Genomic DNA, 143,818 nt, shown 5'->3' with positions numbered 1-143,818 from the left:
GCGGCCGTGACGTGGCCGTCGCGTGAAAAGACAAAATAATTATTATTTTCAAAAATCTGCTGCAGTGCGCAAAATCGCATGCGCCGTCGCGCTCACTATAATTGCGACCTAAGTTGGCAGTAGAATCAGCAGTTGTTACAAAGGCTGAGCAAGATGGCCTGGGAGGAGCGCGCTCTAGCAGTAGACACCGGGTCAGACCACTAGAGCGCGCACCTCCCCTGCTTTCCTGCTCTGCCTGTGTAACAACTGCTGATTCCTCTGCCGGCTTATCATCTGTTTAATGCTGGTGGTCCGCCGCTGCCACATACCATCTCCCCCACCTGTCTCTATCACCAGGTAGGCATAGAGGAGGAGGAAGGGAGAGATGATGATAATGATGAGGGAGAAATGTGATGATGACCGGGAGATGTGATGATGAGGGGGAGATGTGATGATGGGAGGGAGATGTGATGATGGGGGGGAGAGGTGATGGTGATGATGATGATGGGGGAGAGCTGATGATGGTGATGAGGGGGGAGCTGGTGATGGTGATGATGAGGGGGAGAGATGATGAGGAGGAGGGGGAGAGATGATGAGGAGTAGAAATAATGAGGAGGAGGAAGGGGAGAGATGAGGAGGATGAGGTGGAGAGAATGAGGAGGATGAGGAGGAGGAGGAGGGGTAGAGATGAGGAGGAGGGGAAAGATGGTGATTATGATGTGGTGGGGGAGAGATTATCATGAAGAGGGATGGGGAGAGATGAGGAGGGATGATGAGAGAGGATCAGGGAGAGGATGGGGAGAGTGAGAAAAAAATTGCCGTCAGTATTAATTTTAATGGGGCCCTGAAAAAGTTTTTGCCTGGGGGCCCACCCATGTCTAGCTACTGTATGCCACTGGCTATGGTCCATATAACTGTGTCTGAGGCTTATGCTAGGCAGAGAAATAGAGTGACTCAGAGGAAGTATTGCAACTTGGGAAAAAGTATGTGAATTGGGAGGAACAAAGCAACTTGGGAGGAATGCTACGACTAGGGATGGGAATAGACTTTGGCATGGGGGGGATGTACAGGTTAGGTCTGAAAGAGGAGGCCCACCCTTGAAGGAGAGATTATTGAAATGGAGGAGGGAAGGGAGGAGGATGCTACAGCTGCAAAGGCAGAGTGAGGAGTGGAGCTGGAGGCTTATTTAAAGAGATTGAGGGAGGAGCCTACGGCCGCCCCCACAATCATAGACCTGCAACCTTACAATAGGCACCAAAATAGTATGAGTCGTAGGATGTCGAATGCGCTGAGTTTCTCTTAGTTAATATGATCCTACTATGAACAGCACAATAATCATTCAAATAAATATACAATAAATACTATATTATTCCTGTTAGAGGCCAGTTAGATGATTATACCTAACAGAGGAAATAAAGCAGTAACAATTATCATACGTTAGAAGAAAAAGTATCTAAGCAACACTTACAATTAACTGCATTCCACATATTCCTGCTTGAAGAGAAGACAGAACCGAAAACGTGTTTGTAGTGTTATCATCTTGAATACCAAAGCAGCTCCGGTCTTTTAGATATATATTGCTGACATTCAGGTTCAGACTTTTCAGCTGACATTTCCGAAATGAAGCTTTGATATAATGTGCCCCACATGTCAGCTCAGGGCGCATATCTTCAATAACTTGAAAAACAAAATGTGTAGATGTTATTTTATTTTGAATTCTGACTTTCTTTTAAGCTGCATCTGATATAGTGCTTAAGCCTAAACTCTAAAATCTAGGATACTTTGGCCCTTAGTCTATAAAGTATGGGGGGTGGCGATATGGCGCTATCGTATGGAAAGCCCCATAGACGTTGTGATGGAGTCACTGTTCTAATGGACTAGGGAGCTAGTAGCTATGGGACTTTCCAGCTCTCAAAGAGTTAATCCCCTGGAATAGCCAACAACAGCTGCTGCCTAATTAATCAGGCTGAATGAGGAAGTGTTTCAAAAGACACAGGAAGCTGCCAGACTGAGAGCCAGAGAGAGATTGTTTTCCGTCAGGGAAGGGGACAGGGAAAGTGCTCCCCAGCAAGGCAGGCTGGCACAGTTCCTTAGACCCGCTGGACAGTGGTCGCGGAGTCTGCTGGGGCTGCATGGGTTCACAAACACAGGAAGAAGGAAGGACAAAAGACTGTGCTGAAGCGGGGATGTCCTGTCCTTGACAGTGGATTTACAGATGAGAGTTTCTCTGAGCTCACATGGGGCCGAGTTCCTCTAGGAAGGAAGGACACAAGGCCGTGCTAAAGCGTTAATTTCTGCTCCAATGGACTAACAGATAAGGAAAACCCTTTATTATTGTATGCAGAGACGGTATACATTGTTGCATATGCCAGGGCATGTTTTAAGCTGTGAACCAGTATAGTTGGCCAGCTGTGGTTAGAAAGGGCTGAAGCAAAGTTGAATTTGTTTTCCCTAAAGGGAATAGGTGTTATTTTTATGAGTTTGTTTTGAATTAAAGTGACAGTGTTTAAAAATGTGTAGTGTCACTGATGGAGATATACTGTAAGCCACTGAAGGTTGTGGGTTGAGTGCCCCTTGTGTGTATATACGTGTTTGTCCCCCTTTCATACAAACCAACCCCTAGAAGACTGTGTCAGGAAGAGCCTGGCAAGCAGACGCGCTACATAAAGGGAGCAGTTTTCCACAACGTCAATAGGGCTTTCCATGCGATAGCGCTGGATCTCGCACTTTATAGAATAATGGCCTTCTAGTGCATCAAAGACATATTCAAGGATAATGGGCATTTTAACATATATCCCTTCACTTGGAATAATTTCACACTGCATCCTGATGTATGACAACGCCTGTGCATCCTAAGCAATGGTCTTATTATGTTGCCATTAATTCTACTGTATATTCAATATGCTGAATGGTCTTCTATTCATTTGTTTGTTTATTGAATAAAATGATGAATAAAAGAATGATGGATACAGGCATCCAAGCTGAAAACTCTCAAAATAGTTTATTTATATCATAATATCAAAGCATAGAACCAAAATTTCGGTTCATCCAAAATCATTGGCGCCCCGATGAAGGCACGGGATGGAGTGAAACATCAGTTCTATGCTTGTACATAATGATGTATAAATAAATGATTGTGTAGAGTGCACAGCTTGGATACCTCTATCTCTCTTTAATTTACAGAGCAGGGACCCTCTGTCATTAGCTGGAGGTAGCACCTATATTCTATTACACGTGAACATTGGATTTCTTTATTCATTTTTGAGTGCTCAGTCATATCCTGTTTTCGAAACAATGTAAAAGAACACCAAAATTATGAAATTTGTGTGTGTGTGCATGTGTGTGTGCATGTGTGTGTGCATGTGTGCGTTTGTAATTATTGATATTTTGTATTTAGTTGAACGTACCAGACACTTTAAATGTATCGTTGCAGTAACACCCATAAGCTCCATCAACCAGTTTGCATTCTTCACCTTCTGCACATGTGCATGAATCACTGGCTGTAGCTGGATCTAGATGAGATTAACATGGAGTTATGATACATCAATAGGAACATTATGGACCATATTTACTGAACAGTCTTATGCCACAAGAAGCCTTCTGCCTGAAAGATACCTTACAGCCCATTAACTTGCATAGGCTATAAGGTGTTTTCCAGCACTGGAAGGTGTTTAATGGCAGAAGACTGCTTAGTAGATATGTCCCTGTCTGCTGTACAATAACTATTGGAATGATTGCGGTGAATTTACCTGTACAATAGGCCAAACTGCAGATATTTTTTGGTCCATTTAATTTGTAGACGTGGTAGCCATCAGGACAAGCCTTAATCTCGATAGTTGTTGACCATAAGCAACAATCTCCACTCCAGTGGGCACAAGCAGTGCGATTTACAATGCCATCAGTAAGTAGAGGATGTGATCCACGTAACCACAATGGCGCATGCGTATGGCATCTGAGCTCAGGCACACAGGTTTCTGGCATGCGAACACCTCCACTGCCTATGAAGCGATACCACCCTTCTTTATCACTGTCACAATTCGCAATAGATACATAGATATTGGACGTACTTCTCCAGGGCTCATTGAGAACGGTATGGGTGACACATGGGTCAGAACAATAGTAGGACATGTTGGATTTGATGCAGTCTACCCCAAAGCCACATACACCTTTTGAGCAATCATCAACTATACAGAAGAACCCATCACCAATGTAGCCAATGGGACACTGGCAAGAATAAGAGCCAATGTAATTTGTGCAAGTTGCTAGTGGATGACACTTGTTAAGGTCAGAATTAGAACACTCATCAACATCAACACAAATATTTCCAGAGGTTTTTGTGTATCCACTTGAACACAGGCAGGTATAAGAACCAAACGTATTTTTACAAACTCCAGCAGAACAGTTGTTTGACCAGGAATAGGCACACTCATCAATATCTGAGCATGTGAAGCCATCACCAATGAACCCATCTTTGCAGGAACATTCCAAGTAGCCGAGGTATTCTTCACACGTAGCACTGGGGTGACATTCTGAGCAACGGGCGGCAGCTGGACAAATAGAGACGTACAAAACGAATAGTTCAATAGCTCCATAAATTGTTATTAATCCACCATGTGAATGAAACAACAAATTATCCACATGTAGTAAATATTAAAAGGATGAACTCATTTTCTATTATTTAATTTGCTATCAGCATCTGCAATACGGGAGGTTACTCTGTCCTACAGGGAAAGGCTACGGCCCGCTGTCTGTGCTGCACGCGCGCCTGGCAGGCTAGTGGCGCGTGCAGCTGAGTTCCCCGGTCTGCAGCTAGCTGCAGGGGGAAAGACAGGGTGTAATATGTCATGTGTTGTTGTTCATCTGAGGTTGTATTTACCTAATTTTAAGACCTGCTAAGGAACAGATGATTGTTATTATGTCCTGATATGTAAAACCATAGAATTCAAAGAGGGTGTACTTTATTTTTCACACCACTGTATTTATATATATAATATAATAATGTAGAGGTATCTGTACCGTATTAGCTGAGCTTTAATAAAATAATCTTAGAACACCGAATGAGAGGTGGTTACATGAATACAAATGTATGCAACTGTTTGGGACACTTAGAGATGGTCTAAACCGAGACCGAAGTTTTATGAGTCATTACTGACATGAGGGAACTCTCTTCCCATGAGTGCCAAAGGCCATGTCCATACATACTGCGCTATATATATATATATATATATATATATATACACACACACACAGCTGTCTCTTACATATACATATACTCCATGTAATTACATCCCTATATACCAATAGGGACCACATAGTATCCACACACACTTTTAGTTATGCCACAGCCTCTTACATTCCCACACCATTGACATACACTCTCTCTCCACACACACCTTTTGTAAAGTGCTGTATACACTGTGTACTCTTTACCAATTTATATTACATACAGACATACACACACACACTCTTACATCAACAACATTCAGGGACCATTTAACACCTCAAGTCATAAAACGCATACTGCACAGGGAGAAGGGATAAACTTCAATCACAGATCACATTCCAGTATGCACTGTTTTAAAGTTAAAACCCTTTTTTTGGCTTCATTCATTGTAACATCGCCGGAAGAAGAGATCAGTGTATCTCGAAAGCTCGCAAGAATAAAAGCATTTCGTTAGCCACAGAACGGTATCGTCTATTCATTTTTGATTATAATATAATATATATATATATATTAGTGAGGGCAGGATTCACCAGCAACCCTTTGAGAAAGTCACAGCACGTGACGAAACGCATCAGGGAACGGAACTGCGTCATCACGCAAGCGCATGACGGGCCGTATCGAGCGCTGATACACATTGCGGCCAGCAGAGATTGGAGATTTTCCTAAAACTCAAAGACTGCATCATTGATTTTAAGGAGCCTTTCTACTCATGCACCAGAGAACATCTACCAGCAGCTTCAAGTGAGATTTGGACTGCAGGGTCTGGAGGCTGAGTGACCAGAGTTGGAGGTGATATATTTCACACACTGCTTGATTTTAACTTACCCTTGTGAGTGGATTTTTTACCCCCCCCATCCCCTTTCCCAATAAATGTACTGTATTATGCTATGGGGCGTGCGCTCACTCTCTTTTTTCTTTTCTAATATATATACTGAGATTAGAAATGTGCGAATCTCTTCAAATTGTCTTTGCAACATTTTTGGTAGTTTTCTGTTAAAATAAAATTGAAAAGTTCACATTAGTCATAATGTTGCCCCTTTTGAATAGAATTTAGAGAAAATTGCAATAAATGGCAGTATATAAAGGGCCTTGTGACCCTTATGTGAAGTTTAGCCCAAATCACAGAGTATTGAAACGGTGGCTTTTCATCTTGAGATCCTGAGTATTTGGAAATGGATGTTTGTCTATGTATTCATACTTGATATTGACTTTTAGTTTGCTTTGGTTTAATACCATGGGGGTTATGTATTGAAGTCCTGATATTGCCCTTTGACACAGTACTGGGACTTTTTCTTGCACCACTTTATACCTTATGTCAGGGATTCTCAACTCCAGTCCTCAAGAACCCACAACAGGTCTCTCTGACTGAACCACTGATTGAGCCACCTATGCTGAAGCAGGGATATCCTGAAAACCTGACCTGTTGGCGAGTCTTGCGGACTGGAGTTGAGAACCCCTGCATTAAGTAGAGCAAACCTTAGCAAAAATACAACATATAATATAAATAATACACTACATGAAACATGCTCACTGCATTTCCACATTCATTTATCCATTCACTAGAAGAAGAATCACTTACATGATATGTTGGTCGCTAAAAAAAAAAGAGAGAGAGAGAGAGAGAGAGAGAGAAATTAGAACAAAAATGTATTGAATGTATAAACATCATAAAATACTAAATAGAAAAGTCCATGTTTGATATTTTTACACTAGGGAGTGTCTGTGAAACTTGGTATTATTGCCTTAAACCTCTTTAATATTGGAGAGTGTTATAATGTGCAGGTCCCTTCGGCAATTAATGGGTATTTTTATTTCACATTCCAAATGTCACACACTTACTGCATTGTGCTACTTTAGGGCTGGACGTGCACTGTGTGATTCAATGAATAAGAGGTATGCCTGGGTTACAGGTGCTACCTCTGAGACTGGAGGAATGGTACAGTATTCATGTCTGCTTGTCTTAGTATAAGCTGACGGATCGCAATGCGAGGACAATAGTTTTCAAGACAATTAGGCACAGACGAGTGGGTTAACTTTAGGTAACGTCACTGGTTAAAGTGCTCTTAAATGTATTTGAATTGTTTTTCAGTGTTGTGATGTGTTCCCTGCTTTCCCTGTCCCCTTATTCCCTTCCCCCAAATATGACTAAAAACAATAAACTAAAAGTTTAACATTTTTATGTCTTTGAATTGTCGGTGATTTTAAGAGAGACTAATAGCACATATGGGGCAAAGCTCCTTGGACCCAAATCACAATTATTCTATCAATATTAAGATATTTATAAACGGTATCATTCTACCTGCTCTGACAGTTTGGGTTGATTTCTCTTATGTATACAGTAACTATACTAGGTCACTAATGGTTACAATTACAGATTGTTTGTATACCGCACCTGTAAATCCCTCGACTCTAACAGAATGTCGACCTTCTGCATATATAAACATTGTCCAAATTCCTTTTCTAGGATTTTTCAAGAGATACATCGACCCCCAAAGTTCAGACACGATCTTCTTGATTTCTAGATCAATATCTACAAAAAACAATGCATAATTTGATCAAAAGTGAGCAGTTATCCCTATACAGCCATTATCTTCATTCTTTTACTGCCAGCGAGAGCAGCAAATCTTTGCAGAACAATGTGTCTCTGGCGCATCTGACACTGAAGAGGTTAATATGACTAAGTTGACCCTAATTTACTGCTCCTTAATTCCTGATCTTGGGAGGCCTTTCCATATCTGCAGTAAACGTGCCTCTTTTTGGGCATGTTCATGTTATTAGGAGCCTATCCTGACACTCAGGAATTCAAAGCATGCAAAATGTTAATGCTTGCAATATATATATATATTTATTTTTTAATATGACTAATTGCGCACTCCCTAGTTTTGGCACCTAGCTGTGAGGAATCAGATAATTAAGCACTATGTACTTACAGTCAGGTCCAACAACTCTTATGGAGTAAACCACACCATCAGTGGACACTATTAATGCAGTGAAGTTATCTTCCACTGGAAATCTGTCAGTGTGATTGCCGACATTATACTCTCCTGAGAACAGTCGTCTGGAGCTGTTAAGGGGCCTTGAAAGTGTGAAGTCCAAGTAGTTAAACACCTTGAACAAACGGAAATATGTGTTACAATAAAAGGATACAAAACAAGTTATGGCGGGTGAAAAAGTGACAAAAACCTTTCACAGCATAGTGTACAGCAAATAAAAATACCACTTGTGAGCACCGTCACAAGTCTCAGACATGTCTACATTACAACACTGCTTTCCCCATATCTCTTAGCATACAGTGCTTCCACTGCAGCCAGGGATTCTGGGTAATGGCATGCAAATGAGAACACAGTGTGTCATTCTTTACTTGTGTCCATTTAATAGTGAAGGAATAGAGAGAGAACCCTGTATAGCACTCAGGTTCACGCTCTGATGGTAGATGAGTGATTTAAAACATAAACTTTATTAATAGCATATATTAAAATGGTGGATGTTGGAACAACGTGCTGGAGGTAGGTTGATCCTGAATAATAGTAGCCGTGTTGGCTCCGGATCAGATAATATCTTATATACCAGATATAACTATATTGGAACACTGGTAACAAAACGGCACATAGATCCTGGTGTGGACCTGTGTGATGGGTGTGGGTTCCTGGGTGTGCTAATAAAGGTACTGAAGTAACATATCACACACTGGCATAGTCTGCGTACTTCCTTTATTAAGGTGGTAAGTATGATATGTATATATATGTGCTGGTAGACGCTGGGAACGAGTATAGTATGATTCTCAGCAGTCGTGAGTGCAGTCAGCTAATTAACCACTCTATATATATGGGTGTCTCTGGCTATATGGCCCATATATATAGAGTGGTTAATTAGCTGACTGCACTCACGACTGCTGAGAATCATACTATACTCGTTCCCAGCGTCTACCAGCACATATATATACATATCATACTTACCACCTTAATAAAGGAAGTACGCAGACTATGCCAGTGTGTGATATGTTACTTCAGTACCTTTATTAGCACACCCAGGAACCCACACCCATCACACAGGTCCACACCAGGATCTATGTGCCGTTTTGTTACCAGTGTTCCAATATAGTTATATCTGGTATATAAGATATTATCTGATCCGGAGCCAACACGGCTACTATTATTCAGGATCAACCTACCTCCAGCACGTTGTTCCAACATCCACCATTTTAATATATGCTATTAATAAAGTTTATGTTTTAAATCACTCATCTACCATCAGAGCGTGAACCTGAGTGCTATACAGGGTTCTCTCTCTATTCCTTCACTACTGTATGTACACCCTAAGCACCGTTCATCACCCTATCCTATTAGTGTGGCTGCAGCAGGGGCCCCCTACTATTCTAACTTGTGTCCATTTAAGACTACAAAACAAGTGGTATTGCAGGCACCTCTGTCAGCAAGGATTATCCAAATGCACGTTATCTTCCATTAATTCTGTGTTTCTAGGGATTTAAATATGATTTGGTGGGGCAAGCTTAAAATGTGACTTTTGGTAAAGTAAAAGAAAGAGGTAAAAAAATGTACTTACTTTACCCAAATCGGAAAGGCTGACTTGAAAGACGTGTCCAAAACTCTGAGAGGCAATATCTCTGTAGATAAGGAACCCCGGATCATTCAAACCTGAGCAGAGTCCAGTAATCAAAAAGAAGACCTGGAAAAAAAAAATTGCACACTGGATCACTTAGTATTCACCTTTAAGGGGGCATTCATTGATGTCTCCCAGCTGTGAAACTGGAGCAAAAATACTGCACCCCATTTATCAAAACAAGGAATCCTGTTGATTTTTGTTGGAAAACTTTTCCATGATTTATCTAGTGCAGCTTTTCTGCCCACGTTTTGCAGCCTGAAGACCTTGACAAATAACTAGAGGCAGGTGAACCCGTCCAAATCTGTATTCCGGAATTCTGTGTATTGTTTTAACCACATTCAAACCCCCCTCCCCACACCCCCCACCCAACCCCCCAATAAAATCTGTCTGCGGATTGGGCACTAAAGAGAAGAGAGGATTCATTAAAATCCGTCACAGGATACAATCCGGCGGGTTTGTAAGGATCCGAACTTGAATTTCATATTGAATTCGGTAATCCGTTGCTGGAATCAGAGCGAGAAACTTTCAATTGAGTTATGAGTTTGTGAGGCCAGGTGAGATGAAATAAAACACAGGTGTTCTGACACACAATAATATGACAAAGTGAGCTGGTGACGTGAGTTAGTACTTCTAATCTTATTAAGGATAAAGACAGTGGGCCATATTTACTAAGCAGTGCTCTGCCATAAGGCACATTCAGTGTGGCAATACATTACAGCCTATTCAAATAAATGGACTGTTAGGTGTCTTCCTGCACCAGAAGGTGTCTCATGGCAGAAGACTGCTTATTAGATATGCTTCTCTCTATCCCTGTAACAGTGGTGCGAGCCATCAGCTGGTTTAGCTCACACTGCTAGAACTGTTGTTCTGAATAACAGAGTTTGTGTTGGTTCAATTTCTGATCCTGTTGGGACTGACACCATACCCCATTCCTAAGGTGCCTTAGACTTGTCAACCCAATAACACTTTGTGTGCCGTGGGAAGCAAGTGGAATCACTTCCTGAATTTTACAATAAAGTAGTTCAATTAAGTACAGTATGTGTCTGGCAGATGGCACAGAGACTATTTTTGTTCCTGTTCAATTATACCGTAGCCACCATTGTGCATATCCTTCCTTTAGCACACATTTAGTTCATATACCTATAGTAGCTCCCTCCCCCTGGCTTCCTTGAAATGCAGACCACGTCCATTTCCTTGTTGACAGTTTAATGTTCCTTGTGGAGCACACCTGAGATACCTGTGAGATACGCTAATAACTAGATTACTACACGTGTGAGCAGTGAGGAGCTCAAAAATAGGATGTGACAGTAATGCTTCTACTAAGCAATCAGCTGGTTTAGCACACACTGCTAGAGCTGAAATCTGGAAAAGCAATGGTTGTGGGTTCTAGTCCCGTTGAGTCTGACACCATTCCAGTCATTAGGTTGGTGTCTTTGGTTTATCAACTCTATATAGTTAGTATGGAAATCCTTTTAGCACATGTGGGATGGGACTCATTTAAATATAGTTATGCTCCTTTTTCAGCACAGGCATGTCTCCCTAATTCATTTGCAGGGATATATAAACAACTGGAGACACTACTTAATCTCTTTCCCTCTCTCTTCTCTCAAAATCCTGTTTTAGCCTTTTTGAAACTAATCCACAAACCGGCCGATCCAAGGCAGATTAAAATCCACAAAAATTATTTAAATAACCCCCTTAGTTTCTGAAAATGCTCAGAGAGATTTCACAAAATGCCCTACCTGTGACTGTGTGGTATTTATGAGTGAATATATGTTATCTACTAAGTCCATTTCATTGTAATCTTTGGCAGATGCATCTGTTAACACAAGAATAAAAGAATTGGGTGGGGAATTCTCCAAAGCCAGTTCAAGTCCTTTCAGTGCCAATTCAGGACAATCGCCACCTCCAGTAGCCACCAGGTTATTGAAGAAATAGCCAAATTGTGCCTTTGACTGCGTGATCCGAACAGGTCCAACAGCTGAGAAGCATAAGATTAAAAAAATTATTAGAATTATTTGCAACAATTTTAACATATAATTTTTATTTATCATTTCCACCTGTGTGATACAAGATCTAAGGGTAATGCACAAGGTCACACCAAGAGATACAACATACTCCAGTGACTAGTGCTAAGGCTAGGAGAGGTGGGGGAGAAAGGAGGAAAGAAAGAAATAAAATAGAATAAATACAACATAAAGGTCTTTGTAGGCTTACTGCAATAAAACGAACCAATATGAACCCCTTAGCTACTAGTCTAATCAATTGCTTCTCTGCATAGAGTTCTAGTTGCATAGCCTGAAATACTTTTTACATCATGTTGTGGATGTTGAACTAAAATGAAATAATACACAGATAATGTTGTATATAAGCTTTAAAGAATACACACAGCTCCCCTTACTATTAACATGTACAGAATGCCATTTTTATGTATTGTTAATAAAAGCTAAACTGTGAAGAATTTAGTACCTTAAAACAAAGTTGAGATTACAATTAGCAGTATTAGTAATGTCTTACTGGGGTCATTAAACTCCACCATGGTATATTGCCGGACGCCACATGGAAATCGTGCAGTTACACGATCAAGGAGCCAACCATTAACCAGCTTTAGTTGCTGAAGATCATCAGACATAGAACCAGTTGTGTCCACGAGATATGTCAGGGATGAAGACTCTAGTAAAACAAGAGAACAAACAGATAATATAAAAACTTGAAAGAAACATCTACACAAAACTACAAAACCTGAGAGCACATTGTACCATGTATGAGCACTCTATGTGAACCATGTATGAGCACTCTCTGTGAACCATGTATGAGCACTCTCTTTGTACCATGTATGAGCACTTTCTGTGTACTATGTATGAGCACTCTCTTGAGAAAGCTCCAATAGGAGTGAAAGGTACGTCGGGTGCGAGTGTCGTCAGACCTCACGGGTATCATCGCAATATCATATCAATACGCTCTGAATAGTAGAACTATATAAAATTATCTAATGATACTATTGTATATAATAGGGTAAGGGGAGGCTTGTACTCTTTGCATATCCAGAATCTAATTCTTGACTTACTTTGAGCATTGGTACATCTGAGAGCCAACCAGGCACTTATTTATACTTATATATTAATTAGACCCTCTTGGTACTACTGAGGCAGTATCTGCATACACTTGTGCTGAGCTATTACACAGGGTTTCAGAGGCGTTATCTATTGCCAGCCCTGTGTAGTAAGGTAATAATAGCTCATTATCACAGTATGCCTCTGATATACTGAGAATACCTCCAAATACTAGAGCACTTATGAGCCAACGGCCAGCTGTTTAAAACCACTCTCTCACTTTGGACTACAATTACAGCTACCATCCTGTAATTTATGTGCAATGTATCCGAGGTACACTGGTGCTCTCAGGTGAATAGTTATACTCACTCACTACCTCTCTTATATATTATTTAGATTCCCCTTGTCTATATTGCTACCAGCCTCCATAAAGTACCTATCTAAGGACTAGACATGGACAAATCTGCCCAAAACCCTGTATGTATCATTACAAAAGCATGTAGATTTCATACCTGTCTGTTCAACACATGGTGTTTTTTCTGTAAACATTGGCATACTGACACGGAAAACAAACTCTGTAGGAACAATAAGAAAATATTCATCATTACCGTCATGATATAGAGAATTGATAAATACCTTATTCAAATGTTACGGTGTCTGAAGGAAAGCTTCAATGATATTTATGAGTGTAATAAATGGTGAAAAAGCAAAGAAAGATGCCGGTATCTGATCGAATGAAAAGAAATCCCTGTACTATGGCATTTAACTCCCTTGTACCAGAATTGTAATGTGAGCCACTTAGATCTTAACTTTTAATACAATCATATAAAATAAGTGTCAGGGTCTCCTAGACCTCCTGCCTAGCCATAGTTCTTCTTTGTCCACTGGGTGTGCTGCTGCCTTCTGTTTCCTCTGGGTTCCTCTGTCTGTCTGTCTGTCCTCTTATTGCTCCTCTCTCTGTCTTATAGCTCTGTTTCCTGTTTGTTTCCTTGCCTTTGTTTCAAGTCAGACTCCTATGCACATGCCTCTGTCTTTTATCCTGATCTGTTCCTGTACCTGTACCTGTATTTGAGTCTGTTCGCAGTAAAGGCCCTTGCTGGTAATCTGGCTTGTCCCTGGTTGTTCCTTGCTCCCCGGTCTCAGTCCCTGCTCCCCGGTCTCAGTCCCTGCTCCCCGGTCTCTGTCCCTACTCCCCGGTCTCAGTCCCTGCTCCCCATTCTCAGTCCCTGCTCCCGGACCTGTCCTACCCCGCCTGTCCTGTTCCAGTCTCCTCGTTGCCGACCTCTGCTTGTTACCTGACTTCACTACCTGCCGCCTGCCTCGGACCCCTGCTTGTTACCTGACCTCGCTGTCTGCCGCCTGCCTCTGACCCTCTGATTGTGACCCCTACTACGCTCCTGCTGTTCCGGCCACCGAGATCCTACCCGCCACAGGAGTCTCCCGTGACAATAAGGTATCGAACGAAACCCAAAGCCTTGGGAACGCGAAAACCTATGTAAAACGTGCATCGGCTTCCATAGATGACATTATAGGGAAAGCACCTCACGTCACGGTGCACGCATACACCTCCCGCTTTCTCCGTCTAACTGACGCCTTCACGCCATGTTGTTTTTAGAGTTATCGGATAGCATTATAAATGTATAAGGAGTCCTCACTGAGGAAGGCATTATATAACAATTGGACTTTACTAGCTATTAGAAAGACTATTGGGGGTCCTGTATGTACTACAGGGGTGTGCAAACTATTCACGCTGCACCGCCCTGCCTGATCCCCATAGTGCTCATGCCCCCCTACCTTGCTTTACGGCGTGCGGGGGTCTGTGACATCATGCCATGACACCGCTGTGTCATTTGACGCCGTGTTGCCATGGCGACGGGTCGTGGGTAGTTATAGCCCGGGCAGCCCGGATAAAGCCATGGGGCCAGGGCTCTTGGGGGGCCAGCTCTCCCCCCACCCCTGGTGGCGGCGGAGGGCCCCAGCATTAAACAGAAGCCAGCAGAGAAATCAGCAGCTGTGACACAGTCAGAGCAGGAGAGGAGGCGCACGCTCCGGCAGCAGACACCGGAAGTAAGAAAGACTTCCGGGTCACACCACTAGAGCTCGCTCCTCTCCTGCTTTCCTGTTCTGCTGTGTGACAGCTGTTGATTTCTCTACCGCCTCCTCTGTTTAACTCGGACCACCCACAGTTAGGTATGGGGGAGGAAGGGGGAGAGAGGTGATGATGGTGGGAGAGTGGTGATGATGGTGGGGGAGAGAGAGAGGTGATGATGGTGGTATGGGGGGTGATGATGGTGGGGGGAGAGAGATTATGGTGGGGGAGAGAGATAATGATGGTGGTGGGGGAGAGAGGAGAGATTATGATGAAGATAATGAGAGGGAGAATATGGGAGGGGTGGGAGAGATGGGGTGGGGAGGAGGATGAGGGGGAGAGATGAGGAGGAGGGGGATAACTGAGGAGAAGAAGAGATGATGATTATGATGGAGAGGGGGAGAGATGATGAGAAAGAGGATGGGGGAGGAAGAAAAATATTGCAGTCAGTATTAATATTAATGGGGTCCTGAATTTTTTTTTGCCCAGGGGCCCGTCTATGTCTAGCTACTCCACTGCACAGAGCACAACTGTAGCCATTTTGCTCTATCCCATTAAAGCTTGCACACGATTATAAATCATTGTGACTCCTGCAGCAGAGATTGTACTGTACTGTTTATATTTTGAACCCAATCAAACTAGCAGAATATAAGAGCTGCATGATAGCCCTTCAGGCTGCTAATATAAGCTGACCTCTTTGTGATAGCTATCCTTCAGATAGCAAAGGATTCCAGACCTCTTGCTAATACTGCCAGATTGTTACCAAATATTCACAGAGCACAACTGTGCTATGAATCAGTACCTATTGTGGTCACAGCATACAATTAAACTTCTATATACTGTAACTATTAGTCCCTGGAAGCAACAAATTGGTTTACTTAACCAGTAGGCAAAACTGCTTATGAAGCCTACCATTAATGAAATTGCTTCATAGGAATGTTATCAAACCCTAGTAGATGCCTTATCACCGTAGCTCCTTTTAATTAATGAAATGTCCTGTACTCCTCAAGGGATCCGCACACTTGCTCGACAGACCATGCAAAGAAATAAACACAAACACACAAAAATCATAGCGCAACACTGTAGGGTGAGCAGTAATGCACTAATATATACAAACAATTAAGAATCCTAGCGACAATTAAAACAACTATTTATTAAAAAGAAGAACTATGCCAAGACAAAGGACCGCAGGTCGCTAGGATTCTTAATTGTTTGTATATATTAGTGCATTACTGCTCACCCTACAGTGTTGCGCTATGATTTTTGTGTGTTTGTGTTTATTTCTTTGCATGGTCTGTCGAGCAAGTGTGCGGATCCCTTGAGGAGTACAGGACATTCCACTGACAATTTGGCGCCAGGTTTTTCTCTATTTTATGTTATTCTGTTAGTACTGGCAGTATCACCGGGCAGCCATCCTTTATTAGAGGTTTTTTTTTTAATATCACACTGTGTTTTACACTTTAGCGCTAGTTCACATTTATTTTCACCATTCCTTTTAATTAATGTCATCGTCATGTTTACACTAGATACCTTATCTAAGTTCTAAGTGACTTACATTGCAATTCTGGTATAAGGGAGTTAAGTGGCATAGTACAGGGATTTCTTTCCCTTAAGTATACATGCCTAATAGTCATATCCCTTTGAGCACCTCCCTTATAATAAATACTATATTTGCCTGATTGAAGCTAAGCAAGGGGTTATATGTATCAATGCTGTATCTGAGCTAAACCTTAGAGAAGGAGTGGCAGGTAAAACTTTATATTTGGAAGCTCATAGCAGGAGGAAACAGCAAGGCAATCTATGATTTCCTACACTAAATACCCTACAGCTTCCATCTGGCTGGTATTTTCACTTGGATACAAATCTACCAATAGTGCCATTGGTGACAGCCATTGTCTGTCTCGTATATTAGGATATTATAGGTCTGCCTCACATTGAGACTAAATGTACTGGTTTCCATAAAGAATGAGATTAGAAAAACGACTAGATGCAAACATGAAATTCTGTCTCCAATAACGTAGGATTCTATCAAATTTATTAAATAATTTATCATTATTTGTTGGTGTAAAATATCTTATAAGGCAATAATAATACTTCGGTATATGTGAGAAATAGGGATTTTATTACATCATCGGTTCAGTCCGTAATGCAAAACCTTTGAGTGCCAGTATTAATATTGTTCCCTTTTTTGCCTGTTTTTATGACCAATTACCAGTCACCGATGAAATTACCTTTGTTATTCTGAGCTCTTACGCTCGATATTAAATATCTTAGGGCGGCATTAAACCTATATCAGGTCATGAAATCCTAAAGATTCGCGGTGGCAGCTCACTTACCTGTGGACCGCCCGAGCGTGGTGAACATTGTCCCCCCACAGGAAGGTAACAGCAAGGCCAGAAATAGCAGATGCATCGTCTTCTCCCTGAAAATAAACCTTTACAGCAAACGTTTAATCTCATATGGGACAAACACTTCCCTTGGGTGTAAGGAGCATTGTGGCTCCCTTTGCCCTCCCTTTATAAAGCTTTCACAGGAGGGAAGGACTCTGTAGGTGTCCCTTGACCTTCATAGATCATAAAGATTGATGGTTGTCACATTTTACCGCACTCATTTCCTTGTTCTGTGGTTTCTCCGTAACAATTGGGTTAGAAGTTGTACTTATATTTCCTTATGCTGGACCCTGAAGGAGTAGCTAAGTGGTAATGTTACTGCCTTTGAAGTGGGTGATCCAGGTTTGATTCTCAGTGTCAGCCTCTTGTGACCTTGGGAAAGGCATTGTATCTCCTAGAGCCTCAATCGACACCAGAATAGACTGTAAACTCTACAGGGCAAGGAGGGTCTGTTTGCTCCTGCAAAATTACATATACAGTCCCTGTACAGCCCTGTGAACACTGTCAGTGTTACGTAAGAACAATATATTATTATTATTATTATTATTATATATGCTTAACACAAAATAACAATGCACCCCCCCGTCGTCCCCAAAAAAACCTTGGAGCTGTGTTATTAAACATTATCAATATTCCGTTTGCATGTATAGCTTGACATGTATGTACAGTAAGAACTTCCAATACAGTATATATAATAAAATGTGCATCCTTATAAGGAAACACCGGCGTCATTAATACATTATAGAAAGAATAAAATAAGAAGAAAAAAGAAGCCCAATTAAGACATAACCAATATTAATTTAAATATGTAATAATTCTCCTCGGTGCTGCCAAGTGATAAAACAGTCACTAGAACCGTGCAGTGAAGTGAGTGAACAAAGCGCAAATGAATGAATTAAAATTCAAGTAGTGCTCAAATAGTGCTGACAAAAAATATGCACTCACTAGATGGATGTCCAATGGAATGAATGTTATAGGCCAATCCAGGTGCCTCAGAAAAAGGAATAAGGAAAGACATAGCATAACATTGTTTTAATCAAGTAAAATCTGGGAGAAAACAAAAGGGACACACACATACTTCCAGTTATAACTTGTAGTAAGTGTATTTAGGTACACTTCGACCTCACAGGACATAAACACCCCCCGATTCCTGGGGTGCCCAATAGCCTCTTCTTTAGAAGAAGAAAGAGGCTCTAAAGAAGAGAGTATCTGTGTGTCTCTGTGTCTCTGTGTGTCTCTGTGTGTCTGTGTATCTGTGTATCTGTGTGTGTGTCTGTGTGTCTCTGTGTCTCTGTGTATCTGTGTGTGTGTCTGTGTGTGCCTCTCTCTGTGTCTCTGTGTGTCTCTGTGTCTGTGTGTCTGTGTGTGCCTCTCTCTGTGTGTCTCTGTGTCTGTGTGTCTGTGTGTTCCGCCTGTGCTCCGTATGCAGGCTGCGCCAAGCGCGGGAGGCCCCTTCTCCCAGCAGTGACGTCACTTCCGGGAGTACACTTCCGTCACCAACAAGGCAATTTACTCCAAGGGACATTTTCATATGGTAAGTGCCAGCATACAAAAATTTCACTTTAAAAATAATGCTGTTGAAAGTGAGAAAGTGAGAAGAAATATGCTGGTTTGTATCAAGCTGCCTTAAACAGATATGTGGAGCTGGGGCACTTACTTCACCTAGATAAGGGGATTTATTCAATAAAGAGCGATAGCACAGATTCGGCATTACCAAGTGGAAAGTCCCATTGACTTGAATAGGGTTTCTGTGCACTTTATTAAATAAGCCCCATAGTGTTATTAAAGATGGTGGAATTCTGGAGTACGTGGTCATCCTTTCATACGCTGGGCTAACTCCAAAAGAGGTAAGGCCCGTCACACTCAAATCATGATCATAGAAGTCAAGAAGACATGTTTAACCTTTTATTTGCAGAATCTAGAAGGGGTGCATAAGGTTTTGGGGGTAGCCCCTTCATCAGATGCAGACAAGTGAAACAATGACCAAATGAGCACAAAATATACCTTTTGGATATACCTTTACCCACACCAGCTATCATTCTTTTCCCCATTGTCATGCTGTCATGCATTTCTGTTGTCACAACTGGCTCTATTGCGGTATATTTCAGCATCAACAAACCTAGCAACCCAGTTCAAGTAAACAGAATACAAAATGAAAGAGAGAAAGAACTTAATAATACATAACTCATTTATAAATAGTTTCAATAATCAATTTATTTTTACATGGGTCTTGCTGCTAGACAAAATCATTGTAAAGATTTGGTGATGTACCAGCGTGCTGTTAGGGAAGTGTATGGATATCCATAGGGTATATTATGTGAATTCAAAATCAAGATTTACAGCGGCTGCTGGCAAAGCTAAAAGAAAATGATTATTCACCTCACAGTTTGCTCATTTCTGTGACAGGAAGTGGCCAAAAATCAGAAACCTGTAATTGAGACGTTTATGGAACCAAAGTCACAGAAGCAAAATGTGGAAGTTCATAGAACCAAAATAAACGGGGTTGCGTAATCAGGGACTGCCAAACAACTACGGAAGCCTCAATGGTTCGACCCTATGCGTTTTGCCTTTAGGCTTCCTCAGGGGTATCACTGGTGTCATGTCCTGTACCCTTAAATACAGGTTTAGGCTTTTAATCTTTTACTGATCAATTCTAAAAAAGGGAACATTTTCCTCAATGGTGAGATTGGTCACATATAATTCAATAAAGTCTTGCATACTTTAGACAATGTAATCAGTATATAGTTGGTACATATGTTCCAGAAACATACATTATATCGTAAAGAAATATCCTTACTTTACAACATTTGAATTCTCTACAATAGTTACATTTTGGAACCACCCATTAAGCGATAGTTCTATATTCTGCCGTGAAATAGGCAAAAGGAAACATCCAAGGGCTTATAAGTAGCCCCCTTTTAATAGCATTACTGCTTCTTTCACGTAGATCACTTCGGGGGAAAGAAAGAGAAGGAACACGGAGATGCATTTATTATATTAGATAGGAGAATATATGTTTAACTCCAAAGGAAAAAAGGAAGGGGAAGATTTATGGATATCATTACCTATCTTGTGTGACTACAAGTTTGAATATGTATGAAATTAATGTATCAGAAATGATTCATTTGAGTGCTATTCACTATGATATGTGATCAATAAATTCATTTGACTATTTTTCCATTTTTGCTATTTCTACTCTGAGACACCAATACATTATTAAATTAAGTCCTCCCTTCTCGACAATTAGTGTCAGGAGATCACTTTTTAGATTACATATGTTTTGGTTTTTTTTCAAGCACTTAATATGCATATAGACTTACTTAGATTGTAAGCTCTCCGGGGCAGATATTCCCTTTCCTATTGTCTGATTGTGTTTGCACTCACTGTGTTATAATTTCCTGCACTGTATCATCTCTTTAGTAAAGCGCTGTGTATATTGTGGGCGCTATATAAATAAAGATATACACACATTTGAGTAAGAGTAGAGGGAGCCTCTAAATCAGTAGAAAGTAATCGGAACTGACACATTTACTATATTTGAGGTTTAAAAAAAAAAAAAAAAAGGTTTGGATACATAATAATAATAATATTTTCTCTCTTATATAGCACTGACAGGGTATGCAGCCTCGAGACCTGGAACACGCCGCCGATATCAGCTGCCACTACGACCCTGCTGTGCACTCGCACTACATGCCTGTATTGTGTTCATAAACTGTGCGTGGCATTGCCACACGTTACTATTTTGAATATATTGCACTTTACATGTACACTATGTCCTGCCTTTTTCTTTCTGGGTGAGCGAGCGATGAGAGCACCACAGAGGAGAAGACAACAAGGAGGGATAATTGATGCAGGGTTCAATCTGACCCCTTTTCCAGTTGTTGGTATACTGGTTGGCACTCTACCAACGTAAGAAACTTGCAAATTCATTCATGAATCTTCACTGTCAGCCACCTGATGCTCCAAACTCAAAAGGCATTAATAACAATTGTGCCAGAATAAGGAATAAAAGGAATATTTCTTCCAATATTGTATGTGTGAGAATGCGGGAGATTTCTCAGGCTTCTCCTCCCTGTAAACAACATGGAAAGTTACATTTTGTGCCAAAAATTAGGTTTCAGGTATTTATAGGTGTTCAGGCTCTGTGTAATAATGTCAACATTATAACTAGAATTGCATCAACCGTAAAAGTAATAAAAAAATTGTTTCCCCTTCAACCGAAAGTTGTTAAAAATGCCAACACATAAGGAAGAGGAAACAATAAAATGGTGACCCAGAAGATATTGCTGCCTGAAAGAACAACATGAAATGGTATACTACATAGGGCAGGAGTGCACTGTGTTAATGAGAGAGAGAGAGCGAGAGCGATTGCATTGGCATTAATGTAATGATACAAAACAAGGACAATACTGTATGTATTCTTTACTCAAGCAAATGTAAAAATGGGTGTTACTGTACGTTAAAGGTCATTCTTTTCAATATACAATGGCTAAGTCAACATATAACATATAACTTGTTGCAAAAGGAACAGATTTAGGAACGGCAAATTGGAAAAGCAAACATTTTCTCTAGATAACATTGTGATACCTGGGGACATATTGAAACGTGCAGTACAACAGGGTACACAACACTCCCATAGGTATTCACTAAGCTGACATAGTGCCGATCGGGACACTATCAAACAGAAACTACCATTGACGTCAATGAGAGTCTCCTTGCGATAGCGCCCCTCAACCCCGATTGACACTATTGCAGTTAAATGCACTTAATAAGTACAAGAAGGGAGGATGCAGCGTATTGTAGTGAAACTTTAACACAGGGGTAAAATGATGGCAGGTAATTGTCACACCACAGTATTTCTTATTGTATTATTTGGATTACATAATTAACATTGCCTAACTATTATTTTGACACTGTTTATTTTTTGTAGGTTCAGATACATTTTAATTAGCCATCCTCAGGGTTCCCCATTGGTCTATACCATATGTAGATAAAAATAGAATTGATATTGGCTTTTAAGACTTTACACTTCTCTTCTCAAATGTACAATTAAAGTTATGTACAAAACTCTTATTTATCTATTTATTATACAGTAGTTTATGAGACTTTCTAACAGGCTCACGAGAATTCCTCCGTACACTGCGATATCATTTATAAAAAATACGTTAGTCCCTCAAATATATCATGACCTATGATAAATCTATATAACACAGAAACAGGGAAGAAAGCCATTAGATTTTTTTCACCCCTATTTGGTTCTTCCCCTAACTTGATTTTAAAATGTACAAGTAAAGCCTGAAGATTTTATTCAGAAATATTTGGCACTTTCTTCCTAGTTTCCGTGGTATCCTAATTTCATGCTGGTTTTGCAAAGAACATATAACCCTTTGGCCTGCTGTGTGACACACGCGTGTGAAATAGAGTGGGGAGAGTGAGTGTACACGTGACGGTTTCACAACCAGCATGTCCGTGGCCTGGATATCTTCTATGGTCTTTGGATGTGTGTGTGGTCAGTGCCACAAATCCGTATATCTGATGACTACTATGACAAATCTACCCTTCTTCAGGACAAAGCAGGTACTAGAACTTTGAAGAACATATTGATCCATTAAACTGTATCACAAACACTCTGCAAGATGTATACAATTCTCAAGAACCAATATGGCAACATGAATTCTACCCTACATAATGCTGTTATTAACTATAACAGGGTCATGGACTATAAGGAATAGGGCCCATGACCAAGTGATTGAATCCTGCGGGGTAATGAAAGAGTTGTTTGGAACGTGGGAGTCTCAGGGATTGGATGATGGTGGAGCTGGAACTTAAGTAAAGGAGTGATAAGGTGGCTAGAAGGAGCAGCCATTGTAGGACAACTGTAACAGGTTCCCGCCCACCCATTCCTTTTGTTTGTTGCAATGATATGTGTGCGCTATATATTTCCCACCATCCTTGCCAGCAGGAGTTGGTGGAAGTGGTTAGCTGGTTTTGACCCACAATGGGCCAGGGTAAGGTTACTGCAATGCCGATAGCCTTGCACAGTGCTTGCACTGACCATTGGAGATTACGGTGAGGTGCCCATTGGCCCAAGGAGTCAATGGCTGGCATGATATGGTTGTTTGAAAGTTGGTGTTTTGACAGTTATGTAAAACTGGCAAGTTTGTGTGATGTATTTAATAAATGCTGGAGCCATTTTACATCCAAACTGTTGTGTAAGTGTTATTGGGGTTGGGTAAAAAGTATCTGGTACATCTGGGAAAATGGAGGAATCTGGAAGTCAAGTACAGTACATACTGTACAGAATAAACAAAGGACAGGAAGCAATGGTATCTGCTGTGGCAACAACTGCACTACACACCCAGCAAGGCTACCACCTAATTTAGGTGTTTCAAAATCACGGGATGGTTGAGACCTATGAGTGCGTGTCACAATGTGTATTTATCACACAGTAGCCCAGTAACCTACACAGTAACCTAACAAAAGTAAGAAAACATGTAAAACAAACCTTAGACAAACAAAATAGGTGAACATTCCTTGTTATGGGTTTAGTAACAACTCATACTATTTTGCTATGGAGTAATGATATTTCCATGCTGTATGTTAAATACTTCATAAAGAAAAGATAAAGACTTGTATTAACAGTTTCCTGTTTTTTTCGAGTAACTATAGCTGGCGTACATTACACAGTTTTTGGTACTTTATATTGATTATACCTACCAACGTCTGAGCAGCAGAAGATATATATATAACTGAGCTATTTTAGTTTTTTCTCTGTAAAATAAGTGGTGTTTATAGAGACGAGCTGTACTATGAGACCTTAAGTGGGTAAAAAATGATCTTCATAAGCTCATTGTCAATGATTATGAAAAAGACAGAATACTGTGTCTTTTTTCGCCAAGCAATGTTGATGCAAAGTGTCGTTATACATCGTGCCACTGTGACAATCATAATGATACACTTTGCATTATTTTTGGAGCAATGCTCTAGATTGGGACATTTTATACATATGGTACCTAACATTTTCCTAACAACCTTATGATGAGATTCTGATTACATTGTTTGCTTTCCCAATGGGTGTTTGAATTTTGAGTTAAAGAGCTTTCAAACTGCAGTATTTTCAGTCCTAGTGAAATGTATCACCATAAAGTCAATTAATCGACTGGTTCTCTCAGAAAAGTACTTCCCATAGGGTCCCCTTTATAATGAGATAAGGTTCCCCCTTTATAATGTTCAATAGATTCATTATTTGTATGGTGTATGAAAAAAAAAAGTGGTATGGTATCTGGACAAGATATTACAACCAAAATACTTTATTTCTTAACTGACTTTTATTACTGTACATTTGATTTAGTTATATGGACAGGCGTCAAAGTTCTTCTTTTATTCGTTTTTCATCTGTGTCTTCATTTGTTGATTCTCTTTCCCCAGAGGAATTCTTAAAAAAAGAGTTTGATAATACCATAATAAGGAACATAGAATTCCTTCTGTAAGTAAATCTCGCTGATTCATTGCGAGTATATATTGTGCACATCGGACACTTTTCTTTGAAAACAAAAGAATTGCACCAAATTTATCAAAGGAAACCCCCTCCCAATACCTTTCAATAGGATTCCTTTCCTTTGATGAATATGGCTGTTTTTGTGCACTGGTTTTGCCCAACGTGTGCAAAAGGGAGACTTTAGTACATAGACCCCCTTTCTGGGCCATTCACGTGGGTGGGCTGTAAAGTTCTTTCAAGGGTAATAAGGTGCCTTATGAAATAGCACCACTTAGTAAATATGCGCCTTAATGTGTTTGCTTAAAACCCATTCTCCTAGTTTTGGGGTTTTCCTTAATGCCATGATAACACCATTCAAGATATTAAATACCCACTAGATACTTGGACGGAATTGTCTATTAAATATTAATTTTGCTCTACTTAGCATATTTAAGCAGATAGACTTTCACTAACAGGTAATCAAGCTCTTGCCAAAGAAACCACAATAACAAGCTACGTTCTGCTACGCTGTCCATTTCACAATGGCTTTTTTATTGTTGCACCTTAAAGGACAGCTTGCCAAAAGAAAACAAATAATATTTAATTAGTACTGATAACCTCATTAGTCAACTCATGTTTAAATTCCCACTACAAGGACTTCCTCAGGCGTGTGCTATGGAAAAGGTTACATATAAAGGAGCAGTAAAGCAGCAGAAAGGGAACCCTTGTGATTAAAATTCGGGATATGTAAATGACCCTGTATATTTCTAACTATTGTTGCTGGCTAAATCTGACAGACAGTGAAGAATACATAGATATTATGAATTGTTTAGTACACTTGTAATTAGTTAATTAGTTAGTTATATTATTTAATATTAGCATTTCACATTTCTCTTCCATTTAAACTTTATTTGTAGTGTGTGTGAAAACAATAAACACTAGAAAACTATTTCTCCATTAAAGTTGCTAATCAGTAAATTAGTGAATCCTATTTGTACTTTAAGGACTGAGGAAACAGTGGAAAGCAACATAGATTTTTACCTGGTCCTTTTCTTCATTGCGTGATAATTTGATTTCGTGTTCTAAATATTCAGTGAAAGCTTCAATAGTCCGTTTTCCTGTATAGCCGATAGTCTTTAAAGAAAGAGAAATGGTCATTCCTATGCATTCATTGTGTAATGTGTATGCAAATATACAGTATATACAAATAGATGTGTCTGTATATACAGATGTAGCCCTGCTCACTGACTTCGGAGCGGCGGCTAAAAACGCAAAAAGCCACAGCTCTGGACACAGCGCAAGTCGTGACATCGCTATAGAGGGGGTCAATGCATCCAGATCTGACCCCTCACAGAGATAATGCTGTGCCGGACACAGTAAGTATTTGATGCGTGTGCGTGCGTGCGTGTGTGTATGTATGCATGTATGCCTCACACTGATGAGACCCACAAGATAGAAACGGCTGTCTGTGAGTAGGTTTACTGGCTATGCATCTTACCCAAGGCTGTGCTGAAACGCTGTGCAATGTAGCAAGCATAAGCTTATAGGGGTCCATGTCAATATGGATTTGAAGCAAAAGGTGGCACTGTGCGCTCATTTGCATGTCATTTCCCAGAATTCCTTGCTGCAGTGGAAGCACTGTGTGCTGGGCGATAATGGTGAAAGGCAGGGCTGCAGACCTGTCTAAGACATGCAAATGAGCACACAGTAATATTTCCATTTGCTATATTATATTAATAGAATATATATATATATATATATATATATATATATATATATATATATATATATATATATATATATATATATATATATATATATATATATATATATATATAAACCCTGTCTTCCCATAAGAGAAGGCACAAAAGCAGCAACACTCAGATATAGCAAAAAGACATGTATTAGCAGTTACAAAACAGCACACTATAAACCCAATATTTTATAGTGTGCTGTTTTGTCACTGCTAATACATGTCTTTTTGCTATATCTGAGTGTTGCTGCTTTTGTGCCTTCTCTTATGGGAAGACAGCGTTTCTATATTGATTTCTATGGAGCATGCACCTTGACTTTACATTTGTTGCTTGGAGTGCTGGCTGCTGCTTTTTGTTATTTATATATATATATACAAAAATATATATATATTTTATTTTTTTTAAGAAGCCTATAGTGCATTTTCAGTCAACCAACGGATGTGGGTGGGTTATATAATGATAATATCATTACAAATAATGATAGATACACACAATCATTATGTCTAGTAAATTCCATCAACTTACAAACATTATTTCTTCTAATTCATCATAAAACATAAACTCTCCAGTACTGGAGGGAACTGCAGTGTATTGCATAGGAAAGTATTTCTGACGCCTCCAGTGCGCTGATGGGTTTAGTATAATCAGAAGAAAAGTCTATATTGTTCACACCTGGTCCCTTCTCTATCTTGATTGTCTTTCTAATTTCTAGATCTGCCCTGATGTCTCAGTTCAAAAAAGGCCCACCTGGGTTTCTGATCCAGCAGGAAAGAATCGGAAATACGGGTAGCGGTCCAGTACCATGAGTTGAATGTCATTGGACGTACAATCTATTTTGGCAATGGTTACGTTTTCATGATTTTCATATATCTTTCCTAGCTCTTCCCAAATTGGGAACATGTCCCTGCATTCTTGGGACCAAGGTGCATCTGTGAAAACAAATGTGACAGATCAATGGATGTTTTGGTAACACTATATAAGTGTTCATATCCCGGGTAATGGCCCTATGTCTACTTCATGAACACATGGGCAAATTCATCTCCTTTATCTCCAAGCAATATATTCCAGTGGAAATATTATTTGAATAGGTATCAATGACGGCAGAGGAAGTCATTACCCGCACATACTGATAGGTATTAGATTATCTTTCTGGGGACTCACATTACATTATTCTTTTGCAGTGTCACTGTTTACCAACACCCTGTTCTTCTTATATGTGAAGAACTCATGATATACCATATGGCTATACTTACAAAACATAACAAAAGTATTGCTGGTCTTATTAAATGCAACTCGGTTGAAGTTCTTTCCCACGAGCACTTTAACTGGGTTTTTATCCCAGTCTTTCGGGATGTCTTCACTGTCCAACTTTGGCTGTTTCAAAACAAAGAGTGCGAAAGTTAGTTCAATACTAAATGATGGAAAACCATTATTTTGCCAATATCTACTATATTTTCTACTAAATTGCACAGATCGTAAGTAATGGCATTATCATATAGTAAGCGTGATGCATAACTCCTCCCTTCATTTTCAGTTTGCTCCATGTAACCACTTCCACAATGTACAAGATAATGCAAAAAGCAAGACGAATCCTAGCAGGAGAAGAATTCTTTGATAAACTTTAATGCCACATTTTTGACCCCATACATTGTTTTGCAGCCTGGAAAAAATATATATTTGTTAGCAAACAATACATTGCTTGTATCACAATCTAGTGGTATAACATGGCAATGAACGTAGTAGGGAGAAGCAACACAAGGCACTTTCGGATTTTACTTAAACTAATTTATTACAGCCAATACACAATGTTTCAACCCATAGGTGTTTCTCAAGGATGCCTTCTTTTCACTTGAGAAAGACCTATGAGTCGAAACGTTGTGTTGATTGGATCACTGCAGGCTATCCTTCAAACACAGGAGCACGGTAACTGTATGGCTGTTATTTTTCTACTTCTCATGTGCAGCACCTGTCTTTACTTTGGTATACATTGCAAGAGATTTGAATGTGTCCATAACTGAGACTTCACTTCAGTGTATAACATGACTTTGTCTCGAGTCTTTCTCCTTTGGCAGAATGCAGTGATGGATACCAAAAGCCCATTATTAGTTATTCATTACCTTAGCTTTTCCATCCAAGTAACTTTGGCAGAAACTCCTGAGGTTTTCAAAATTCACTTCATCAGCTGGCATCCTATACTTCACATCACTCGTCAGGTTTAAAATCCGAACTGCTGGCACATCAACTTCTGTGATGCGGAAATATTCAAAAATACGTCCATTTCTAGTTTCATTCGTTTCGACAAAAACAAAGACAAACTAGGAAGGGGATAAGGTCAAGAGTGAATACCTAGTAAGTTCATTCCAAGAACTGTCTGTGAATTGGCTGTATAACCCTGCTCACTTAATGTAACCATGTATTGTTATAACTCTATGCCCAGGACATACTTGAAAACGAGTGGAAACTCAATGTATTACTTCCTGGTAAAACATTATATAAATAAATAATTCAAGGATTATGAAATAATAGCCACTGAGGAATAGGTGATAGTAATAAACAGTGCTGCATTTCAGACCTTTAGCTACTGTACCAAGGTAAAACATGTAGTATAGCTGTGTCATTTGTCCCATGGCACAGAGGCTGTACACCGTGAGGTATATTTATCTAGGTTCTTTGGCAGCAAAACTGGTGTAAAAAGATAGAACCAGATTTATTAAAGAAAAATAACAATGCTTTTAATTAGATTTTGTTTCCTTTGATAAATGTGGGGCTATTTTCACCCCAGAACAAACATAGACATCACAATACAAACCTTTCCCCTAAACTCCAACGCTGCAGACTCATAATTTTCATAAATTGTACTAAAAGTCTCTGAGGTTTTGGAGGCAAAGAGCAGGATGTGACTTTCAATGGGAACATCAAAAATAGTCACAGATGTCTGAAAAAGAAAAAAAAATATGTCGTCAATATATCTGCACATGACTGTCAGTAGAATATCAATTCAGTCCGTCATTCCACATATCCCTTTCTCTGCGTTATTGATTATGTATAGATCCTTGGCAAAGAAAGTCAATACTGGCTAATCCTGTCTTTTTTGTAATCAGTTAAAAAAAATAACAGAGTATAAAAAATGTTCAATTTTTAAATTATGGCAAAAAAAAACCCCCAAACACAAGATACACCTTTTTCTGGAAAGCTTTACATAAAGCATTTTTAAGAATGAGCTCTGTTTTTTGCCTGCCAATTATTTCCCTGTTTACAGCTGTGGTGAAGGAGCAACGAAACCTTTAAGTGCCTGAACGCAGGCACTTGCATGTAAGTGCATATCTCACCCATGGCACCTTGTGGAAAGTTTATTTAAACATGCTTCACTATTGTTTTCTTTCTTTTCTCTTCTGTATTTTTATATCTGAGGAGCGCTGAATTATTTTTCCTGGAATCATCGTCGCTGGAACTGGGAACAGTTTCTTCATTCATGCAGGCATTAGACTTATTATTGTATTTGATATCTAGATTACTTGTTGTTAACGCAATCCTAGATTTGCTTGTATAATATTACACTCATTTGGCATTCACTATCTCTATGCTGATGACACACATATCTACCTCTCCTTCTCTGATCTCTACCCTTCTCTCCAGTCTCATGCCACCAACTGTCTCTCCACTATCTCTTCCTAGAAATGCCACCCCTATCTGAAGCTTAACACGTCCTAAACAGAACTCTAATCTTTTCCCTACCATGTACCGGCTTTCAGAATTGTAAACTCTCTGTGAAAACTCAACTCTTTAAGAAAACCTATCTAGCATTCCCCCGACATCCACACCACAATGGATAGTCTGAGTCAAGGTAATACCAATCAGAGGCACCTATAAATAACTGTGTATTCTTATAGCAATAGAAAGCACCCGTAACTACCTGTGTATAACAACCAGAACAATGCATTACTAACTGTGTATAACAATCAGAAGACCCCATAACTACCTGTGTATAACAATCAGAGGCACCTATAAATAACTGTGTATTCTTATAGCAATAGAAAGCACCCGTAACTACCTGTGTATAACAACCAGAGGCACCCTTAACTACCTGTATATAACAACCAGAGGCACGCGTAACTACCTGTGTATAACAACCAGAAGAATGCATTACTAACTGTGTATAACCATCAGAGGACCCAATAACTACCTGTGTAAACAACCAAAAGCACTCATAACTAGCTGTGTATAACAATCGGAGGCAACCTTAATGACCTGTATATAACAATCAGAGGCACCTAGGACCTACTGTATATCTTGTTAAATAATATGGCCGTATTACAGTGTTTATACCAAGAAATAAAGTACATTTCTAATGTATAAAAAACAATGTGCATACAACATATTCCCAACTTACCTCCAGGTTATACTCTGTCACCAGATCCATGTTATAGGTTCTTATTAATCTCACCAGATCCAACTTGTTTTCCATTTCCTCTTCGGATATTAGGTAATGGACAGGTTTATCCTTCAGAAATCATAAAAAGGTCAGCTCAGTATATAGTGGTTGTAGCATGAGGGTTCAACAGTAAATAACTATTTAATGTTAAGCGAATCAGGAAGATAACCATTTTCTGCCTAAATACGTTGTAGATGGTCAGGCACTAAAGAGATTATATTCTGCGCCCTGCATCATTGTAATTCATCTTTAGCTCCAAACTGTATGCATAATATGTGACTTAACCCATGCTGGTCCCTCCAGCTCTGTAGGAGTTACATGGTGCTTTAAGATTTCCACAATTTAATGATAACTATTGGATATTTGCTAAAAATGGGAGGTCTTTTCTCTTTCTCTGATCAACCAGCAACAGATGATTTTATAAACTAAAACTTGCACAAAGTGATAAGTAATAAAACAAAGTTATTCTGTCACATTCCGAGGAAATCATTAACCACACCTATGACAAATACCTGTTATTAAGAGGCCAGCCCTTTATACCCAGAAAATTACCTCCTTACCTTTTTGTACACTGCAACCATATTGGTGGTGATCCCAACGTGTAATAAAACCTCTTCATTGCTGACCAGTCCGAATGGCAGATCCGGGACTTCTTTTGCAGCCTCATAGAAATGCTTCACTGTCTCACTCTCAAGATCCTATTTCCATAGACATTTTGCAAATAACTTTTTGACATTTTCAGTTATTCTTCATTTGCCAAAGTGCATTATTCTAACCATAATAATACAAGTAAATCATCCCTTTCACAAGATCTTTTCTCCATCGGATCATTTACTCTTAACAAAAATAACGATGTTCCCTTTATCCAACACTAGTTGAAAGTACCCGGCGTTGCTCAGGAATTCTAAGAAATCTTAGAAATCCATTTATAAATGGATATTTTTTTTTCTTTAAAAAAATGATATATATTCTAATGCTGTTGGGTAAACTAGATTTAATTTTTCTCCGTCAGGCGCAACACAAATATTTTCCAGTTCCCCCGCTGGAGCATGCAACATAAAGTTGACGAATGTGCAAAACATGGATTTTCTAAATTCAGTCCAGTCATGTGCAATCCTGCCGAATTTGGGTGCAATCAATGCCGTTTTGAAAGGTTCTAGTTTTGCAAGTTCTTTTCCCCATCACTATGATCACATTCAACTATATTTTTCCATACCTGAAAGAAGCCGACTATGGCCACTTTATCCGAGTTTATAAAAGATTCGAACTGGTCAGTGGTGTTAATGAAAACGGCGCTGGCGCCCATTCTTCGGTTCAGCCATGTAACAAATGCTGATGCAGTTCTAACACCTTAAACATTAGGAAATGGGAACATAAGTACACAGCCCAACATATGTTAATTTGTTCCAAAGATTTTCAGCTTAACCCTTTTGGCACTCCAGGGACCCCATGACGGGGTATCTAAGTCCTAATTTTCCTGCTTGCACTGAATGGGTTAAGAACTGAATTCATTGGCCTGGAGCCATCAAAGCCTGACCCACGCTCTGGCGCCCGAATTGGCGATACCTGCCATTAAAGACAATGGTAGATATCAACGAATCTGGTGCGACAGTGCGGATCGGGCTTTGATGACTCCGGGCCATTGATGGATATTAAAAAAAAAAGGCATTTAAAAAAAAAATACAAAATATCAATAGGAATATTAAGATATAGGAGAAATCTGAGTTTTGATTGGATAAAGCTGTAGCCAATAACAAAGAAGTTTCTCCATAACGGCTCATTGAACAGTTGTTGTTGGCAGCGAGTGAGCTGTGCAGACACAGGAGATGAGGGGTTGAGTTGGTTTCTGGATCGCACAGTGTTTGTTATAATAAACATTTTACTAGAATGACTCGTCAACAGGGTCATGAGAATAAATATGAAGGCCTCACCTTACGATTGATTCCCAATAAAAGCCTTGTCTTTGTCGTATCTTTTGTGTTATGGAGATCATGGTTCTCTCCCCACATTTAATTCCAGTGAAATTTCAACTTCCTTATAATTAGGTAAACATTGATATCTAAAGCACCCGCAGCACATCCTACACTAGAGGTAACTCTTTTTACAACTTAATTGCCCTGTTTTGCTTTGCAGAGCGGTGGTTAAGTGATGCTGATTTTTAAAGATGCAGTCCCACCAAGTAACACAATGAACCAAGAGCACTATCGCCACTTATTTGGTACCTAGCAATGCTTAAAGGATTGATAGGACGCCACTAAGAGAAATGTTGTGTACTCCTCCCTACATCTCAGCTTTTATTTCTTGTTTTAGCCCCTGCTCGTCTCCTGAGGGCTATATCTATACATACTTGAAAACGAGGGGTAACTCTCAATATATTACTTCCTGGTTTTTGCTATTACTTCCTGGTAAAACATTTTTATTAATAAATCTATTCCACTACTTTCGCCCCCTCTCGCCTTAAACCTTTTCCCCTCACTGCCTCTTACCTGTGGAACTCTCTCACACTCAGTAAACCCCAAGAACCTTCTCTCTCCACCTTTAAGTCAAACCTAAAAACACACCTTTATTCACCAAAGTTTGCAAACCTACCAACATGTACATTTGTTTTCGTGAAACTTTTCCCGTAAATTAGCCAGCTTCACCGTAACAATTTGCCAAGCATTAAAGGTCAATGTGCAAGGTCACCTGGTCCTTTACATACGGCAATTTAATTGCCTTTTTCCTAGTTTCCCTACATTTCAAAAAGTACTGACAAAAAAGTTACATTTTGCTCATTTTCAAGGGATGTGAACCTTTGCAAAAATGTAATAAAGATTTTGAAGACTGTCATATCTCTGGCCTGGACTCATGGCTCCTGTCCCACACCCACAGTCACTCTTACCAACCATTGTGGCCAAGCACTGCCATCTACTGTACTTATTCCCTCACCTGCTGTCTCTGTAACTCTCCCAACATTCCACTTAGATTGTAAGCTCTTCTGGGTAGGGATTTCCTTTCCTATAGTTTGATTTTATGTTTGTTGCAATTGTTTTATTTACTGTCTATGCGTACACTGTTATCGCTGTATAAATACAAATACACATGCATAGATGTGGTTGTCTGCTGACTTCCTTCATCACTGTATCTGTTCGTGTCAATGTTTTATGCATCTCTGAATTACATCGCTGCACGTTGGATCACATGAAAATGAACTCCTATTCTAAATACAGTATAAATACTACTAACAGCAATCCTTTCTCTGTGATATTACTGTATAAGGCTTGTGAGATTCTTTTACCTTTACAATCTATGGCGTTTTTCCTATCACCGCCAACAAACAGCTTCAGTGTAGGAAACTCTTTTATCCTAAACTCTTTTCCGAGATCCTTTTCTTGAGTGATGTCAACTTTCCCGAACCCAACCTCAGATGACTCTTTCTTCAGCTGTCCTGCAGCTATAGAGAATTCTTCCTTAACTGCTTGTGAAGCTCCAGATAAGGCAATGTCTGCAATAAATCAAACCCCCGGTGTTCATTTTAGTGAGAAAGTAGCAGTACTTTGTGCTTGAGCGACAGATATTATAATCATTTTAAACAAGCATTCAAAACTCTTGACACTGCTTTTGTATGTATGTATATATTTATATAGCGCCATCGGTGTACATAGCTCTTCACAGCAATAATACACAACATAATATAACACATATTGGGCACTTGAGACATAAAAGTAACATTAGGAAAAAGGAGTCCCTGCCCCGAAGAGCTTACAATCTAATTGGTAAGTAGGAAGAACGTACAGAGACAGTAGGAGGGCGTTCTGGTAAGTGCGTCTGCAGGGGGCCAAGGTCGATGTATGAGGTGAATAGTATCAGCCACAGAGCTACCCATGTGATTCATTAAAGCGGTGTGTTTTAAGAAAGGTCCTATAGGTGGATAGAGAGGATGCTAGTCGGTTATTGATGGGAAGGGTGTTCCAGAGGTGTGGGGCACTCAGTGAGAAGGGTTTTAGGTGGGAGAGGGCTTTAGATACAACATTAATATCACAAACATTTGTAAGAACAGAAAGGTAGAATGATTTAAAACATTTAATGATAGGTGTGTAAGTACCATCAGAATTGGCCAAAGTCTTCCACAGCGTAGAAATAATAAGTAGAGAAGTATTATTCACAGTCTGACATAATACAAAGACAAGGGCACACACTGAAAACACAGGCAAATACATTATCAGTCAGTACACAACACTCTTAATGAACGCAATAAACAGCTGCAAAAGAGTAATCCATACTGTATACTCATGGAGAATAAGTCTCCTGCTACTAGCAGGATAGAGACATCTGGAGGCAGGCAGTGGCTAGTGCATCGAGCTCTCACAGCAGCTTCTAGCCACAGCTGGAGAAAGGATACTGGGCTTGATGGTCAGTTTGGTCTGATACAGTATTAGCTAATATGTTTTCATGGTACTTAGTACTACTGCAGTGAAAAATATATAAATATGTATATATAAAGCATATAATAATATTAATTGTTAGCACATTCACATGTCTCAGACAGGTCTGCAACATATATATATATATATATTGTATATCTTTCATTTTATAGCAAATATGAATAAAACGTGACCGATTAGGCGCTCCCACTGTGAGTTATTTACACGTGAAATGCGGTGATGATATATATAAAATATATATAAAGAGTGATACAAAAATGTGACAAAAGTACTGTATATGAAATATATATATATAGATTTAGATTTGCAACGGTCTGCTCAGAACATCTGGTAGGGACTGTCTTCACTGGTCCCAGAAATGCTGAATTGGTCTTCGAAGTCCAGAGGGAGCATGGGAGAAAGTCAACAAAAAGAAAACAAGAAAATATCTAAGTGTAGGTGTCTAAGGCCTCGTTCAGGGTGCCAGCTGCAGGATTTGGAGGGAGGGCGGGAGGGCGGCAGTGCGGCAGTTTGCTGGGCGATCTGTGTTTATCCCCCAGCAGACTTTTCAGCGTTGAGGAGGGGGCGGGGTTACACACGCAGGCAGGTTAAGTATCGAGGTTGCAGTCATGAAATCATTCTGAAGAATGATTTCATTGGCTGCCTAGGGTCCCTGTGACGCTGCTACAGCTTCAAAAAATGAAATTTTCGTTTTGTGAAACTGTAGCCAGCTTCAACTCCGGGCTTCGGAGACAGGGCAGCTGCTACCCTGACAACCAGTATTCAATTTGAATACTTTGTTTCTCACGGCAGCACGCCCTCCCTCCGAAGCCAGCACCCTGAACGAGGCCTTAGTAATTTCGGTAAGTGTGCAGAGCCTTGGTTCCTATAGAGTGCTTACTCACAGTGAGATGAGTTATAAATGGCAGATCCAAAACTGTGGCACACTTGCTTGAATAAACTTGCTTGTAAAGTAGTCAGAAGGGATGCACCTCAGTATAATAGAGAACATATACCATAGCGCGGATCAGTAAGAAATTTATAATCTAAAAATATAGGAACCGTACTCACAATTTGTATGAATTTTAAAAGCAAGGTCACAACAATGACAACATCGTATGTGGTCTAATCTCTTCACCGCCCTCGTCCCCTTTAGTGGCACCCCCACTGCTGACTTCTCTGCTTGCTCTGTCGCGTCACATTCGGCCTCACCACGGCATCACTTCTGAATTTGACGTGACGGAGCAAATGATGGCGTGACGTCACAACGTCAGATAGCATCCCATTGCCACGGCAACGCAGCGTCATTTGACGTCATTTAATGCGTCTCAGAATATCCCTTAATAATATTCCCTGAAGAAGTTAGCTCACGCTAACGAAACGCGTTGTATTTGAGACATTCCTTTGCAATCCGAAGAATATGTTCCACATATGAGTTCGGGACTCTATCACCCGCTGCGGTAAAGCATTGTATGCTGAGTCTGTTCTCGTCGCTGACCGAGTGATGCGGGTCCTCTGACGACATCGGCATTCACCGACGGACTTCCATCTCGTGCGGTCGGCATCTCTCTGGCGTACACAGAGGAGCCACGGAGTGATCGTCCGGTGTGAGGAGCCGGACACACCCGGATTTGGAGTTGACCCCTGGCAGCCGTTGCCCTTTCTTAGAGGAGTGGATGCCACTGGATGTCCCAGCTACCATCGGACGTACCACCAGATGACCAGTGACGAACTGCAGTGTGTGGTAACATATCCCTAACATGTTTTGCTCATATATAACCACTTTGATGTACGTGCGATACTTACCTGCTGAAGGCAATTAATATAATATTCTACACTATGAGACTGGGCGCTGTTTTCTTTTCTCTGTTTGCTAGTGTCTTAGTTTGCTGAGCCAATCTATACAAGCAGCAGTGTCTCAATCAGACCAACACAGGTTTATTATTCACTGAGTTGATTTAAATATACACTATTATCACTCATACACAGATTTATTAGTTATTTATTGGCACTATATATAATTCATCACAGTATCTTATATATGCACAATTTTTTTATATATTTATATATATAGTGACACTATTTGGCACGCAGTGTACTTTCTTCACTTTTTTTTAGACAATATCAGTTAGTAAATAATCATGAGTATAGTAAACCATTACAAACCATAAATGATTACTTACAGAATTTGACCAACAAGTATTTCTTTTCCTTGAGGGCTCGGGCAAAGTTTGAACTTGTGAGCACAAGAACATTTTCCTCCTCCTTGATTTTGGGTGGCTTGTGCTTCTTCACTTGCGATCCTTTTTCTGCTTCATCGTTGCTTGCTAGAGAGAGAGAGGCCAACGAAACAATCAACAGTAAAGGCAGCATCTGCATGGCGTTAGTAAGCTCGCAAGCTGTTCCTCCCAGGTATAAACTTGAAAGAAAGGACTGGTGACCTTCCAAACCACTGTTAATATTCCTAATGAAACAGCTCCCACCTTATCAACCTAACAAGTGGCAGCTTCACACGTCATGTAAGCTGATTACAGAACTGGCCAGGAAAGCTGCCAATTTCACATTGGGGTGACTCTTTCGTGCACATTGTAGGAGTGTTGGGAGCGCAAGAAAAGGGTTTTGTAAAGTGAGAAGTCGCTCATTTGAAAAGAGTCTTATCCAGTAACACACAACCCCTGTAAGATCAGAACCAAGACACAGCACACCATATATATTTGTGTCAAAAGAAGTGCTACTGGGAATGTGACCTAATTTATACTACAAAAGACCACAAAGCATCCAATCTGACCAATTATATAAATACTATCTGTTATTCTTCTCATACTGCAAATAAGGGTCGTTTAGTTAAATTCTTTGGCCAAAGCATTACAAACCTGTAACCACACCAACATAAAGCCCTTCTGCAGGTCCTACCACTGTCTGCCAACGTTCTCTTCACCTCTCTAATGGAGGGAGAAATGTCTTAATAGGTGGGTCATTCACAGGTGCGTAACAAGACCTGCTATATAAAAGGGGAATGGGTGAGCTTAAAACCAGGGAGGAGGGGTCCCAAACCGCCAAACAATAGTCTTATTCAGTGGTCTCATTTATTTGATCACTGGTGGTCCCCAAGACTTTAGTCTCATACCACTTACATTTATTTGTAAGTCTCTTGGAATTGGGGAGGGGATCTCCCAGAACAAGACAGCCTCTTGGAATTGGGGAGGGGATCTCCCAGAACAAGACAGCCTTGGTCTTCCCTCCACTTCCGGAGACACAAACCTCCAACAGAGTGGCATTTTTTTTAGAAGTAAAAAGAGACGGTGACTGCATCAGCTAATTAATAAGTGTCACATCGCAGTGATGTCCCCTTATTAAATGGTTCACCAGCCATGATATAGGCTGCTCAGTTACTGTCCTCAAGGGTCACCACGAGATCAAGTTTACAGGATATCCCTTCAGCACAGGTGGCTCAATCAGTGGCTCGGTCATTATAACTGCAGCCCCTGTGCTGAAGCAGGGATATCCAAAAATCCTGACCTGTTGGTGTCCCTTGAGGACCGGAGTTGGCCACCCCTGACGTACGTGATGGGAAAAAACAGGTGATGTTTCAAACAGGCGGCACACCATCATTGTGTCTATGAAGAACGCCCATGAAAAGATATCCCAACCTGCAAGAAACCTATATTGTATGAGGTACACTCCAGTGATGTCTGATGTCCTTGCTTTGGGGACATATATACAGTATGTTCTCCGGAGTATTAGTATATATATATATATATATATATAACATAACGCACTGAAACATACGTGACGAGCGGCCTGTCTTTATAGAATTGATTAACAATTCAGTACCTGACTTTTCCAAAAATGTTACTAATTAAAACATTTCCTAAAAAGTACTTGCGGACAGCTCAAACAGAAGCAAGCAATCACATTTTTCCAACACATTGCTGAAGTTGTTGTGATAATGACTGTGTCATTAATTCCGATTATTAATAACTGAATAGTTATGTAGCCCCCTCTTGGGCACTACGGTCACTTAATGGGTTAACTGTGTGAGCTCACTCCAGTGTCTTCCCGCTCCATCATGTGATGTAGGATGAATATGGAGAAGGACTACTACTGGTTTATATGTCTTGTGACCATTGATGTCTCTATAGGGAGCTATAAGGGTATATGTAGCTCCACCCAATGTTCTAGTAACATGTTCCTCAAAGTTCAGACTAGGGCCTCACCGTGAGTCCTGTAAATAAGTGTGTGTATAGAATAATGTATTCAGATGTGTCCTGTCACCGTTTGTTGTTTTCAGTTAAGGAACGTGCCCCTTTAAGTAACTGGAAGGACCCTAGAGCAATCCTGAACAGATAGGTATGGAAGAAGCATGCAGGACACAATAGCGGGTTCCTAAGTCAGCAATCGGAAGTGTATCCCAGAAAGGTCCATTAAACATGGCGCATCCCTAACTCTATGCAAGAGACGGCAAGTGAAACCCTTACCGGGGGTAACAAGCCAGGTACCTCCCCAGTGTGAGTGCTACAAAGGGGATGAAGTTCAGAGTAATGTTTTTCCACGAGTTACTGTCAAGTGAGATGTCTGACAAACCCTATGGAGCCTTATAGACGGATGTCCAATAGAGCACCTTTTGTTTTACAAAAGTTCCTGGTGCCCCTCCTTTTTCTATCTGCTTATTCACGCCCGGCCTGCACCTACCCAGCACCCTGGAAAAAGTAAGAGAGATTGAGCAATGCAATGTATATAATCAATCTGATGTCATCTCCTAAGGAGCCGGGTAAGGTGGGTCCCAGTTCTTATACAGCCAAGCAAGACATTGACCTTGAAGCTCAAGCCCAAATACAACCCGGTGACAGAATAACCATTAACATCATCACAGGTGTCCTTAAAGGACTCCGACACAGCAGGTGCTTTTATTTCCAGGCTGTTTGCCAATTTTTAAGCGACATGAATTAAAAAGTAAATTAGCCTTGTATTTTTTTTTATTATTGGTAACGTTACACGAGTCCGGAAGGCCCAGGGGACTTTTTCTTATAACATACGTAATGTGATCAATCGAGCCACACAGGTTCTGTAATGAATTTACTTTTCCTATGGACAGCGAGTGCATCTTAATAACAAATAAAAAGGAACGTGATCACGTCTGGTGACCTCTCCCCGACCGGAGAAACCGATAGATCTCCCCAGCGGTGCGGTCTTTGCAGAGACGGCAAGATGAAATACACCGGTCTTGAGTTAACCCTTGCAGACCCATTTGGCAGTGTAACGATCCAACAGTTAATGGTGCAGCTCTGCAGAGAAACAGCTGGCAGTGATATTTTTTGATAATTGATTTTTGGATGTCTGAAAATTTTACTCTGTTTCCACTTACAAAATGGACTTTCTGGATGGGGGATATTTGTCCATTTCTATTGCTCCATGCCAATGAGATTAGACTGTAAGCTCTTCGGGGCAGGAATTTCCATTCCTCGTCTGATTTTATGTTTGTTGCACTTGTATGATAAGTCCCTGTAACTGTCTCTTTTGTAAAGCTCTGCGTACATTGTTGACTCTATATAAATAAACATATATAATAACCCCATTTTCCTGCAGGTCACTTAAGGGCAAGAATGCCATAAAAATGGAGGTTATGGTTACAAACATTTCCCGTATAAAACTTCCCAGTAATATTTGAGATCTTTTCCTCGATTGAATGAGAATGTGTCCATCACTTTGGTCTTACATGGGACTGCACGTTGAAGCTACATTACCTGGTCTTACATCTAGCAGCAAAAAGGGACCACAGTACACTGCTCTTCCCACTGCCATAGGAACACGCAGCTGTTACCGTTACATAGGACCCTCCAAATACGGCAGGATTTTACAGTTCATGGCGTTTTTTCCCCACTATACGAACAACCCCAAAGAAAAGTCCCAGCACTCCAAATATACATTATATGTCACACTCCTAACGGTATAAAAGCCAGAGTTATTGCCGTGGGGCTATCTGGAATCATCCTAATGCATTAGAGCATTGTCTGACCTTACAAGAAAGGAAACACAGCGATTCCGTTCATGGAGCGCGTCAGGAAAGTATAAATCATTCTTCCTGGTAATGCACAGGTTATTAAGAATTTATATTAGTGTAGGGACCCTTGAGATGTGGTCTGCCGTGTAGTGGCTCAGGAGCTTACAACAATGTGGCAAAAAATGTTAAACTAAAAGACCATTTTATTTAATAGATATCTATACATATATATTTAGGCACTGTACCGTGTATAAGTCTCACTGGATGTGCACTGAACTCTGTCTGTGTTTTATGTTCTGTCTCTGGTTTTAAATATAAAATAGAACTTATTGTAAAAATAAAAGGCCTCTGACAGAAATTACTAAGGAAAAAAATCTAAACAAATCAAGATACATTTAGTACCAAATTAACTGGGGAGAAATGGTGTTGATATTGGACTGTTGAGAGCGTTATAATAAATATTTTTTCTCCCGTTATTTTGGTATCAAATTGATCTGAATTTTGTTTTGATTTTTGTGCTCAGTTACGTCTGTCAGAGGCTTTTTATTCCTCTTATTTATACTTTCCTGGAGAGCTCTGTTAATGGGATTGAGGTTTCCACTTTCTTAGAAGGGCACACAATGCTCCAAGGTGAGGAACCCCAAGGCACCCGCCAGGCCTTTTGTGGGTGCCCGCAACCACCTGTCCAACCAGTTGCAAATACGGAGTAGATCAGGGTCTCTCCAGCACGTCGATCTCGAGCGAATGGTAGCCTGTCGGAGACCACCGCAATGCCGCCGACAGCCGGTGTGTGCGTCTCTCGTGCCTGTCTGGACAGGAGGTCGGACCCAACTTCCACGAGCGGGAACTGGCACGTCTGTGTGTTAATTAGTTGGTGCCCACCTCCCTCTCCTGAACTCTTCATTGTGTCCTTTGGCACAAAAAGACTGGAGACCCCTGTGCCAAGGTTTCCCACTATAGTATAAGGGGCCGATTCTAGTAGCTCCGAAGAGGTCATTGCCAAACAGCGCGGTTTGGTATGTACAGGAGCGGAAGGAAATGCTCAGTTACATAAGCGCGTCTAAAAAAAAAAAAAATTCGCGGTTTAACAGCCAAGCCGCCCGGATTGTATGCGCTTTACAAACGGAATGACCTGAGGTGCTGCCAACTCCATCCCCCGTCTGACTTATATGGGATTGGCTGAGAGATCAAACCCCATTTCAGGCTCTGGATGTAACTCGCAATACTAATCTCACCGTACCTTTAGGCAGTGCTTAAAAAAAAAAAAAAAGCGAGATTTTAGAAACGGTTTGTATAACGGAGGTTCGAGAATAGCCGTTATGGGCAAAAAAAACGCACGTTTGGGGCTTTTTTGACAAACCGAGCGGATTCTCAGAACAGGAGTGAAACCGCTTCTAAAAAAAGCGGATTGGACATGCGAGAAGGGCTTACAGAATAGCACAGCATGCCAATTCGCTTCTGAAAGGCACTTTAGAAGATGTTTGTCCCACTTCGGAGCTATGAGAATAGGCTGCTTAATGCTGTGCTGTAACCCGCAAGGCTCCTCATTAAACAGCCCCTCTGAGTCTCATTGTTCAGCGTTAGATTTACAGCACAAAACATAAAAAAGCAGGTATTTCTGGAGTGCTACGTCATAAAAAGAAGAGTCACCGTACAAGAGCATAAAAAGGTTTATTGAAAGGATGACGTTGACAAACTGTACCTTTCCAAAAAAAATAAGTTCCACCTTTTTTAACGGATTGAACAACAAATATAGCAGACGAGCCATTAAATGGACAGTCAGGATGTCCAAACACAAGAGTACAATGCTCACACCTGCGGGTTGGCTTTTTTTTCTCTGCTCAGGGTGTCCCTTTACTGCAACGGATACGAACGCTCATCCCAATGCACAAATCCCCCCTGGATAAGTCGGGCTCTAATGTGGATACCACCATAAGTACAATAACTACCACACCGTACTACCTAAAAAGTAACCACTAGAGGGCACTGAAGATGTCAACATATAAAGAGAGGCTTTTTAAACCACAAATCTTAGGAAACTAGTCTCCATATTCTGTATATTAAAAAAACAAAAAAAAAAAAAACATATACATTTGTTAAAAGAAACAAAACTAAACATTTAAAAATTAAAAGTTTGTATCCACATCAGTTTTAGATGAGCCGGAAATGGATTGTATTGTAATCCCCAAGTGCATTAAGAAAACACAAAGCAGACAGGAGCCTTTAGATACTGCACACCAGGCAGGTCAGTCCACAACACCAGCATCACTTATTCCAAAGTATGTCTGTTCGTCAGAAATGAGTATACAGTGAAGTCACACGGTTATAACGCGTTCTCTGTGTACAGTGAAGTCACACCGTTATAACTCGTTCCCTGTGTACAGTGAAGTCACACCGTTATAACTCGTTCCCTGTGTACAGTGAAGTCACACCGTTATAACTCGTTCCCTGTGTACAGTGAAGTCACACGGTTATAACTCGTTCCCTGTGTACAGTGAAAGTCTTAATTAGCGGTATTAGGTTATGGAGAAAATGAAGGGACTCAAAAAGGTACAAGATAACATTTAAAAAGCTACACCACTATTATATATAATAATAAAAAATAAAATTAAAAAAAGGATCATCATGGTACAGCACACATGTTCACTTGGATTGTAAAATAAACTTTGTTTCTGTAGTTTCTTCTGCCTTGAATCGGATATAAATTCTTCATGAGCAAAGCAAGAGATTTTAAAATAACTAATAGGAGCGACTGGTTTCCTACCCAGACTCCTGTACCAACTACATTTACCAGGAATGTTCACGATGGGCCCAAGGAAAAAAAAGGTTTACCAGACTGCAACAGAAACTATTTCACTACGTGCTGAAACGCTGCACGTATTTCAGCATTTGTATATTCATAAACTGTAAATAAAAACCCTACCTTGTGAGCACATTTGCATGCCCCAGACAGGTCTGCAACCCTGCCATTCCCCATTATCTCTCAGCATACAGTGCGTCTACTGCAGCCAGGGATTCTGGGTAATGACATGCAAATGAGCCCACAGTGTAACCTTTTGCTTCCAATCCATTTTAGATTCCACATCCATAAAAGGATGCAACGGTTATTCCTAATTTTGCAGATCGATAGCCCCCCTGTCAGTGAGAGGGACTAGCTCAATGTCCGGCTCTTTCCCCCCCATAGCGTTAGCAGCACTTGGGTCATCCTTGGTTTCTTCGTGTTTCTCCTCTTTCCTCTCCCCCACAGGCCGCACTGGCTCCTCCTCTGCGACGCTCTTCACCACCTCCTGCAGGTTGTATTTTCGGAACAGGATGTAATCCTTCACGACGCTCAAGCAGCAGACATTTTTTATTATTTCCACTATGATGGTGTACTCCGGGTTAGTCAGATCCACCTTGTTTTCGGGGTTCTGGCTTCCAACGATCCCTGGAAAACAAAAAGTAAAACGTAATAAGCACGTTGAGAAGAAGTGAGAGAAAGAGCCATCGCAAGAGCCACATCTAGAACCCACATCTAGAACCCACGCAAACAGAGACTAAAGCATGTAGGTCCAGATCCACGAAAGGGTGCCACGCCTTCATTCCCATTCAAATGAATGGCACCCTTTTATGGATCTGGTTATAGTGGGTACAAATACCCTCTATTGCATAACCTAGTTAAAACAAAACCGGCACAGAATGGGTCGTCTTTGCAAAAACCTGCAAAACAGAAGAACTAAAAACAGGAGCTCCGACTAGTTTTATAAAAGGGGTCAGATTAAAAAAATATATATATTTTAAATTAGGAGTAGGAGGGTCACAAGAACATCAGTCATTTGGGCTACATTTAAACACTAGGGATGTGGCAAATTAGCCAAAAGTTGGGGCACAAATTGTTCGCTTTCATTTTGACCAAATTCGATTTGCCGACAAATATTTCAACGCGAAGACGTACAGAAATTTGAGCGAGAGGGCGAGCGAGACTTATTTCCCTAGAATCCCAGGTGCTAGATAGAGAGCTATATGTACCCTCACACAACATGTTCACAGAAAGGATCACCTCTGAGGTACCTGGGAAAGCTGCTGATAGCAGTCATTTGCATATCCTATTAACATATATCCCAGGTGTGCTGCTTTTTGTGCACAGGTGTCTAAACATGTTTAAAATGTGGGTTTGAAGGCATATATTTAGTACTGCAGACACACAGAATTGGACCTCCCACCCTCTCATGTGAGCGGCGTTTGGTATTGCTTCCATACGGAAGTAGGCGAATGTCAGCTTAAAAAACCAAGCCGCGAATATCCGCGCCTGTGAAGAACACCCCATTTGCGGCGCAGGCAAACAGCGGCAAATAATTCGCCCATCTCTGTTAAAGACTTACAGCAAGAAAAGATGGAGGTGCACAGATTTTGTTGCCAAAGAGGATGAAATTTTTCCTCCATACTTCAAGGAGAGAGAAAAATAAAATTTCAGGGATGCAGGCCCATCCTCAGATACTGCCACTCGGCTGCCTCCATCTTTTCTTATTATACATACACCGCTACTTGGAATATAGGGGGTTTGATGGGCCAATTTGCACCAGGATCAAACTGATGAAGACTCCGGTATTTTGGGTGCCTCTGTGTACCTCTATTAAAGACGTAAAAAGGAAGATAAAATCAAGCGTTTGCTAGCATTTATAAAACGCCTGTACCATATACAGTATATATTTATACTGCTTTTGCTTACAAGTGTGAAAAGTTACACTTAACTGTCTGAGCAACTACAATGAAATTAGCATAAGCAGAGAGTCCAACGACCATAGCAAGATCCTTCAGGTGGGATATTCTGCGATATTTTGCATTAGCAGCCGTTGCAATAACCTTTGCTAGATCTGTATAACCGTTTTGAAACATTAAATGTCTGGGAGGTTAAAATGCATCTCTCCCCAGAGCCCAGTGGACTCTAAAAAGGTCACCACAGTAACCTCAAATGCCACAGAAAGAGCAGGACATGCGTGAGTGGTGTGCAAGATACCAACATTATAGGCGTTAAACTCAAACAGACTTCTGGGTGATATTACGGCTTTAAATAAGGTTCACTGGAACATTTTTAAGTGCGGGTTTGTGCAGGTGACCTACATGCATTACACCAATTCTAATCTATGACGGTAATCCTAACACGTATGTATGTCATTATTTATATAGGGCCAGTTATGTACATGCAACTACAACACACATCACTGCGAAATGCTCAAAGAACTAGATTGGTCAACACTAGAGTCTAGGCGCAAAGTTCACCTTTCCTGTCTTGCCTTTAAATTCTTCATGGGCAAGCTACCCAGCTACCTGAACAAGCTCCTCACCCCTACCACTTGCAGCACTTATCACCTGAGATCAGACTCCAAAAGGCTGTTCATGGTCCCAAGGCTCAACAAAGTATCCGGACGTTCCTCCTCCTACCGTGCACCCCAAAACTGGAACAACCTACCAGAGACTCTCACATCCACCACCAGTTTAAGCTCTTTAAAATCTAAGGCTGTCTCACATTTTAACCTGGTCTGTAACTGTTTCATACGCTCATAATATATATTTTCTTTAACTGTGCACGCAATGTCCTGTATATAATGTATACCCTGTTCATTTATGTAACTGTATTTGTAACCATGTATTATTTGTTTTACTCTGTGCCCAGGACATACTTGAAAACGAGAGGTAACTCTCAATGCATTACTTCCTGGTAAAATATTTTATAAATAAATAAATAAAGTACATAACGCTTTACAGCAGTAATAGATGACAATCATATATACACATCATGGGAATAAGCCGCTTCAGACATAACAGTAACAATAGGAAGGGGGGGTCCCTGGCCCGAGGAGCTTATAATCTACATGGTAAATAGGGATAATTTGCAGACAGAGGAGGAGGGCGTTCTGGTAAGTGCGTCTGCGAGGGGCCAAGGTCAGTGCATTCCGAGATGTGTAGTATCAGCCAGCAGAGCTACCCATATGCTTCATTAAAGAGGTGAGTTTTAAGATGGGTCTTAAAAGTGGAGAGGGAGGGAGCCAGTCGGATATTGAGGGGAAGGGTATTCCGGGAGGTGTGGGGCAGTGAGTGAGAGAGAAAGGTTTTAGGCGGGAGGGGGCTTTAGGTACAAAAGACAGAAGACGCAAGAGACGGGATGGTGTAGATTACATCGGAAAACAATGTACTAGGCAATGATACGGTAAAGTAAAAGCAAAGCATTCTGGTTACCGACCTTACCCCGATTTATAATGCAGAATAAAATGCTCTGTACCTGCCAGGTCATTGATGACGTCCTCCCTGTTTATGCGACCGTTGTTCCGCGATTTGTAAAGGATCTGAAAGGTTCCCTTGTTAGGGGCTTTAAACCACGGCTCAAAGAAGGTCTCCGCGTACTTCTTCATATCCTCCGGGAAAGCCTTACAAGTGCCCGACACCGGCAGCATCCTCAGGATGACCCGAGCCTTCTTCTTCTTGGTCGTGTACAGGTCTTTTAAAATGTGATGCACCAACTTCTCAGGCTCTGGGAAACGGAGAGAAAAGCACATACAGCCCGTCACATGGACCACGAGGCTTTGTAACCCTGAAGCAATCTCTTTGCACCATCTACATTATAGTTCTTAAGCGTCTAAATCACCCCCACTGCAGTCCTGGATGAAGATGAAGGACATAATAAACACAGGAAGCTTTGAAGGCATTCCTATTCATGACGAGTGCCGGAAGGGACGGAAACGCGTTGGTTAGAACAATTTGCATCTTACGTCCGTCCCAACCACTCTCAAAAAACCCTGTTCCCAACATGATAAAAACTAAACACGTTTTTCCAAGGAGTGAATTTTAACGTTTACAAACACTGCCCCCCCCCCCCCCCCAATCCTCCACAGCTCCCTCCTGCAACTTCTGGCGACAACAGGAGGGAGAGAGACCCGCAGCACCAAACACTCAATAGACCAAACCGCCCCTGGTCCCACCTTCACGGCCTCAGCTTCGCACTGATAGAGAAACACTGGGTTACAGCAGGAGAGCTTAACTCCAGTCCTAAAGCCCCCTCTCCCCCCCAGTCAGGTTTTCAGGATATCCCTGCTTCAGCACAGGGGGCACAGAGGCTCAGTCTTTGACTGTGCCACCTGTGCTGAAGCTGGGCTGTCCTGAAAACCTGACCCTTTGGGGGGGGCTTGAGGACTGGAGTTGAACACCCCTGGGTTAGAGCATGCCACTGCACTCCATTATGGCGTTCAGTGGGTACGTTGCTGCCATTAATATACTGTACCAGTCGTAGTAAAAAAACAAAGTGTCGTTGCCTGAAGGCTGCAATGAACCTACAATTCTCCAACAGCCACTGGAACTCAATACCAGCGCCCAAGAAAACAAGCCACGTGGAGCACGTCCGATCACAATGACCTTACCTACGTTTAGCGTTCGCATAAACACAACGTTGTTGGCTCCACTCTCCACCGACCGGAACCGACGAAGGTTATTCGCTGTCGAAGTGCGAATCTGATCCACTTCTTTCTTCAGAGCCGCCTCCGCGTCGTCGTCGTCCTCGCTTTCCGACAGGCTGTCATCTTTATCCGCCAACTAAAAGGAAAGGTTCATGGTCAAGAGATTCTGCCCCGTATGCACCAAGCAGTCTTCTGCCGCGAGACACTTTCCGGCACTGCACAGCACATTGCAGCACACTGCTTAGTAAACATGGCCCTCTGACTTTTTGTTTCTTTAGTAAAGAAGAATAAATTATAATAATATTTGCATCTTGTATAATGGTGACAGTGTACGCAGAATCAGTCCCTTTCTGGAAGCGCTTAAAAAAAGGAGCAATTCATGCACACACACAAAAAAAAAAAAGTATAGTGGGTTTGAAGTAGGCTGGTCTCCAGAGCTGAACCCCCTTCATTTCAGCTCACAGGGAACCCTGCTTCCTGAGATACAGACCTCCGATGGGGTGCCGGTATCTCTGCAAAGTTTAAAGCCCCTGCTCACATGGGCCAATAAAAAGCTTAACTGGGTGATGTCAAGGCCTCCTATTGGATCGCGAGCTTTGAATATCGGCCATTACGTGATCCCTGCTAGCGAGGAAATGCGGCTCTCGGCGCCCCTTACAGAGGTATCTCCGGAAGCAGGATATAGATAGATATCTATATATATCTATATCTTGGATTGCCTCTTTAAAATTCATTTCGGTGCCTTGGAAATAAAACAATTTGTCCATGGTCACATGTAACACAGACATTGGGGTTCCATAACACGGACACTGGGGTACTATAAGGCTAAGATTATAGTACTTGCGCGCGACAGTCTGCATAGCTTAACGTACGCCTGTTGCCTGAACGATGTGTGAGCGGAGCTACAGGCGATGGGTAGGAGTGGCGGACGCGTCATGAAGCTGGTTCGTCCTCTTTGGCTAAACCGCTCATGGGACGCAGACATCACGCGGCTGCGCTGGAAGAGACAACATTTGTTGGTCTTTTCAAAATGCGGTGGCGCCATCGCGCGCACTAGGGGCGGCCCCATATGCATTACGCAATTTGTGCTCGTCGCAGACCATCGCACAGACTATAATGTTAGCCTTACACGGACACTGGTGTTCCAGAACACGGACTCTGGGGGTTCCAGAACACTTGGAAGGATAATCACCAGGTTGATGTATTGCCATTAAACTGTTACTTAGCCCGAAACAGTAACGTCCAACTCATCGACTTGCAGCAAATTGACATAAAATGTATGCGTACAAGTAATGCAGGGCAGGGCTTCACACAAATGGTTGAACGGAATAGGAAGGCAATTAACCCTTTTGCTGCCAGGGATGCCTTATTTTAAGCATAGAAAAGGAGAGGAAAAAAATAGATACTGTTTGTGAGTAAACAAAAATGATACAGGACACAAACAAAGGTCACTTGGGACTGGTCTCAAAAGGGTCTGGTCAAAAACATTGTAAAATAGCCACAAGGAGAGACAGCACTCAGACTCACTGTCTGCCCCTTACAAAGATCAACAAAACTTCAATTTGAATATAACATCTTCATTTATAAGAGCAGGAACAATGTTCTAGTCCAAGATGGCAAGTCTTGCTCAATGTTTTTTTCGTGATTTTAATTATCTTAATCTCTGACCTCTGGTAACCTTTGGGAAGAACTTAATTTTAACCTCCCAAACACCAATCAACCCAAGAGCATCAGATAAAAAATAATAATAATAAAATACAGCTTTGGAAATAGCAAGAAATCTCTTAAAAGTAAAAAAAAAAATGTAAATGCTAATTTTTTTAAATAATAAAATGCTGTAAAATTAACTTCCTAATATCTCCAGAGATCTACATTTACGGTTTGTTTTTCAACGATTTTAGGATATCTAAAACAAAAAGGGTTAACTCCTTGAAACCATTTGGAAGCTATTCCACTCCCTTGATGCCCATGTTGTCACCCCCTTTGCCCATGTTATCCCTGTGCTGGTCCCCCCTTGGCCCGTGTTATCTCTGTGCTGGTGCCCCCTTGGCCCGTGTTATTCCTGTGCTGGTCCCCCCTTGGCCCGTGTTATTCCTGTGCTGGTCCCCCCTTTGCCCGTGTTATCCCTGTGCTGGTCCCCTCTTGGCCCGCTGTACCTACCTTCTCTGCGCCATACAGTTGGTCCCCATACTCACTGAGCAGGCTATAGGCTTCCCTTACACACTTCCCCTCGTTCATGTTGCAGGTGATGAGGATCCCCTGCATCCCCACCTCCAGCTGCCTGCAGCCCTTCTGCCTCTTGGCATTGCCCACATACTGACACTTCGATCTCTTCTTCCCCGACTGCCCCTCCGAGCTCATGGTGTAGAATAGATCTCTCAAACACACTCAGTCCCCCCCACAGCCACCCACGTGTCGTAACAGCGGGCTCCTGCGTGTGACGTCACAAGCAAGCGACGTTCTGTTAAAAAAAAAAAAAAAAAAAGTGCAGCGGTGCACGTCACGTGGGTTTGAGTAGTCAGATCATGTGGTTGTAAATGAAAACACACACACACACACACACACACACACACACACACACACACACACACACACACACACACACACACACACACACACACACACACACACACACACACACACACACACACACACACACACACACACACACACACACACAATTTATATATAGATATACATATATTTATATACACACATACGGTGTGCTCATTTACATGTAATTTCCCAGAATCCCTTGTTGCAGTGGAAGCACTCTATGCTAGGTGATGATGAAAGGTGGGGTTGCAGACCTGTCTAAGACGTGAATGTGCTCACAAGTGATACAAGTGATCTTTTTATTTGCTATATGCAATACGGTGGAGGTTTCTTGTTGCCTTTTTTACCCACCATAACTTAAAACGTGATGGTAAATCCTACAGTCTTAAATTGCAAAGCCAGCAGGACAACTAACCCCACACTGAGGAGACCCATTAAGGTATTACCTCTCTGGACATGTATGTGTATAGTGGTATTACCTCTCTGGACATGTATGTGTATAGTGGTATTACCTCTCTGGACATGTATGTGTATAGTGGTATTACCTCTCTGGACATAGTGACCTGACCGCTTGGGACGCTGCAGGATTTCCTCGAGCAGTGCTGCTGCTATGGGGCTGGGCAGCTTCCTCTATCCTGATTCCCTGCTTCTGGGTAATGCAGCCAATCAGGAGGAGGTGTCAGGAGCCTGGGGGTGGGGCCAAGGAGAGGAGGAAACAGGGTGGAGTGGATAGATGTTTGTGTGTGTCTTGAGCGCGTTGCACCTTTCACCATTGTGCCCAGTATTTTTGGAGACGCCTCCTGGCAACCCTGGTTACACTGGACATGCACCTGTGCTGTGACCGATATTACCTGTCTGGACCGGCTTGGGGGGGCTGCGGGATTTCCCAGAGCAGGACTGTTGCTAGAGGGCTGGGCAGCTTTCTCCATCTTCATTGGCCACAAGCCTGGGGCCAAGGAGAGGAGGAAACAGCATCGAGGTGAGTGTATTTGTGTGTCCAGTATTTTTGGAGAAGCCACCTTGCCACCTTAGCAGTGGTGCGGGTCACCATCAGCCCGAATGAGAGGCCATTTGTCCCAGGAACACAATATCATATTCATCTGTGGTAAGAGGGAGAATAAAATAGGCATCTTTACAGTAACCAAACAAATCCCTTTGTCATTGTTTTCAAAATATATGCTTTTGCTTAATATAATCTCTCCATAAAAACCTTCTATTTCTCCATATAAATGCTCCCCATAACTCCTCCTTATTGCTCCATATAATCATTCCCTTTCACCCCATTCCTGCTCTATAGAAATGCTCCCTTTAACTCCTCCTACTGCTCATATAACCTGTCCATATAACTCCTATTGCCCCATATAACCACTCCACATAACGCTTCCTTATTGCTTCATATAAACTCTTCACATAACTCCTTCTATTGCCCCATATAACTACTCCCTAGAACTCCACCTATTTCTCCAAATAACGGCTATATGATTCCTATTAAAGAAATATTTTCAGAGTTTGCATACCATTTATATGTACCCTGCTGCCTATAAGTAACATTTGTACAGTAAGTATACTGTATGGGTGTGTATAATGTGTATTATATATATATATATATATATATATATATATATTATATATGTAAGGGAGTCACCCCCGGTTCCCCTGAACTTCCTTTGCCCCCTGCCTTACCCCTGTGGCAGTGAGGGAAGGGGACGGCGACTTCTCCCGGTTGGCGCCGCCATCTGGGCCGGCGCCGTCGGGGTCCTGATGCTCGCACATGCACGAAGGGTTGCGCATGCGCAGATAGCCGCGGCGGCCATGTTGTGGTTGGCGCGAGGTTCGCACAATGCGCTGAGGTTGGCAAGGGTAGCGGTGGCCATTACAAGTGTGCAGGAGCTCTGGGAGGTTGCGCGGGCGCAGTTAAGCGTAGCGGTGGCCATTACAGCTTCGCACAGGCGCAGTAGAGATCGCGCACGCGGTCCCCATAGGAAAGAGGTCCTCAGTGGACTACATCTCCCAGCAGCCTGTGGGGAATGCCCTATGATCCCTGTCACCTGCAGCCAGCCAGCCACTGAGACTTGCAGATTCTCTGCAGCAGGGAATTGGATACAATGTTGTGTGCAGAGTCAGGAAGCAGACTGAAGCACATGAGTGAGTCAGGCTAAGGATACAGAGGGGGAAAGAAGGGGGGCAGAGAGCTGCGAGCCTCTGCCCTAGGCCAGAAATCCCCAGGCTAGAGTTGAGGCCCTGACTCCCCACTAGTGAGGGTGGGTGGTCACAGGGACAGGCCCTTAGGTAAGGACCCGGTGACCCTTCAGCTGTGTGCTAGGCAGGGACCTAGTGACAGATCCTGTGCAGTTCATTAGTGTATGGAGAGGGAGAGACACTGTGCAGTTCTTTGGTACAGGGACTCAGTATAGTGTGTGCTGCATGTTCCTGTATGCTGTGTTGCTGATCCAGAGACTGTCCTTACGGTGGGACGTCCGGCGGGACCCCATCCCACGTGGAGGTACAGATCAGCGCTGGACCAAGCGGCGCCGGTAGATCCTTTGTGAAGACACCCAGGTGTAGAGACACCTGGGCAGGTATTTACAACCTTCCACACGTGCACCAACTTTAACTTGCTCCTCACATGTGACAGGCCTGTTCACACACTTGGGTGGGCTTGGACTCTTTGGACACGGGGTTGGGAAAGGGGTGTAAGGGTATAGCCCAGTTAGGGGCTATGGAGGTTATAGCCCAGTTAGGGGCAAGGTTATAGTTGCCAGCTAGTGGCAGAGGGTGGTACATATATCTTGTTGTGGATTGCTGATGTATGTGTTAAGTTATATTCTGCATATAGTAAAGACCGTTGCTATTTTACATCCAGTGTATGTGTTCATTTGTATGTGTCCTGCGAGGAACAACTCCCGCTCTGCTGGGAGCCATCACAGGTGGAGGCGCTGCACCATATAATATTGTTCAGGAGGATACACCCCAGGCTCTTATTGGCAGAGGCTCAGGCCTCCTGTGAGCCTAACAGGTAAAGCACCACACCTGGTAACATATAGATTCCCCCTCACATACACTCTATATGCGATTGGGTGGGGGAATGCCCGTTACATACATATATATATATATATATATATATGTAACGGGTATTCCCCCACCCAATCGCATATAGAGTGTATGTGAGGGGGAACCTATATGTTATTGCAAATAAAAAGATCACTTGTGAGCACATTCACATGTCTTAGGCAGGTCTGCAACCCCGCCTTTCACCATTATCCCCAGCATAGTGTTTCCACTGCAGCAAGGGATTCTGGGAAATTACATGCAAATGAGCACACCGTGTCACCTTTTGCCTGAAAAACCATTGATACATGGAGCCCATATAGGCTAATGCTTGCTGTTAACACAGCTTTAAAAGCACAGCATGGGAATCAGATGCAAAGCCAGAGAAAGCACTCACAGACATGTTTCAACCTTAAAGCTGCAGTTCAGGCTCCCGTTTTTTTTTTAACTTCAATAGTTTCATGTGGGCAATCTCTACTTACCTAAAAAAAAACTGCATATCTGCCGGTCAATTCGTTCTCCGTCTATTGATCGGCAAAGTTTGGCGACATCTTTAAATATGGGGAATGCAAATGGTGCTATAGGAACAAGCATGCTTGTTAAAATAGAATACAAGAAAATTGGTCTTTCAAAGTTGTTGTTTTTTTGTTTCTTACTACAGAACTGATTTATTAAAAAAAAACACATGCAGGATATTGCCTGAACTGCAGCTTTAATTGGTATCATCAGTGTGAGGTTGGTTGTACTGCTGGCTTTGCAATTTTCAAGACTGAGAAGGAGATTTTTAGCTCCTGGAAGCTGTACTTTTTATGTAGTCTTAATAAATATGTTTTTATCCTTTTTGACTGGTGGGTTCTGTTTGAATCGGAGCGGCAGTGCTACTGATCTTTTTTCTTCTATTGGTCTATCCAGATGAGAGCTGAAAGTCCAACAGTTCTTAAGGCCAAGTTTAGGGTGGCTGTTACGGACGCTTGCGTCCGTGCGCGCCTCCCCTGCGTGCTCCTGCAGCTTAGCGATCTGTGCCCAGGCCGCAGGAGTTGGGTCGGGGCGTGGCGAACATGTCACGGAGCTGGTTCGCTGAACCAGCTCACGTGATGCGACTGCCGCCCCAAATATCATTTCGGGTTGTAGCGGCAAAAGTTAGCAGCGTCAACGCTGCACTTTGCCGCCGGTGGAGTTTTCAGTTTGAACACTCCCACCGAACCCGAAATTGCGATGGGCGTGCGCACACGTCGCATAGCAGCCACATCCCTTGGCGTGTATGAAGCAGATGGGGTACGCCCTGGGGCGTCGAATACTTTTTTCAAAGCCTGAAAGATGAGCAAGGAGTCATTCACCAAGGGGGAGTCTTTGTCCCAGATAGGGGAGGCCCATGCAATGGCCTCACCCACCGAGAGAGATATAATGTACGCCACTCTGGAGTGGTGAACAGCGATGGCTGTAGCTTGAACTGTGTGGCGCACTGGTTCAGGAAGCCCCTGTTATGCAGCTGGATCCCCTCCATAGAGCTGTGGTGCCAGAATGCGGGGTGCGAGAGACGGATGTGCAGAAACCTGAAGTTGGAGCCGCCAGAGACGGGTATCCCCTGTAGAGAATCAAGGCAAGTATCGATGGCCTGCAAAGACGTGGCGATCATGGCCAATTGCTGGTCCTGAAGAGACAGGCGTTGCTTGTGGTCTCCTAGTATGTTGCCTTGAGCAAAAATGGCCTTCCCTACCTCAGCGGGGTCTATGACCCGAGCAAAATGTGACGGTGCTTGTCTCTAACCGGGAGTCCGACCCACAGGGCTGAGTCAGGATATGGTATCAAGTACAATATTCGTGTCACAGACCGAGGTCTCGACGGGGTGCTGGAGCGTAGTCAGTATCACGGTTCCAAGGTTGGGGCAGGAAAGCAGAACATGAGTCCATGTTCAGGCAAAGGTTCAGAGAAGGAAAAGCGTAAAGCAGGAAACCTGAAGAGGTTCAGGAACACCAGGATCAGACACCTTGCTCGGGCCCAGGACAGCTGCAGCAAATTGGTATCTCCATCTATCTAGCTTCAGGGCGTTTACGGTCACTTCAGTCATCTTGCCCTGAAGGGCATTCAAGGTCACTGCCAGTCTTTGGCCATATTGGATCAGGGCAAAGAGCCTAGCCTTGATGTGCCTGCTCTGAAGGGGAACGGCCGTGACGGCAGGACCTTACACCTTCGGGCTGACTATATATACCCTGATAGTGACGTCATAGGTCACCAGACAAACTGGGTGTGGATTCTTTTCTGCCAAATCACTCTATACCATGTGATGGGAAAAGGGGAGGTGCCTGAGTGAGCGCACATAGTTAACCCTTTAGAGCACTTAACCCCTTAACTGAAATACAAGTCCCCAGAGAGGGGGCTACATCAAGATATACATACATACATACCTCTAGAAAAGGCCTCTGATTCTTAATTACTGTATAATTCAGATGGATGCCAAATAAATAAAGAAAACACAGTATTGCTATACATTGCAGGATGTTCAGATTCTGTTTCCTTGAGACAAAAATATATATATATAGTATGCACTAATATTGACTTTATTAGCAAATGACAATCTTGTTTTATTCTTTAGTCAAAAGTTTGTGCACACATTGCATGGTGAAAGGTGGGCTAGGTATAAAAGAAATGCAACAAACAAAATCATATCTTGCAAATGCATGCGTTATTAGACGGAAATATTCCCCACATACTGTATATCCTGTAGAAGGAGCTGGTGATTGTAACAGTGTTACTGCACATCTCGGCAAATACAAATACCACTTGAGGGTACATTTGCATGTCTCACACAGGTCTGCAAACTTGTCTTTGCCCATGATTGCTTAGCAAACAGTGCTTCCTCTGCAGCCAGGGATTCTGGGCAGCGACATGCAAACGAGCGCAGTGTGTCACTCTTCCCATGCATTTTCAGTAAGTTACAGCCTGCACGCTCGGCACTTCTTCAGTTCAGCAAACATTCTCCTGCAGAACCAGAAAGGGGGAAGTGGGGTCAGGTTTCTAGACAATCTGACACCTGGATTTGTCGGCCATTCTGTAAGTATTATCAAAGAATGTGTGTGTGTGTGTGTGTTATCATGCCATTAAGTACTGGGACGGGACTTGTCCTGCAGTTTAAATATGCGCTGAGCAAGCTCTCGGGCACAGGAGAAGGGAAAAGGTTTTGCTAAGAGATAATGGGGAAAGGCAGCTTTGCCGACCTGTCCGAGACCTGTGAATGTGCTCACACCGTGGAATTTCTATTTCCTTTGTGGATAGCAAAGGTTACCGTTTGCCGACAGCCACTGTGTTTGGGCGCCGTGTAGGGTTCACGTCCGAACGCGGAGTGTGGCAACATTCTGGGAATATCACAGCTTAATGCTAGCCCTCTCCTTGATAAAGGCAATCTATTTGCCGAAACGTTGGACCTTTGGTGGCACAATAAACTGCACCTTTAGTAAGATCGTGTGCCTGCTTCCATTCCTTTGCTCAAATATCACAGCTTAACCCATTCAGTGCTGAAAATACCTGCAAATGGCGTCAGTCCCGGCAGCTTAAAAGGGAATCAAAAGCAGAAAGCAGCGGTGTGGTTCTGCTTGCAGTGTTTTTGTACAATGCTGCAAGTGGCTAAAAAGCTATAAAGCTGCAACATATGGGAAATATAATAAGGGACTGCTCGAAACATATAACATTTAACACATTATATAAAAGAGAATATTGTTTTGGTATTAATATGCATTTTATGATGTCTAGATTTATTTTCTTCATAGTTATGCTTCTGGGCAGGCCTTTCCAAACCGGGGCTGTCTGGGGTAAACAAGGACTTTTGGCATCTTTATACCAGGGCTGGCAAATGCCAGTCCTCAATGGCCATGAACAGGTCAGGTTTTCAGGATATCCCCCTGCTTCAGCACAGGTGGTGCAGTCTTCGACTGAGCCACTTGTGCTGAAGCAGGGATATCCTGAAAACCTGACCTGTTGGTGGCCCTTAAGGACTGGAGTTGGCCGCCCCTGCAGTACACGGAATTATAATACAATAAGTGCAAAAAACAAGATCAGAAAATCCCTGCCCCGGAGAGCTTACAATCTAAATTCACGCGTTCTTCCATGCTGAATTAGATGGCAAGCTCTTTAGAACATTCTACATACAGTGAATCATTTCATTTAAGTACAGCCCTGGTATACAACATGCATTATATATATATATATATATATATATATATATATATATATAAATAAATATTTGTGATGTTTAGACTTGTGTGACAAAATGGCTTCATTGTTTTCGTATAATTTGTGGCAAAAGCTGTTGACAAATATGCTTTAAGAAACACAGTTTTGCTGAAAACATACAATGCAAATAATGTTTGAGGCTTTTACCCGTGTGCTTCATTAATAACACTCTGCCTGTGCAAATGCAAATATTTATCTAGCACAGTTATATTTGCTCATGATACAGCTTCATAAATAAGAATGTTGTTTTATAACAAACACCGAAAACCCGGTGAAGAGCAGAGCATTATGCAGGCGTCGTCTTCCCCAGGGGGGCGCAACGCCAGTCCTCAAGCCCCCCCCCCAACAGGTCAGGTTTTTAGGATATCCCAGATTCAGCACATGTGGCTCATTCAAAGACTGAGCCTCTAATTGAGCCACCTGTACTGAAGCAGGGACTGATTGAGCCACCTGTGCTGAAGCTGGGATATCCTTAACCTGACCTGTTGGGGTGAGGCTTGAGGACTGGAGTTGAGCAGCCCTGGTCTACACTGCCAAATGCTGTTTTGGGGTACTTTCTAATCTATTGGTATAGTAGTAATATTCTGTTACTATGTAATTACATTTAGCATAAAAGTCAGCCCTGGTCTTACTAGCATGTATAATTATATCTCACAGTGTCATTTGTTTTTATAGCTGTAGTTCTCTTTAAAAACACATTTACTGGACAGTAAACTTTGTACCATTCGTGTAAAGCTCTGGCAGCGAAACGGAACGTTTCTTTGACCGAGATAAGGTCAGAAGTGCCAGGGCCCCAAGATGAAAGAAAGCGCTATGACCGAGTTGGCAATGTTAGGCCGCGTCCTTAGTAGAGCACGCTGGCTTCCGCGCTCCTCCTCCTCCCCGGCATCGCACTTTCAAAACAAACTTGTTTGTATTGCGAAGCGCCGCTCTCCCTGTAGCGCATGTGCACGTGCTAAGCGCATATGCATTGGCGTCCTAGTGTTTGTTTCCGTATCCTGCACTATGGACGCGGTCTAAGTTCTCAGAAGCAATCCCACGGTTGGAAAACACACAATGTTATGTTTAAAGGGGCAATCCCACAAAGTCAGCCAGCTGAATGTATTAGGGGCCTCTGGCTGGGGAAGCGTTTGTCGCTCACATGTTTTCTTTCCCCTTATCCCACCCTGTGCTTATCAGAGAACCAATAAGGAGATGGGGGACTCTGTAACAACCATTTGCTGATCACCCAGTGACATCATCACCCAGTGACATCATCACCCAGTGACATCGTACAAAAGAGAGCAGCCAGAGGAAATCGAAACCCCTCCAAGTCTAAGGTTACAGCCCCAGTGTTGCGTGGCGGTGCGTGCACAGTTGAAAGCCGCATTGTGTGGTCTGTAGGGGAGCGATGGGATGCGCGGGGGCAGGGCCATGATGGGGCATATCTGCCCTTCCATTGGCTGCGCGCCGACCACGTAATCACGTCGCAGCACGGGAAGACAAAATTCTTGTCTTCCCAGCCAGCGTACGCGTCGTCGCGCTTTGCGCGCCCACACACGGCCTGCTCCATAGAGGGCTGTGTGGCACGCACGCCGCAACCTACAGTGGAGTCTCAGCCTAATACTTCGAGGTGTCAGATTTGGGTTAAAAAATATATAAATAAAAGCCTTCGATAGGATTGATTGGCCCTATCTAAGAGGGACACTGGAGGCATTTGGCTTCGAGGGACGCCTTTTGGGAGCCATTATGGCCCTATATGAAGGGCCGGCAGCAAGGGTGAGACATCAAGGGTTCCCTTCAGGACAATTTCAAATCCGTAGTGGCACGAGGCAGGGTTGCCCGCTGTCCCCCTTGCTGTTTGCCCTCTGTATCGAACCCTTGGCGGCACACCTGAATTTATGCCCAGATGTGTCAGGAATAACAGTAAAAGAGCAGACGCACAAAGTGGCGCTGTACGCGGATGATGTGATACTGACATTATCCAGACTTCTCACCTCCCTGCCCAATGTGTTCGCAATATTATTGCAGTTTAAACAAATATCGGGGTTCAAAATTAATCAGGCCAAATCAGAAGCCCTCAATATAAATCTACCCAAACCAATGGAAAAACTAATTGGATTAAACTTTAATTTTAACTGGCAACCCTCCATGATCAAATATCTAGGGGTATATATAACGCGAGATGCCAAAGCGTTATACAAGGCAAATTATCCCATGTTGTTCAAGACACTGAGGGAGGATCTCAGAAGATGGGAGGAGCATGGCATTTCTTGGATTGGAAGAATTCACAGTGTTAAAATGAATCTTCTACCTAAGGTGCTATATCTGTTTCAGGCCCTCCCTACCCCCCTGCTGAAAGATGACATCCTCTCGCTGCAGTCTAGAATAATGAAGTTTATCTGGAATAAAAAAAGCCCACGGATAAAAAAAGATATCTTGAGGAGGCCGACCTCGAGAGGGGGGTTGGGGGTGCCTTGCCTGTTTGCCTACTACAAAGCAGCCCAACTGAGCCAAATCATACAGTGGCACATGGACCCGGATCTCCAAAGATGGGTGGCCCTAGAAAAATATTGCTGTGCTGAAAAGATTGAGCTGCAGAACCTTATATGGTTACCTAAAAAGTGTTGGTCGGGAATTCAGACTCCGCTACAGGCTATATCAAACTCATTGAAGGTTTGGGAGGCTACCAAATTTAAATGTTCTCTCACAACACTAAACTCATTGATGACGCCCATTTGGGGTAATCCGGATTTTGCTCCAGGAATGGATCGTTCACATTTCGCAAAATGGTTTCAATCAGGGTATATTAGACTAAATCAGGCCTGCACAACTCATAAAGCGAGAAGGGCCGAATTGCTCCAAGGAAAAAAAAATTACATCACCTCCCCCCTCCTGCACATCACATCCCCTGCACCTCACCCCCCTGCACCTCCAATCACCCCCCTGCACCTCCAATCACCCCCCTGCACCTCCAATCACCCCTGCACCTCACCCCTGCACCTCACCCCCTGCACCTCACATCACCCTTCCTGCACATCACCTCCCCCCTCCTGCACATCACATCCCCTGCACCTCACCCCCCTGCACCTCCAATCACCCCCCTGCACCTCCAATCACCCCCCTGCACCTCCAATCACCCCCCTGCACCTCACATCACCCCTGCACCTCACATCACCCCTGCACCTCACATCACCCCTGCACCTCACATCACCCCTGCACCGCACATCACCCCCCCTCCTGCACATCACATCCCCTGCACCTCCAATCACCCCCCTGCACCTCCAATCACCCCTGCACCTCACCCCCTGCACCTCACATCACCCCTCCTGCACATCACCCCCCCCCTCCTGCACATCACATCCCCTGCACCTCCAATCACCCCCTGCACCTCCAATCACCCCCCTGCACCTCCAATAACCCCCCTGCACCTCCAATCACCCCCCTGCACCTCCAATCACCCCTGCACCTCCAATCACCCCTGCACCTCCAATCACACCTGCACCTCACCCCCTGCACCTCACATCACCCCTCCTGCACATCACCCACCCACCCCCTCCTGCACATCACATCCCCTGCACATCACCCCCTGCACCTCCAATCACCCCTGCACCTCACTCCCTGCACCTCACAACACCCCCCTGCACCTCACCCCCCTGCACCTCACCTCAATGCACCTCACCCCCCTGCACATATCCACGTTCGGATCAGGGGGGGGGAGCGGCCGCAGAAGAGCTCAGCTGGCTGTGACTTCCCCCTCCGTCCCACGTTGCGAGCGGGGGGTGGTTTTGGGGGGAGGTCTGAGCAAGGAGCGGGAGCGGGCCCTGCGCATGCGCGCCGGGACTGCGGGGAATCGCCGCCATTATTTTTTTTCAAAATTATTTTTTTTTCAAAGTTTTTTTTTTTTTTTTTTTTCAAAGTTTTTTTTTTTTCAAGGTTTTTTTTTTTTTTTTTTAAATCTCATGGAGGGCCGCACAGAGAGACCAGGCGGGCCGCATGCGGCCCGTGGGACGCGTGTTGTGCAGCCCTGGACTAAATGATCTGGAGGGAAGACAGCATATCAAAACTTTTGATCATATCAAAGAAGAAAAAACATGCCCAATACAGAATTTTTTAGATACCTCCAGATCAGGGCATTTTACAACAAAACTCCAACTCGGCCTAGGAGAACAAACTGCGAGCAGCTGTTTTCTAGAGGCACGGACACAAGGGGACTAACATCTAGAATGTACAGGGAAGTGATCTGTCCAGCAACTAAAGACGAATCCCGACTTAGTTATATGAGACAATGGGAGGACGACTTAGGGGAGACGTTAGAGGACGAGGACTGGGACAGGATCCTACAGGCAGCAGCCAAAAGCTCTATCTGTACCACGTTAAAGGAGAACGCATACAAAGTCCTAATGCGGTGGTATTACACCCCAACAAAATTAGCCAAATTTGTCAGAGGTTTCTCCCCGCTTTGTCCGAAGCAATGCGGAGAACGAGCTGACTTGCGCCATATGCTGTGGTCTTGCACGAAGGTGGCTCCGATTTGGGGCGGAAATTAGAGATTGGCTTTAAATATTGATCGGACTGGAGATCCCCCTGGACCCATGGCTGTTCCTGGTGGGCAGGCAGATCCAGGGGCTATCGAATGCCACTCATAAATTGATAGCACACTTAGCAACAGCCACCAGATGTGAGATCGCAGCATTGTGGAAGCAACCGGAAGTACCAATTTTACCCAAAATTAGGAACAGAATTTGGTTTGTGTGCCGGATGGAACAATTGTCGAGTTTGGTCAATGACTCCGGCTCAAATTTTCTAAAAGTGTGGTCGCCCTAGCTGGCCCAAACAGACATCCCGGGAGTAGATGCTACCACAATCTTGCAATGATAACCATAAATGCGTTCTCCTCTGACCAAACGGATTCTCGACCACACAGTGACTAGGAAAACCCGAGGTATAGGGGAGCTCAAGGAAGTAGGGCCACTTCGATAGGCTTAGCCGTTGACCCGGCACGCTAATACCAACAAGATACCGATAGAGAGGAAAGTGAAAAGAGCTGTATCCGCCCAGCAGTGATCAAGGTCGCGTTCTGGCCCCCCCCCCCCCTTCCCACCCCCCCTCATCCTGTTACCCTGCCGTCATGTTCGTTGGTTTGTTAAGTCTGTCACGTGCGTCACGTTTAATGTTTGTAAACAAAGAAATGGTAAAGTTACAAATGCTAATGGATTGTGTTATAATGTATGCACCAAAACACCTAATAAAACCAAAGTTATAAAAAAAAATATATATATATATATATATAAATTACCCGCATGAGATCTCTTAAACATATCACTGCAATTAAATACCGGATTAAATACTGTATGGGCCACTTATTACCTTTACAGCTTCACAAACATTTTCTCCCTGTCCGGGCAGAACTGCAAGACAATGCATTTTAGGTTAACACACACTGCAGGACCTTGCAACCATGAACTGGAAGACGCCTTCACGCAGGACATGTTCAGGGGGCAAAGTACTAACATTATATAAGTTAAACTTATCTAGGCTTCTCCAGGGATAACTGCTTTAACTTCCATTGACTGTTTAAAAATATTTTACCAGGAAAGACACATTGTGATGTATTTATTTTTGCAGGTAAATGATCTGATCGGGATCCTCTGAGCATTTAAAAAATACTCCCGGTGATTGCAGCTGCTATGAAAATCCTCCGTACAGCCAGAGACGTTACCCGCCATCTGACTCCGAGAGTATATCCCAGGTTATTCAGCCAGGCGCCAAAGCTTCTTACGCCGCAGAACTTCTCCGATTATGAGGACATTAAACTGCGTTACAAGCCAGAAGTGCCAGAATATTTCAACTTCGCAAGCGATGTCTTAGACAAGTGGTCTGCGATTGAAAAGGTACACGTTTTCTTCTACTGCTTTTACCATCAACAAAAGTCTACCTGATCGCCTTGGTAGTTCTGCAGACTCACAACGAGTTTAAAATTGCCGGGTTTAAATCTTTCCCCCCCCCACCCCCCAGGGGAACGTGCCTGCCGCATCTCTGGCCAATAGGAAGCCGCAACTGCATCAGCTGCAGATTCCTATTGGCCGGCTATTTCATTCCCTTTTAAACACAAGGGAGTAATACTGGCAACTTGACCGGTAAGAAGCCAGGGAACTGGTGAGTCTCCGCTGCTGAGAATAGTGCTGTGCAGCTCCGGAGACACCCTGGTTCCCATCTTATATTAAAAAAAAGGGGGGTGAGTGTAGTTAGGGAGGATTGCATTTTTAAAAGGTTTATTTTTAATTAATAGATTCGAAGCAGGGCCTCTCCTGAGCTGCACTGCGTTGATTTGAGCTCCAGGGACCCCCTGCTTCCTGAGATATATACCGCCGTATTGCCGGTAGGAGCCCTGACTAGGTTCACAACATGGGAGTTTAAAAGTACTGCGGACCAATAGGAATCAGTGACGTCATCCCTTGCAGCTTCCTATTGGCTTGCGTGACCTGGACATTAAAACTGAAGAGAGATACCGACACCCCCCTCCAGGTCAGTTAGATTGTAAGCTCCTCGGGGCAGGGACTCCTCTTTCTTAATGTTACTTTTATGTCTGAAGCACTTATTCTCATGACCTGTTATTTATATGATTACCACGTGTATTACTACGGTGACGTACTATGTACATTAATGGCGCTATATAAATAAAGACATTCAATACAGTATCTCAGGAAGCAGAGGGTCCCCGGAGCTGAAATCAAAGCAATTCAGCAGGTGTTGGATGAACACAAGTACTGCATTTCCTGGCACCATTTTACGATGTTAAGAATCGATTGTCCTCTCTCCCTAGGAACGCAGCGGTCATTCGAATCCAGCTCTCTGGTGGATAGGTGGTAAAGGTAATGAAGTCAAGTGGAGCTTCGAGGAGTTGGGATTTCTCTCCAGGAAAACGGCCAACCTACTGTCTGATGCCTGTGACTTGAAACCGGGGGACAGAGTTATTGTGATTCTGCCCCGGGTGACAGAATGGTGGCTTTTAAATGTGGCATGTATAAGAGCAGGTCAGTACATCTCGGACGTTGATTACAGATCTCGACACGCTATTAGAAAATACAAATCTGATGGAAGGATTACTACTTGACTGCTTGCTTTTGATGATAAGAGTAAGCTGGAGGGAGCTTGTTATCAATAGATTCCACGGGTGGTTCAGGGGTGGCCAATTCCAGTCCTCAAGAGCCACCAACAGGTCGGGTTTTAAGTATATCCCTGCTTCAGCACAGGTGGCTCAGTCATTGACTGAGCCACTGATTGAGCCAGGGTTATCCTTAAAACCTGAGGACTGGAGTTGGCCACTCCTGCATTAGTTAGTTACATTTGATGCAGTAACACAGGAGGGAGAGAGAGGAGGGGGTATGATACCTTTTATTGGACTAGCAAGTAGTTGATATGTTACAGGCTTTCGAGCCTCTTAGGGGTCCTGCATCGGGTATGGCAGAAATACAAACACTGTATATAATATTTTGCTTCTGTAAGAGGGATTTCTGGTTACAATGGAGGGAGGAAGTGGGAAATAGGATACGTAGAAACAGGCAGCCTGGTGTGAAAATTAACAGTCGACAGGGGAGCGCAGACTTTAGAAGCTGCGCCCCCCTGCCTGGCCTCGCCCAGTCTCGCGCCTCCTCTGCTACCTGCCAGCTGTGTAAAATGACGCTCTGGGGTCGCGTCAGGTCACGTGACCCGCAGCATCATGTGACGTCACATCATGGAGACGCGTCTGAATCCCGGTAAGTGTTACCGTTGAGAGGCCTCACACGATCCCCCGGGATTTAATTTAAATAACTTGGGGAGGAGTGCGGGGCCTATGCAACCGCCCACGACCCCCCCAGAAAAATCTCCCGCCCCCCAGTTTGCACACCGCTGAGTTAAGACATAAAAATAAAACCAGACAAACACTGTATATATTGTGTTTCTGTATTTCTGCCACACCCGATGCAGGACCATGAGAGGTTGGAAAGCTTGTAACATATCAACTACTTGTTGGTCCAATAAAAGGTATACCCCCTCCTCCCTCTCCCTCCTGTGTTACTATGTGGAAGGAAGGACCAACCCGGCTCCCCATCCGTCTTTGCTTACATTGATGCAGAATACAGCAGTGAACCCCCCCCAAATTGTCTTTATCGTGTTATTGAATTAATAATCCCAGAAGAACAGGGCATTATTGGCCAGTAATGCCCTGTTCTGAGGGGATTATTCCTATTATAGGCTAAATGTAGGCTTATTTTGTAAATGTTTTTTTTTTTTTAAAAAGATAGACACTTAATTATTTAATTGGTTGCCAAAACACAAGAAGATACTGTACCTTCTCACTATTCCTGGATTTATCTTGTTGTAGTAATCTTTGGTCCTCTTCGTTAATTTCCCATTCCAGACGGAAGTTTATAGAAAATGTAAGGCCCTGAGAGTTACATTTGACCTTGGAATGTCCATCCTACAGTATGTTTTTGCAAAATTCCCTTTCAACTATATTCATTATTTAACAGATAATATTTAGCTTTGTGTTTTCACCAATGATTTATTACTGCGGACTTGGTGACAATTCTTCAGAAGAAATTTAAAGTTTAATTAAAGTTTTTCATGCAACCTATTTTTTTTTTTAACAATCCCTCATCAACTTATCTATTAATGTTGGTGAGCTTGGGAAATAAATCATACAGAGTATCTAGTGTACTGAGGATATGATTTCTAAAGAACACTGCTATTACTGGGTCTACCAGTGTACTGTATATTTATATGTTTTGTATTTAAGTAATAATTCCCAAACTGGCTCGTAATGTATTATTATAGGCTAATTGTATGCTTTTTCTACATTTGTCATTAAAAAAAAGACACTTCTGTATAGTTGGATTGATTTTTTTATCGATGTATGTGATATTGTACAATTTCTTATGCTTTTACTGTACTTGTTGATAAAAATAAAATTGTACTGCAAATACTCAAGAGTGTATATATATACACACACACACACACACACACACACACACACACACACACACACACACACACACACTTCAACAAACCTATACATTTGCACGCCCCGGGCGAGTGGATTTAACATTGTGGCGAGCTCCTATTGGTCGAAGCAGCACACGTGTGGTACTAGGTGGCGAGTAGAATTTTTTTGTTCGGCAAGTAGATTTTTTGGTGATTTGTCGACCACTGTGTGTGTGTGTGTGTGTGTGTGTGTGTGTGTGTGTGTGTATATACACACACATACACACATACATACACACACATACACACACACATACACACACACACATACACACACACACATACACACACACACACACATACACATACACAATGCAGCCCCCATCTGTACACACACACACACACACACACTGTCTCCTGTGCGGAGCTCTCAGCAGGGAGGGAGAGGAGCGGCGGAGGTGGCTTTCAAAATTTGCTGCCCCTAGCCTCTTGCCTGTGTCGGGCCGACTCCTTGCCGCCGCCGCGCTCCTGCTCCTTTGGAATCACCAACATGACGTCCTACGGTGGCAGGTTGCCATGGAAACACGACGTCATTACGTCATTTGACGTTATGTTGTAACGAGACGCTGCGCGACGTCACGTTGGGGACGTCTGCAGCGTCATTTGACACGGGGATTTCAAAGGCGTTTCAAATGTCGGAGGCTGCGGCCCCTGTGCCTGCCTCGGCGTGCGTACAAGCACCGCCTCCCAATGCGGCTGGGCCCAGTAAGCACCCTCGCCGGAAGGTGCAGCCGCGCTGTACTGCAAGTTTTTGCAATTTCCCAAAAATTGTATTTGCAACTTGCGACGGAGGTGTGGCCACGCCCCCCCAGCGGCGGTTCAGCCAATGAGGGCGAACCAGCCGCGTGAGGTCACGGTCACGCCCCTACAAAACCCCCACCACGCCCCCTCCCGTCGCAATCTCTGCTTCTCTCCGCAGACCGCAGATTGCGGTGAAGCGCTGTGCACGCGCCCCCCCCCCCCCCCTGCCGGGCACGTGTACACTGGGACCGCGGCCTGAGAGTTGCTCTCGCTCAGTGTGTATGAGAACTCAAAGCCGATTGCCACGCTTTTCAGCCGAAGTGCCACAAATTCTGGGCATATCCAATCAGAGAGCAGGGATTTCAATAATGCCCGGAATTTCTAACAGTTTAGACTATACTTGTGCATATAACATCCACATTATCATTCTCAGGTTTGGTGCTGATTCCGGGAACAACTCAACTCACAGCAAAAGACATCCTCCATCGGCTAAACACTTCCAAGGCCAAGTGCATCGTAACCAGTGAGGCCGTAGCACCCGCTGTAGACTCTGTTTCATCTCAAGCTCCATTTTTAAAAACAAAACTAATATCTGGAGGAAACAGAGACGGCTGGTTGAATTTTAAAGGTCTCTTTGAGTAGGTATCTTTGTAACGTCAGTATTTTCAAGTAATGTAAATATGCGTGTTATTAATTTCTATAAAGCAATAAAGGCGCAGGCACGCTGCAGGTACACACGGACATACAAGTGTAGGGACAAAGGACACATATATATCAAATTGACCGTGGCAATATGGTGCAGAACAACTGGATTGGTTAATATAGAGCAGTGTTTTTCAACAGGGGTTCCTTGGAACACTTGTATCCTGCGGGCGTCCCTAAAGGGTTCCCTGCAATTTTCTGGTACTTTGAAAATCGTACCAAATACAGAAGAATTTACAACGCATCTGATCTCAGACGCGCTATTAGAGAGGGTTGGGGTTCCCTACAATGCATCTGATCTCAGACGTGCTATTAGAGAGGGTTGGGACTCCCAAGAATTTCACCATATAATTATTGGGGTCCTTAACCAAAAAAAGTTGAAAACCACTGCTATTGAGACAGACTGACACTAGCTATAAATACGCCCCTTAGTGCATATGTGGAATAAATAAATAAAAATAAATGGGGAGGTAAATAAAGTGTACAGGAATTATAAGAAAGTGAACAAATGTGAGGAATAAATAAATAGAAAGTATCAAGAAACCATAGGGCTGTAAAGCATAGTGCCTCAAACAGGAGATGTAACGTACATAATGTTGCAAGTCTATGAAGAGCAATCATATAGAATGGTAAACAACCAAAGCTCTCAATGTAACAAGGCATGTAGCATGGGGGGGGGGGGTGCTCAATACCAGTCCTCAAGCCCCCCTCCAACAGGTCAGGTGTTCAGGATATCCCTGCTTCAGCACAGGTTGCTGAGTGACCTGTGCTGAAGCTGGGATACCCTGCACACCTAACCTGTTTTGGGGGGGGGGTTGAGGACTTGCACCCCTGATGTAACATGCAAAAGGATAAAGGTGACTGCCTGCCTGGCACAAAGCACAAACGTTTAAACATGTCAGAGATGGGAAGGAAACCCGGAGTTGCTCAGAATAACGGCAGTGGGCATAGATGGCTATATGGGTACTCATTGTATCAAGATGCCGCTGGAACAATTCAAGAGGGCATGTGTCATACTGGAGAGTAGGTCAGAGGATACACCGTTACATGGAGTTACACAAGGGCAAATTATACAAGTAATTACTGTTGAGATGTCATAAAGATAAGTGATAAACATGAGAAGCCCACACAATGTCCTGCAGATAGAATCACTTGAATATGGAAACGTTGACCCATGTATCCAGGCTCTGGTGCTGGTGGTGGACTCTTCCCAACTCAAATCAGAGCTCTGCACAGGAAATGGTATTAATCAAGCTTCAATTTAAATGTTGCAAAGGGCGGCCGATGACCAGCACAGCTGTGTGAAGACAAAGAGCACAGATCCCATGACCATCTATTTTACTAGTGGAACAACCGGTTCTCCAAAAATGACTGAACATAGCCACTGTAGCTTTGGGCTCGGACTGGCTGTGAATGGACGGTGAGTGTCATGTGAAAAGAAGTATCTATATCTTTATATAGCACCCACAGTGTACTAAGTGCTTTACAAAGACAATACAGTACAGGAAATTATATTACAATAAGCGCAAAGACAGACTATAGGGAAAATAATCCTTGCCCCGGAAAGCTTACAATCTAATAAAGCAGTGTATGAATGTAGAGTTTGCTCTGTCCCATGGCACAGATTAGGAGTTCTCTAACTTTTCCCATTTAACCATCACCGATAGTAACATAGCATCCGGTAAAATACAAAGGCAGTTGTCCACCGAGCTAAGTATTAATTAAATTCTACATGGGTGAGATATATTTACAATGGTCCAGAGGAAGGGAAACAAATATGCTTCTTTTCCATGTTACAATACTTTTACACCCCCCCCCCCCTTATATTTTAAATACAGAAGCTAATCACCACCACAATTCCCATGGACCCTGTCCCTGGGTGCTCTTTAGCCGACAGTTTTAGAACAAGTGTCATAAAAAGCTTTATTTTAGGATCGCTACTAATGTAGGCTGCAGGGGGGGGAGGAGGAGAAAGAGATGATGTGTACCTAAGAGTATGCCCTCCCCCTCAATGCTTCATAAGCAGAGTCTCTGTGCTATGTAAAAAGTTCAAACCATGAGCTCTGAAATCTGCCAATTGGAATTTTTACTCTAGATCAGGGATGGGAAACTAGTCCTCAAGGGCCACCCGCAGGTCAGATTTTTAGGATATCCCTGCTTCAGCACAGGTGGCTACTGATTATGCCACCTGTGCTGAAGCATGGATATCCTGAAAACCTGACCTTTGGGGTGGCCCTTGAGGACTGTGAGTTGCCCACCCCTGATCTAGAGCCAATTCAGACTAGGAGTTTCTTTTTTTTTTTTTTTTTTTTTTTTTTTTTCAAACGTTTTTATTAGGCATATTTAGGTTTTCATAAATTACATTACATATCTGGCCTAATACAATAGTATTTTCCTTGTTCAAATAGTAGAAGAGTCGGGGTAGAGCCCCTGAGGGGATGACCCCAGGACCACATCATGGGCCGGAGGCCTGGAGAGGGAAAAAAAAGAGTGCGGAGGAATAGAGGGGGGAGGGGAAGGGAGTTGTCCCTCCCTCCCCTCGACCGGCAGGACTCTCCCATACATATTCCAAGGCTCTTCTGCGTTCACGTTGCTTAGTGAAGAATATATTGGTTTGGGTTAGTGGATTAACCAGGGCTCCCAAATTTGATAGAAACTTTCCGTCGAACGCTTAAGGAAGGCCGTGAGTTTTTCCATTGTCAGGACCTCATTGAGTCTTTTCTTCACCATTTGTTTTGTGGGGAACGTTACCTTCTTGCATAGGGACGCAACTGAGCATCTCGCTGCTGTGAGAATAAAGCAGATTAATTTCCATTTGGGCGATCAATTTCTTCTATTGGTCTGTCCAATAGGAAGGTCAGTGGATCAATGGGAATTGTGAGGTCTGTGACCTCTTTTATTAAATCTTGTATTATGAGCCATAATTTCTGAATCTCTGAACATAGCCACCAGATATGGGCCATGTCCCCTCTCTGTCCACAGCCTCTCCAGCATAAATCTGAGGCCAGAGGGTATATTTGTTTCAGTCTCACTGGGGTAAGATACCAGTGATTAAATTATTTTATATATATTTTCCTTCACTGTGGTACATATGGAAGTTCCTGGGGCCGAGTCCCATATTTCTTCCCAGTCCGCACTGTCTATAACCATGTTCAATTCCGCTGCCCATTTGAGCATATAATCGTGTGCGGTGGGGTTCGCTGGCTTCTCCATTACGGCGTATATTTGTGTTATTAGACCTTTTTGATGTGCCCCTTCTTGGCTTCTCAAATTTTGTGAGGGGGAAATTTCAACGTTGAGGACATTTTTTTGTAAAAAGTGGCGAATTTGGAGAAATTTGAATGTATCTAGCTCAGGTGCGTTGAATTTGGTGCGTAAATCTTGGAAACTCAGGAACTTTCCATCGCTCAACTGGTCGGCGACCGCTCTGATCCCCAATGATTTGAATAGATCGAATTGTTTAGTTTCGCACCCTGGGGGGAATTTAGGGTTGTTAAATATTGGAGTGAGCTGTGAGCTGGTGGAGGAGAGCTGGAATTTAGTTTTAGCTTTTAGCCATATTTCCCATGTGTGTCTCATCGCCCCCAGTTAAAATTTAGGCACCATGTCTGTCCCTCTATCACCACACCAAAGATAAGCTGGCAGAGAAGGCATTCTGGAGTATTGAGATTCAATTGCTAGCCAACATAGCTGGTCTGGGTCCGAGTTCCATATGACCGCCTGTCTTAATTGGGCTGCTTGGTAATATTTTGAGACATCTGGGACTCCCAAGCCTCCTCTCGCTCTGGGCGACAAAAGAACTGATCTTGCTACTCTGGGTTTCTTACCCTGCCAAATAAAATGAAAAATGTTGTTTTTAATATTTTTTAGTTTAGAACCAGGGATATGGACTGGGAGCGTCGGCAAAAAATATAATAATCTGGGGCGTATATTCATTTTAACTGAAATCATTCTCCCGATCCATGGGATCTGGTATCCTTCTCATTTATCCAGATCTTTTTTAATTTTCCTAAAGAGGGTTGGGTAGTTATTTTGATAGAGGGAATGGTAGTTCCTTGATACATGTACTCCCAAGTATTTGATGTATGAAGGGCTCCATCTATAATTGAAATTTAGTTTCAGTAATTGCATCTCTGGTTCTGACAGGTTTAGGTTCAGGGCTTCTGATTTGTCACTATTAATTTTGTAACCTGATATTTTGCCAAATTCCGCTAACTCTTTATGAAGATTGGGAAGGGAAGTCTGAGGTTGCGTTAATGTTAGGATAATATCATCGGCAAATAATGAGACTTTGTAGTTTTTTTCACTAATTAGTACGCCCTGTATGTTTATATTGTCTCGTATTTTAGACGCTAGAGGTTCGATTGTTAGACCGAAGAGGAGAGGAGACAACGGGCACCCCTGTCTCGTTCCATTTTTTTATTTCAAATTTCTTTGCGGCTCCTCCCAGGAGTTTAACCACCGCAGAGGGGCTGCAATATAGTGCTCGGACTCCCTCTAAATATGTATCTTTGAAGCCGAATTTCTGCATTGTTTTATCAAGGAAGATTAGGAGTTTCTTAAAAGAAATATGACCTTAAAAATATACATTTTCCAAAATACTTTGCCTTAAACTTTTTCTCCCGACACACACAGATATTGGCTGGATTTGACGCCCTCGGACATATTTTGGAATATGTCAGACACAGGCTGGGCAAAGTCTGCATGGAGTAGTGTTTTTGCACCGTGGATTCAGGGCGCCTGTGTTTTTGCCCACAGCATGACTCGCTTTGATCCAACTGTAATCCTCGAAGTAAGATAACCTCGGAGAATAGCGTTATATGTGTGGGGCAGCGATGTCTGTGGATGAGGCGCTTTACAAGCACAGAGTGATGTCGTAACTTGTTAACTGATCTCAATAACCTCTTGGCTAATTCACTTCCACTGACTTAAGAATCTACATGTTGGTATTTTGACTATCAAAGCAAATATATAAAGAACCAGTCAATATAAGATGGTTCGATGTATTATGAACCAGTTACACTTGAAAACATTCTCTTGGACAAACATGGAAGTTCTTTATAATTGTTGTTGTTTTAGATTTAAAACACACAAAAGTCTCTCCTGTAAAATAGAATATTGTAGCTGTGTTGATATTTATATAACTAAACAAAAAAGAAACAAAAAGTTTCATAAATCAGTACTTCCAGATCCTGAATTCAAAGTAACAGTCCATAGACAAAATAGAAAGAATCAACGTGCTTGAAGGAAGGAATATTTTAAGGCCGCGCTTATAGTGACGGCGACGCGACATCGCCTGAAAACAAATACATTGCCGCCGCGTGAACTTATTGTGCGTGCGACAAAGCGCCGTCGCGAAAACTGGAAACTTTGATTTTTCAAGGGCTGTCGCATCACATGAACAAATGTCGGAATCCCGCGACACCGCTGCCCAGCGAAACATAACGAAACATAACGTTCGCCACCCATCGTGGCGAGGTCGACGTCACCGTCGGCACTATAGGCACAGCCTAAGGCATCATGGAGTCTGGTGATTAATGAGGTGATCAAACTCAGAAATAAGGGTGTAGGTATGAGTATAATGTCCAATGGTTGATAATACAGATTAGTACTGTTGAAAAACAACACTATCTGGTTCTCTTCCTGGAGCTGTTACAGCTGCAGTTCAGGCTCCCGTTTTTTTTTTTTACTTTTTTTTTTTACTTCAATAGTTTCATGTGGGCAATCTCCAATTACCTAAAGAACTGCATAGCTGCTGGTCAATTCGTTCTCCGTCTATTGATCGGCAAAGTTTGGCGACATCTTTAAATATGGGGAATGTAAATGGTTGCTATAGCAACAAGCATGCTTTTAAAAATAGAATACAAGAAAATTGGTCTTTCAAAGTTGTTTTTTTGAAAACAGAAAATGCTAAAAGTATTTTTTCTTACTACAGAACCGATTTATTAAAAAAAAACACACATGCAGGATATTGCCTGAACTGCAGCTTTAATTCACAATCCAGAAATCTTCCTCCCCACTGTATCTGAACCGTAATATGGTGAGGAGATCAAAGTACTCGCAAATAGATGCCGTCGATTCCAAGGGCGTGCCTCACGCTTTTGAGATGAATGCAGAAAATCCAAAAACGACAAGTAAAAACGGAGCACAGCAGCAAAAAATTGAATATTACAATACTATAACTAAATTAAAACCAATTTAATTGAAGAGTGACAACATTGGCACAAGGCATGGTAAGTAACTCGAACGCGTTTCGCGCGTCGGACGAAGTGCTGAAACATGCGTGAAACGCGTTCGAGTTACTTACCATACCTTGTGCCAATGTTGTCACTCTTCAATTAAATTGTTTTTAATTTAGTTACAGTATTGTAGCCCTCAATTTTTTGCTGCTGTGCTCCATTTTTTCGTTTTTGGATTTTTTGGTTTGATGTTTAGGTAGGGCTTTATTTATTGCTTTCATATACTTTTTGCTTCCTCTAATACAGACGCTGTCCACATTTCCTATCACAACGTTTTGTTCGGCTCCAACAGCATACCGTATGCTTGTGCTGCAGAACCTTGCCAGGTAAGCATACAGTTCTGAATGATAGTCTGCTACTTTGTATTATTGTCAGACAATTCTGTGCATGAATACACACTGATAATGGTCTAAATTAGGGGTAGCAAACTCCAGTCCTCAAAAGCTACCAACAGGTCAGGTTTTCAGTATATTTCTGCTCCAGCACAGGTGGCAGAGACTGAGCCACTTGTGCTGGAGCAGAGATATACTGAAATCCTGACCTGTTGATATCTCTTGAGGACTGGAGTTGGCCGCCCCTGGTCTAAAACCTATTCTATTTCAAGAACAAATAGAAATGCTAAACACCACTCAGTTTGAACACAATGCTTAAGATTATGTGTGAATCTTTATGAAAAGGTTGGACATCTTTTTAGAAAGAAAAGCTACACGGGGATATACTGAATAAGTAAACATAGGATGTTGATCCAGGGAGAAATCCGATTATTTATTTTCCCCTTATGAGACACCATTGGATAATGTGTCACTGGGGTTCTTTGTTTGCCTTCCTCGGGATCAATAGACTGTAAACACAAATATAGGATAAGTATCTGTAGTCTAAATTAAACATAGGTTGAACGCTATGGGCATGTATCATTTTTTTTAACCTCCTCTACTATGTAACTTATTTCTGTATTCATTTGCATGTCAATTAAGCTACAAGTTTAAGAGTCTGAAGCATTGTGTTGGTGGTGGGGAGCCTATCAACCCACATGTATTGGAACAATGGAAAACACAAACTGGACTCGACATCTATGAAGGCTACGGACAAACAGAAACAGTATGTCATCCTGTAATCAAGTTAGAAAGACACAGGTTTCCTACGGGTGGGTAATCAGGTGTGGTGTGGCCTTTTATGGAGACACCTATTTAGAATATATATATATAATCATTATTTTATTTATTTGTTTTCCAGACCTGATTTATCCCATGCTGCTAATGGCTTATTTACACCTGGGGTACCAATAGGTTGCAAACATTAGACCTTTACCAATGAAGTGACTAAAATGTTACTTTCCAGGTGCTTATCTGTGGAACATTCAAGGGAATGAAAATTAAGCCAGGGTCCATGGGGAAGGCCTCTCCAGCTTATGATGTTCAGGTATTTAACATATCATCAACTCATACCAACTACGCAGAACATGTTGTATTCTTTTCACTCAGGTCTTTATCAACGCGTTACGCACATTGTGTTTCAGATAGTCGATGAAAATGGCAACATACTACCCCCTGGAAGAGAAGGAGAGATAGCCGTCCGCATATCCCCTCGGAAACCGTTTTGTCTTTTCTCTCAATACACAGTAAGGAAGGCTTCCCGCGTACATTACACCACATACCAGTTTTGAGTCCCACAGTTCTCCAACTCCTGGTTGTGAACAAGGATATGTTCTCAAAGTGGTTTGCGCCATCCCCTTGAAGAACTATGTATTGATTTATATTCAACTTGTTAATCATTTGATTTTGATACAATTGTCAATATTGCTTCGATTTTTAAGGGCACATTTAAAATGTGAAAATCAGATCTTCAAAGGCCATCCATTTGGCAGATTACAGTATTTCTTCATCGTTTTAATTTGAACGTTTTCCTTGATGAAGAGATACTAATCCCGGCTATGGCCTCAATTATTGATCAACAAATTTTTTAATTAATCTACGTGTCTGTATAAACTTGGTGTCAAACAAAAACATATCACAACCTAGACCCCAAATATCCACTGGATGATGTCGATTTTCAATAGGATGATCCAAAGAAAACAGCCTCAACCCAGCGTGGAGACTTCTATCTAACGGGAGATAAAGGCATTACAGATGAAGATGGTTATTTCTGGTTTGTTGGAAGAGCTGATGATGTTATTTTATCCTCTGGGTAAGTAAGATTCAATAATTTGGCTCCAAAATAGGCATTATTCATTGTTTTAGGCTGTTTAATAAACCACTTTTCCTGCAAAACAGAGGGTGTTAGTAAATGTATTTACTTTCTGTATTCCTGTAGACGAATGCTTGATGCCTACACTAATAAGATCTGTTCACGCTTCCTTTTGTTAGATATCGGATTGGCCCATTTGAAATAGAAAGCGCTCTGATGGAACACCCAGCTGTCACAGAATCTGCTGTTGTGAGCAGTCCAGACCCTATCAGAGGAGAGGTAATAAACGATCACGACGTAGCTTCAGATTTTTGTAAGCAACAGGATCATCCAATATTAGCCTCACCTTCGTGATACAGCAGCTACACAATGTTATGCATCTTTTTCCTGTATTATGTGTGTTAAACTTATTAAATACACTTTGTTGTGTCTACATTGTGTAAACTGTGCGATTACATGAACAAGGTTACAAATTACTACCATCCACTTATACTTAATTCTGAAATGTTTCTACCTCTGCAGAATGAAAGGCTTTTTAGGATTTAAACTGGACCACACAGATAGTGTATTAAAGCAGGGGTACTCGACTTCAGTCCTCAAGCCCCTCAAGCCCCCCCCCCCAAACAGGTCAGGTTTCCAGGATAACCCAGCCTCTGCACAGGTGGCTCAATCAGTCCCAGCTTCAATCGTGTTTTGTTAACCCAGCTTCAATCGAGCCACCTTTGCTGAAGCTTGGATATCATGAAAACCTGACCTGTTGGTGTGGGGGGGGGGGGGGGAGGGAGGGGGCTTGGACCGGAGTTGAGCACCTCTGTATTAAAAAGTCTGATACCACAGACCACACTCTTCAAGTATCATGGTATGATGGTCGCCTATGGGGCTTTTAATCAAAATACAAATGAAAGAGTCTTATTTTCCTTTCCATAAAAGCAGATTTAACTTTTAGCATTCAATAGGAAACCCCTTAATATATGGGGCAGAAGATACTTTATTTATAAGACGTATGGTTTTTATATGAAGGAGCGGCTCAATCAGTAAAGACACAGACACCGAAAACAAGTTTGAAGCAGGGGAGCCTGGTTTAATTCCCGGTGTCAGCGCCTTGTGACCTTGGGCAAGTAACTTTATCTCCCTGTGCCTCAAGCACCACAAACACAGATTGTAAACTCCACGGGGCAGAGACTGTGTCTGTAAAATGTCTGTGTGCTGCATACTGTGTACTACACTGTAACTGTGAAGCACTGTGTCCCATTGGGAGAAAAGCGCTACATGAAATAAAGTTATTATTATTCTTTCATTTGCAGGTTGTGAAAGCCTTTATTGTTCGCTCTCCTGCTTATAATGCGCATGACCCAGAAAAACTGATCACTGAGCTGCAGGAGCATGTGAAAAAGGTCACGGCCCCCTACAAATACCCAAGAAAGGTAAGTATATACAGTGCCACTTACATTGTTTCCATCGACTCACGTAACAAAAATTACAAACTATTTTGCTATTATTTCTCAGCCAAATGCAGTACCCAACACCTCAACTGCACGTTTACTTTCATTTCAATTCATTTCTTGTTGACATTAAAAAGAAAATCTAAATATTAGGAATATATTCTGGTAATCAAGTCTCTGATATTGTTCACTTGTAAATGATCAAAACTAGGCATGTTAATGGTCCTAGCAAGTAAAACATACCCCCATCCAGTGCCGTCTTAACGCATGGGCACGCTGGGCAGTTGCCCGGGGGCCCCTTGAGCATAGGGGCCCCCATGCTAATCTATGCACAGACCAGAATATAACACTAATTTTCCGATCACCCGCCTCAACATTCAAATCTCCCGCTATCTCGGTAGAAGGACAAAAATTACGACTTGTAGTGGAGAGTTGGCATGTCTGCATTCGAGAGAGAAATTTTGCAGGGCCCAGCGCACTGCTGTGCCCGAGGGCCTATAATGCTGTTAAGATGGCCCTGCACCCATCCACTTGTAAACATAACAGGATATCACATTTTCCCTGGCTTTTTTACTATTGAATCCTATGTGAACCAATAGTTTATTTTGGTCAATGTATTATCGAACAGTGACAACAGGATCTCTATTTTCCTTTTCCAGGTGGAATTTGTTGAACAGCTGCCAAAGACCGTCAGTGGGAAAATAAGAAGAAACGAGTTACGGACCAGAGAGTGGGGGCAAGGTTAGGATTATTACAGGCCAGAGAGTGGGGGCAAGGTTAGGATTATTACAGGCCAGAGAGTGGGGGCAAGGTTAGGATTATTACAGGCCAGAGAGTGGGGGCAAGGTTAGGATTATTACAGGCCAGAGAGTGGGGGCAAGGTTAGGATTATTACAGGCCAGAGAGTGGGGGCAAGGTTAGGATTATTACAGGCCAGAGAGTGGGGGCAAGGTTAGGATTATTACAGGCCAGAGAGTGGGGGCAAGGTTAGGATTATTACAGGCCAGAGAGTGGGGGAAAGGTTAGGATTATACAGTTCAGTTCAGGTTTGTTTTTTAGATCAGAGGTGGCAAACTCCAGTCCTCAAAGGCCACCGACAGGTTAGCTTTTCAGGATATCCCTGCTTCAGCACAGGTGGCTCAGTCTTCGACTAAGTCTCTGCTTGTGCCACCTGTGCTGAAGCAGGGACTAATTGAGCTACCTGTGCTGAAGCTGGGATATCTTGAAAACCTGACCTTTTGGTGGCCCTTGAGGACTAGAGTTGGTCACTCCTGTTTTAGAAGGTTCAGTAATTGTTTAATGTAGCATCAAGTCAAATCTAGATGACATTCCTGAAATCTAAAAAAAAAAAAAAAAACCTGTTACCATTATGAAATGTTATGTGCAGCACTACGTGTAAATTATAAATGGTGATTATATAAACGTTTAGATAAACCACTTGCTAGAATCTGCATAAGTTATTCAGAAATACATGTATTTTAACATTGTTGGAATATTTTAAATATCAGACATCAATAAGAATTACTGAAGATGTAGCTAAATTGTTTAACCCTTTTATTTCATAGCTGCTCAGTAAAATATATTACATTTCACAAGTTCATTGGAATTTACGTAAAAGTAATAAACCTTAAAATAAAAATGCATTAAAATAAACACGTATAAGAAAAGACCACAATTTACAATATCATATTTACACTTTTTTGAATAAAATGCGATACACATTCATTTTGTAACTATCTATAACACTGTGTCAAATGTCATTATTCTATTTCTATTTTAAAGTCTTTGTTGGTAATATTTCTTGAACTTTGATTTCATTAGAAGTTTTAGCTGCGTCCGCGCGGCTGTCTTGCTTGCCGGCGGCGCGTGCAACTCACTGCACCGCGATCTGCGGTCTGCAGGAAACTTTTTTCGGAGCGTGGAGGCGTGACCAAACGGGTCGGGTGGGCGGGGCCATGACGAGGGGGGGCGCGGCATGACGTGTGTCCGTGTGCTGGAGTGGAATATAACATTGACATATCTCCAGTTTAATCGGGTGCTGTAAAGTCCCGTCCCATCCACCGCCCCCCCTCCCCCCCCTCCCCCCTCAGTTTGCCCTGAAGCCGGGCCCCATCCCCCAGGCCCTGCATGTAAATGAGTATGAGGACAGGCAGTAGTAAATACATGTGTCCCGCTCCCCGCAGCCTCCCCTCCTCCTCCTCTCCTCCTCATTGCCAGGGGTTCCCCTCGTTCCCCCCCCCCCCCCGCATCTGCTTACACTGCAGACTACCCGAAGCCTCCCCTCCTCATTGGCTCACAGCCACACCACGTGACGCGTCGCCGCTTGGGATTACAATTCTCTTGAATCCCCTGCCGGCTGACGCGTCACAGCGTGTAGTGAGCTGTGCAGCCAGGGGGGACTGGGACCGGCTCGGGAGGATTCCCCTGCTGGTGGGGAACGCTCATGCGGCCGCCCGCGCCGCCGGGCGCAGCGGGTCCCAGCCCTTACATGAGTGGAATAAGACTCCCGAGCATTCGGTATGCTAGATATATCCGTATATATAGAAGTGGGGTTTTCCTTCAGAGTTAGCTTGTCGATGATAGCCATGTTCTTTGTTGAAGCTTGAACCCCATCACTTTGTCCAGAATTGCAATCCCGCACTGGAAACACATTCCGAGGTTGCGCACAGGTAATCTTTGGGGGCACCTACATTTCATAAACAAATGCCAGAGCTTTTCAAAATGGATCATCGCAGCTTTGCTCAGCAAGGTCGACAAAAACCAAGATCCAGTGTATACCATGCTTAATCAAATTCAGGTTTAAAATGGTAACGTTTTCTGCGGCTTGAAAGACTGTTTACGTCTCGCTTACATGTCATGACTTGGTGATGCAAGAAAAAAGGGCGACCGGAAGAACCAACTAACCTTATCTAAGGATTTGGTCATTTTTATCACAGATCCATCACAGATCATCCGCCAAGCGAGATTTGCAGTATTGCGGGAGTCATCCAAGCCTTTAACAAAACAACGTTACAATATTACTTCACATCACACATGTGCATATTAAGTGATGAATGGTATTACTGCAGGGTGAATTAAACTCTTGTAGTGTATGTATGTATGTATGTATGTCCTGGAGTAGTATAGATTTGCTGTAGGTTTGACCAACTCACGAGTTCTGCATAGATTTAATAGTATACAGATCTAGCAAAACCTCACAGGTCTACTTCATGTTTATACATCGCCTCAAGATCAAGAACATGTAGTATATACAATAAAGTCATTATTTTTTAAGTTACAATGGTGGGTATTTTAAAAAGGGTCTAGAAAATGTCTCCCTGTAACCAATGCCCCATATACTACCCATTAGAATGTGCTGGAATGGGCCATATATTCTCTGTAAAGGTGCCAGATGATATCTTATGGAATAGCACTGCTTAGCAAATATGGCCCTTTGTGAATATCTTATTCGACAGACCAACAAAGAAGCACTTATACATACAGAAGGAGGAGTGGATCCCTCTCACACACATGGGCAGAAACACCATACACTGTGGTGGGAGTCCTCACCCTGTAATAACATCCCTGCTTTAGTAGTGGGCAATGCAGATAACCCTTTCACTGCCAGAGGGGGATGCAACACATTGCCGATTGTAAGCTCTTCGGGGAAGGGTGTCTCTCTTTTGTGTGGTCCTTTACTTGCCGCTTATCCCCATTGTTTGTACTTTATTTCCACCCAGTATAGTCATGTCCGAAACCAACAATAGAAAGGAAATAATTTGTTCAGATGTACAGGCAATCAAGGTAATCTTTACATACATTAAAAACACAGATTTTGATGGTAAATAAAAACTACTTGGCCCATGTAGTATGTACAGTATGTATTTATATAGCACCATTTATGTACATAGCGCTTCACAGCAGTAATACACGACAATCATATAACACGTAATGGGAATAAGTGCTTCAGACATGACGGTAACAATAGGAGGGGGGTCCCTGCCCCGAGGATCTTACAATCCAATTGGTAATTAGGGAGAAAGGAGGAGGGTGTTCTGGTAAGTGCGTCTGCAAGGGGCCAAGGTCGGTGCATTCGAGATGTATAGTATCAGTCATAGGAGCTACCCATGTGCTTCGTTACAGAGGTGTGTTTTTAGATAGGTCTTAAAGGTGGAGAGAGGGTGCCAGTCGGGTATTGAGGGGAAGGATATTCCAGAGGTGTGGGGCAGTGAGTGAGAGGTTTTAGGCAGGAGAGGGCTTTAGCTAGAAAGGGGCAGACAGAAGACATCCTTGAGCAGAAAGCAAGAGTCGCGGTTGTATATAGCGAGAAATTAGGGCTGAGCTGTAAGAAGGAGCAGAGGAGTGTAAAGCCTTAAAGTGAGGAGGCGATATGGAGAGCACAGCATCAGAGTCAACGAGACTATACCTTTTTTTCTCAGCTCCACATCAGACCTACTCAAGGTTTGATTTATTTTCTGGGTACCAAAAATATTCTACAGGCATCCTCTCAGTTGATCATAGGCCCAATAACCTGGTCTGACCATGCCCCCATGGATTTAGTCCTCTCTCTTCCCTTTGTCAAAAATAATCCATATAAATTGAAACTGAATGACTGCCTATCGAAATGCCCAGATATAGAGAGTACAAGTAAACAAAAATGATCGGATTACTTTACTATAAACAAGGGCACTGTATCTTCCCTCCCCCCCCCCCCCCCCCCCCCGCTATGCTATGGGAAGCCCACAAAGCATCAATCAGAGGAGATCTCATATCCATAACCTCATACAGGACAAAAATCAAACACAAACAATTTAAAGACATTTTGGACAAATTAGTCAAGCTAAAACAACACAAAAATAACACCTCAAAAAAACTTTACAAAATCTTTTAGATAAAACAAGAACAGAGCTTAAACAGCTTCAACTCGACGAGGTGGAGAGAGTGCTAACATGGACAAACCAACGATACTATGATAAGGGCAATAAGGCAGACAGGTTGTTAGCAAACAAACTCAGAGGAGTTTGAGAGTTAAATCCCAAATCTCCTCAATTCCAACTAGAACAGGGCAAATTACTTAGAATGACAAAGAAATAGCTCAAGAATTTTCACAATGTTGCTCTAAATTATATAACCTAGATTCGCTAAAAATGTTCCCCTACAGGCACCGAGGCGATATCACAATATCTAAAACAATGTAATGTGGCCGTGTTATCTGAGGAAGACTCTCAAACATTAAATAGGAAAATTACACAAGAAGAATTATCTGAGACGATCAAATCTCTAAAGATAAATAAAACACCAGGCCCCCGGACGCTTTTACAAACCTCTATTATAAGAAATTCCAAGCGATTCAATCCCTGTATGTTCTTGAAACATTCAATTCTTTTTTGGTGGGTGCGCCAATCCCAACCTCAATGTCAATGGCCAATTTGGTCATCATTCATAAGGAGGGTAGAGACCCACAACAATGAGGAAACTATAGACCCATATAATTACTTAACTCAGATCTGAAAATCTGTAGTAAGATCCTGGCGAACAGGTTGAACCAGATTCTACCAAGGTTAATACATATCGATCAAGTAGGTTTTGTCTCGGTTAGACAACCCTCAGACAACACCCGGAAGATCATAAACATCATTGACCACGTGCACCTGACCGGTACAAAAGCTGTACTACTAAGTCTGGACACCAAAAAAGCGTTCGATAGAATAAAATGGTCATTTTTGGATCAAACTATGTTAAAATATGGATTTGAGAGCCTGTTTCTAGAGGGTGTTAGAGCCCTACTGCACCGACACACTTTATTCGAGCAAATACCCAGTATGTACCTGGCAGATACCTGGAATGCGCCGCTCCTCACCTCTGACAAGCCCCGTTGTGTTTGCCTTCCCAGCCTGGGTTCATGCCTGGCTGACGGGCGGCTAATCTGTTAAATGATAATGATAAGGATTTAATAGGCTGCAATGCTTCGCGTGTCTACCAGATGGCATAAATTCATGAATTGTAATGCAGTATATATATATATACTGTGCAGTATTGCAGCCAGCGGGAATAAAATGCTTAAATCCCTGCATGGAAAATACCTCAATGCACTCGGGCAGAAAACAGTCACAAACCTCAATACACCCGGGTATACCCGAATTCGTGGGACTAGCCAAGCTCGAATAAAGTGTGTCGCCAGTGTATACCAATCGCCCACAGTGTATGTCAAACTTCCAGGAGGAGACTGAGACCCTATTATGATCAAAAATGGAACCAGACTGGGATGCCCCCTGTCTCCGCTTCTCTTTGCCTTATCGATTGAGCCCCTAGCGGTCACAAAGACAGGTCAACATACAAGGAATCCCAATCAATGGATCAAACTACAAGATCTCCCTATTTGTGGATGAGGTTATATTAACTTTAGCCAAGCCATTGACATCCCTTCCAAAGCTCCAACTTATACTAGATCAATTCGGCAAAGTCTCTGGCTATAAAATTAATACTGATAAATCTTAAACCCTAAACCTAAATCTCCCACCCCCAGAAATTAAGCTACTGCAATCAAATTTTAATTATAAATGGAGCTCTACATATATTAAGTATCTAGGAGTTAAGATTGCAAACTCCTACGAATTCCTATACCAGTGTAACTTTCCACCCCTTTTTTGATAAAATTAAAAAAGATTTACAAGCCTGGGATAAACTCCAGATATCCTGGAGGGGGAGAATTATTTCCACCAAAATGAACGTTCTCCCCAGACTTCTGTATTATTTTCAAACGCTCCCGATGAAATATTCCCCTGCCTGAGCTAAAAAAAAATATTCAAAACCGGATATTTAAATAAATCTGGAAAGATAAAAGACAGAGAGTGGCAAGATCAGTAATGCTAGCCTCAAGAGCAAGAGGAGGCTTGGGGGTCCTGAATATTATTAAATATTATCAAACAGCCCAATTAAAACAAGTCGTGATATGGAATAATGATGCAGATACTGTAGTTTGAGGAGCGCACGATCCGGTGGGAGCAAGGAGAGGACCTCAGGTATCAAAAAATATTAAACTTTTATGGAGTCATCAAGACATATAAAATCCAACGCGTTTCGATGTGTGTGCGTTGTTTATCTGATATCTCTCTCTAAAAAAAATGTAAACTGGATGCTTTCTCCTTCTCAATCTTATGGATATAACGTGAGGATTTGCTCCATGGTCTCCCTTTACTACGTTGCTCATCCTCTCTAGATCTATCTGTATCCCGATAGCTAGGGTCTGTCCTCCTATTCCCTCTGGATCTCTCCCTTCTCCAGGGTTTCCTACTATATGACCTCCTCCTATATTCTCTATGTGTATTGGCATGGTCTCGGTGAAAGCCCCTATGTATCTTTCTTGTAGCGATAATTCTGATATTGTTGTTTCACTATGGGTTTCGTGTGTGTCTGGTTAGTTTTCTCCCCTCTAGGTTTTTCAACTTTACTCATATGGATCTGCTCAATCCCCCTAGAGTGATCTCTAACCTTTCCCTCTCTCTCAGTGTCATTCTTCACTTGATTCCAATTTCTTTCCATACTCTCCTCATTATCCTGTTCGTCTCTATCAATTTTTTTCTTTTTTCCTTCAATAATCCCCACTTCCAATTTATCTAATTCTTCCTGGAGTTTACTGTCTATCTTTAAAAGCAGCAGTATGCTCAAGAGGTTCAATGATATTTCTAATACTATTGATCTCTTCATCTAAGGTGCCTAAACTCTTTCTACGATGAGCCGTGATCAACCGCATCAAATCAAAAGAGCAGTTTACAAGGGTTTTGTCCCAAGCTGTATCAAACTGCTCATTTTCAAAATTAAAGGATAGTTTCTTCAATATTCTTAAACCCCTTGGTACTCTACCTACTGTACAGATAAATATTTCTCTAAGAAAATCATGATCCACCACTTCCTAGTTTCTTTTAGAAGTAATTTCTCTAGTTTTCCAAATTCTTTTTCTAGAATATCCTCCTTATCTAATTTAGGAGTTTCAGTTTTGGACAATAAAACGTTAATGTCCCTACTCCTAATTAGACGTCTAGTGAATACGCTTTGTGACCCACTTTCAATAGGGATATCCATGTCAGAATCTCCAAAATCACCAGTGCAGCCCACGGTGTAAAGGAAAAACACAGTGTGAAAGCAACAAAAACCCGGCGCTTAGGTGAGAAGGGAGTGACAGCAATACAAGGAAGGGATGAATGAATGACAGAATGAATAACTTGATGGCAACGTCTCAACCTTAGATGAACCTCTCTCCTTGGTTCTGGTGAATGATGCGGACAGAAAACTCAGGGAGCACACGCCATCGATAGGTACATGAAAGAGAAAACACAGTAGTGCAATCCTGTCTAGGCACAGAGATAGGGGGGTGGGTTACACTCTCTAAAAAACACAATCACAAGGTGGCAGTGGGATACAAGCCTTGAGCCCCAGACTAGGGGATGGTGTCGTAAATGCAATAGATGTGATACCCTCCTCTAGTAGATTGCTAGTAGTACTCCAGCAGATTCCACCCCATAGTATAAACAGAGTCAAGAACAAGATAGTGTAGGGGGTACAACATGTATTGATGCACAAAAGGAATTCTAAAATGCACACTCGCATGTGGACCTCCACAACCGGACAATGTACAGAAAGTGATGGGTTCGCTCGTCAGTTGGGGTGAAATGCTGGTCACACCGCGTCAGTAGCAGCCTTCTCAGCGGGGGCTGTTGCGCACACAGACCCCGTCTTGCTCGTGTCTTTCCGCTGCTTACTTCCGCGTGTCAGCTATGCGTTTCAGCCGTCACCCTCAAGGTCACGATCCCAGAATCACCAACTCTACGCGTTTCGCGATAATGCTTCGTCAGGAGTTGTAAGAATGACACTAATTGATGTTCCTTAAGTAGTCCTTGCTGGCCAATAATGCTTGTATTCCCATAGAACCGGACTATTACTCTAATAATATGCGGCCAATCAGAGTGCTCCGATTCGGGTCACATTACATCTGCCAGCCAATGATAATGATCTGTATTAGGTCAGAGTGCAGATCTACACTGCCAAATGCTGTTTTGGGGTACTTTCTAATCTATTGGTATAATAGTAATATTGCACTGCTATGTAAATTACATTTAGTATAAAAGTCAGTCCAGGTCTTACTAGCATGTATATTTATATCTCACAGTGTCATTTGTTTTTATAACTGTAGTTCTCTTTAAAAACACTTTTACTGGACAGTAAACTTTGTACCATTCGTGTAAAGCTCTGGCAGCGAAACGGAACGTTTCTTTGACCGAGATAAGGTCAGAAGTGCAAGGGCCCCAAGATGAAAGAAAGCGCTATGACCGAGTTGGCAATGTTAGGCCGCGTCCTTAGTAGAGCACGCTGGCTTCCGCGCTCCTCCTCCTCCCCGGCATCGCACTTGCAAAACAAACTTGTTTGTATTGCGAAGCGCCGCTCTCTGTAGCGCACGCGCTAAGCGCATACGCAATGGCGTCCTAGTGTTTGTTTCCGTATCCTGCACTATGGACGCGGTCTAAGTTCTCAGAAGCAATCCCACGGTTGGGTAACACACAATGTTATGTTTAAAGGTGCAATCCCACAAAGTCAGCCAGATGAATGTATTAGGGGCCTCTGGCTGGGGAAGCGTTTGTCACTCACATGTTTTCTTTCCCCTTATCCAACCCTGTGCTTATCAGAGAACCAATAAGGAGAGGTTGGGCTCTGGCTGTAACAACCACTTGCTGATCACCCAGTGACATCATCACACAAAAGGGAGCAGCCAGAGGAAATCAAACCCCTCCAGGCCTAAGGTTACAGCCCCAGTGTTGTATGGTGGCGCGTGCACAGGTGAAAGCTGCATTGTGCGGTCTGTAGGAGGAGTGGCTCAGTGAGTAAAGACACTGACTGGCACGGAGTTTGAAGCAGGGGAACCTGATCCAATTCCCGGTGTCGGCTCCTTGTGACCTTGGGAGAGTCACTTTATCTCCCTGTGCCTCAGGCACCAGAAACATAGATTGTAAGCTCCATGGGGCAGGGACCTGTGCCTGCAAAATGTCTCTGTAAAGCGCTACGTAAAACTAGCAGCGCTATACAAGAACATGCTATTATTATTATCTATAGGGGAGCGATAGGATGTTCGGGAGCCATGATGGGGCATATCTTCCTTCCATTGGCTGCGCGCCGACCAGGTGATCGCATGGCAGCACGGGAAGACAAAATTATTGTCTTCCCAGCCAGCGTACGCGTCATTGCGCCCCCACATGGCCTGCCCCATAGAGGGCTGTGCTGTGTGGCGTGCGCGCCGCAGCCTACACTGGGGGCACAGCCTAATACTTACAGGTGTCAGATTTGGGTTAAAAAAAATATTACCCAGATGAGACCTCTTAAACATATCACTGCAATGAAATACTGTATGAGCCACTTTTTACCTTTATAGCTTCACAAACAATGTTCTCCCTCTCTGGGCAAGACAGTGCATTTTAGGTTAATAGACTAAACATTGGTTTAACTTCCATTCACTGTTTAAAAATATTTTGTGAATTATTTATTTTTGCAGGTAAATGATCTGATCGGGATCCTCTGAGCATTTCAAAAATACTCCCAGTGATTGCAGCTGCTATGAAAATCCTCCGTACAGCCAGAGACGTTACCCGCTATCTGACTCCGAGAGTATATCCCAGGTTATTCAGCCAGGCGCCAAAGCTTCTTACGCCGCAGAACTTCTCCGATTATGAGGACATTAAACAGCGTTACAAGCCAGAAGTGCCAGAATATTTCAACTTCGCAAGCGATGTCTTAGACAAGTGGTCTGCGATTGAAAAGGTACACGTTTTCTTCTACTGCTTTTACCATCAACAAAAAGTCTACCTGATCGCCTTGGTAGTTCTGCCTTTTCTTCTCTTCATTTCCAAAATCCCTATGTATATATTTCTCAGGTTCTCATATTTCTGCTGTACCCTGAAAAGTAAGGGCATTTTAAAGATGGCTACACGCTTGTGTGTGATCCTGCGTTGGTTATTTAAGTAGTGGTTTAGTGGAAACTATTTAGTTTCTTAGCACTTAGAAATTAAAGCAGCAACACCCCCCCCCCCCCTACTTTTTTTTCCCCTCACAGGATGGGAACTGTGGGGTCACTTAGAGCAGGTCCACGATTTTTAAATTGCTGGGTTTAAATCTGTCTGCTATATCTCTGGCCAATAGGAAGCCGCAACGTCATCAGCTGCGGATTCCTATTGGCTGGCTATTTAATTCCCCTTTAAACACAAGGGAGTAATACTGGCAACTTTACCGGTAAGAAGCCAGGGAACTGGTGGATCTCCGCAGCTGAAAATAGTGCTGTGCAGCTCCGGAGACACCCTGGTTCCCATCTTATATTAAAAAGGGCAGGGTGGGGGGGGGGGGGATTTGAGCTCCGGGGGGCCCATGCTTCCTGAGATACATACGGCCTGGGGGTGCCTGTAGGAGCCCTGGCTGGGTTCACAACATGGGAGTTTAACAGCATTTGACTTCTATGGATTTGATGATGTTAAGAATCGATTGTCCTCTCTGTGACTGGGGGGAAGGGGGTAACCTGGCTCACAAATAAAGGTTAAGCCTGGTTTTGGTTACCCGTGATCTGTGTATAAGGGTCCAAGAGAGTTAGCTCTTGGGCCCAGTAACATTGTATCTTTACCATGTGTTTGTTACCTATATTAAAATTATGTTTTGTGTTTTTCCCTTTCCGGGCATGCAATCAAACAGGGATTTCTGGTGCATGAGTTTTAAGTGGGATTTTGCAGAGAAAGTGGTGTCAGAACATGCATATCAGGTCAGGGACCAGAGTTACCTGTTCCCCGATAAATGTATCATACATGTATGCACATTGCCCCGGCAATATCTTCTCTTAAAAACGTAACCGCGACTCACCACTAAGGTACCCTGCTTCAGCATAGCTCAAAGGTGAATGAGGCACAGGGATTAACAGGTGTCCCTGTAGCTGAGGGAATCCCTAGGATAAGGGGGGTATCCCAGTTAGTGCCAAGGTGTCCCAGAACCTGTATTGGGTTTGTGGGTGCCCCAACCGTCTATAAGGTTCCCCAAGGTTTATACTTTATTAAAGTATGGTTTATAGGGTGTTATACTGTATGTATAAAAATCCATGGTCAGCCTACGCATTTGCATAGGAGCCAGGATGTCTGCCTAGCCATCTGAGCACAAAGAAGAGCCAGGATGTCAGAGGTGTTGGGCCATTTGGTAGCAAGGAGGGGCAGAGGAAAAGTCCCAAATGCTATTTTGGTGCTCTCAGACTCTGCAGAGCCATCCCCGCATATAGCCATACCCCTTTCCCTGACATCAGCCAGATGACTGGTGGGAAAGGTTCCCACGCTGGAGTCCATGTTAAACCATAGAACACGGTAGTCTATAAAGGGGCTACCACACTCAATAGCTAAGTGTGTCTCAGTGTCTCCAGCAAGAAAGAGCACGGGCAGGCTTTTCAAAAGTGTTCTTGCGCGAATAGCAAGGCACCGACTTCAGAAAAGTCTGCCCGTTATATTTTCTAAGTCCTGCTTTTTGCGACCAAGTCCTACAGAGGAGAACGTAGTGGTGGCGTCTGGAATTTCATGCCGATTTGAGTTCCAGGATATTTCGGGCTAAGTCCCGGTCAGGGAGGAGACCTTCTTTAGGATTCCCTGCACCTAGGAGAGTCTAGTTTTTACCCCAGTTCCCAAGAGTGCTTTTTTTGCCTGTATTTTGTGTTCCACTGTGTGCATGCCTTTTCATGCGAATAAATTTACAATTTATTTCACCAACTTGTTTTGCTCAGTGCATGATTCTGGAAAAAAGGTGTAAACTGCCTTGTCTCCCGTGACACTCTCTCTCTCTAGGGACGCAGCGGTAATTCGAATCCAGCTCTCTGGTGGATAGGTGGTAAAGGTAATGAAGTTAAGTGGAGCTTCGAGGAGTTGGGATTTCTCTCCAGGAAAACGGCCAACCTACTGTCTGATGCCTGTGACTTGAAACCAGGGGACAGAGTTATTGAGATTCTGCCCTGGGTGACAGAATGGTGGCTTTTAAATGTGGCATGTATAAGAGCAGGTAAGTACATCTCTGACGTTGATTACAGATTTTGACACGCTATTAGAAAATACAAATCTGATGGAATGATTATTACTTGGCTTAACTTTAAGTTTAATTAAAGTTTTTCATGCAACCTATTTTTTTAACACAATCCCTCATCAACGTATCTATTAATGTTGGTGAGCATGGGAAATAAATCATACAGAATATCTAGTGTACTGAGGATATGATTTCTAAAGAACACTGCAATTACAGGGTCTATTAAGTGTACTGAATATTTATATGTATTGTATTTAAGTAATAATTCCAGAAGAACAGGGCATTACTGGCCCATAATGCCCCGTTCTTCAGGAATTATTACTATTATAGGCTAATTGTAAAAAAAAAATCTACATTTGTCATAAAAAAAAGACACTTTTGTATAGTTGGATTGATTTTTATCGATATGATATTCTACAATTTCTTATGCTATTACTGTACTTGTTGATTACACACACACACACACACACACACACACACACACACACACACACACACACACACACACACACACACACACACACACACACACACACACACAATCTGGCTGCAGCATGGAGGGGGAGGAGTCAGTGTCTGGCTGCAGCAGGGAGGGGGAGGAGTCAGTGTCTGGCTGCAGCAGGGAGGGGGAGGAGTCAGTGTCTGGCTGCAGCAGGGAGGGGGGAGGAGTCAGTGTTTTGCAGGTGCCTACTGTCCAATCACCTCCCCTGTCTGAGAGGTGCTCTCACTCAGTGTTTATGAGAACGTAAGAATCACGAACAAGGAAAAAGTAACAGAGCACCACTACAAGGTATCCAAACTTGAAAAAAAGATTATAAGGAGGAAAGTGTGTTTTCCATAAAAAGTTATTTATTGGTCAAAAGACAAAAATAGCAATAGCATTGCCCTACCAATGCGTTTCGCGCTAAATTGCGCTTTCAATACCTTGAGCGAGCGCAATTTAGTTTGAAACGCGTTGGTTAGGTAATGCTATTGCTATTTTTGTCTTTTGACCAATAAATAACTTTTTATGGAAAACGCACTTTCCTCGAAGTTTGGATGCCTTGTAGTGGTGCTCTGTTACTTGTTCCATGTTCGTGATTCCAGTATCCTCAAGATGGAAGCACACTAAGAACGCCTGGAACCTGGGAACACATGGACGTTGCAGCATACTTGTGAGTTTCACTTGCTACATGTTTTCCTGCTCTAACTATGGACAATAGGTACTATTTAGGGTGATTCGATTGCTATGGTTTCTGGATAGATTGTGTATCAAACCTTCATTCTATATTTTGTCGGTTGCCCAACCAGGATCTCACACCCAGTACCTGTCCTTATTCATTAATACATCATCCAGGATTCGCTTCATGAGCATCCATTTATATACATCACATTATCTGTTTGGTTCTGTCTTTGGTCTTTAGTACTACACATATTTTTCAATAGTGTATGAGAACTCAAAGCCGATTGCCAAGCTTTTCAGCCGAGGTGCCACAGATTCTGGGCATATCCAATCAGAGAGCAGGGATTTCAATAATGCCCGGAATTTCTAACAGTTTAGCCTATACTTGTGCATATAACATCCACATTATCATTCTCAGGTTTGGTGCTGATTCCGGGAACAACTCAACTCACAGCAAAAGACATCCTCCATCGGCTAAACACTTCCAAGGCCAAGTGCATCGTAACCAGTGAGGCCGTAGCACCCGCTGTAGACTCTATTTCATCTCAAGCTCCATTTTTAAAAACAAAACTAATATCTGGAGGAAACAGAGACGGCTGGTTGAATTTTAAAGGTCTCTTTGAGTAGGTATCTTTGTAACGTCAGTATTTTCAAGTAATGTAAATATGCGGGTCCTTCATTTCTATAAAGCAATAAAGGCGAGGACACTCTGCAGGTACACACGGACATACAAGTGTAGGGACAAAGGACCCATATATACCAAATGGGCCGTGGCAACAGGGTGCGGAACAACTGGATTGGTTAATATAGAGTAGTGTTTCTCAACAGGGGTTCCTAGGAACACTTGTGTCCTGCGGGCGTCCCTAAAGGGTTCCCTGCAATTTTCTGGTACTTTGAAAATTGTACCAAATACAGAAGAATTTACAATGCATCTGATCTCAGACACGCTATTAGAGAGGGTTGGGGTTCCTTACAATGCATCTGATCTCAGACACGCTATTAGGGAGGGTTGGGGTTCCTTACAATGCATCTGATCTCAGACACGCTATTAGGGAGGGTTGGGGCTCCTTACAATGCATCTGATCTCAGACACGCTATTAGGGAGGGTTGGGGCTCCTTACAATGCATCTGATCTCAGACACGCTATTAGGGAGGGTTGGGGCTCCTTACAATGCATCTGATCTCATACGCGCTATTAGAGAGGGTTGGGGTTCCTTACAATGCATCTGATCTCAGACACGCTATTAGAGAGGGTTGGGGTTCCTTACAATGCATCTGATCTCAGACACGCTATTAGGGAGGGTTGGGGTTCCTTACAATGCATCTGATCTCAGACACGCTATTAGGGAGGGTTGGGGCTCCTTACAATGCATCTGATCTCAGACACGCTATTAGGGAGGGTTGGGGCTCCTTACAATGCATCTGATCTCAAACGCGCTATTAGAGACGGTTGGGGTTCCTTACAATGCATCTGATCTCAGACGCACTATTAGAGAGGGTTGGGGATCCTTACAATGCATCTGATCTAAGAGGTGCTAATAGAGAGGATTGGGGTTCCTTACAATGCATCTGATCTCAGACGCGCCATTAGAGAGGGTTGGGGTTCCTTACACTGCATCTGATCTAAGAGGCGCTATTAGAGAGGGTTGGGGATCCTTACAATGCATCTGATCTCAGACGCGCTATTAGAGAGGGTTGGGGTTCCTTACAATGCATCTGATCTCAGACGCACTATTAGAGAGGGTTGGGGATCCTTACAATGCATCTGATCTAAGAGGTGCTAATAGAGAGGATTGGGGTTCCTTACAATGCATCTGATCTCAGACGCGCTATTAGAGAGGGTTGGGGTTCCTTACACTGCATCTGATCTAAGAGGCCCTATTAGAGAGGGTTGGGGTTCCCAAGAACTTCACCATATAATTATTGGGGTCCTTAACTAAAAAAAGTTGAAAACCACTGCTATAGAGACAGACTGAAACTAGCTATAAATACGCCCCTTATTGCATGTGGGGGGGGGGGGGGAATAAGCAAAAATAAGTGGTGAAGTAAATAAAGTGTACAGGAATTATAAGAAAGTGAACAAATGTGAGAAATAAATAGAAAGTATCAAGAAACCATAGGGCTGTAAATCATAGTGCCTCAAACAGGAGATGTAATGTACATAATGTTGCTAGTTTATGAAGAGCAATCATATAGAATGGTAAACAACCAAAGCTCTCAATGTAGCAAGGCATGTAGCACTGGGGGGCTCAATTACAGTCCTCAAGCCCCCCTCCAACAGGTCAGGTGTTCAGGATATCCCTGCTTCAGCACAGGTGTCCAAGCTTCATCATAGGTTGCTCAATTGAGTCACCTGTGCTGAAGCTGGGATATCCTGTACACCTGACCTGTTTGGGGAGCGGGGGGGGGGGGGTTGAGGACTGGCTCCCCTGATGTAACATGCAAAAGGATAAAGGTGATGGTCTGCCTGGCACAAAGCACAAACGTTTAAACATGTCAGAGATGGAAGGGAAACCCGGAGTTGCTCAGAATAACGGCAGTGGGCATAGATGGCTATATGGGTACTCATTGTATCAAGATGCCGCTGGAACAATTCAAGAGGGCATGTGTCATACTGGAGAGTAGGTCAGAGGATACACCGTTACATGGAGTTACACAAGGGCAAATTATACAAGTAATTACTGTTGAGATGTCAAAGATAAGTGATAAACATGAGAAGCCCACACAATGTCCTGCAGATAGAATCACTTGAATATGGAAACGTTCACTCATGTATCCCGGCTCTGGTGCTGGACTCTTCCCAACTCAAATCCGAGCTCTGCACAGGAAATTGTATTAATCAAGTTTCATTTTAAATGTTGCAAAGGGCGGCCGATGACCAGCACAGCTGTGTGAAGACAAAGAGCACAGATCCCATGACCATCTTTTTTACTAGTGGAACAACCGGTTCTCCAAAAATGACTGAACATAGCCACTGTAGCTTTGGGCTCGGACTGGCTGTGAATGGACGGTGAGTGTCCTCTGGAAAGCAGTATCTATATCTTTATATAGCGCCCACAGTGTACTAAGTGCTTTACAAAGACAATACAGTACAGGAAATTATATTACAATAAGCGCAAAGACAGACTATAGGAAATGAAATCCCTGCCCCGGAGAGCTTACAATCTAATAAAGCAGTGTATGAATGTAGAGTTTGCTCTGTCCCATGGCACAGATTAGGAGTTCTCTAACTTTTCCCATTTAACCATCACCGATAGTAACATAGCATCCGGTAAAATACAAAGGCAGTTGTCCATCGAGCTAAGTATTCATTCAATTCTAACTGGGTGAGATATATTTACAATGGTCCAGAGGAAGGGAAACAAATATGCTTCTTTTCCATGTTACAATACTTTTACACCCCCGACCTTATATTTTAAATACAGAAGCTAATCACCACCACAATTCCCATGGACCCTGTCCCTGGGTGCTCTTTAGCCGACAGTTTTAGAACAAGTGTCATAAAAAGCTTTATTTTAGGATCGCTACTAATGTAGGCTGCAGGGGAGGGGAGATATGTACCTAACAGTATGCCCTTCCTCTCAATGCTTCATAAGCAGAGGCACGTTTAGAGTCTCTGTGCTATGTAAAAAGTTCCAACCATGAGCTCTGAAATCTGCCAATTGGAATTTTTACTCTAGATCAGCGGTGGGAAACTAGTCCTCAAGGGCCACCCACAGGTCAGATTTTCAAGATATCCCTGCTACTGATTATGCCACCTGTGCTGAAGCAGGGATATCCTGAAAACCTGACCTGTGGGTGGCCCTTGAGGACTGTGAGTTGCCCACCCCTGATCTAGATCCAATTCAGACTAGGAGTTTCTTAAAGAAATATGACCTCTTAAAAATATACATTTTAAGAAATACTTTGCCTTAAATGTTTTCTCCCGACACACACAGATATTGGCTGGATTTGACGCCCTCGGACGTATTTTGGAACATATCAGACACAGGCTGGGTAAAGGCTGCATGGAGTAGTGTTTTTGCACCGTGGATTCAGGGCGCCTGTGTTTTTGCCCACAGCATGACTCGCTTTGACCCAACTACTATCCTCGAAGTAAGATAACCTAGGAGAATAGGGTTGTGTAGGGCAGCGTCGTCCGTGGATGAGGTGCTTTACAAGCACAGAATGATGTCGTAACTTGTTAACTGATCTCTATAACCTCTTGGCTAATTCGCTTCCACTGACTTAAGAATCTACATGCTGGTATTTTGATTATCAAAGCAAATATATAAAGAACAAGCCAATATAAGATGGTTCGATGTATTATGCACCAGTTATGTTTGAAAACATTCTCTTGGACAAAACATGGAAGTTCTTTATTATTATTGTTGTTGTTTTAGATTTAAAACCACAAAAGTCTCTCCTGCAAAATAGAATATTATAGCTGTGTTAATATTTAGGTAGGGCTTTATTTATTGCTTTCATTTACTTTTTGATTCCTCTAATACAGACGCTGTCCACATTTCCTATCACAACGTTTTGTACGGTTTCAACAGCATACCGTATGCTTGTGCTGAAGAACCTTGCTAGGTAAGCATACAGTTCTGAATTATAGTCTGCTACTGTGTATTATTGTCAAACAATACTGTGCATGAATACACACTGATAATGGTCTAAATTACGGGTAGCAAACTCCAGTCCTCAAGAGCTACCAACGGGTCAGGTTTTCCGTATATCTCTAGTCAAAGACTGAGCCACCTTTGCTGGAGCAGAGATATACTGAAAACCTGAATTGTTGGTGAGTTGGATCAGACCAAACGTCTGCAGAGTATTTGCCCCCGTCCAAATTGTTTTCCTATGTAGGTAGTGCATGCACTGAGAAAAATCACACTGACAACGTTCAGAATGATAATGCTTGCTTTATTGCTACAGCCTGCGTTTCTATATAGGGGCTGCAGGGGACAGATTGTATGCAGAAGGAGCTGTCTAAGGTCTAAAGGTTGTGTGCAAATGCATGTCAGAGTCTCATTGGTTCTTGTTAGGTCATTTCCTTGTATGGTCTTGTTATTGTAGTTTATGGTCTTGTTATTGTAGTTTTAGTGGACACATCAGCTTTTGGGTTGGAATTCCTGGGTTGGGTGCCATCTTCATTTCATAGTTGATGGGAGGGGGAGCTGCGGTAGCCATTTTGAGTAAGGAACATAGCAAGGTACACATTACAGATGAAGAAATAGGCCTTTTAGCCAATCCATCACAGTCCCCCCTTGAAATGTCTATTTCTGAGTCAAAACTATCGGGCGCACTGTAGTGGACACTGCTGCTGGGTCTGTGTGCTATTGTTGTGTCGGGGTAGACTTTAATCCCTACCGCTGGGGCAGTGGTTGTTTGGGGTGAAAGGGCTGGCATCAGGGGCATTAGGGGCGCAGTCGGGGTGTAATAGGAACCGTCCGCCTGCAGCACAGGATATAGTTGTGCTACATGGGCAGTCAAGGTTGGTTTGTCATTCGTAGGCGGGGTAGTGGGTTGTATAGGTGGGGGTGCTGTTGGAGCTGGGAGCGAAGGTAACAAAGGAGTGAGTATGGGTGAATCAGTCACACCGGGGCGCTGCACACCACAATTATAACAATCTTCCCTGCATTGGGGATTTCGGGTGCCACACCTTAAACATGTCCAGGGGGGTGGGTCAGCACCAGCATAGGGTGGGGGTTGGTCATTTTCAGGGGTGTTACTTGTACAGTCGCCGCAAGGGTGATAAAGAAATACAACCTTCCCTCCCTTTTCTATCTCCTGCTCGGTCCATTTGTCTCTGTGGACAGCCTTGGCGACATTAAACCAGGCTTCCGCTGTCTTCAGCAGGTTGTTATCACTCAAAATTCCTCTCTTTTCTTTCAATATTTTTCGCCACTCTTCTGGCTGTAATCTACCTTTTGCTGCACTAATTCCACATACTTTAAACAGTCTACTTGCTTTCTTAACATGCTCCTTTCCCTCTCTTTCGGCCACTAGGTGGCAGGCTAAGACTCCTTTCTCTGTCTTACTCGCCTGTGTTCCCATGTTTACACACTTTATGGCACCAAATTGAATCCTTCTCTCTCACATTTTTTCTTTCTTTACTGGAAAAGTGTATGCTAACGCAGAAAAAACAGGAGTTCGGGCAGTTTAACGTCTAGGGGTTGTCGCCCAAGTACCTGTGGGCTATATCCTTCCTCTTTTACTTTCAACAATCCCCACCCGTCCTTATGAATTCACAACATTAATCCACAAACACATTTTGGACATGACATAACACTTGATTACGAGAGAGGAAAAGGTTGTTCAGGAATTAGTCGGCAGAGTACCGCGCTGTTACCAACCGTAACGCGCACCTCAACACTCCTCCCTCCGCAACGCGCACACCGCGCTGTCACTACCGGGAAAACCGTGTTCCTCTCTGTCCGACTTTCCCTTACTTCCCCATTCCCCTCCTTCCACCAAGTTTACAACGTACAATGACAAGATCCATAGTCAGCCGGCAAAAATCCCACTCCACTTCGGGCTCCCACTTGCGGCACAGACTAACACATAAACATATAAACATATACCGGGTGACAGATAGTCTAGGTAACAGGTTTGAGTTTAAAACAGGCTCCGGGCAAGATATCTACCTGTCTTTAGGTGACCTTCGGAGAGCCGTATGAGACACAGAAATAGACCAACAGCGGAGACAGTGCGTATCGGTAGATAAATGTTATCTTACCGTACTTCCAGAGGTGATCAGTCTCTTGCCGCGTCCGCACTTGGTCCAAATCGGTCCCTCTGTCCACGGCTGTCTGTTGGTTCACAACCCGGAGCCCCACGTTGGGCGCCAGCTGAGTTGGATCAGACCAAATGTCTGCAGAGTATCTGTCCCCGTCCAAATTGTTTTCCTATGTAGGTAGTGCATGCACTGAGAGACCTTAGGAGCTGTCTAAGGTCTAAAGGTTGTGTGCAAATGCACATGTCAGTGTCTCATTGGTTCTTGTTAGGTCATTTCCTTCTATGGTCTTGTTATTGTAGTTTATGGTTTTGTTATTGTAGTTTTAGTGGACACATCAGCTTTTGGGTTGGAATTCCTGGGTTGGGTGCCATCTTGATTTCATAGTTGATGGGAGGGGGAGCTGCGGTAGCCATTTTGAGTAAGGAACATAGCAAGGTACACATTACAGATGAAGAAATAGGCATTTTATCCAATCCATCACATTGGTAGCTCTTGAGGACTGGAGTTGGCCACCCCTGGTCTAAAACCTATTCTATTTCAAGGACAAATAGAAATGCTAAACGCCACTCAGTATGAACACAATGCTTAAGATAACGTGTGAATCTTTATGAAAAGGTGGGACATCTTTTTAGAAAGAAAAGCTACACAGGGATATACCGAATAAGTAAACATAGGATGTTGATCCAGGGAGAAATATGATTATTAGAGTCGGGAAGGCATTTATTTTCCCCTTATGGGGCACCATTAGATAATGTGTCATTGGGGTTTTGAGTTTGCCTTCCTCTGGATCAATGTACTGTAAACACAAATATAGGATAAGTATCTGTAGTCTAAATTAAACATAGGTTGAACGCTATGGGGATGTATCTTTTTTCAACCTCGTCTACTATGTAACTTATTTCTGATTTAATTTGTATGTCAATTAAGCTACAAGTTTAAGAGTCTGAAGCATTGTGTTGGTGGTGGGGAGCCTCTCAACCCACATGTATTGGAACAATGGAAAACACAAACTGGACTTGACATCTATGAAGGCTACGGACAAACAGAAACAGTATGTCATCCTATAAATCAAGTTAGAAAGACACAGGTTTCCTACGCGTGGGTAGTGTGGTTGTGATGCCTTTTATGGAGACATATATATATATATATATATATATATATATTTATATATACAGACCTGATTCATTTTAATGTATCCCATGCTCCTAATGGCTTATTTACACCTGGGGTACCAATAGGTTGCAAACATTAGACCTTTACCAATGAAGTCACTAAAATGATACTTTTCAGGGGATTGTCTGTGCAACATTCAAGGGAATGAAAATTAAGCCAGGGTCCATGGGGAAGGCCTCTCCAGCTTATGATGTTCAGGTATTTAACATATCATCAACTTGTACCAACTACGCAGAACATGTTGTATTCTTTTCACTCAGGTCTTTATCAACGCGTTACGCACATTGTGTTTCAGATAGTCGATGAAAATGGCAACATACTACCCCCTGGAAGAGAAGGAGAGATAGCCGTCCGCATATCCCCTCGGAAACCGTTTTGTCTTTTCTCTCAATACACAGTAAGGAAGGCTTCCCGCGTACATTACACCACATACCAGTTTTGAGTCCCACAGTTCTCCAACTCCTGGTTTTGAACAAGGATATGTTCTCAAAGTGGTTTGCGCCATCCCCTTGAAGAACTATGTACAGGCATACTCCGGTTTAAGGACACTCACTTTAAAGTACACTCGCGAGTAAGGACATATCGCCCAATAGGCAAACGGCAGCTCACGCATGCGCCTGTCAGCACGTCCTGAACAGCAATAGTGGCTCCCTACCTGTACCGAAGCTGTGCGCAAGCGGGGAGACTATAGAGCCTGTTACACATGCGTTATTTACATCAGTTATGCACGTATATGACGATTGCAGTACAGTACATGCATCGATATGTGGGAAAAAGGTAGTGCTTCACTTTAAGTACATTTTCACTTTACATACATGCTCCGGTCCCATTGCGTACGTTAATACGGGGTATGCCTGTATACATTATATTCAACTTGTTAATCATTTGATTTTGATAATTGCCAATAATGCTTCAATTTTTAAGGGCACATTTAAAATGTGAAAATCAGATCTTTAAGGCCATCCATTTGGCAGATTGAAGTATTTGCTCATTATTTTAATTTGAAAGTTTTCCTTGATGAAGAGATACTAATCCCGGCATGGCCTCCATTATTGATCAACAAATTCTTTAATTAATCTACGTGTCTGTATAAACTTGGTGTCAAACAAAAACATATCACAACCTAAACCCCAAATAACCACTGGATGATGTCGATTTTCAATAGGATGATCCAAAGAAAACAGCCTCAACCCAGCGTGGAGACTTCTATCTAACAGGAGATAAAGGCATTACAGATGAAGATGGTTATTTCTGGTTTGTTGGAAGAGCTGATGATGTTATTTTATCCTCTGGGTAAGATTCAATAATTTGGCTCCAAAATAGGCATTATTCATTTTTTTAGGCTGTTTAATTAACCACTTTTCCTGCACAGCAGAGGGTGTTAGTAAATGTATTTACTTTCTGTAATCCTGTAGACGAATGCTTGGTGCCTACACTAATAAGATCTGTTCACGCTTCCTTTTGTTAGATATCGGATTGGCCCATTTGAAATAGAAAGCGCTCTGATGGAACACCCAGCTGTCACAGAATCTGCTGTTGTGAGCAGTCCAGACCCAATCAGAGGAGAGGTAATAAACGATCACGACGTAAGCAACAGGATCATCCAATATTAGCCTCACATTCGTGATACAGCAGCTACACAATATTATGCATCTTTTTCCTGTATTATTTGTGTGGGGGAGGTGCTTGGACTGGATTTGAGCACCCCTCTATTAAAAAGTCTGATACCACAGACTCCATGGTATGATGTTGTTTGCCTATGGGGCTTTAATCAAAATACAAAAATTAAAGAATCTTATTTTCTTTCCATAAATGAAAATTTAATTTTTACCTTTTCAAGGAAACCCCTTAATATATGGGGCAGAAGATATTTTATTTATAAGACGTATGCTTTTTATATGAAGGAGCGGCTCAATAAGTAAAGATACTGACACCGAAAACAAGCTTGAAGCAGGGGAGCCTGGTTCAATTCTCAGTGTCAGCTCCTTGTGACCTTGGGGAAGTCACTTTATCTCCGTGCCTTAGGCACCACAAACACAGATTGTAAGCTCCACGGGGCAGAGACTGTGTCTGTAAAATGTCTGTGTGCTGCATACTGTGTACTACACTGTAACTGTGAAGCACTGTGTCTCATTGGGAGAAAAGCGCTACATGAAATAAAGTTATTATTAATCTTTCAATTGCAGGTTGTGAAAGCCTTTATTGTTCGCTCTCCTGCTTATAATGCGCATGACCCAGAAAAACTGATCACTGAGCTGCAGGAGCATGTGAAAAAGGTCACGGCCCCCTACAAATACCCAAGAAAGGTAAGTATATACATTACCATGAACTCACGTAACAAAAATTACAAACTATTTCGCTATTATTTCTCATCCAAATGCATAACCCAACACCTCAACTGCACGTTTACTTTCATTTAAATTCATTTTCTTGTTAACCTTAAAAAGAAAATCTAAATATTAAGAATATATTCTGGTAATCAAGTGTCTGATATTGAACACATGTAAAATTATCAAAATTAGGCATGTTAATGGTTCTAGCAAGTAAATCATACCCTATCCTGGAACCAGGGTCACGTGTGATGTGTGAATAGCTCCAGTTAGCTTAACTCAGCCCCTTTTCCAAAGCACACCAAGTCCTGCTGTATTTTCTTCACTTTATTGGGAAAGCATAAATCATATACAGGCACTTGTGGGTGATGTGGTGAGTGTTTCTCTGTGGGTGCTTTATAATCAGAGGCAGGTAAAAAGGAATGGCCTTGCCAAGAGGAGTGTAGCATGGAAGGGTACTCACTCAGTGTCCTTTGGCTTGAAAAGGAAGTAAGGGGAGAAGTGCCACACAGGAAAGTAAAGGGACTGAACTATCTTGTCAGCAGAGACAGGGGGGCAGGAATGAACCAATCTTCCATCTATGAAGAATGGGGTGTTGCCATGGCAACCAGCTAGGACTGAGAAAGGAACATATGAAACAATGTTGCCTTCATACATGCAGCCAGCTGCCGAGACAGAGGGAATTACAGGCAGCTGAACTAGGGAGACAGCAATAGTCAGTGAGCTGCAAAGGGAGACAGAAAAATATGAAATCCTGTTCCAGGACATACCCCCAATCCACTGGTAAACATAACAGGGTATCGCATTTTTCCTGGCTTTTTTTTTACTAACGAATCCTATGTAAACCAATAGTTTATTTTTGTCAATGTATTAACGAACAGTGACAACAGGATCTCTATTTTCCTTTTCCAGGTGGAATTTGTTGAACAGCTGCCAAAGACCATCAGTGGGAAAATAAAAAGAAAAGAGTTACGGACCAGAGAGTGGGGGAAAGGTTAGGATTATTACAGGCCAGAGAGTGGGGGCAAGGTTAGGATTATTACAGGCCAGAGAGTGGGGGCAAGGTTAGGATTATTACAGGCCAGAGAGTGGGGGCAAGGTTAGGATTATTACAGGCCAGAGAGTGGGGGCAAGGTTAGGATTATTACAGGCCTATACAGAACCTTCAGTTCAGGTTTGTTTATTAGATCAGAGGTGGCAAACTCCAGTCCTCAAAAGGCCACCGACAGGTTAGCTTTTCAGGATATCCCAGCTTCAGCACAGATGGCTCAGTATTCGACTAAGTCTCTGATTGAGCCACCTGTGCTGAAGCTGGGATATCCTGAAAACGTGACCTGTTGGTGGCCGTTGATGACTGGAGTTGGTCACTCCTGTTTTAGAAGGTTCAGTAATTGTTTAATGTAGCATCAAGTCAAATCTAGATGACATTACTGAATTCTAAAAAAAAAAACCATTGTCACCATTATGTAATGTTATGGGCAGCACTATGTGTAAATTATAAATGGTGATTATATAAAAAGTATTTAGATAAACCACTTGCTAGGATCTGCATAAGATTATACAGAAATACACATTTATTTTAACATTGTTGTCTGATATTTAAAATCTTCCATCAATAAGAATTACTGAAGATGTAACTAAATAGTTTGACCTTTTATTTCATAGCTGCTCAGTAAAATATTACACGTCACAAGTTAATTGGAATTTACGTAAAACTAACATCTTAAAATAGAAATGCATTAAAATAAACATGTTTAAGAAAAGACCACAATTTACAGTATCATATTTACACTTTTTTGAATAAAATTGCTATACACCTTCATTTTGTAACTGTGTCAAAGGTCGTTATTCTTTTTCAGATTTCACATTTTGTATTTAAAAGATATTACAGATCTGCTTTCTGAGCACTACTCCATGTGTTGTGGTGGTTATATGGCAACCTGAAGCATTGCTATAACATGATAGTTACACTAAAAAGAACAAAACATTGCAGCCTGCAGGGAGTAGGATGGATGGTAAGATTACGTTCTCATAGATGGCCTTAGACCAACAAATGTTTTGTGAGAATCAGAGGGTCCCGAAGAATTGAAACTTGTGCCAGAAGCGGTAAAAGAAAGTCCGCTGGTGGACAGCAAGGCTGAAGAATGTGTAGACTTCTCCTTGACAAGCGTATGCTCCCATTTAAAATATTCACAACCCTTCCCGTTTTCCTCATTGCGCTTTCTTACAGAGCAGCTGTAGAAAGCTTTTCCCTGGTTTGGGCCAATATTAGAAACTGTCAGCCTCTTCGCCCGTCGACCACAGTTACACAAGGGAGCAGTAATCTTTCTAGTCTTCACTACCCTTACGGTGCTGTTCATGTGGACCATAGAATTTAAAATGGCAGACGGAGCCACACGAGAACTGGTGGTCAAAGGCAAGGATCGGTTACCTGCTGAGACTTTATCTTCATGGATGGCAAAGGGCTGCTTTTTGGGTGGAGAATAAAAGCTCACACTTGAAAGCTTCCTTTTTGGACAGGAAGGTAGTGACGTGGACTTTTCGGCTCGCTCTACAAATGTTGACAAACGGTTAGTAGATTTGTTTCCCAATGCACTGGGTAACTTGAAAGTTGAACAATTAGACACCTTCCGTTGTACGTTATAAATAATAGTATCTGGGCTTTTATAAGCTACGGAGTTCGAGTGAGATGTAGGTGGTTGGAAGCCCAAACTTTTTACATTCAGAAATCCAGTACAATTTTGTATAGCATTTTTGGGCAATGACACAGTGTCTGGTGAATCCACTGTTAGTAAAGTTGGTTCTTCCAGTTGAATAGATTTGACAATTGGTTCTTCTTGAGAGTCTTCTATAACTGCAGCATCTTCCCAATCAGCCAACATGGATAAGCAGTCAGAACTAGGGCTTATATCCAATGCAGAGATGTCATTCACAGAAGAAACAGTGGTAGACATTAGCACATGCCCAGTGCCAAGACAACAGTTATCTGTAGGTGTAGATGTAAAGGCTCCAATTTTTACTCCATTTTGTAAGGTGGTAAGTGAACTGCGGTAGGTAGATCGATATTTCTGGTAATTCCCGAGAGTAGTAGAAAGTCCATTTATTAAAGTCTTTGTTGGTAATTCTTGAATTTTGATTTCATTAGAAGTTTTAGCTGCGACAGCCTGATCACTCCTTACATGAGTGGAATAAGACTCCCGAGCATTCGGTATGCTAGATATATCCGTATATATAGAAGTGGGGTTTTCCTCCAGAGTTAGCTTGTCGATGATAGCCATGTTCTTTGTTGAAGCTTGAACACCATCACTTTGTCCAGAATTGCAATCCCGCACTGGAAACGCATTCCGAGGTTGCGCACAGGTAATCTTTGGGCGCACCTACATTTCATAAACAAATGCCAGAGCTTTTCAAAACGGATCATCGCAGCTTTGCTCAGCAAGGTCGACAACAACCAATGTATACCATGCTTAATCAAATTCAGGTTTAAAATGGTACCGTTTTCTGCGGCTTGAAAGACTGTTTACGTCTCGCTTACATGTCATGACTTGGTGATGCAAGAAAAAAGGGCGACCGGAAGAACCAACTAACCTTATCCAAGGATTTGGTCATTTTTATCACACATCCATCACAGATCATCCGCCAAGCGAGATTTGCAGTATTGCGGGAGTCATCCAAGCCTTAAACAAAACAACGTTACAATATTACTTCACATCACACATGTGCATATTAAGCGATGAATGGTATTCATGCAGGGTGAATTAAACGTGTGTGTGTATGTTTGTCTTGGAGAAGTATAGATTTTCTGTAGATTTGACCAACACACGAGTTCTGCATAGATGTAATAGTGTACAGATTTAGCAAAACCTCAAAGGTCTACTTCATGTTTATACATCGGGTCAAGATAGAACTATGTTCGGTCTTGTTAAAAACGTATCATAACCTGTGACAAATCTATACATAGAGAGCAATATAGGGGTTGCACCCGCTCAACCTAGTGTGACCGCTAGGATCACTGAATCAGACTGGTGCAATAGGGCAAGGAGACTAATCAGAACACAGAGAACACTGTATGATGTAGAGACACAGAACATACAGATAAGGCCCTATTAATGCACTCAAAATCTGAGGGGTAAGTCACCCTAGTAAAAAAGCAACAGCACAGGAATAATCTGAACCAAACCTATAAATAGTGTTTTAGTATGCTTTATTGATATTGGTTAAAAAAATGGTACCAGATTAAATGGTGAATAGAATGAACCGAATACAATTGGTGCTATTCGGGAATATTGCCAAATAGTTAATCCAAAATAATTGGAAAACTAAACATAAGCACTATAAATTACAGATTGCACACGATCAATGCCTATGGTGTAAGGCAGTGAAGGCTAACTGAAATGGGTGACGTCACTGGAGCACTATATAAAATATATACATCCACTAGAGGCAATTCAAAGTGTGTGAACTCTAGTTCCCCCCAAATCTATACATATAATTGTCAAACTAGTTAAAGCAGCAATCCCGCTCTTCTGTTTTTTTGGGGGTGAATATTTAAAGATGGCGCCCGTAGTCATCCAATAGGGAGCTGCAATGTCATCCCCCCGATGATGTGGCTATTGGCCCTAAAAGATTTGGTGCCCACCTGCAACTAAACCAGTAAGTATGTCTGGAACGAGTGGGTCCCCAGAGCTAGAAAATAGTGCAGTTCAGCTCCGGAGGACTCCCGTTTCAATACTGAAAAGAGACTAAGATAAGATATGGGTAGGGTGGGGGGAAGAATTGCTGCTTTAACATAAGGAATGTTACAGCTATTATCAATCACCATGTTTTCTATTAAGACCCATCAAACCATACCAGAATGTTCCCTTCCCGAGAATTCAATTCCCAGATCCTGTAAAGCGCCATTTAATCCCTTCGGTTTACGGTCGTAGAAAAGCTGAAATAATGAAAGTGAAAAATTAGATTGGTTTATTTCAGCTGTGTAGGCATTAGCGCGGTTTCGGCCTCGTTTCAAATTGGGGACCTTTCCCATGTGAGAACATCGTAAATCATTACACTACAGAAACCGAGCTTGTGTAAGCACTTGAAAGTAGAATCTGTTTAGTGTCATCTATATTATAACGTACATCATGGGGTGGCTCAACTCCAGTTCTCAAGCCCCTCCAAACAGGTCAGGTTTTCAGGATATCCCTGCTTCAGCCCAGGTAGCTCAATCAGAGCTAGTCTTCAACTGAGCCACTGATTGAACTACCAGTGAAAACCTGACCTGTTTGGGAGGGGCTTGAGGACTGGAGTTGAGAACCCCTGATGTACATGATGTACATGATGTACATGATGCACATAAGTTAAGACACTTCGCCTGAAGGTTCTAATGACTTGCTCACCTTGTACGTTATTCGGAGATCAATCCATGAATTTAGTATCTCAGGTTTTCTCAGCTGCTTCCTTTTGCATTCATACAGCAAGCAGACACCCAAATCCCAGTCTGCAGAAAAGATCACAAAAGATCTTGCCTAGTTACCAATACAAACTTTATAAAGAAATAACAAATCGTTAAGAAATAAGCAAATGAACAGACAATTCTACGCACACGTCTACATTAGAATGGTTGGCATGTTGGCTTTCATATCTTTATAACAGGCACTTCGCATTTTAATCCAGTTGTCATTAAACATTTTCAGCTTTTCACCCCGATTTAGGCTCCAAAATAAAGAGCCCGTACAACACTGCCCAACAGGATGAACATCTGTCTCTAAATGGGTAGATGGCTTTGAACTTTGTTAAATTATTCTTGAGAGCGCAAGCTGGCTAATATAACAATATACAAACTGAAGCATTAAAGGAATCCTAGTAAAAGTAAAGAGGGTAACAATCCCGCCCACTTAGGGGGGAGATTCACTGAGGTCCGTTTGCCAGATAACGCACCTGACCCACCGTAAAAACCCAGATTGGGTACGTTATCCCGCAACGGACTTTAGTGAATCACCCTCTTATTATGCTGGGGTGCGTACACTCACAACTTTAATTTGTGCGGTTTTACAGCAACAATCCCATCCGGAAGTCTATATGAGTTTAACTCAGATAGTATAAGCACATCCTTTAAAAAAAAAAATATGTTTGTTTTTCTGTTAAAACACATGATTTTGTCATCTCTTTTCAGGTTACAATGGTACCTTAGACTGCAATGGGCTCTGAGAAGAGCTTGATTTTAACCTTCAAACACTTCTATCTCATGAACAAAGGAAAAAATAAACTAAAAACCAGCATTGGAAAAGGGGAGATTTTTTTTTTTTTTTTTAAAGTAAATTAAAAATAAAATGCAAAAAAATGGCAATCAGCTCAGGCTTTAAGGTTTTGCAGGACTGGAACAGACTTGTGGAGCCCGGAATAAAGTATTTTAATACCTTTACTGCAGAGTGCAAATTTGTGTCACTTTTTAGGCATCATAATCTTAGTAACAATTTATTTACCAAAAATACCAAATCCTCTAGTTGTGTATTTTTTACCTGACCAAGTTACAAAACCACACATCTTGTTCTCGGACGTAGAATGGATCGGCACAGCGCTAAGGAAATCTATGTTCTTCTCCTTTTGGATCTTCCGAATCCAGGTGGAAAACTGGGACAAGCAGATCTTTAGCGGAATCCCTTCATCCACCTGACACTGTAAAAAAACAAAACCTGTTATTTATTTGATTTAAAAAAAGTGGATTTACAGTTTTGCTCCACAAGTTATAAATACCATGATACATTCACTAGAAGACTTAACAGCAAATAATACAGATCCTAATATTGTTTTCTGCCATATATGTTAATTTTATAAAAACGAAACATATGAATTGTCCGTTAAACATATAATCTTATTTTAGTAAGTTAAAAGAACTTGTTTACAGTCTCCCACATACATTAATACAAATGCCAAACGTATTTACCTGTGTTATACCCGTCAGTTCTGTACAGAAGTTGGAGAGAATTGGATGTTCCTGGGGTTGGACGTAATTGTGGAATTCTGACTCAATCTCTCCATTTAAGGTATTTAATAAAACGGCAGGAAACTCAACTAGAAGCAAGAACAAATACGCATTGCTACAATATTAGCGTTAAGACTTTTAATATATTATAAATCTGAAGGCTAGTATGCATAATCTACCTACAGGATACCGTGAAATCCAGGCCCCACATCCTTCAAAGGATAAAAATGATTTTACTTGTCTGTTTAGCAATTTTTAAATAGCCAATAATGTTTGCATGATTCCTTTGGATTAAATAACCATTGTCATTACTGTAAAGCAGTAGTAGCATTTGGTATTCAAGAGCCACTTCAGTAAATCAGATTTTTATCAAGTCATCTACAAATGCTCCTTATAGAGCAATGTATTGCATTTGTTTTCTAGAATTGAGCGGACAAAACATTTGTAGATTAAAGGTGCCGTAATCTCACAAATGACAATTGGCAGCTGTTGAAGACTTAGTAGAGAAATAAAAATGGTATATGCGCATCAAGTCTCTTTATTGAAGTATTTAATAGTGCCAAAGTAGTGATAATTTACAAAAAAAGAAAAAAATGCACCATTTTCTTTTTCTGCGTGGTTACTAAAGATGACAGCCTCATCATAAATGATCAAAGGGCAGATGAAAAGTTTGAATGGAGCAGAAATGTATTCTAAAAAGATGAGATATTCAAACAAAGTAAGAGAAAATAGGTAAAAATACATAAAGTACACCTTTATAGCAGCCATATAAATACCTCCCACGGAAATAGTAATGTAGAGTCCCTTCAATTTGACACTTACTGATTTCTTGTCCATAATGCTTGGTATCTTTCCAGCACGTAGACTCAAAGTCAATGATGATTAAGTAATCAAAAAATTGTTCTGCAACAGACCAAAGACAATCTTGTTATGTACGAAAGTACAGCAAAGATATCATCATGAACAGCTCCACAAGCTGGGGTACTTACTAGATTTGGGACCGCACAGACTTTTGGAATTCAAAGACATTTTGGAGCTTTTCCTAATTAAGCCAAGTTGTCTAGGAGAAAATAAAAATAGTTAAGATTATTTTTTACTTGTTATTTTATTTGCACAATTTTCATACTTATGAGATGTAAGCAAGTTACCCACCGCATAACAGTTTGCACAGTATCAGCTGCGCCTTGCATACAGGCAAAGGCATTAGGATATCTGGTGTTACTTCTAAATGCCATACAGTTCTTATTACTATCAGATATCCATTTTTCTGTGCAATGGTTACTTTAATCCTGGTGTAATAATAAAAAAAAAATTACCCTCTGTGTGAGAAGCAGGGGGTTTCTGGAGATGAAACGTTATACTGTATCAGCTCCGGGGACACCCCGATTCCCCAAATACTTATCTCCTGCATGTTTTTAGGTCCCATGTCACGCGGGTCAATAAGAAGCTGTGGCGGGTGACATTGCGGCTTCTATTGACCAGATCAGGTGGGACACATTCAACCTGGCATATTGCATGCCCAGCCAGGAGTGCTACAGATATGACCTGCAGAGGAATGTATCTCTAGAAGCAGAGGGTCCCCCAGAGCTCAAATTAACACAGTTCAGCTCCAGAGATCTCCAGCTTCCCACCTAGTAAAAAAAAAAAAAACTAGGCAGAAAATACGGCTCAGAGTACAATGTCAAACTTTGGGTCCAATTTTTCCCTAGTAGATCTAGCAGCATGTTTGTTAAGTAATAAAATTAAAATATTTTGGGTTGTTTCATAAAATTATTGGAAAATAAAAGATCACGCATTAACTAACTTTGCCAGCTGCTTTGTCGCCATTTTAGTTTCCTGAGCAGATGATCTTCTACTGCAATAAAAAATAAAGGAGAGAAATAATTTTAGTTACAAAAACAATATATTCTTACACAGCATGAATTTGTTTTTAAGATAAGTTGAACATTTGATCAATTTAAACCCAAAAGGCAAGTCTCCAAAGGCACAAGGATATGTAATATATACAAAGTCATAATTTTTTAAGTTACAATGGTGGGTATTTTAAAAAGGGTCCAGAACATGTCTCCCTGTAACCAATGCCCCATATACTACTCATTAGAATGTGCTGGAATGGGCCATATATTATCTATGAAGGAGACAGAAGATGTCTTAAGGAGTAGCACTGCTTAGCAAATATAGCCCTTTCAGAATATCTTACTCGACCGACTAACAAACAAGCAGGCGTAGATCCCTCTCACACATATGGGTAGAAACACCATACACTGTGGTGGGAGTCCTCGTCCAGTAATAACATCCCTGCTTTCGTATTGGTTAAAGCAGGTAACCCTTTCAACTGCCAGAGGGGGATGCAACACATTGCCGATTGTAAGCTCTTCGGGGCAGGGTGTCTCTTTGCATGGTCCTTTACTTGCCGCTTATCCCCATTGTTTGTACTTTAATGCCACCCAGTATAGTCATGTCCTAAAGCTCTGCCTGCATACACTGCGATGTACAAATCACTGACAGCAACAGGTTTAAAATCCCAGCCCCTTCTCCCTCATGTAAATAGCAAGCTCTGCAGAGGAGAAAGAGAAAAAGTGAAAGAGAGAATATATATACAGTATAAAGCCAAAAAGTATTATTATTATTACTATTATAATTATTATGAGCAACTTACCTGCAAACACCCCCATTCACTTCCTTATTATGATTGCAAACATTAAATAGATTTCATATTATGTACAAATAATGTGAACACATGAAACTACAGTTAATATGTTGCTGCCCTGTGCTGCCCCATAATATAAAGTGAGGAGGCAGCGCACATACTGAGGTAAACACACTACCCGCCTGTGGCATCTGCTGCAATGAAACAGGCACCATCACTCTCCCCCTCCCCTCTGCTTCCTACTTCCGTCGGCAACGGTGACGTAACTTCCAGCTCCGCAAAGGGAAACATGTGGGGAGAGTTGGGGGTCGATTGGAGAGGGCTTGGTTAAGGGCATGAATTGGCGGTGGGCAGTGCGACTAATCGATCCCCGATGGAGGCTGGGTTGTTGCTGAGTGGTGAGTAGCAGGGAACACGTGGGCTGGGGAGGCTGCTCTATAGGGGGCTTAGTATCATTATATAGAGTGATGTCCTATGAGGAGCAGGGTGACAGGCACTTATTATAGTGACCCCTGCAGTGCCAGTTTCCATCTGTATGCAGAGTACACAGAATATATATAATGTTTGGGGGGAATGTCCCAGAGAAACTCAAACATTGATAAAGTAATACAATAATACAGTGACAATGAGACAAATACAAACAATGAGCAAATCCTGCCTTTCCCCATTATCTCTTGGCAAACAATGCATCCACTGCAGCCAGGGATTCTGGGAAATTACATGCAAATGAGCATGCAGTGTCATATTTTGCTTCTTATCCATTTTAACATGACCCCTATACATTTATGGCTGCCATATTACAGCTTTTCAGCACAGCCTGGGTTACAGAATTGCATAGCCAGTGGCTATGGGAGGGTTTTTGTCACACCCCTCCTCCCCCCTGTGTATGTAACAGTGTTTCCTCCACCCCGTGGGAGATAAGATTTGGCCATTACTGGTCGTGTGGTGCATGGGTACCTTTTGGTAACAGGAGAGCTAAGTCGTCCTCCGGTTGTAGTTTGGACACAGGAACAGGCTTCTGGGGTTCATAACCCACATATTTCTTTAGCAGTGCAGCGCCTCCACCTGCCGTAGGCTCCAAGAATTGAAGGAGATCTCCCACGGTAGAACTATTACCTCTCCCCCTAGTAAGGTCACGCACCAGGCAGGAGGTATATGCAAACAAGAATGGGTTTATTACTCTTCAGTACAGTTACAAGGCAGTTTCTAGCTATTCCCTGGATCAGCGGTGCGCAAACTGGGGGACACGGGCCACGCAGCGATTAGAGACTCCGTGCTAAGAGCGCAAGACCTCTGTAAATTTACTTACCGGCTTCTTGTCCACGTGTCTCCATGGCGACGCGGCGTCAAATGACGCCCGTTATCATGGAGACGTGACCTCACATGACGCCGTGGGTCACGTGACCTCACATGACTCTCAGCTAGTATATGTATGTATGTATGTATGTATGTGTATCTCTATCTCTATCGGCACAAGACAAATTATAGAGTGAAACAATATTTTATTGCTCCATTGACTATTTAGATTGCCTTTATTCAGGGGTATTATAACAGTTCAGGGCAACACTTTAAATAACACAATTTGGCATAAACTAAACACATTAAGAGCCATTATATGCTTTTAATTTACTCTGCCTCTTTGCTTTTTTTTATGTCTGCAGTTCCAGGATGAAAATGACTGAGGAGAAGCCTTTAAATCATTGCAAACAACCCAGAAATAATGAAGCAAATGAGAGAAGATCCAAGAAGAGAAAAACCGAAACCAACAGTAGAAAGGAAATAATTTGTTCAGATGTACAGACAATCAAGGTAATCTTTACATACATAGAAACACAGATTTTGATGGTAAATAAAAACCACTTGGCCATGTAGTATGTATGTACAGTATGTCTTTATTTATATAGCACCATTTATGTACATAGCGCGTCACAGCAGTAATACATGTGACATAATAATATAACACATAATGGGATTAAGCGCTTCAGACATGACCATAACAATAAGAAAGTGCCCCGAGGAGCTTACAATCCAAGTGGTAATTAGGGAGAAAGGTAAGTTCTGGTAAGAGCGTCTGCAAGGGGCCAAGGTCGGTGCATCCGAGATGTATAGTATCAACCATAGGAGCTACCCATGTGATTTGTTAAAGAGTTGTGTTTTAAGATAGGTCTTAAAGGTGGAAAGAGAGAAGGTGCCAGTCGGGTAATGAGGGGAAGGATATTCCAGAGGTGTGGGGCAGTGAGTGAGAGGTTTTAGGCAGGAGAGGACTCTAGCTAGAAAGGGGCAGACAGAAGACATCCTTGAGCAGAAAGCAAGAGTTGCGGTTCTGTATAGTGAGAAATTAGGGCCGAGCTGTAAGAAGGGGCAGAAGAGTGTATAGCCTTAAAGTGAGGAGAAGAATGGAGTGTAATACAGGATTTGATAGGAAGCCAGTAGAAGGATTTCAGCAGGGGAGACGCTGAGGTTTAGGAAAGAGTAAAGTGATTCTAGTAGCAGCGTTTAGGATAGATTGTAGGGGAGACAGATGAGAGGCAGGAACACCAGACAGTAGAAGGCTACAATAGTCGAGGCGGGAGAGAATGAGGGCCTGCATTCGAGTTTTAGCAGTAGAGCGACCAGAAGAAAGGGCGCATCTTTGCAGTGTTACGGAGGAAAAAACGACAGGTTTTATTTACATTGTGAATGTGATGGAGGAGTCAAGTGTGGCACCTAAGCAGCGTGCTTGGGATACTGGGTGTATGACAGCACTGCTAACAGTAATGTTTAAAGGGGCAGTAGGGCCGGGCTTGGGAGGAAGTATGAGCAGTTCTGTCTTGGACATGCTAAGTTTGAGTCGGCGGAGGGCTGGATGATAAAGCGGAGAGACATTCAGAGACATTGGTCTGTACAGCAGGTGTAAGGGAGGGTTGAAAGGTACATTTGTGTGTCATCAGCATTGAGGTGATATTTGAACCCTTGAGATGTGATAAGGTCACCTAGAGAGAGAGAGTGTAAAGAGAAGGGATCGATAGAGGAGGAGGTGTTGGCAAACGAGACTCTGAAAGTACGGTGCGAGAGGTAAGAGGAAGTCCAGGATACGAATACCAAGAGTATGGAGAATGTGACGTAGAAGAGGGTAGTCCACAGTATCAAAGGCTGCAGAGATGTCAAGTAATATGAGCGTAGTGTAATGACTTTAACTTTTGCAGCATGGAGGTCATTAGTTATTTTGGTATGGGCTCTTTCAGTGGAGTGAGCAGTGTGGAAGCCAGATTGTAGAGGGTCTAGTTTTGAGTAGGTGGTGGGAAAATGGAGCAAGCGAGAGAATACAAAGCGTTCAAGGAGTTTAGAGGGAGACTGAGCGATAGTTGGATAGGTAGGGTCAAGCTTGCTGTTTTTGAGTAAAAGTATAACTGTTGCGGGCTTGAAGGAGACGGGAAAGGTACCAGAGTAGAGGGATGTATGTGTAGGGATTAGAGTAGGACCAAGAGGTTTTGAGGGAAAGGAATGGGGTCAAGAGGACAGGTGGAAGAGGTAGAAAAGATAAGTAGTCACACGTCCTCCTCTGACAGCGGAAAAGGAGTCAAGGAAGGCAGGAGGAGAGTTAGGAAGAGGTGTCGAATGTGAGGAGGATACAGAGGGGATGTCTTGGCGAATAGAATCCACATTTGTCTTGAAATAGTCAGAAAAGTCCTGAAGTGAAATAGAGGAAGAAAGACAGGTAACAGACGGTGGTTTGAGTAGACCGTCAAAGACGGAGAAGAGTCTGCGTGGGATAGACTTGTGAGGAAAAGTAGGTTTGTTTAGCCTGGGAGAGGGTAGAGTTGAAATAGGATACATTTGTAGTGAAGGAAGTCTGCGAGCGTGTGAAATTTCCTCCAGAGGTGTTCAGAGGAGCGAGTGGAGCATGCGTGTGTGGGAATTTAGCCAGTGTCTGGGGGTTAGAAGTGTGAGAACGACATAGAGAAAGCGGAGCATGTAGGTGAAGAGAGGAGGATGGGGAAGAGTTGTAGTTCCTGACCAGGTTGTTAGTCTGGAGCAGAGCTGAGGGAGGAGCGCAAAGTGGAGTCAAGAGCCGGATGTTTTTCCCATCTGCCGTGAAACGTCAGACCATATGTGATCCCTGCCTTTCTAGCATATTTAAGGTAGCCTTCTCTGTATCTCTATCCTAAGCATGCTTGAATTCCCGTATTGTATTAGACTCTACCATCTCTGGGAGGCTGTTCCACGTATCCACCACCCCTTTCAGTGAAGAAGTACTTCCTTGCATATCTCCTCCAGCGTCACTGCGTGACCTCTTGTTCTAGCGCACATTTATTTGGTTGTGAAAATCACATCGTCCTTCTTCAATAAGCTGTCACTTCCCCGCGCTGGGGAAGTTTTAGTCCCATTTACTTGAAGGCAGCCAATCTCTTCTGCAGCATGGAGTTTTTAGGGTCTCTGAAAATATATCTATATATCTGTTTTCATTTACAGAAACAGGCAGCAAATAAGGCCAGTTGACCTATCCAGTCTTCCCATGTTCCTTTCTTGCCACTGATCTGCATCTATTGTTGGGTACGTCCCAATGCCATATAGTCACTCGAATTTATTTTGTCTGCTGCTGGGAGGCTTTTTCTGCTGGAAGGCGGTTCCATGCATCTGCTACACTTCCAATAAGGAAGTACTTCCTCCTCTTCCAATAAGGAAGTACTTCCTCTTCTTCCATTCAGTCTGTCCCCTTCCAGCATCAAATCATGCAATTTTCATGTGTGTATGGACCTTTTACACTTTTTTTCCCCCTATATCTACAGATCGATCCAACAAAAAGAAATCCCCTTTAAAAATAATATACTAGTAGTTGTTGTCTTGTTTTCATTCACAGAAGGCTCCCAGGCTGTCTCCTGCATTGTTTCGAGATAATTGTGAAATTTATCTCACACAGATACATGAACTCCTCAAATATGCTTCTCTAGGAAAATGCGGTCAGGCCGCCCAGCCTAGGTACAGTGAACTGTTTCTTTTGCTTGTTGTATTGATTTGGACTGTTTTTAATAAGCTAAAATACCGTATTTTCTTAACCTCCTGCAGTAATATATAAGCACCCACTGTCACAAAGCACCCTTATGACCCAGTGTTAGTTTTCTAACTCCCACCTGCTGATGTTCACTAGTCCAACTTTATGTTAGGGATTGTTAAATAGTTTAATTATTGTTGTAGATATTCACTGTATTCCTTGCAGTAAAACCTATAACATGTCATGGTGGGGCGCCTTGAAGAAAGCTATACACGTCAAAAAGATCACATCCAGTACGCTCGCAAACGTGAACTTGTATCTGAGCAGCAAAAGTGATCTCCGTGGTGAAAGGGGCGCCTCAGTAGTCTCTCCGATATCAGGCCGTTCTCTCGCCTGCGTGCCTGGCTGCCTGCCGATTGTAGCAGTGGTGGACTTGCGGCTTGGCTTGGTGACGTTACTTCCCGGCAACCACCAATCGCTCGCCTCCTGCCCTACGCGTTTCGTAAGCTGTGCTAACTGCGTCAGGGATAAACAGCATGGTAGACTCTGGGACTAGGGGGTTTAAATCCCCCAATTTCAACCTTTTATTTACCACCAGCCAACATTTGTGTGTGTGTGTGTGTGTGTATATAATAAAACGAGAAAAGAGTGTATTAATAAAGTCATAGCGTTCAAGTTATTCCATTTTAATTTTAGTTTCCGAAGATAAATGCATGGAGTACAAAAATGCCACCGGTTTGCGTTTCCTTTGTAAATGACTTTAGGGTCTTCTGGTAAAAGTTCACGGGGAAAAAAAAGTGCACAAGGCATTAAACTACAACACTGAAGTGTGTCAGCAAAAGCCCCGAGCTACTAAAACTCACCCTGAAATGCCCAATGGTGATATAATTGGAGAACCCCGTATACAAAAGCTCATTATACAATAACAATTTACTCACTTTTTGTAGAATTAACATTGTGTTGTAAAATGATGTTGAGTATCTCTGTTGTTGTCCTGGAACCTCTCTGTATGTTTGTTTTATCTGTTCTGAGGCAGCCATTGCTCCTCAGTGTAGTTGAAACATTGTTGCTTTCTCCCCATTGCTGTTGCCTTGACAATAACCCCCCAGTTATTCTATGTTCCTGTATACCCCTTCCAATAAAGTTGCAGAAAATAGAAGGACTGTGTGTATTTAAAGGGCACGAGTTAAACGCTCTGATCCTACTCAGTACCTACTTTGAGCCTGGGCCAGAACAGTTGTTCTGAAGTCCCACTGCTACTTCTTCTTATCTAGAGAGACTGGAACCAAAGTTGCCAGAATGTGCAGAACATTGGACAGAAAAGGCAGCGTTGGTGTGTATTTTGCATGTTAATTGCTGTGTGTTCCTTTGCAGCTGGTGTCACATTTATCATCAGAGGCACCTCCGCGGTGTGGTTGTCGTTGTACTGCAGGACCTCGGCCAGCTGCACTTTTATAGATTTTATTCGCACTTCCGCGCTCTCAGGAAGAGACTCCCACATGTGAGTGCAAAAAAATAACTTTTCTTTTATAGAGGGCTTCTCTCCCGATGTTACAATCTTGCGGTACGCAGAATTATACAGACACCGCCCCTGCCCAGACAAGCTCTCACACTGTGTTTGGGGCCTGAGCTACAGAGAGATACAGTGACTTGCCCAAGGAGCTGACACTTGGATGCGAGCCGAACTCTTCTGCTTTCAAGCCCGGGCCATTGTTTTTAGAGTCATCGCCGGTACTCCCTGACCCGCACTGTACTTGGGTTTGTCACTCTGCAGACACTGTCCCCTTGACTGTCGCCCATTGCTGTATCAGGACCCTCCAAGAGGATTTAAGTTAACATGCAGAAAACGTTTCTAGAAGCAGTTTTGGTCTTGGGGGAAGTATGCATGTTTGTAGGTTTCCATAACGTTTTATGAACCATTAGCTTAAGTACTCGGCTTTGCATGGATCGCCGGACTCTGGTGTCATCTTTTCCATTGCAAACTTGAAACTGTGACTCTCCATAATGGTGCCCTCTGTAACCCGATCATGAATTCCACCTTCTAGTGAGGGAGGCTACATGCCAACGCCCACTCCGTGAGACTCCCAACCCCCACTCACTGAGGACCCCCCCTAAACCCCCCTCGCTGAGACTCCCCCCCCCCTCCCCTAAACGCCCCTCACTGAGATTCCCCCCCCTCCAATCCCCAGTCGTTGAGGCTCCCAACCAAAATTATAGTGACACTCACACCCCATCAGTGACCTTCCTCTCTTACCCCCTCGCACTTACACTCAATCTCTCCCCCTCCCTCCACTTACACCGCCACCTCTCCCTCCCTCTTACACCCCCACCAATCCCCCCCACTTCTCCCTCCCTCTTACACCCCCACCAATCCCCCCCACCTCTCCCTCTCTTACACACCCACCAATCCCCCCCACCTCTCCCTCTCTTACACACCCATAGGAGGGAAACAATTCCCAAAATAAAAATAACCTCAGGTACACACCCCCTAGAGTCCCCTTAGTATGCATGCAAAGTTTCATGGTCTTGGAGCTATGACCCTGATTTATAGATATACAGCTCAACCCCGTTATAACGCGATCCATTACCACACGAATCCACTTATAACGCGATACAAGCGTTGCTCCCAATTTTCGTATTTATGGATACTTTACAACACGATTATTGGTATCTTAAATACTTTATTGTACAATGCATACAATTGTACATTATTTCTAACGCGATCCGCTTATAGCGCCATGTGATTCTTTGGACCCCAAGCACAGTTCTTCAGTATTAGGTGATACCTTTTTTTTTTTATTTGGACTAACTATTTATGTCATAGGATCAGCTTTCGAGAGTTTTCCTCTCTTCCTCAGGTCAGCAGTACTGGTTTACAAAGAAATCTATAGCTAAAACAGAGGTTTGTAAACCAGTACTGCTGAACTGAGGGAGAGAGGAGAACTCTCGAAAGCTTGTCCTATGACATAAATAGTTAGGGATCACCTAATACTGAAGAACTCATTTATTCTGCTCTATCGCAACTGGACGTGTGTGTGTGTGTATATATAATAATATAAAGATAATGCTCTTATTTTGCATATTCATAAGCGTTTGACGTTGTTTTTATTCATGGACAGAGATTCAGTTTGCCGCCGTCGCCACTTCCTGCGTGTGATTTTCTAGCTACTTTGGTTGGAATAGAACAGAATCACGTCGGGGACCGAGAGGGAGAAGAATTAATGTCAGAACATCCACTCAAAAGCAGACAAGGTATAATCTTTTCCCAGGGAGTTACGTGGACGGCTCCCACGGTTGCAATGTTCTGCACTAATTAATACCTTCCAAATAAGCATCTTGCCTTATAATTATCCATTTTTTATTTTTTTATTTTATACTGAGGTACCCTTTTCTTATAATGCAAATACTTAAGTACAGAGAGAATAACTGTGTAAAGAAATCTAACAGCGCAGATTCATTGGAGTCAAATGTTTATTTTTTTGCATCCTACTTCGTAATCGAATCACAATTTCAACAAAGCTGCATGGTTCATTTAGAATCTAAACAAACCAGTTTGATGGCCGTGGTGCAAAAGGTGTTATTCATTCATCTGAAGCCTTAACCCTTTGGGTGACCCGAGGTGTAGCCACTGCAACATCGGGGCGGCAGCACCTGGGGCCCCAAGATGTAGTGACTACTTCGTTTCCTTGGGGAGGTCGCGTCGGGAGCGCAGGACGCGATCTCTTGTGCAGGGACAGGGAAGAGGAGGCCTCTTCCGTTTTAAGGGCCGCGGCGATCACGTGACTTCTGTTGTTGTGACCCCTTCAGCAGTTACCCTTATAGATTTTCTTTTTATCTCCTCTTCCCCCCCCCCCTCTATTTTTAACATGGGTGTGGAAGCAGGGGGTCTCCGGAGCTGATCCACGTTAACGTCAGCTCCTCGGACCCCCTGGTTACCACGATATTTACCAGGGGAAGTGCCGCTGGTTCCACACGTCCAGGGGGAAATAATGGAGGGTTAAATCTCGTGCATAGGGCCGTGTGATGGGCAGGAAGTGACAGTGCTAGGTTTCCAGGTCTGTATCCCGGGAGCTAGGGGGGGAGGGGGTTACTGGATATACATTCAACTTGGAATGCACATATATATATATATATATATATATATATACACACACACACACCATAATACTGAGTTAAGTTATGGTGAGTAAAAAAGGTGACAAAAACCCTCCACAGGAAAGCAAATATGCAAATACAACTGTATGCTCATCTGCATGTCTTAGGCAGGTCTGCAACCCCGCCTTTCCCCATTATCACCCAGCATACAGCACTTCCACTGCAGCAAGGGATTCTGGGAAATGACATGCAAATGAGCACACAGTGTCACTTTTTGCCTCAAAAACCATTTTTAACATGGTTCCCTATAGGCTTAAGCTTGCTGCATGGTCACAGCTTTGAGCACAGCCAGGGTTAAGGTGCATATGCATATATATATATATATATATATATATATATATATATATATATATATATATATATATATATATATATATATATATATATATATATATATATAGTGGTTGACAAATCACCAAAAAATGTACTCGCCACACAAAAAAATCTACTCGCCACCTAGTACCAAACGTGTGCTGCTTGGGCCAATATTTACTCGCCCGGGGGTTAAATCCACTCGCCCGGGGCGAGCAAATGTATAGGTTTGTCGAACACTGTATATATATATATATATATATATATATATATATATATACACACACACACACACACACACACACACACACACACACACACACACACACTCGTGGTGAGAGAACCCCGCGTTGGCACTTGGTGAATTTCCTCCTTCATTTGCAGTGTGAGTAAAAATCAAGACTTGCCCCTGAAGACCTTTGACACAGCCTGGTACTTATCGACTACAACAACGTCACATAGGCTGCAAAGTGAATAGCTGCTCTAGGCAGCGAGGGTCTGTAATGCCAGCATTCAGTAGAAATACAGACGCGGCTGATTTATTAGTGTACATACTCTACGTCAGTGTTTTTTTAACCTTTTTTGGTTAAGGAACCCTATAATTATATTGTGACATTCTGAGCAATTCCAACCCTCCCTAATTGCGCGTCTGAGATCAGATGCATTGTAAGGAACCCCAACCCTCTCTAATAGCGCGTCTGAGATCAGATGCATTGTAAGGAACCCCAACCCTCCCTAATTGCGCGTCTGAGATCAGATGCATTGTAAGGAACCCCAACCCTCCCTAATTGCGCGTCTGAGATCAGATTTATTGTACATTCTTCTGTATTTGTACAATTTTCAAATGACCTGAAAATTGTTGGGAACCCTTTAGGGATGCCCGGGGAACCCAAGGGTTCTTAGAAACCCCTGTTGATAGAGCAGTGTTTAAGTGCTTACATTCCTCAACAGGACGGCAAACTGCACGAAGAATAATTAGCAGTTTTTGTTTTTAGTGCATCACTGATTTACTCTTGCGGTTACTTTTCTGATGGACTGTTCACTACCGCAGTAGATTAAGGTTATAAAAGAGAACATATGAGTTCAATTAAGATGATCTTATCTGTTTTTAGGTTCTTCGGATCTAGGTCACTCTTCTGAGAAGACCAACCACCGCCTTACACAAGACCCCATCGTGCAGAAATACGAACATAAAAAGCATGGCCTGACCAAGTACCTGCTTTCTGAGAAGGCGATGAGGAAAAATGAGTATCCCTTAGTAGGTCAGTTTATAATGTTGCAAAACCCAAAGTTACATTTGCTAATCTGATGGCACCTTGGGAACATCACATCTGAAGAAGGGCTCTTTTGACTTCAATTACTTATATGTTGTTGTACATATCAATCGTTTATTCACGAGCGCAAGGTTTCCGAATACACATTTACTGTTGTTAATAAGACCAGTGACAAATAATCTTGATCCAAAAACGGGTAATGTGTTTCATGCTCCTGTGGAAGAAAATATAGAGTGGGCAGCATTGTCTGTTGGAATCGTCTGTGCTCGTATATTAAATGACTGCACCATTGATAGAAAAACAATTAAAAAAATGTTCATCTGAGGCCAAATAAATAACATTCTGAAAAGACCTGTTGTCCGACTAGAAACCCCTTAATGCATTTATCTATCCTCCTAGGCTCTCAGGATGGAGGGAACTTTGTGCACACTGGCTGTGATGCAGAAGCAACAGACAATAGCCCCCTTTTTGGACTGGATTGTGAAATGGTAAGTTCTTTGACATGTACAATTGATAATCGCCATCACATGTCACTAGTGCATGGTTAATAATCACCATCGCATGTCTCTAGTGCATGGTTAATAATCACCATCGCATGTCTCTAGTGCATGGTTAATAATCACCATCGCATGTCTCTAGTGCATGGTTAATAATCACCATCGCATGTCTCTAGTGCATGGTTAATAATCACCATCGCATGTCTCTAGTGCATGGTTAATAATCACCATCGCATGTCTCTAGTGCATGGTTAATAATCACCATCGCATGTCTCTAGTGCGTGGTTAATAATCACCATCGCATGTCTCTAGTGCGTGGTTAATAATCACCATCGCATGTCTCTAGTGCGTGGTTAATAATCACCATCGCATGGCTCTAGTGCGTGGTTAATAATCACCATCGCATGTCTCTAGTGCGTGGTTAATAATCACCATCGCATGTCTCTAGTGCGTGGTTAATAATCACCATCGCATGTCTCTAGTGCGTGGTTAATAATCACCATCGCATGTCTCTAGTGCGTGGTTAATAACACCATCGCATGTCTCTAGTGCGTGGTTAATAATCACCATCGCATGTCTCCAGTGCGTGGTTAATAATCACCATCGCATGTCTCCAGTGCGTGGTTAATAATCACCATCGCATGTCTCTAGTGCGTGGTTAATAATCACCATCGCATGTCTCTAGTGCGTGGTTAATAATCACCATCGCATGTCTCTAGTGCGTGGTTAATAATCACCATCACATGTCTCTAGTGCGTGGTTAATAATCACCATCGCATGTCTCTAGTGCGTGGTTAATAATCACCATCGCATGTCTCCAGTGCGTGGTTAATAATCACCATCGCATGTCTCCAGTGCGTGGTTAATAATCACCATCGCATGTCTCCAGTGCGTGGTTAATAATCACCATCGCATGTCTCTAGTGCGTGGTTAATAATCACCATCGCATGTCTCTAGTGCGTGGTTAATAATCACCATCGCATGTCTCCAGTGCATGGTTAATAATCACCATCGCATGTCTCCAGTGCGTGGTTAATAATCACCATTGCATGTCTCCAGTGCGTGGTTAATAATCACCATCGCATGTCTCTAGTGCGTGGTTAATAATCACCATCGCATGTCCCCAGTGCATGGTTAATAATCACCATCGCATGGTTAATAATCACCATCGCATGTCTCTAGTGCGTGGTTAATAATCACCATCGCATGTCCCCAGTGCATGGTTAATAATCACCATCGCATGTCCCCAGTGCATGGTTAATAATCACCATCGCATGTCTCCAGTGCGTGGTTAATAATCACCATCGCATGTCTCGAATGCGTGGTTAATAATCACCATCGCATGTCTCCAGTGCATCGTTAATAATCACCATCGCATGTCCCCAGTGCATGGTTAATAATCACCATCGCATGTCCCCAGTGCATGGTTAATAATCACCATCGCATGTCCCCAGTGCATGGTTAATAATCACCATCGCATGTCTCCAGTGCATGGTTAATAATCACCATCGCATGTCTCCAGTGCATGGTTAATAATCACCATTGCATGTCTCCAGTGCACGGTTAATAATCACCATCACATGTCTCCAGTGCGTGGTTAATAATCACCATCGCATGTCCCCAGTGCATGGTTAATAATCACCATCGCATGTCTCCAGTGCATGGTTAATAATCACCATCGCATGTCCCCGGTGCACGGTTAATAATCACCATCGCATGTCTCTAGTGCGTGGTTAATAATCACCATCGCATGTCTCTAGTGCGTGGTTAATAATCACCATCGCATGTCTCCAGTGCATGGTTAATAATCACCATCGCATGTCTCTAGTGCATGGTTAATAATCACCATCGCATGTCTCTAGTGCGTGGTTAATAATCACCATCGCATGTCTCTAGTGCGTGGTTAATAATCACCATCGCATGTCTCCAGTGCACGGTTAATAATCACCATCGCATGTCCCCAGTGCATGGTTAATAATCACCATCGCATGTCTCCAGTGCATGGTTAATAATCACCATCGCATGTCTCTAGTGCGTGGTTAATAATCACCATCGCATGTCTCTAGTGCGTGGTTAATAATCACCATCGCATGTCTCCAGTGCACGGTTAATAATCACCATCGCATGTCCCCAGTGCACGGTTAATAATCACCATCGCATGTCTCTAGTGCGTGGTTAATAATCACCATCACATGTCTCTAGTGCATGGTTAATAATCACCATCGCATGTCTCCAGTTCATGGTTAATAATCACCATCGCATGTCTCTAGTGCGTGGTTAATAATCACCATCGCATGTCTCTAGTGCATGGTTAATAATCACCATCGCATGTCTCTAGTGCGTGGTTAATAATCACCATCGCATGTCTCCAGTGCGTGGTTAATAATCACCATCGCATGTCTCCAGTGCACGGTTAATAATCACCATCGCATGTCTCCAGTGCATGGTTAATAATCACCATCGCATGTCCCCAGTGCATGGTTAATAATCACCATCGCATGTCTCCAGTGCGTGGTTAATAATCACCATCGCATGTCTCCAGTGCACGGTTAATAATCACCATCGCATGTCTCCAGTGCACGGTTAATAATCACCATCGCATGTCCCCAGTGCACGGTTAATAATCACCATCGCATGTCTCCAGTGCGTGGTTAATAATCACCATCGCATGTCCCCAGTGCATGGTTAATAATCACCATCGCATGTCTCCAGTGCGTGGTTAATAATCACCATCGCATGTCTCCAGTGCGTGGTTAATAATCACCATCGCATGTCTCCAGTGCACGGTTAATAATCACCATCGCATGTCTCCAGTGCACGGTTAATAATCACCATCGCATGTCCCCAGTGCATGGTTAATAATCACCATCGCATGTCTCCAGTGCACGGTTAATAATCACCATCGCATGTCTCTAGTGCACGGTTAATAATCACCATCGCATGTCTCTAGTGCGTGGTTAATAATCACCATCGCATGTCCCCAGTGCGTGGTTAATAATCACCATCGCATGTCTCCAGTGCACGGTTAATAATCACCATCGCATGTCTCCAGTGCACGGTTAATAATCACCATCGCATGTCCCCAGTGCGTGGTTAATAACACCATCGCATGTCTCTAGTGCGTGGTTAATAATCACCATCGCATGTCCCCAGTGCATGGTTAATAATCACCATCGCATGTCTCCAGTGCACGGTTAATAATCACCATCGCATGTCTCCAGTGCACGGTTAATAATCACCATCGCATGTCTCCAGTGCATGGTTAATAATCACCATCGCATGTCTCCAGTGCATGGTTAATAATCACCATCGCATGTCTCCAGTGCACGGTTAATAATCACCATCGCATGTCTCCAGTGCACGGTTAATAATCACCATCGCATGTCTCCAGTGCATGGTTAATAATCACCATAGCATGTCTCCAGTGCACGGTTAATAATCACCATCGCATGTCCCCTGTGCGTGGTTAATAATCACCATCGCATGTCTCCAGTGCACGGTTAATAATCACCATCGCATGTCTCTAGTGCGTGGTTAATAATCACCATCGCATGTCTCTAGTGCGTGGTTAATAATCACCATCGCATGTCTCTAGTGCGTGGTTAATAATCACCATCGCATGTCTCTAGTGCGTGGTTAATAATCACCATCGCATGTCTCTAGTGCGTGGTTAATAATCACCATCGCATGTCTCCAGTGCGTGGTTAATAATCACCATCGCATGTCTCTAGTGCGTGGTTAATAATCACCATCGCATGTCTCTAGTGCGTGGTTAATAATCACCATCGCATGTCTCCAGTGCACGGTTAATAATCACCATCGCATGTCCCCAGTGCACGGTTAATAATCACCATCGCATGTCTCCAGTGCACGGTTAATAATCACCATCGCATGTCTCTAGTGCGTGGTTAATAATCACCATCGCATGTCTCTAGTGCGTGGTTAATAATCACCATCGCATGTCCCCAGTGCACGGTTAATAATCACCATCGCATGTCTCCAGTGCACGGTTAATAATCACCATCGCATGTCTCCAGTGCACGGTTAATAATCACCATCGCATGTCCCCAGTGCGTGGTTAATAACACCATCGCATGTCTCTAGTGCGTGGTTAATAATCACCATCGCATGTCCCCAGTGCACGGTTAATAATCACCATCGCATGTCTCCAGTGCACGGTTAATAATCACCATCGCATGTCTCCAGTGCACGGTTAATAATCACCATCGCATGTCCCCAGTGCATGGTTAATAATCACCATCGCATGTCTCCAGTGCACGGTTAATAATCACCATCGCATGATTAATAATTACTGTAGGCCTCGTGCATGATTACATCCAACAATAAAACTGAATGTAAATCCTGTGTAATGTTGCCGTACTATTTCCTTGAAATGTACTTTAATAGTTCGAGCTGTACAATAGTTTTTAGCAGTTGCTTTTATTTAGAAGTAGCTGTGAGTTTCTCTTCACCAACACAATGCCGTCTGTTTCGTGAACACAAGGGGTTAACTAGAAGGCGGCCTCTTCCACCAGAGAGGTTTTCTAGAATCTGAATGGTGTTAACACAGGGCTGGGCAACTCCAGCCCTCAAGGGCCACCAACAGGTCCGGTTTTAAAGATATCCCTGCTTCAACACAGGTGGCTCAGCCAATGACTGAGCCACTGATTGAGCCACCTGTGCTGAAGCAGGGATATCCTGAGAACCTGACCTGTTGCTGGCCTTTGAGGACTGGGGTTGGCCACCCCTGTGTTTAAAACGTGTAACATTAGTAATTATTAATTGAACGACCTTACCGGGTATCTCGCTGCTCGCAGTCACTGCCACTGGTCTCCATATTTCTGTGTTCAGAGACATTTTTAAAGGGGATGTACTTTGTTTTTTTTGCAGTGCCTGACGGATAAAGGAAAGGAGCTCACCCAAATCTCATTGGTAGACGCCCGTGGTCAGTGCATTATGGACGAGCTGGTAAAGCCAGACAATCCAATACGGGATTATCTGACCAGGTACTCTGCACTATACTCCAGTTTATTTTCATATCATAAGCCAGGGGTTCTCAAGGCCCCCCAACAGGTCAGGTTTTCAGGATATCCCAGTCTCCGACTGAGCAACCTGTGCTGAAGCAGGGATATCCTTAAAACATGGCCTGTTAAGGGGTCTTGAGGAGTGGATTTGAGAACCCCTGTCACAAGCTAATTATATCTACGTAGAAGAGCGTTTATACGAGACTGTTACTGTGTATCAAGTAAAGGAAGGACTTGGTTCACAAAAGTGAGAAGTGTAATGTGACGTGTACACCCCTTGTGTACCCGAGAGACTAAGAATACAACGTGGATTCTGGAAGATTTCTATATGCAAAGTGTACACAGCTCTATACACAGAATGTTTACAGGCACACACAGATTGTCAGCTCTTGGAAACAGGACTGATTGCCGCTGCCTGCGGCACAGGGAGATAAAGTGACTTGTCCAGGGTGACAGTGTCCTTGCCACTAAGCCACTTCTTCTGTTCAACTGTCTACCTGAGGCACGTGCAATGCATGGATCTGCTGAATATGAATGTGTATGTTTTCCATTTAAATAAGGGGGGGGGAAACCCCCTGCCTCTCTCTCCCCCTCCACTGCGCCTCTGTCTTTCTCTCTCCCCTGCCTCGTTCTCTCTCCCCTGCCTCTCTTCCCTCTTTTAAAAGGGTTTAATTCACTGCAGCCAGGTGGCTTGTGATGTATTGCGCTATAATGCATTGCACTTTCATCCTTTTTTTAAGGTTCTCGGGTATTACAGAGACGCTTCTTCTTCCAGTGAAAACTAAGCTGAAGGACGTCCAGGACAAACTCAAAACACTTCTCCCTCCTGATGCGGTCTTAGTGGGTCACTCCTTAAACAATGACCTCTGGGCTTTACAAGTAAGTGGTTAGTGAGGGACAATTCTTTTATACCAGCGGTTCTCCGGTCCTCAACCCGCCCTCCCCCCGCCCCCCCAACAGGTCAGGTTTTCCACATATCCCTGCAGGGGGTTCAGTCAAAGTGATTAAGCCACCTGCGGTCCAGCAGAATTTGACCTGACCTGTTGGAGGTTCTTCTACTAATAAAATAATTGCTAGCCTGTGTCTATGAATAATGTATGAGCACCTATATTCAGTGAGACCGTACCCCACTGGAAGGCTGGGACGGGGGCCATGTGTTCCTCAGGGTGTTCCAAGGTCCAAACTGGTACCTGAATTTACAATGCGATGTGTGTTACCATTTCCTTTCAGTTGCCACACACTTTTGGGGGTGTGAAGTGGAGCTAAACAAGGCATTGCATGTAAATGGAATTGTACTATGTGTAGCACAACCCCGCGAGCAATCCCTAACCGGGGGGCGCTCAACGCCAGTCCTCAGAGCCTCCCCCAACAGGTCAGGTTTTACAGATATCTCTGCTTCAGCACAGGTAGCTCCATCAGTCCCTACTGCAGCATAGGTGGCTCAGTCTTTGACTGAGCCACTGGTTGAGCCACCTGTGCTGAAGCTGGGACATCCTTATAACCTGACCTGTTGGGGAGAGGTGGTTTTGAGGACTGGAGTTAAGCGCTACTGCCCTAATCAACAAGTCCAACGTTTGCCTTGCTTTAGGGTCCCCCTGCAGTGCGCAGCCGCCATGTACAGCGGTAAATGTCATGTGACGTTCTCACAGGGCGTTAACATGTGCTGTATTCTTGCCGTGTAAAGCAAACCCAACACGTTTTGTTTAAAAGTATATTTTCTTCCTCCGAATGAATAAATCTTCATTTTCTTAATTGGTTACCTAGCCATGTTGCCAGAGCGCAGCGCGGTTAGACGGCCGTCTTGGTGCACGGGTTAACCCCGTGGTTGCCATACTGCACACAACGGGATTTCTGTGTCCATACCGTGACTGATTCCCTTATCCCAAACCAGCCTCAAAAAAGTGAAGCGCAAAACCCAGTGAAAGACGAATGCAGGAACACCGCGGTCATTATTACATTCTCTTTTGTAGATGACACATCGGAACATCATTGACACAGCTGTGCTTTATGCCCGGGGATCGGCGAGAAAGTTTAAACTGAAGTTCTTGACCCAAGCGATTCTAGGGTAGGTATAACCCAAAACCTTTACCTGACCACACAAAGTTATGTAGCAGATTCCTCCCACACTATACACACACACACACACACACACACACACACACACACACACACACACACACACACACACACACACACACACACACACACACACACACACTATTTAATTTCCAATGTAATGATGAATGATATCAAATATGCAATAACTCCCTCCCAGTAGTTATTAGTCATTGTAGCCGCGTCATCATATCACATTGGTGGGTGATTCGGGGGGCATCACCTCTAGCCCGTTCTCCCCCTCTCCCCAGTGCAGAGGGATTTGAGATATTGCTTGCGTGGGTTGGAGCTTTTCCCCGCTCCCTTAGCTGCGTAATGACAATACCGTGATAAATACCGTCCCTCTCCTGTACTTGTTACTAGTTCCCTGTGTAAGAAGAGAAGCAGGATTGTATTCACCAGCATGGCACCATGAAGCGTGTGTGCAATGTGTAGTGTGCGGGCCTTGACGTATATCATGTTTCCCACCACTGATATAACCTCACACACTAACACGTATCAATACAATGGGACAACTCGCTCCGCGCTTGTTATCATTTGCGTACACAAAGTATCTCCTTAATTGTTTAATTACATGGACCTGCAAATGAAGCCAACGCGAAACCTAATGAGCAGGGTTAAATCCCTCAATTTGTTGCCAATATTCCCAGCAGTTTGAGCTGTAAACTGTAACAATAATTAGTAATATAAGAATACATGGTAGCTGCTGAGTTACACTGACTGAATGGTTAATTAAAACTGAAAGGCAGCCATTTAGTAAACCCTGGGAAGAAGGATTTTGCTGATCAGTCACCGGACAACTAATCGATCGGCAGCGTAAGTAGTTTGTTTTCAATAAAGGTAATCAAATGCTGCATATATTCCATTTAAAAAAAAAAAAGTTAATTAAGCTGATTTTTCTGATACGTAATCTTCAATGTGTTTTTTAGGAGAGAGATTCAGCGTGAAGATGTAACTGGACATAATCCATCAGAAGATGCAAAAGCCGCACTGAATTTAGCTCAATATTTTATTCACCACGGACCTGAGAAGGTTTGTAATATTTTATTTAAAAAAAAAAAAAAAAATTTCTATGCAAGAAAAAATAATTATTTAAAATGAAGACGTTATACGCTACTACAGTACTTGGTATATTTGCGTCAATTTTTTAAAACCCATATGTGAAACTGTCATGCTAATGGAAACTGCTCTGCTATTGGTCAGTGTTTTGTGGGACTTTGCTAGCACAGCAAAACTGAAATCTAGTCTACGCGACAATTGAACCTACCAACGGGCTTCTGGGACTTCTTTGCCAACTTTGGGGGTTTAGTCCTCCAAGCTCCGTTATGGGTTAACGCACCCATAGGGGCATTAACTCCCATTCAAGTCTGTGCGTTAACCTGTCACAGAGCTTGATGAATATAGATGGCGGTTTGTAAACCCTGATATTCCCTTTGAAAAGGGTGTGGCTTTGTGCTATAGACCCGTCCTTGATGTAGGAGGACAAGGTTTGAGTCTCCGTTTCATTTTTGAGGGTCTGTTCACTGTTGGTGGTGCATTGCCATCAAGTAAGTATTGGCTTCACTTGATGTTCTAGGTTGGTCGCATGCATCTGCAGAAGGTTCTAAGGTCTATGAATAATCTGAATGACTCCTTAACCGTGCAAAAGAAAACACCAGTGTTAAAACAGAATGGGCACATCCATCCATTGAACACAACCTCAAAGACATCTGCATTGGCGCAACCGCAAAGGTAATCTTGCATTTGGGATAAGCACGTTCACAACATAGCAGGACTGATAAGTAAAGGATGTAGGCGGATAGATTATATACAATTACAGTTTCCTTCCCTTTTTGTCCGTCCACATACTGCTTTTGTAAAGGAAATGTTGTCTAGGCCTTCTTAAAAATGTCATCCATTCCGAATCTCCAAACAAGTGATTCAGAATTCAGTAGGCAGACATAAGACCTGCCCTTTTATCTCTGTGTTGAAGCCCCTTTATGGTAGTCATTGGATTCAGAATCCAGTAAACTGTTTCTTCCTAGGGAAGCCCCCTGTAATTGGGACATTGGATAACAACGTGTATCTATTTTAGTCTTGCAGAATCGTTGGATTCTGTTGGCCAGAAGATCCTTTATGTGGGCAGAATGGATCATCTAAAGCACACTATCCCTTCAGAACCATTTGAGAATATTCTGTGTACTTCAAATGAAGAGGCGAGTGTCATACTATTTCACAATATCATTTGTGTAGGTTAAAGGTAATTAGCATGGCACCATGCATCGAAGTAATAGCACGTTCTGCGTTGATTTTATCACTATTAATTGGCATTAACCGCTACTCTGAGCTCTATTCATCCCAAACATTTTTTTAAAACATGTTAAATGGAATAAGTTACTCGACTCTTTGTGGGATCCACCACCTTTTTTTATGAACTTTCTAGAGAGATAGTCCTGAACCTGAGTGAAAAATGTGTTGGGTGTCTGCACACATGGAAATAAATACAAAAACAAAAAATGTCCTTCAAATGCTGCACAGAGACTTTCTGTGATGAATCCCCTATGGAGATTAAGCAAAAGTAGAAGAATGACAGCGGGCACTCTGCTATAAAAATATTGATTTGTTTTGCCATACAATGTAAACCAATGCAGTGCCTACGCGTTTCGGTTCCAGATGGGGCTGTCCTTAGCCCAGTGCCTAGAGATTCCCTTCTAAATGACAAAAATGTATTCCAACAAGATATGGTGCTCAGACTAGAAAAAAGCTTTAGATGAATAATGATATGAACCGCATACAGTCCAGAACTCGCCTTAATGGTGGGTAACGTGTATACGTTGTGTGCATGCATGCGTGTAAGAGAAAAATCACGCCTAATGGAGTCTCCGATTCCCCACCTCGCGATTATGGCGCGAACAACATCCTCCTCCATGAGAACGTTGATAAACGTAAGGAACTGGCATATTCTAGGGGGCCGGCCCGCTGTACGTCCTCGTGATCAGTTCGGAAGTTCCCAGGTCTGCAACATCTGCTGAGCTGGAGTCCAAAAAGAAGAAACGAGGTGCGGAGCACTGCCGCAGGCGGAAAAGAAATCAAGAGGTAACTCCAATAATAATAAAAAATATATACATTTATTAGATCACATGGATTCAAGGTCCTTCTTATTTGATCTAATAAATTGATATTTTTTTATTGGAGTTACCTCTTGATCTCTCTTCTGTCTGTGGTAGTGCTCCGCACTTCTTTTCCCCTATTTAAATTAACCCATTAAATGGCTTCTTCAGTGAAGCTGACCTTTTGGACCCCCAAAATCTTTCTGCAAGCCTGCTTTTATAATGCTAAGAGTACAATCCTTTTCGGTAGGTTCTCCAGAAAGCGTGCACTCTGGTTCCTCTGTCTCCCGTCAGCGTCGTTCAGTTCTCTCCCGAGCGCATTCACACGAACTGCATTGAAGATATGAATGAAAAGGTAATCCGTTTTTCGTCGTGCGAGATTTTCTGGGGGCGGGGGGGAGGGGCGTGGCGCTTACAGAGGTCCCCCGCTCTCCTCCCTCCCCCCCCCAAAGCATTTAAATGAAATGCCGGGGGACCGCGCAAGGCCTCTGTAACTTTATTCTACCTTGATTCAGCCGGCTTGCTGGTGTCTTCGGTGATGCGTCGCCATGGTAACCCGGCATCACGTGACTTCGCATGGCAACGGGATGTCATGTGACGCCGGAGCTGAGCAGGGGAGGAGACCAGGCAGGGGGGCGCAGGAGGAAAGCTGTGCGCATCCCTGCTCTAATGAAAAAAGAAAAAGGAGCGCTATCCACTGAACTATAAATCTTAATAAAACTTGTGAATAATGTGCGATTAGTGAACTTATATAAGTGAAAAACACCAAATACACAATAGGGAGTCAATGTGCCATATGGGATAATACTTAAGTGCAGCAGCCAGAGTCCAAAGAGGGGGGGGGGGGGGGCGGGCGCGAGGCCTCTGCAATCTCAACTTGCCGGGACTCAGCCGGCTTCTGGTCACGTCGCCATTACAACGCGGCGTCAAATGACACGTCGTCACGGTTACGCACATCAAATTATGCTGAAGGGTGACTGGACGTCACGTGATCGCCGGATCACTGGAGAGGGGGAGCGTGAGCGCTGGGGCCGGCACACGGGGGGCGCAGCAAAAAAAAACTTTGCGCTCCCCTGATTTAGAGAACTATTATATCTGCTCGCCTGGAGGTCTGGAATATATTGCAGTGGGAGGAAGAATTCCAATGTACAGTAATACACTTCCAGCTCTCAGTGGCACCTGTTAAGAGAACGTCTAATGTACCTTAACATCAACACACTCTAGTCTGCAATGTTGGCATTCTCAATAGGAGCCCTTCCCCCAAACCAAGGATACTTCAGGTATGGTGGTGGGTTAAAGAGCAACAGTAACACAGGGTCAATAATAATGGATTTTTATTATGGAGCAGAAGAAGCACAAGATACATGGACGCATTTCATTGGTCCGTATTTACTCGGAATAGAGAGCAGGTCCTAAAAATATTAACTACTTTTAGGAAAACAGCCGATAGCAAATCCTACCCAGCTTAAAGGAGCAATCCAACCCATATTCTACATGTGTGCCTTTTTAAAATAAATCAGTTTTGTAGTATTAGATACTTATTACCCTTTTTTTATTATTTTAAAATTCAACTCTTAATGCCATTTTTAATGCGTTCTAATATAATGAGCATCCTTTGATTTCTATAGCAGGTTTATCCCACCTCCCCAGCAGTGCAAGATATTTGTAACACTTTCCTGTTTGTGATGATTTGTTACCAATATTCCCAGCAGTTTGAGCTGCAAACTGTAACAATAGATAATCTTATCTTGGTGATATCAGGATACATTGTAGCTGCTGAGTTACTGACTGAAGGATTGACTGAAACTGAAAGGCAGCCATTTAGTGAACCGTGGGAAGCAGGATCTTTGCTGATCGATTACGGGAGAACCAATCGATCGGCAGCTTAGCTAATTAGTTTTCAATAAAGGTAATGAAAGGTGGCATATATTAAAACAAAACAAAACATATATATTTAATTATTTTTTAAGCTGCTTGGACAGCCTCTTTAACTGATTGATAAGGAACCACTTGATGTTCTTGCTTTTGTAATGTGGCATTTCCACTTCTTTAGATGAGAACCAAGTTTGCAGAGATGATGACCGTGTTTGCTGGTCCATTTAAGAAAGACTTTTGCCTTACATCCGTGCAGAGTGTGTTTAAGACATGTGGTCCTATCCATTCACTGAGTATCGTGGCAGACACATACCAGGTAATCCCCCTCCCCCCCCCCAGTTTAGCAGCATTACTACAGTAGGAACTCTGGGTTCTTTAACGGAGTTATACTTCGTTTCCCGTGAGACGATAATGTATACAACACCTTTTTTCTTAAGTTTTCTTCGTATACTCATTTGCAGGGCTCGACAAATGCAGTCGCCCACTCGCTTGGGGCGAGTGCATTATACCCACTGTCAAGTCTTACCGGTCGGGGGAGCCGCGTCTCCCGGCATTCTCCAACGTCTCTCCCTGCAACTTGTGAACAGGGCTGCGTGGCGTCAAATGACGCCATGTTGCCATGACAACGGGTTGCTACTTAGCATTCCGAGATGCCGCATCCCGCCGCTGGTAACACTCGTCAGCGGGTAAAGGACGGTGGGAGAGAGGGAGGAGGGTTATAGTACGACAAAAACATTTTATTTTGGAGGGGCCTGAAAACAAAAGGAATATAATTCGACCCAAATATCTCACCTAAAACTTACACTCCCGAAGTTTCATGTTTCTGGGACAAGGGGAACAGGTAAAGTACACAAACAGGTCAGGTTTTTGCTATACTTTACTTGGGACATCCATACCCCTCCCCGTCCTTATGTACAGCCGGGTACTCGCAAATTATACACTATTGGTGGGTAACATAACAGTACTATCGGCTACTCCGGTCAGCAACACTTAATACACTTTTTAACCCTAGTTGCTCCCCAATATCCACCCTTATTCTCCCGCTCCCAAAGTCCCTTTCCTGCAGCTATTTCCTAACAGGGATCCTAACTATACCTGGCATCCCTAGCTTACATTCCCGCAGGGGACCATAAAATGGGAACAGAAATACAGGAGAATACATTCGGGTGCACAGCTAGACCCAAGAGCTGACACTTCAGCCCTTGAAATACGGTTTCTAGAGGCAGCCAGCCAGGCTTGACCTTTATTATAGCAGGCCGGCAACCCCCTACGTCACATGCAGCATTAGTGATAATGCACTACAATGATCTGCTCTGTTACTTGTGTCCCCGAATTGGAGTGGCTGAGCTCCCTGCTCTGAGTGGCAAGATAAACATGATCTAGACCAGGGGTGGCCAACGCCAGTCCTCAAGGGCCACCAACAGGTCAGGTTTTCAGGATACCCCTGCTTCAGCACAGGTGGCTCAGTTGAAGACTGATCTAGATGGCCATTTTACAAATCTATTTCTATAGATAAGAAGTCTTTGCCTTTCCTTTGCACAGCCTTATATCCGTGTCCAGTACAGCGTTCTGGAGGCTGCTCAGCTTTCCGTGGAGGTTCTGAGCGGAACGTGTGTTGATGGGTCCTGCATTAAGGTACGTAGCACGAGAGAGCGTCTGTATGTCAGGTGAACGCTAGCATGAAGAAACAGAACTCATCAAGAGCATCAGTCATGGTCGGTAGAAAAGCACCAGTGGGTTACAAATAACTGTACACGTCCAACAAGTATTTTGTGTATGTGGGTGTGTTAGGGGCTGAGCTGTTAATTTTAGCGGCAGGGACCCCCTGCTCTGCTTCTGGAGCTTCTTACCTCCATAGGGGGGGGGAGGAGGTCCGGTAGCAGCTATGGCGGATTTAAAACTTTCGTGTCACACGGGCCAATAGGAAGCCGTGATGTCGTCCCTTGCGACTTTGTTTGCTCATTTGACCCGGAAATGTAAACCTGCGGAGCTGCTACCGGCGCGCCCTACGGAGATCGGGAGCAAGGGGGTCACCGGAGCTGAAAAGAACGTGGTTCAGCTCCGGAGACCCCCTGCTTCCCACTTAGGGAGGACAAAACTTTTTGGGGGAGCATATGCACCTTTTAAATAACCCAGATTACACATAGAATAGCCCCTGCCTAATCTTTAATATATATTTTGACTCGTATTCCTGTTTCTTCCAGAAATGTGTATTTATATTACTATGAGAGTGGGATTGCCGCAGTTTTGTTGATTTATTACTGTTATGGGCCCTTTTCACTGAATTGTCCTGTTATCTATGGATCATCATTAAAGCTGCAGACCAAGCAATATCCTACGTGTTTATTTTTTTAAATAAATCAGTTCTGTACTATGAGAACATACTGGTAGCATTTTTTTTTAAACTCTGAATTACAGTTTTTATGTATTATAATGTAACAAGCATTTTTTGTTTCTATAGCAACCATTTACAAAGTCACATCCCATTCCTCTTCTGAAACAGGCTCCGCACACCCCTTTTTGAGCCCTGCATTAGCAGTGCACCAATTGTATCTAGTGACTGCCTGGTTACATGATCTTCCCATAGGATGTTGCATCTTTGGTCCTCTTCTGCTGCACTGATAACCATTTAGTGAACCCCTAAGCTGAGGATTCGCCGATCGATCGGCAACTTAGCTAATTACTTAACCTTGTGTGGGTGGTATTGATGCACATTGGGGGGGAAACGGCAGCTTTAAAGTGTTCCATCTGACATATGTTTCTTTACGAGGAGTGTGTGTGTTGACGCTGAGCCCTTCTGCTGTTGGATAGGTCCAGAGGCTGATGAATGAGAGAACATTGGACTGTGAGGAAATGTTAAAGGAGATGGAGGAAGATCTGGAAAATAAAGGCATTATGTATGTGTCTGGGTTTAAGAAATCCTTAACTGAGGAAGTTCTCCAGCAGCGGTTCAGCCATTTTAAAGATATCAAAGCTATTTTTGTACCGACGAATCATCGAAACAGGAAGCACACAAAATACTGTTATTTAAGTAAGTAAATGGCCACTTCCACTGCAGCAAAATGTTTTCTGGTGTTGAATGCGTATCCTGAAATCCTTATTAATACAATCCATACTAATTCTACCCATGTCACCAGCCTCTGCTGCTGGGCAGGTCACAGGACCTTTGCACAAAGGGTAATGTCAAGTGAACATGGTAAAATTATTTTAAGACTGCTCAAAATGAACTAAATAATATGCATTACCATTAAATAGAAATTCATGTATAAGTACCTGTAGAACAGGGGTGCTCAACTGGTCCTCAAGACCCTACCCCCCCAACAGACCAGGTTTACAGGATATCCCTGCTTCAGCACAGGTGCCTCAATCAGTCCCTGATTTGGCACAGGTGGCTCAGTCTTTGGCCTGTTCGGGGGTGGGGGGGGGGCGGTGTGCTGGAGTTGAGCACCCCTGTTATAGAAGTAATGTAAAGACTTCAAGTTACTTTTAGCACACAACACCAGGGCAGCCTGCTCACATGTTTCATTGTTAGAGCAGTGGTTCCCAACTTCCGTCTTCAAGAATCCCTAACAGGTCAGGTTTAAGGATGTCCCTGTTTCAGCACAGGTGTTTTCAGTCAAAATGATTAAGCCACCTGAGCTCAAGCGTCACCAGATCCCGGCGGAGGGCAGGTAAGAGACTATACAGAGGCCTTGCGCATTCTCCCATGTAAATGCTTTGGGGAATAGGGCAGGGTCTCTAAACACCGTGTCCCTCTCCCCCTTCCCCCCCTTCCCAGAAAATTACGAGCTGACCAGTTTGTTTTAAGGATGTTCCTGTTTCAGCACAGGGGGTTTCAGTCAAAATGATTAAGCCACCTGTGCTGAAGCAGAATTGTACCTGAGCTGTTGGGGGTTCTTGAGAGCTAGAGGTGGGAACCTCTTTTCCAGGAGCGTCCTCCCTGATCCGTTTAACGACACGGTCTGAAAAAAACACAATTTCAGGAAATCTGAAGTGTGTGTGTGTGTGTAATGATTTTAACGCACTGTGATACGTGTCAAGAATTCCACAGCTCCCAAAGCGCTCTCGTGGCCGCTCAGGATATCCGTGCACAAGGTGAACTGAAGTGTCGGAAAGCTCTGACCGCCAGCCATTTACATCACTGGTTACAGACCGCTGTGACCTCTGTCCCTCCGGGGCACCAGCCCAGCCAAGAAACCCTTCCCAAGGTAACCAGTGTCTAGTTAATGAATTGGCAGTGCTCGCTATAATATCAATACACACAAAATACAAAGGAAAACAAGCACATCGAAAAAACACAAGATGGGTGTGTCCGGCTAAACTACTCCTGTTATTAAAGGTCTTCTATACAAGCGGTCCTCGGTTATCCGACGGAATCCGTTCTGCAAAACGTCAGCTTGTGGTTCATAAGTTTGGCAGATGCTATTTAGATGACATTGACACCACTCAGCCGTTGGTGACAGTGTTAGCATGTGCTGTCTTCAACAATAATGCGATCGGCAGATCCAGCTTTTCCTTGAGTCACTCCCTAAGGCACTTCTTTTTGATATAGGAGGTGGCAGTGCTGCTGTAACCCGCAATTTTTTCTTTATATATATATATATACTAGCTGAGAGCCCCGGCGTTGCCCGGGATGTTTGTGGTGTGGGTGTGGCATTTGGGTGGGGAGTGGTCCACACGGCCCATGTGCGGTGGTAGTGCTGCTGTGGCTGTACTGATGGTGATTGTATCGGTGTGCTGATTTGGGAGGGTTTGGTGCTGATGTGGGGGTGCGGATGTGGGTGTGCCGATGGGGGAGGTGCAAAGGTGGCGATGTGTGGGTGCTGATGGTGTTGATGGGGGCTGGGAATGGCGGGGAGCCGAGAATGCCAGTGTGCTGGGGGGGCATGGGATACCGGTGTGCTGATGTGGTGGTGCTGGTGATAGTGTGTGTGTGTATACATTGTATGTGTGTGTGTGTATACATGTGTGTGTGTGTGTGTGTGTGTGTGTATGTGTGTGTATGTATGTGTATGTGTGTGTGTGTGTGTGTGTTTGTGTATACGTGTGTGTGTTTGTGTATACGTGTGTGTGTTTGTGTATACGTGTGTGTTTGTGTATACGTGTGTGTGTTTGTGTATACGTGTGTGTGTGTGTGTGTGTGTGTGTATACACGTGTGTGTGTGTATACACGTGTGTGTGTGTGTATACACGTGTGTGTGTGTGTATACACGTGTGTGTGTGTGTGTATACACGTGTGTGTGTGTGTATACACGTGTGTGTGTGTGTATACACGTGTGTGTGTGTGTATACACGTGTGTGTGTGTATACACGTGTGTGTGTGTATACACGTGTGTGTGTGTGTGTGTGTGTGTGTATACACGTGTGTGTGTGTGTATACACGTGTGTGTGTGTATACACGTGTGTGTGTGTATACACGCGTGTGTGTGTGTGTATACACGCGTGTGTGTGTATACACGCGTGTGTGTGTGTGTATACACGTGTGTGTGTGTGTATACACGCGTGTGTGTGTATACACGCGTGTGTGTGTATACACGCGTGTGTGTGTGTGTATACACGCGTGTGTGTGTGTGTGTGTATACACGCGTGTGTGTGTGTGTGTATACACGTGTGTGTGTGTGTGTATGCACGCGTGTGTATGCGCACGCGTGTGTATGCGCACGCGTGTGTGTATGCGCACGCGTGTGTGTATGCGCACGCGTGTGTGTGTGTATGCACACGTGTGTGTGTGTATGCACACGTGTGTGTGTGTGTATGCACACGTGTGTGTGTGTGTGTGTATGCACACGTGTGTGTGTGTATACGTGTGTGTGTATACATGTGTGTATGTGTACGTGTGTGTGTGTACGTGTACATGTGTGTGAGTATAGGTGTACGTGTGTACGTGTGTGTGTCTACGTGTGTGTGTACGTGTGTGTGTGTGTGTGTGTGTCTACGTGTGTGTGTGTGTGTGTGTCAACGTGTGTTTGTGTATACGTGTGTGTGTTTGTGTATACGTGTGTGTGTGTGTGTCTGTGACTTTTCTGAGTTACATACAGGGCTCAGGACAGCACCGCAAACATAATTTAGGGAGCCGTGTCAGGCAGGTTGAAATGCAAACCGGTTGTCTGGCTTAAAGTTAAAAGGCATGTTATTTTTTTCTTTTATAGGAAGAAGATATAACTGACACGATTAGGAACATGGACAGGAAAATAAAGACGCTTTTTGAAAGTCTTCAAGGAAACACCCTCTGTATGGTCCTGTTCCCCGGCAAAAATAGGTTTGAAGTCTTGTTAACTTGACATTCAGAGCGTCTTAAAATGAAACACTAGCACAAGGGCGGCCAACTCCAGTCCTCAAGGTCAGGTTTCCAGGAGATGCCTGCTTCAGCACAGGTAGCCGTCTTCGACTGAGCAGGGATATCCTGAAAACCTGACGTTGAGGACTGGATTGTCCGCCCCTGTGCTAGCACCATCATGCACGGGGTTGTTTCGCTTGATCTGTGCAGTGGTCTTGCTGAACGAGGCTTAGACGAGCTTGGGCTGCATTCAGTATTTGGCAGTTCCTTTTAACCACTTCACCCCCGTGTGCTTACATCTGATTTAATACATGTTTCTCTCTCTTTTAGTGCCAGTGGATTGTTTTCAGGGATTGGTTTCATGGGAATAAAAGAACTGTGCCGCTAACTGACATTTATCTCATTTTAATATACGGACTGCACCATTTGTACACATCTTAATGTAAAAAAAAATCCATTAAAGTTTTTTTTTTTCTCAAATCACTAAACTTGTTGCCTATAAATTCAGGACTTGCTTCAAAAGTCATCTGTAATTAACAATGTACTGTATCCCCATTATTGCCAATGACACCTGAAAGCACAGCAGCTCAGGACCTTACATTTACGGTTATGGTATTGTAATGTTTGAGGGGACATTAGATATTTTTTCCAGTCACACAAAAGCTGAAGCAGCAACCCACTATAGCATGACATTGATATCCATGGGTCTGGCTTTCACAATGTGGAAATGAAACCCTTTCGTTGGGGTCTTTACCAACATGCAAAGATAACAGAATTCATTACCCATGGAGACTGTGATAGACGGTACAATAGATACACACACACACACACACACACACACACACACACACACTTTGATTTTTTAGAAAGGAAGGGTATACAGGGATATACCAAATAAGTAAACATGGGAAGGATGTTGATCTAGGGAGTAATCTGATTTGCCATTAATTCGAATTAGGCAGGAATTTGATTTTCCCCTCATAAGATGTCATTGGATGATATTTCACTGGGGTTGTTTGTTTGGCTTCCTCTGGATCAAAATACTTATATTTGTATCTGTTATCTAAATTTAGCATAGGTTGACCTTGGACAATATTTTTTGTTTTATTCTTTCCCCAATCTCATCCACTATGTCCCTCCAGTACCAGATACTAGTTTTAACCCAGCCAGGT

At 42.9% G+C, this 143,818-nt stretch overlaps 7 protein-coding genes across 20 annotated transcripts in view; 3 read left to right on the top strand and 4 right to left on the bottom strand.

Annotated features, from left to right (window-relative positions):
* The window catches only part of LOC142462874 (uncharacterized), a 60,377-nt gene extending 42,895 nt beyond the window's left edge, over positions 1-17,482 (bottom strand). Inside the window, exons 1-11 of the mRNA XM_075565089.1 lie at positions 17,305-17,482; positions 13,392-13,454; positions 12,344-12,499; positions 11,569-11,807; positions 9,767-9,889; positions 8,134-8,311; positions 7,596-7,733; positions 6,783-6,797; positions 3,729-4,526; positions 3,387-3,491; positions 1,448-1,656 (exon numbers count right to left, since the gene is read on the bottom strand). Coding sequence (XP_075421204.1) covers positions 1,448-1,656; positions 3,387-3,491; positions 3,729-4,526; positions 6,783-6,797; positions 7,596-7,733; positions 8,134-8,311; positions 9,767-9,889; positions 11,569-11,807; positions 12,344-12,499; positions 13,392-13,454; positions 17,305-17,380 — 2,100 coding nt within the window. The 5' untranslated portion in view covers positions 17,381-17,482. The remainder of the gene's footprint in view (positions 1-1,447; positions 1,657-3,386; positions 3,492-3,728; positions 4,527-6,782; positions 6,798-7,595; positions 7,734-8,133; positions 8,312-9,766; positions 9,890-11,568; positions 11,808-12,343; positions 12,500-13,391; positions 13,455-17,304) is intronic.
* Positions 17,483-24,667: 7,185 nt separating this feature from the next.
* Positions 24,668-37,880, bottom strand: PDILT (protein disulfide isomerase like, testis expressed). Its single transcript, XM_075566013.1, has 11 exons — positions 37,608-37,880; positions 34,299-34,505; positions 32,238-32,371; positions 31,582-31,719; positions 30,980-31,090; positions 29,399-29,524; positions 28,707-28,904; positions 27,843-27,963; positions 27,337-27,518; positions 25,877-25,969; positions 24,668-24,793 (listed from the first exon to the last, which is right to left on the bottom strand). Exons 1-11 carry the CDS (start codon positions 37,801-37,803, stop codon positions 24,725-24,727), a joined length of 1,575 nt encoding a protein of 524 aa, XP_075422128.1. The 5' UTR covers positions 37,804-37,880; the 3' UTR covers positions 24,668-24,724.
* LOC142463362 (acyl-coenzyme A synthetase ACSM3, mitochondrial-like) lies at positions 36,945-80,732 on the top strand. Of its 6 annotated transcripts, none has more exons than XM_075566008.1 (15): positions 57,301-57,507; positions 59,863-60,002; positions 64,291-64,556; positions 65,489-65,699; positions 68,864-69,068; positions 70,409-70,552; positions 73,768-73,924; positions 75,618-75,697; positions 76,346-76,469; positions 76,710-76,790; positions 76,888-76,989; positions 77,428-77,555; positions 77,735-77,834; positions 78,860-78,979; positions 79,657-80,730. In XM_075566008.1, exons 3-15 carry the CDS (start codon positions 64,353-64,355, stop codon positions 79,741-79,743), a joined length of 1,743 nt encoding a protein of 580 aa, XP_075422123.1. In that variant the 5' UTR covers positions 57,301-57,507; positions 59,863-60,002; positions 64,291-64,352; the 3' UTR covers positions 79,744-80,730. The 6 variants fall into 6 exon arrangements, with proteins under 6 accessions (XP_075422125.1, XP_075422124.1, XP_075422126.1 ...); XM_075566007.1 differs by having other exon boundaries at positions 59,863-60,027; XM_075566010.1 differs by lacking the exons at positions 57,301-57,507; positions 59,863-60,002 and adding an exon at positions 36,945-37,168.
* Positions 43,078-51,293, bottom strand: THUMPD1 (THUMP domain 1 NAT10 acetyltransferase adaptor). Of its 2 annotated transcripts, none has more exons than XM_075565995.1 (4): positions 51,073-51,293; positions 48,817-48,988; positions 47,685-47,933; positions 43,078-44,852 (listed from the first exon to the last, which is right to left on the bottom strand). In XM_075565995.1, exons 1-4 carry the CDS (start codon positions 51,211-51,213, stop codon positions 44,536-44,538), a joined length of 879 nt encoding a protein of 292 aa, XP_075422110.1. In that variant the 5' UTR covers positions 51,214-51,293; the 3' UTR covers positions 43,078-44,535. The 2 variants fall into 2 exon arrangements, with proteins under 2 accessions (XP_075422110.1, XP_075422109.1); XM_075565994.1 differs by having other exon boundaries at positions 51,013-51,290.
* Positions 80,733-88,860: 8,128 nt separating the features above from the next.
* On the top strand, positions 88,861-105,253 carry LOC142463364 (acyl-coenzyme A synthetase ACSM3, mitochondrial-like). Its single transcript, XM_075566012.1, has 14 exons — positions 88,861-88,976; positions 89,517-89,782; positions 91,825-92,035; positions 93,637-93,841; positions 96,085-96,228; positions 97,157-97,313; positions 97,711-97,790; positions 100,864-100,987; positions 101,227-101,307; positions 101,405-101,506; positions 102,275-102,402; positions 102,578-102,677; positions 103,296-103,415; positions 104,352-105,253. The coding sequence occupies exons 2-14, from the start codon at positions 89,579-89,581 to the stop codon at positions 104,436-104,438; spliced, it is 1,743 nt and encodes a 580-aa protein (XP_075422127.1). The 5' UTR covers positions 88,861-88,976; positions 89,517-89,578; the 3' UTR covers positions 104,439-105,253.
* On the bottom strand, positions 104,737-114,065 carry ERI2 (ERI1 exoribonuclease family member 2). 8 transcript variants are annotated; one of them, XM_075566001.1, is made up of 11 exons: positions 113,066-113,308; positions 112,821-112,963; positions 112,211-112,261; positions 111,396-111,466; positions 111,229-111,309; positions 110,368-110,495; positions 109,943-110,099; positions 108,821-108,921; positions 108,291-108,372; positions 107,028-107,116; positions 104,737-106,816 (listed from the first exon to the last, which is right to left on the bottom strand). In XM_075566001.1, the coding sequence occupies exons 3-11, from the start codon at positions 112,231-112,233 to the stop codon at positions 105,461-105,463; spliced, it is 2,088 nt and encodes a 695-aa protein (XP_075422116.1). In that variant the 5' UTR covers positions 112,234-112,261; positions 112,821-112,963; positions 113,066-113,308; the 3' UTR covers positions 104,737-105,460. The 8 variants fall into 8 exon arrangements, with proteins under 8 accessions (XP_075422116.1, XP_075422120.1, XP_075422117.1 ...); XM_075566005.1 differs by lacking the exons at positions 112,821-112,963; positions 113,066-113,308 and adding an exon at positions 114,014-114,065; XM_075566002.1 differs by lacking the exon at positions 112,821-112,963 and having other exon boundaries at positions 113,218-113,303.
* REXO5 (RNA exonuclease 5) lies at positions 113,311-143,126 on the top strand. The gene is made up of 20 exons (XM_075565996.1): positions 113,311-113,454; positions 114,718-114,865; positions 117,897-118,015; positions 119,403-119,529; positions 121,148-121,280; positions 123,608-123,757; positions 124,169-124,257; positions 129,157-129,272; positions 130,031-130,169; positions 131,261-131,355; positions 132,335-132,437; positions 132,982-133,136; positions 133,480-133,600; positions 134,745-134,849; positions 136,548-136,685; positions 137,912-138,004; positions 139,181-139,400; positions 140,411-140,577; positions 142,519-142,628; positions 142,977-143,126. Exons 2-20 carry the CDS (start codon positions 114,725-114,727, stop codon positions 143,032-143,034), a joined length of 2,379 nt encoding a protein of 792 aa, XP_075422111.1. The 5' UTR covers positions 113,311-113,454; positions 114,718-114,724; the 3' UTR covers positions 143,035-143,126.
* The last annotated feature ends 692 nt before the right edge of the window (positions 143,127-143,818 follow it).

The sequence above is a fragment of the Ascaphus truei genome, chromosome 11 (genome assembly GCF_040206685.1).
Source record: "Ascaphus truei isolate aAscTru1 chromosome 11, aAscTru1.hap1, whole genome shotgun sequence".
Lineage (NCBI taxonomy): Eukaryota > Metazoa > Chordata > Amphibia > Anura > Ascaphidae > Ascaphus > Ascaphus truei.
This window is presented reverse-complemented; position numbering and strand designations above follow the sequence as displayed.

What these genes read in the sequence shown, in the direction of transcription:
- ERI2 (XM_075565997.1), bottom strand. Translation starts at nt 112,765, where the DNA reads ATGTGTTGCATCCCCCTCTGGCAGTTGAAAGGGTTACCTGCTTTAACC. An exon ending in GCATTATGGACAAGAAATCA is followed by an intron (nt 110,496 to 111,228) that starts GTAAGTGTCAAA and finishes TCTTGCTTCTAG; the next exon opens with TTGAGTTTCCTGCCGTTTTA. An exon ending in TGACCAAATCCTTGGATAAG is followed by an intron (nt 106,817 to 107,027) that starts GTTAGTTGGTTC and finishes TATGAAATGTAG; the next exon opens with GTGCGCCCAAAGATTACCTG.
- PDILT (XM_075566013.1), bottom strand. Translation starts at nt 37,803, where the DNA reads ATGCAGATGCTGCCTTTACTGTTGATTGTTTCGTTGGCCTCTCTCTCT. An exon ending in CCATAGTCGGCTTCTTTCAG is followed by an intron (nt 31,720 to 32,237) that starts GTATGGAAAAAT and finishes CTATGGAAATAG; the next exon opens with GATCTTGAGAGTGAGACAGT. An exon ending in ACTTGGATGGAAAAGCTAAG is followed by an intron (nt 27,964 to 28,706) that starts GTAATGAATAAC and finishes GTTTTGAAACAG; the next exon opens with CCAAAGTTGGACAGTGAAGA.
- THUMPD1 (XM_075565994.1), bottom strand. Translation starts at nt 51,213, where the DNA reads ATGAGCTCGGAGGGGCAGTCGGGGAAGAAGAGATCGAAGTGTCAGTAT. An exon ending in AACTGTATGGCGCAGAGAAG is followed by an intron (nt 48,989 to 51,012) that starts GTAGGTACAGCG and finishes CTTTCCTTTTAG; the next exon opens with TTGGCGGATAAAGATGACAG. An exon ending in TATGCGAACGCTAAACGTAG is followed by an intron (nt 47,934 to 48,816) that starts GTAAGGTCATTG and finishes TCCGTTTCCCAG; the next exon opens with AGCCTGAGAAGTTGGTGCAT.
- LOC142463364 (XM_075566012.1), top strand. Translation starts at nt 89,579, where the DNA reads ATGAAAATCCTCCGTACAGCCAGAGACGTTACCCGCTATCTGACTCCG. An exon ending in AATTTTAAAGGTCTCTTTGA is followed by an intron (nt 93,842 to 96,084) that starts GTAGGTATCTTT and finishes AATGTTGCAAAG; the next exon opens with GGCGGCCGATGACCAGCACA. An exon ending in CAGACCCAATCAGAGGAGAG is followed by an intron (nt 102,678 to 103,295) that starts GTAATAAACGAT and finishes TTTCAATTGCAG; the next exon opens with GTTGTGAAAGCCTTTATTGT.
- REXO5 (XM_075565996.1), top strand. Translation starts at nt 114,725, where the DNA reads ATGAAAATGACTGAGGAGAAGCCTTTAAATCATTGCAAACAACCCAGA. An exon ending in GGTCAGGCCGCCCAGCCTAG is followed by an intron (nt 118,016 to 119,402) that starts GTACAGTGAACT and finishes GTTCCTTTGCAG; the next exon opens with CTGGTGTCACATTTATCATC. An exon ending in TTGACCCAAGCGATTCTAGG is followed by an intron (nt 131,356 to 132,334) that starts GTAGGTATAACC and finishes TGTGTTTTTTAG; the next exon opens with GAGAGAGATTCAGCGTGAAG.
- LOC142463362 (XM_075566010.1), top strand. Translation starts at nt 64,353, where the DNA reads ATGAAAATCCTCCGTACAGCCAGAGACGTTACCCGCCATCTGACTCCG. An exon ending in AATTTTAAAGGTCTCTTTGA is followed by an intron (nt 69,069 to 70,408) that starts GTAGGTATCTTT and finishes AATGTTGCAAAG; the next exon opens with GGCGGCCGATGACCAGCACA. An exon ending in CCTACAAATACCCAAGAAAG is followed by an intron (nt 78,980 to 79,656) that starts GTAAGTATATAC and finishes TTCCTTTTCCAG; the next exon opens with GTGGAATTTGTTGAACAGCT.